The following is a 144,179-nucleotide window of genomic DNA, read 5'->3' on the forward strand; positions in this document are numbered from 1 at the left end:
TTAAAATTTTAATAAGAAGTCCTAATTAAAATTCTAATAAAACCCTAATTAAAACTAAAATCCTAAAAATCAAGATTTTATTCCTAATTGTCAAAATTACCTAATTAATCTAATATTATCCTAATTAGCCTAATTACATTGCAAAAATCAGTTAAAAACTAAAAGAAAAAATCAATTAAAATGGAGGTGTGAATTGAAAATGGGAGTGTAAAACAGAATTGGATCAATGGGCTTCAGAATGAGCCCAAAGCTGTTTTTTGGTGTAGGAAGCAATGTCAAAAAAGGATGGTGTATGAGCAAAAACAGGCATGGGCTACGTCTAAGCCCAAGGCCAAAACGAACACTTCCAGGGGGTGTATTGGAAACGTGTGGGGAATTAGTAAAAGGTATTAATGGGCTTGGTCATGCCCAGTTCTCATTTCCTTCACTAATTAAAGGGGTGTATTGGCAATGTGTGGTGTGTGGTAAGCAAATTGCATGGGCCTGGATGAAATTGAGCCCAAACTCCCTCTTGTCTAAGTCAACATAATTCAAATTCTCCTTCATGCGCGCATTCATCCCTCTCTCACCGTCCACTGTGGTTCACCGCGTCGGCGTCCGTCGTCGGCGCCGGTAGTGGCTTACACCTAAACACCACTGTAACACCCCTTTTTCTTGGGCTGTTACAACCACCACCATTGGATGTGCGATATCAAGATGAGTACGAATATGACAATGGAATTACGAAACAGCTCTTGTACCGGTTGAATCGAACCGCTGAACAAAGGAACCCTAACGATCTACAAGTCAAATTAAATGGCGTTCGGTGGAGATCAATCCCTAATACTATGGGGGTTCTACTCCCTAACCTAAGTGCTACGTCTTGGTGAGCTCAGAACGAGAAAACGATATGGAATAATAAATGACATACTGGAGAAGATGATCGGAGAATCCAATGGTAAGCTTTCTGACCTTGATTCTTTCTTCTTCTTCTTCTTTTCGTCTCTTTCTTCTTCTTCTGAACTGTATCAATGCAGAGTGAGAGTATGGTGGTTTAGCTCAAGCAAAATTAAATCTTCAAGGTGAAGCTTCAATGGCTTCTATGAGAGAGAAATAGAGCTCTGGTGAGGGCGAGGGAAGAAATTGCAGAGAGAATTCGCACAGATTCACACAAGGTTCAAAGATTCTCAAAATGAGAGAGGTGAATTGTTTAAATAGAGTTTAGGTTTGGAGTTTGGTTAGGCTAGGAATGAGGTTAGGAGTTAGTTAAATGTGGTTAGGAGTTAGTTGAACATGACTCACTGAGTTGATAGCAAACTCAGTTAGTTAGGGATTTTGAAATTGAAACTAGTTTTATGAACTTGAGCTTTATTAGAATATCTCTTAGAATAGACATAATACACTTTGTATAAGGTGTTACTGGCAACTGTCAGTTTAGATACAGTGGTGACCTACTATCATAGGTCACTCTGTTTTGCATCTATATAAGGCAAACAGTGACCTAGCTTGTGTTGAGTTTTTCCAAAACAGAATTCTGTTATCAAAGAATGAAAATTTTCATTATGATTTCTATGAACTCTATCATGGTATCAGTTTAGTCAGTTACGATCCATGGCGTCATCCCTGTCGTCATGTTCACCGTCTTCCGCTCATATTACATCCCCAACCTTGCCGTCGGCGGCGGCGGTGATTGATGAATCACGCCGCTTGCAGTTCGCTCTCAAGATCGCGTACAAGCTTGATGAGAAAAATTTTCATCTCTGGCGCCAACAAGTGGAGCCATATATCAACGCGCACAACCTCACCGATCTTGTTTGCACTCAAATTCCACCGAAATTCGTGAACGATGAAGCTCGTCGTCAAGGTACGATCAGTCCTACGTACTCGTCGTGGCTTCAGAAGGATCAATTGCTCTTGTCTTGGTTGCAATCGACGCTTTCGAGCGAGATCCTGTCACGTGTTCTTGGATGCACGCATTCACATCAACTTTGGGATCGGTTGTTCAATTATTTCCAGAAGCAGACTCGCGCGCGTGCACGTCAACTTCGCGTTGAATTGCGTGCTTCAACTCTTGATTCGCAATCGGTTTCTGATTATCTATTGAAAATTCATACGATTGTGGATGTGTTGGCATCGATTGGTGATCCATTTCCAGTCACGCATCACATCGATGTCATTCTTGAAGGCCTTCCTAGTGAGTATGCTTCTGTAGTTTCTGTTGTTGAAAGCAAGTTTGGAGATATGGATTTGGATGAAGTGGAAATCCTTCTGATTGCTCATGAATTGAGGCTGAACAAGTTCAAGAAGCAATCAGTCCCTGATCTGGCTTCGCTTAATCTCACTCATGCCACGTCTCAACCTACCTCTCCTGACACTACTCAATCTGGATACACTGATTCTTCTCCTTCCAATCCTCCCTCTCATACTCCTGAACCTGATTATTCCAGTTTTAGAGGTGGAAGGTTCAATATAGGAGGTAAAAGTGGAAGAGGTAGAGGTGGCAGAAACTCTGGAATACAATGTCAGGTTTGTTCCAAAGTTGGACACTCAGCCCTCAACTGTTGGCACAGGTTCAACCAACAGTTCCAGCCTCAGTCTTATTATGGAAGTCCTTATAACACTGCTCCTTAGTCCACTCCTCAAATGCCTTATGGACAATTTCCTGCAAATGTGTGGACAAGGCCTACAACTCCTCAAGCAAAGCCTGCTATGTCTTTGGCTCCTAGCACTTTCATTGCTAATGCTGCTCCTTCAACCTCTGCTGCATCCTGGTATCCAGACTCAGGTGCTTCATTTCATGTTACCAATGATGCTAACAACATTCAACAAGTCACTTCTTTTGAGGGACCTGATCAGATTTATATAGGCAATGGGCAAGGTCTACCTATTGACTCTACTGGTTCTAGCCATTTCCTCTCAACTTATCAACCTCACACACCTCTCACACTTAAAAATCTTTTACATGTTCCATCCATCACTAAAAATCTTATCAGTGTCAGCAAATTTTACAGTGATAATCATGTTTATTTTTTATTCACAGCTGATACTTGTGTTGTCAAACCTCAGGTGTCTAATGTTGTCCTCCTGGTTGGTAAAGTTGGCTCAGATGGTCTTTATTAGTTCCCTCTGCTTAATGTCTCCAGTCCTGCCATGTCTTTAGTTTCTGCAAATAAAGTTGTACCTAGCATCAATGCTACTAGTATTTCTCCTAATTTGTTCAATGTATGGCATTTAAGATTAGGCCACCCTAATGTCAATACTCTAAAGCTTGTGCTTCAAAGCTGTAATATTTCCTTCAATAATAAAAGTCATGATCATTTCTGTTCTGCTTGTTGTGCTGGCAAAGCTCATAGACTTCATTCCCCATCTTCACACACTTCTTACAATTTTCCTCTAGAACTTGTCTACTGTGATATTTGGGGTCCCTCACCTCAACCATCTACTCAAGGGTTTAGTTACTATATCTCTTTTGTGGATGCCTTTTCTAGATTCACTTGGATTTATCTACTTAAATCCAAAGCTGAAGCACTCCGTATTTTCAAACAGTTCAAAACTTTAGTGGAACTTCAACTTGGACACTCTATTAAAGTTGTCCAGTCAGATTGGGGTGGAGAATTCAGACCCTCCAGCAAATTCCTCACTGAACTGGGAATAGTACACAGAGTTATATGCCCTCATACTCATCATCAGAATGGGGTAGTTGAACGAAAACATAGGCACATTGTGGATTTGGGCCTTACACTGTTGAGTCAAGCTTCATTATCTCTAACCTACTAGGATTTTGCTTTCTCTACTGCAGTCTATTTAATTAATAGACTTCCCTCTGCTTCCATTCAGTCTCAGGTTCCTTATTGCCTACTTTTTAAATCTATGCCGGATTATAAATTCCTCAAAGTTTTTGGTTGTGCCTGCTTCCCTTTGTTTGAGACCTTATAATGCTCATTAACTTGAGTTCAGATCTCATGAATGCTTATTCCTTGGTTATTCTGCTTCTCACAAAGGTTATAAGTGTTTGTCACCTTCTGGTAGGTTGTACATCTCAAAAGATGTACTCTTTAATGAGTCAAGATTCCCATACTTAGAGTTGTTCACCACCAAGGTTGTACCTCCTGTTTCAATTTCGTCAAAATCCAACTCTGTGTCCTCTTTGCAATCTCTGTTACCTCAATCAGGCCTTCCAAAACCAATTCCTATTTCTGCCATTCCCTTTACTCCCACTCCAAATGATCTGGCAGCTTCTAATGAATCTAGTCAGCAGTTTTCCCTTGATAGTCCTGTTCTGGAACCTGAGCCTGCTGTGTCTGACTCTACCACTAGTCTTACTTCTAGATCTGACTTTGTATCCTCATCCATTGTTGCATCTAAGGCCTTAATCCCTTCTAATGTTGTTCCAGTTTCTAAGATTCTTGTAAATGCGCATTCTATGCAAACTAGAGCAAAGTCTGGGTTTGTTCAACCTAAATTACTTCTCACTCACGCTGAACCTAAATCTGTCAAACAAGCTCTTGCTGATGCTAAATGGAAAGAAGCAATGCAGGCAGAATTTGAGGCGCTTTCTCATAACAAGACTTGGTCCCTTGTTTCCCTTCCTCCCAACAGGAAGGCCATTGGCTGCAAGTGGGTTTTTCGCATAAAAGAAAATCCTGATGGCAGTGTTAGCCGTTATAAGGCTCGCTTGATTGCTAAGGGTTTTCATCAAAAGCAAGGGTTTGATTTTAATGAGACATTTTCTCCAGTTGTGAAGCCGGTTACCATCAGGCTGATTCTCACTATTGCACTCACTAAAAGTTGGTCAATTCAGCAGCTTGATGTTAACAATGCCTTCTTAAATGGTCTGTTAACTGAAGAAGTGTACATGGAGCAGCCACCTGGATTTGTGGACTCTAACGCCTCTCTAGTTTGCAAACTGCATAAAGCCCTTTATGGTCTTAAACAGGCCCCCAGACAGTGGTTTGAACGGTTGCAAACTGCCCTTGTTAACCTCCATTTTAAACCCAGCAGGTGTGACCCTTCTCTTTTCATTCTTCGTTCAGCTGGCCACACTGTCTACATTTTGGTATATGTTGATGATATAATCATCACTGGTAACAGTCCTTCTCTTTTAAAGGACATTATTGCTAAGTTAAATTCTGCCTTCTCCCTCAAGCATCTGGGTACCTTGGATTACTTTCTTGGCATTAAAGTTAAAGCTGCTGCCCAAGGTTCATTACTGTTGACTCAGTCCAAGTACCTCAGAGACCTACTGCACAAAACCCACATGTCTGAATGCAGTTCAGTTCATTCACCTATTCAATCAACTTGCAAGCTTACTAAAACTGGCTCTCCAGCCTTGGCAGATCCCTTCATGTATAGGTCTGTAGTAGGAGCACTTCAATATGCCACTATTACTCGATCTAACATTGCCTATGCTGTAAACAAGGTTTGTCAGTTCATGTCTCATCCTTTGGAGACTCACTGGGCTGCAGTAAAAAGAATTCTCCGATATCTCAAGGGCACCATCCATTATGGGTTACATATTTCTCCTCACTCACCTAATCAACTACCTTCTCTAAGGGTGTTTTGTGATGCCGACTGGGCCTCAGACCCAGATGACAGGAGAAGCACTTCTGGTGCTGCAATATACTTTAGAGGTAATTTAGTTTCTTGGTGGTCCAAAAAGCAACAGGTTGTTGCCAGGTCCAGCACAGAAGCTGAGTACATAAGTCTAGCTCAAGCAACTGCTGACCTTCTCTGGCTGCAAACTCTTTTACAGGAATTATCTATCCCTACTCAACAGCCCCTTGTTTTGTGTGACAACCAATCTGCTGCGTTGTTAGCACACAATCCCATATTACATTCAAGAACTAAGCACATGGAGATTGATCTTTTCTTTGTAAGGAAAAAGGTTCTAGCTAAACAACTTACTGTGGCCCACATTCCAGGTGTTGATCAAATTGCTGATGCCCTCACCAAGCCTCTACCTTCAACCAAGTTTCTGGAGTTAAGGCACAAACTCAGGGTTGCAAGCTCCCCATGAATTTGTGGGGGGTATTAGAATATCTCTTAGAATAGACATAATACACTTTGTATAAGGTGTTACTGGCAGCTGCCAGTTTAGATATAGTGGTGACCTGCTATCACAGGTCACTCTGTTTTGCATCTATATAAGGCAAACAGTGACCTAGCTTGTGTTGAGTTTTTCCAAAATAGAATTCTGTTATCAAAGAATGAAAAGTTTCATTATGAACTCTATCAAGCTTTAAGTTAGTTCTTTTTTGGTTGGTTAAAAATCCATTTGAATTGGTTAGTTGAGTGTTAGCAAACTCTGCTATTAAACTTTGTTATGCTTTGTTAAATCATCAAATGGACTGCTGATATGAACCGATAAATGCAATGCCTTGGACTGTTTATGCATGCGTATTGTTGATGTAGTTGATAGATGTTTCGGTCTTGTTGTTAATTTCGTAGCAATTCCGCAGGTTGATACAATTGGGAACCCGACCGTCAAGCAAACCCTGCATACTGTCATACTGAATTATCCAAGGGAAATGATGTGTTAGGTCCACTGATTTCAGCATTGGCTTCAATGATGTTAATGGCCCTTTGTCAGTTACATTTTTCTATCCCTTTCAACAAGAGTTGCTTCCTTTGTTCATGTATGTTATCCGCAAAACCAGGACTATATTTGTTAAGATAAACAGGGTGATAACTTTTCCTTATCCTTGGCCTCCGTCACCGTATGTCTTTTGTTCGGTCAAGTTCCAGTATCACAACGCACTTTGGAAACAGCTTAGTAGACCATGGACTTCTCTCGTCGACATTTGCTACTTCTCCTCATAGGTAATCTGGAGTTCATCTCTTTATCCGACGAAAGGATTGAGTCCAAGCTATTTTGGATTTCATCCTCTAAAGCTTTCTTATAAGTAAATTCTGTTAAGGTATTATTTTTCTATTCTACAACGAATCTCCCACTTTTGAATGGATCCCGTTTATTTTGAATTGCATTTTGGCTCCAAAGAGTTTTCGTGGTTCACAACGCTTGTGACGACACTTATTTAACAATCTCACGGATCAAATGTGGTGAAAAAAGATGACATCATCGTCCAACGTTCCATACTGTGACTTAATACAAAGCAGCACCCCCATGATAAATCGCAGCCCATTCTTGTTTTATTTGTCATCAGCAACAAAAGGGTAGGGTAAAAATGCGGTGAACTGTTGCATGCTACTGAGTGTTTGGAACATGGAATTGGGATGATGAAGTGACATATTATTCTTGGGTTTCTAGGTTGGATTGGATGTGAATCCAGCTTCTAGTTAATTCATATTGAGTATGGCTTTCGTGCGTACCCCGCCTGGTGGTATGAAACAAGAGGCTTGTCGTCGCGAGATGACCAGCTGCAACACCATTCAAAAAACAGAATGCATCTGTCGGATCCAAATCTGCCAACTCCGGTCATCCGGCTTTACTTGCGAACATCCCCCACGAGATGTGGGACAAGTTCCAATGCTAACAGGTAATCACCCTTACTTACACATAGATTTAACAATTGCGCACAATCTTGGATGAGCTTTATGACTGCAGGTTAAATTGGTTTCATAGGCATGATGGTCAACGCCGCGGAGTTGGTATTACAGCCGGTTTTCTCTTATATGCCCTGCTGTTGACGTAAAGCCGCGATGTCGCTGAATGTTAGGTTGTGATTAATACTATCAATATACTCATGCTGGTATTTGCAATGATTGTTGAGTAAGATTTATGGCGGCTTATGTGAATTTGCTTTGGATGACTTGCTGCAGGTTTTTGTGAGGCTAGTCATGGCTTGTTGTTGCAGGACGTGGTGCCTTGTTGGACATAATTGATGACGAACCAGAACTATAGCATGGAAGAGCGCAGTTTTCCGGGTCGTGGGGTGACACAACAGGCAGGGAGAGACCTTTTGAACCCAGGTCACAGTGCTTTGGTGGAGGCTATGTTGGTTCGGCAGACGATACGGGATGACCTGGTTTCAACGGCACTGTTTTGTATCGACGACTGTAGCCGCTGAAGCAGGATGCTCCACCTGCTGCAATTGCTGCTGCTGCAAAATCTGGTGGAAGTGTGAGTGCCGTGTGTTTGGATCATGATCGGCATATACAAGCTTCGGACCCAATTCATGAATGAGTGATAAGTCTCTTTCTACTGTCCTATCAGCAGGGTCAACCAAAAGTGTTGGCTTGTTAACACATGATGCTTTAATGTTACAATAAATAGAAACTGAATGAAATTGGTTTGGTATTGAAATTGGTTTAACTGTATTTCGGATGCATTAGTAATTGAATGGAAGTTAGTTATGTTAGTGAAATTTAGCTGGTTTAAGTTAATCGGATTGTGGTTATTGCTGCAGGTTTCTACGTTGTGAAGTTGAACCAAGAGCTATCACCTTGCTGCTGCAACATTATACGCGGCGTGAAGACTTTGATAGTGCACTAGGGATCAAGTGTTGGTTGCGAACGTGTAATGGTGAGTTAAGTTACATCAAATGGGGTTTGGATAGTGATAGCTAGTATGAGATTGTAGGTGACTTAATTGTTCGATTAACTAGCAAACCGTTGATTTATTAGTGGCAATGCTTTTGAATTGAGTTATGAAACTTGCTTGAATTGTTTAACTCAATTAGTACTTTTGCAACATTTGAAGTAGCAACGTTAGACTCAAATTATGTTAGAGTTTTTTTTTATTCATGTTAGTTATCGGATTAAATATTTGGAAGATTGTTATGTGAAGTTGCCGTCAAGGACTTGCTTGAATCTTGAGATGGCGATGTACTTGCTTTAAAAATAAGTAAAATGTGAGAAATGGTTTTGAATGATTTATGATGTAATGGAACTTTGGAATGAATTTGACATTCTGCTAAAAATATTCCTTCTGCAGGTCGAAAAGTATGCAGGTTGATTAGAACTGAAAGGCAGGTTGTTTTGCCGTTTCTTGGCCTTTTGGCTGTTGGCTATGCTGCAATGAAAGTTTGGAAGGCTCGCATTTGCAGCTTCACGTCATAACTGTTTCGTTTCCGCTTTGGCCATAGTTATTTGCATTAGGATATAGGCAATGGGTGTAATAGGGTGAATTATATTTATCATGGGTTAGAGTTAGATATTTGGACTTGGACAAGGGTCTTGGATTATGTAGAAGGATAGTGGTTCAAATGTTATGATTAATTAGGGATTTAGTTGTATTATAATGTGTTTTACTGAAGAATTGGGTTCTGATAATGTGTAGCTTTCGGCGTTTGGAGTTGGTACATATGTTTTGGCATTTAGCTGCCGTTGTTCGTTTCAACGCATTTCGACCTGTTTCCGTTTTGGACATGGCATATATGGCACCGAACCTTCACCCGTACCTGCATTTCCTTTATTGTCTTACTTGGTATAATGTGACTTGGGTTAAAGTGGGCCTAAGGATATTGGGCCTAAAAATCAAAGGAGACAATTCTAGCAATTTAAAATGGACCTCCAAGAAAAATTCAATATTAAGAAGTTAATGACTTCTACAATCAATTCACATTTCAAAATTGACTCGAGATCAAAACTAACTTGAATCTCTACCATCCCTTTGATTTAAGATCAATTTGAACCATAATCAATTCTGAAATTAAAACTAGCTTGGCACTTGAATCCATTTGAAACCAAAATCAATATGTCACAGTGATGAATCCAATATCTACATGCAGTAGACTAACAAATAATCACAAGGCTTTTAAGTCAAGCAAATCAAATGACTCAAGTTTAAAGGAAACTCTTTATGCTTGTGGAACACGTCATGCAAGACCTTGGACATTAGATGACATGAACTGCGATGATACATATTATCACTACATATATAATAATGAATGAATAACTGTGAACGAGAATGGACCAGGGCCCCATGAATGGAAGCGTAATGGTACTGATGAATCATGAAACATGTAGTCGAGAATCAAATGGTTGACTTTGGATGAGCATGGACCCATGAGTGAAATGAGGCACAAAACCAAGTGGATAACTAGACAACCAGATATGTGTTAAATTTCAAAGATCAAGGCGTGATCATGCTTGATCAAATGCCTCAGAAAAAAATAATTCACCATGCAAGTGAAAATGCCAAGAAGTTAGGGTTCCCAAATCAAAGCACACCACCGTATGGAACCTCTCCAATTAGGGTTTCCTGCCAATCCCAAGATCAAGGTACAAGTTATCTAATCCGATTTCGCAAACCAAAAGGTCTTCAAATGCCATGAACCGAGCAATTAGGGAAAACCACAATCCTCAAGCCAAATCCCTGATTTTATCAACCATGAGCCTTGAATCTATGATACTCGTTAGCAAGTGTTAATCATGAATGAATGATGTGTATGAATGAGACATGCATGATGGCAAATGGGTCTCAGGTTACGGGTTAGATGAAAAAGCAAAAATGAGGGGCAAATTTTGGGGTACTACACCTACCATGCCAAAGAACTTATGAATGCTGCAACATTAACTCAACATCTAACTGATGATTTCTCTCTTCTATAGTAAAAGTTCTAATAAGGTAGGTGGTTGTGTTTCAGCGTGAATTGGTTCGGATGGTGGAGGGTCAAATGTGGTTGTGTTTGGGTCTTCTGTGGGCGACGAAGTGACTTCTGATTCATGAATGGACTGCGTTGCCTGTTGAGAGGCCAGAGCACGTGTTTGGAGCTGAGCCAGAATTGGGGAGTGAGGGTCAGATGGTTCAATGTCTAAGGAAAGGTTATAGTAAGGTGGTGATTCTGGAGAAGAAGATGAGGAAGGTGAAGTTGTTTCGTTTAGCATTTCTGCTTCCGAAATGGGTAGAGAGGTGGTGGCCAGGTTAAATTTTTGAGAGGGTTGGTTAGATGGTCTGGTGGTTGAGAGAGGAGTTTCTGAGTTAGTGTATATGGGTGTTGGTTGGGGGATAGAGGAAGCAATGGGTTTAACTTGTACAAAAGGAGGGAGAGAGACAAACTTACCAGAAGATCCAGTCAGAGGTACTAGAGGTCTTGATCCAGAGGATTCTCCCAGCTTTGCTTTCTTCGCCTGCTTCGCCTTCTCAGATGGTCCTCGTGGTCGCTTCATGAAGTTTGGGGGACATTCTGGAAGCCAGTCTAAGTTGAAGTCTGAGAACTCTACTCCTTGTTTTCGCAGATCATCTAAGTAATACATGACTACCTCTGGAGGGTCGATCTTTGAGAACAGATAGAGTTCATTTGGAATCTTTCTCTGATCTTTAAGAGCTTCCCAGGAGGTGTCTAGAGTTGGTTTGACCCTTACTTGATCCAGAATCCCCATGCTTTTCAGATTGCGGGCGTTTAGAGCTTTTCCAGTGTCGATCATCACATCTTCCATGAGTCTGAATTGAATCAGATGATCCACGAGACCACTTTCAATCAGAACGTCAGAGATGAGCCTCCCCAAAGGAATGTAGTTTCTGGGCTTCATGTTGTTTCTGGTATCTCTTACAGAGTCTCTGAGATATTTAAAGAGAAGTGCAGGAAGGCAGAGCTTCAAACCCTTGTGGATACAATACAAAATGCACTTCTGGTATGTGTTGATGTAGTCTGAGGAATTTGAGGATGGGCGATGATGGATGGTGCCCAAAATGATCTCCAGCCAGACCCGGAGGTTCTGATGTAGTTCCTTGTTCTTGGAGTGTTTGCCTTCAGCGTTCTGTTGGAAGATTGTTGGATTAATCTCATGGGACAGATACTTTGCCCTAGGATTAATGTTGTAAATTCTTCTTCCTCCCGCTTTGTCCATGCCCAGAAGAGCATCAATGGATTTCTCAGTAATCACCATCTTTACTCCTAGAACATAGGAGACGGTGTAGTGATCGTCACCGTCAACAAATCTCCAGAATTCCTTAACCAGGTTTGTGTAAACTGGACCATAGAGACGTTGGAAGTAGTTTCCCCAACCTTGATTCTTCAGTTCTTCAGTGAGGTCGACACCGTTCCTTCGCATGTTATCAAAATCAACCAGTGATTCACACAAAACTTCCAGTTTTTCAAAAGGTGTTGCAAGATGGATATGAGGCTCACGATCAAGAATGTGAGGTTCTTTGTAGATGGGAGTGGATACGACACCGACAACAGATGGGTTTGGAGTGTTTGAACTTGGAGCTTGCTCATTGGAGTTCATCTGTTGAGATAAGTTATACACTGATTGTTGTTGAGAATCCATGAAGGTTGTTGAAGAACTTGGTTGATCGTTGAAGAACTTGAGTGCACGTTGCAGGAATGCCTTGAGGGAGAAAAGAACTTGCAAGAAGGTTAAGAGTGTTTGTGAGAGTGAAAAGTGTGTAATGTGTGAAGAGAAGAGTTTAAATACCCAAATTGGGGCGCATGCAAAACGACACACAAAACATGAGTTTAGCACAAAAACCAAGTATGCACGTTAGAGGGAGAATGATTACAGCTCATAAATGATGTCTAATCCCAACAATCAGTACACTGCTCGAGGAGATCTCAAGAGACTGTTTCTTGATTACTGCTAGACAGCTGTCTAGAAGTTCCAAGGTCAGACGCAAGGTGCTCCACGTGTTTGCTTTATCTGATCTTCAGGAATACCAAAGGGTCGGTTCCTGGAGATTTCTAACTCAGATGACTTATAACTGGTAGGAGTATCAGAGTCATATGCAGAATCCACTTTGTTTACATTAGAATCTTATTTCATTAACTCAGAGGCACACTTTATTCAGGACAATTTTGAATGTTCAGATTCTTTAAGATGACGAAGAATCTATCTTCAGCAAGGGGTTTGGTAAAGATGTCATCCCATTGATGGTCTGTATCAATGAATTTCAACATTACTACCCCTTTCTGAACATAGTCTCTAATGAAATGATGTTTTATTTCTATGTGCTTAGCTCTGGAGTGTAAAATAGGATTTTTGCTTAAACAAATGGCAGCAGTATTGTCACAGAAGATAGGAATGTTACTCTCAAAGATTTGAAGATCCTCTAGTTGATTCTTCATCCAGAGCATCTGGGTAGTGCATAAGGATGCTGAAATGTATTCCGCTTCTGCAGTAGACAAGGCTATGGTTGATTGTCTTTTGCTGGCCTAGGATATCAGATTCTTTCCCAAGAGCTGACAATTTCCAGATGTACTTTTTCGTTCCATTCTGTCTCCTACGTAATCTGCATCACAAAAACCAGATAGTCTATACTCTGATGTTTTCTCATACATCAGGCCCAGGTTAGGAGTTCCTTTCAGATATCTGAGTATTCTCTTAACTGCTGTTAAATGAGATTCTCTAGGATCTGATTGGAATCTGGCACAGAGACAAACACTAAATAGAATATCAGGACGTGTAACAGTCAGATAGAGAAGGGAACCTATCATACCACTATAGAGCTTCTGACAAACCTTTTGACTAACTTCTTCTTTTTCAAGAATGCAAGTTGGATGCATGTGTGTCTTAGCAGGTTTGCATTCCGCCATTTCAAATTTCTTCAGAATGTCTTTTATGTATTTACTTTGATGAATGTAGGTGGCTTTTGAAGCTTGATTGATATGAATTCCTAGAAAGAACTTTAGTTCTTGCATTAAGCTCATTTCGAATTTTGCCTGCATTAGCTCAGAGAATTCTTGACATACAGAGGAGTTAGCTGAACCAAAAAGGATATCATCAACATATATCTGGCATATCATGAGATCATTATTAATGTTTTTATAGAAGAGTGTGGAGTCAACTTTCCCTCTGATAAAATCATGTTCCAGAAGAAAATTACTTAATCTTTTATACCAAGCTCTGGGAGCTTGTTTTAGTCCATATAAAGATTTCTTAAGTTTAAAAACAAGTTCTGGACAATTTGAATTTTCAAAACCTGGAGGTTGATTGACATACACTTCTTATGATATATACCCATTAAGAAATGCACTCTTGACATCCATTTGATACAGTTTGATAGAATGATTTACAGCAAATGAAACAAGTAAGTGAATAGATTCTAACCTGGCGACTAGGGCAAAGGTTTCATTGTAGTCAATGCCTTCTTGTTGACTGTACCCTTGAGCCACCAGTCGTGCTTTGTTTCTGACAACTTCTCCTTTCTCATTCAACTTGTTTCTGAACACCCATCTGGTTCCGATAATGTGAGTGCCTTTAGGTTTAGGAACAAGATCCCAGACGTCATTCTTTGTGAATTGATCTAGCTCTTCTTGCATGGCTAGAACCCATTCGTTATCTTGAAGTTCCTCATCACAGGAAGTAGGCTCGATCAGAGATACTAGTCCCAGAGGAGTTTCTTCAGGTGCCTTGAAGGTTGACCTAGTTCAGATAGGTTCATCCTTGTTTCCCAGAATCAACTCTTCAGATATGTTGAGGCGACTTTTTAATTTATTTGGGATCGATGGGGCTTTAGTTCCTTCTGAACTTTGTGTACTGGATGCTTCTGGTGCTTTGATCTTTTCGTCAGAACCTGCAAGGGTAATCTCCAGATCTGCAAGTTTCTCAACTAGCTTTGACTTTTCAGGGTCAAGCTTATCATAAAATCTGACATGAATTGATTCTTCCACAATTTTGGTTTCTGTATTGTATACTCTGTAGCCTTTAGAGCGTTATGAGTATCCTAACATAATACCTTTTTGTGCTTTTGAATCAAACTTATTAAGATGTTCTTTAGTGTTCAGAATAAAACAAGAGCATCCAAAAGGATGAAAGTAAGAAATGTTGGGTTTTCTTCCTTTACACAGTTCATAGGGAGTTTTCTCCAGAATATATCTTATGGAGATTCTATTCTGAATATAACACACTGTATTTACTGCTTCAGCCCAAAAGTGCTTAGCCACATTTGTTTCATTGATCATGGTTCTGGCCATCTCTTGGAGTGTCCTATTCTTCCTCTCTACAACTCCATTTTGTTGTGGAGTTCTAGGGCAGGAGAAATCATGGGATATTCCATTAGAGTCAAATAATTCCTCAAAAAACTTATTTTCAAATTCTCCACCATGATCACTTCTGACTCTGATGATTTTAGAGTCAAATTCGTTTTGCACTTTGGAACAGAAGCTAGTGAATACAGAGTGAGACTCACTCTTGTGCTTTAAGAATTTTACCCATGTCCAGCGACTAAAATCATCAACAATAACTAGTCCATATTTCTTTCCATTGACTGATGTTGTTTTCACAGGACCAAATAAATCAATGTGAAGAAGTTCCAGAGGCTTAGAGGTAGAAACAATATTTTTCTTTTTAAAAGATGGTTTTGAAAATTTTCCTTTCTGACATGCTTCACATAGAGCATCTGAAGAAAACTTCAGTTAGGTAGACCTCTGACTAACTCGAGTTTATTTAGCTGAGATAACTTTCTTATGCTAATGTGGCCCAAGCGTCTATGCCATACCCATTGCTCTTCATGAACAAACATTAAACATTTTACATTTTGTTCTTTTAAATCCGAAAGATTTATTTTATAAATATTGTTTTTCCTCTTGCCAGTGAATAGGACAGATCCATTGTTTTAATTTATGACTTTACATGTTTTTTTGATTGAAGATTACATCATACCCGTAATCACCTAATTTACTTATTGATAACAGATTATGCATTAATTCTTCTACATAGAGAACATCAGATATAGAGGGAAGAGTACCATTACCAATAGTTCCGGAACCTCTGATCCTTCCTTTCTGATCTCCTCCGAAGCCTACGAATCCAACATCTTTAAGTTCCAGGTTTTGGAACATATACTTTCTTCCCGTCATGTGTTGTGAGCATCCAGAGTCCAGGTACCATGACTGGTGTTTTAACTCTGCTGCATAAGATATCTGCAACATAAACAATCTTATCATTTGGTACCTAGAATCTTTTGGGTCCTTTGTGATTAGTTTTTCCCAGAGTTTCTTAACACTTTGGGTTTTCTAGCATTATTAAATCGTTGTGCTTGTGTATGTGTATAGTGATAGGAAAATGGAGATTTAGGTTGGTCACTAGTAGAAGTTTTATCTTCACTAGGATCATACCCAATTCCTCTTCTATTGTTCTGACTGACCCCATAAATCATGGATGCCATTCTGCTCCTCTCTATCCCATTTTTCAGAAACTTTTAAAAAGTTTTTTCATATTCATAAATGAAGGAGAATTGCGGTCCAAAACGCAGCAGAAATTAAAATTTCTCCTTTAGAGATCCTTACGAATGGTCATGATCAATGATAGAATATTTACCTCTTGTGATGATCGAAACCTTTGGTGCAGATCTCTTGTGACGATCAAAACCTTTGATGCAGATCCACGAAGCGATCACGAATGTTGAACGATGACAACGTCTCTACTCAGTCCACACGAACGGGTTCCTTCAATCTCAGTGCTAGCTGGTACGAATGAAGGCTTTGAGTGAGAGAGAGAGAGAGTGAGAGAAAACGAAAATAATGCAACCGCCATTTTATGCTTCTGCACAAGGGTTCTATTTATAGAACCACTTGTGTGGGCTTCAAGCTAAAAAGCCCACTTAAGTGTATTTTGGCCCATATCTTATAATATGCCCAAAATCACTTAAGCCCATGGTACCTTACCATATTTCGTATTCTACTCAAGTACACCGTACCTTACGATGTTCTATAATTCACTTAAGGGCACCGTACCTTACGGTATTCCTTAGTTACTCTATCTCTCGTCAATCCGTCCTTTGTGTGTGACCCTGTAGGTTTTCGTGACGTTGGCAATTATATTAAATCACGCATTTAACATAATAAACAGTGAGCGGTATCTAGCAACACATCACTGCTACCCAAGACACGAAAATGTCATGTGATCTGACAATTCCTTCTGTGATAATACTTATGTGTATAATTACCCTTTTGCCCTTATGTCTATATTGAACACAAGGCATAGACCGTGTCATCCTTGTCCAGTTCAATATTGGGCCCATAGACATTTATCCTGTTATGCAGGATGGGCAAATTTCATCTAGGTCACTCATGTCCCTCAGCATGCTTCGTGGAGTACCCATCAACTGTCTTTATGGTTATCCAGTTACGGACAACGTTGGATCAGCAATAAAGCACTCGACTCTACATCTAGGATCCATAGTGGTTTCAGGTCGAAGAGTGGTATACACCATTATCACCGTGAGAATAACTTATGACACTTTGCATAACTTTCTATATAGTATTCTCATAGCGGGTCAATCCGGTATAAATATTACTCCTAATATTCATACCTATGTTTAAGACTTGATAACTCTTTATCCATGATCCATGAGATGTGATCATCAGTCTACAAACATAATAGTCTTAATGCTTTAATGTTATCCCACTTCACACTAAAGCTCGACTACGAATACTTTAAGAATAATGTCTTTATGTTTAATGTGTTCTTATGATTAAGTCACACTTAATACATTAAACAGACTATCTATTCCAGGGACTTTATTAACCAACCATAATAAAGAGAATGCCTTTTATTATTAATAAATAATTCGATACAAGTACCAAAATGTATTGGCCTCTAGGGCTTACACCAACAATAAATTACTGTGTTTGAAGTTTGTGGAGCTTGAGATAACGCTTCTTTAAGTTTTGATCATTTTTTCTTTGTTGAAGCTCTTTCTAATATCAAGGTTCTGTTTTCATCTTTTAGTTCTAAAATTGTTATCTCAAGTTTACCACAGTCTTCCAGAGTTTCTTCAAGCACCTCTTTTACAACTTTAAATTTTTGTTTAAGTTTCTGATATGAGTTTAGAGTTTCAGATAGGCAAGATTCTAGGTCAGATCGAGAAAGGTCAGAAAATACCTCTTCGGATTCGGATTCTTCATCTGAAGTATTCTTGGAGGTGGTAGCCATGAGTGCCACATTTGCCTGTTCATCAGAGTCTGATTCTGATGAGTCAGATCCACTATCGTCTGAGGTAGCCAGCAGTCCCTTTTTGGTTCTGAAGGAATTTTTCTTGAAGTTCTCTTTTCTGGAGCTGTCTTTCTTTAATTTGGGACATTCGTTTCTGTAATGACCTGTTTCCTTGCATTCATAACACGTAACAACTTTGTTAGATTTACCTTTTGAGGTTGATTCTGATCTATCTCCTTTGGATATTGGTTTTCTGAAGTTATTATTCCTTTTTCTCCAGAGTTGTTTTACTCTTTTGGTAAGAAGGGATAATTCTTCCTCATCGTCAGAATCTTCCTTTTCAGAGTCATCAATGTCTTCTTCTTCAGCCTGGAAGGCTTTGTTTCTATCAGACTTTCGCCTTTTTGATCTAGACTTTAGTGTTATAGACTTGATCTTCTTCTGAGGCTCATCTTCCTCCAGTTCTATCTTATGACTTCTGAGTGAACTGACAAGTTCTTCAAGGCTGATGTTGTTCAGATCTGTCATACCCCAAAATTTGCCCATTAATATTTCAAGACATTTTTCAGGGCACTCCGACTCATTTTTATGACACTGATCTCAAAGGAACAAAGGCCCAGCTCACGAATGGCCCAATCCAGAAAATGGCCCAAACTGGCCTGTTCGCTACGCGTTCGCTACACGTTCGCTACACGCTCGCCTAGCGAACGTTCGCTACACGCTCGCCTAGCGAAGCTGACAGACAACAGAAAATTTCGGGCTTCATTCTGAGCCCATTAGGTCATGAAAAAGAGCATTATAAATACCAACACTTCAGTAATGAAAAGGGGAGAACGAAAAAGGACGAAAGGAGAACCCTAGCAAGCAAACCCTCGCGCTCACAGACGGAAAACCCTGGAGGCTAACCCTGAGAATTCCGAGAAACCCTGAAGGAAAAGCCGGCGGCAGCAAGGTCACTTCCGCTCAATTCGATCCGGTCGGCCAATTCAAGGTTACAATTGCTATTACTACCTTATGTTCTTAATTTGCATATGGCATTATGATTAAATTTATGAAAATATCTTAAGTTTGTCATGTGAATTGTAGTGTGCACTTGAATACCTTAAATGATTAACCATATAATTGCTGTAATGAAAGCCATAAGGCATAAAATTGGTTGAAATTGTACTGATATCAAAACCAGAATCCGCAGTCGCTCGCTAGCACGTCGCTAAGCGAGCATGAAGCGAGTATTCGCTAAGCCTTCGCTAGGCGAGGCAGGCGCGAACCTGACAGCAGCCGACTTTTCTATTCTGATTTTTCACTCATGTTTTATCATAGCCAGGCATTGTTTATCTGATCATATTACTGTTGTGATTTCTTTTGCGGTGTAATCCTCGATTGCACCCTGATTTGGTATTCTAACCCGTTTGCTGAATGTTGCAAAGGTTCACACACCCCAGGAAAAGATTGTTGTTTAGGTCTTCCACTTTATTTGTGGGATACCCTTGTGAAGAGCTGCCCTAAATTGCTTAATTAATTTTAATGTATTAATTTTAATGTATTATTTTTAATGTATTGATTTTAATGTGGAGATTCACCCTAATTACCTAATTAACTTTAAAACATGGCCTCTAAATATGTGATCTTGGACCTCTCCTTTGCCCTACGGTATTACGGTATAACGGTCATGTCCCGCGAATGTAGGGATACACTTAGCAACGGCCCTTCGGTTAAATCATCATAAAATAAATCATGGTCCCTCGGATGTTGCCTTCGAAAATACGATTTTGTCCCTCGATGACCCTTCGGTGTAGCCTACGGTTAAATGATGATCGTCCCTTCGAATGCTAAGGTATCCTTACAACTGTTGCCTTCAATGACCTATCGATGACCCTACGATGACCCTTTTACATCCAAAGGATAAAACTACTTACTTCTCAATAGTAAGGACAGTTTTACCCTCATAAGGATAGGAAACGTTCATAACGACCTTAGGAAGGTATAACTCTCAATTGCTGGATCATAACCTAAAACATTTTCCACCCCTCACACTTTGCAAATCCTAGAAAATCACCACTTGGTATACGTTCATACTAGAATCATTACCAAGTTACATTTTTCTAAACCGTTTTCAAAATCAAGCGAGATAAATACTTTGTATACATTCATACGAGAATCATTACAAAGTTAAACTCTCTTTTCGAAACATTTTTAACAATTCACCAACACTTTTCAAACAAAAATATAAGTGATCCAGCAATTAAGAGCCCATGGATAACCATGGATACAAAGGGTGCTAATACCTTCCCTTTGTATAATGTACCTCCCGAACCCAAAATCTATTAAGGTCTTTCCTGTTCTTTTCCACCTTTCCTTATTGGATAAAAGAAAAGTCGGTGGCGACTCTTGCTATCCGCGACATTGCGATAAAAAGCAAAATACCCCAAGTCAGTTCACCGTATGACAAGATCCTTTGATAGCTTTAAGGCTGTGACCATGGGTCTCCATTTCTTTGGCAAGCTTCTGACTATCTTTTTGACATGGTCCGCAGTTGTATATTCTTTATCTAGCACTTTGAGACCTGCAATTAAAGTTTGAAATCTAGAAAACATTACCTCTACAGCTTCATCGTCCTCCATTTTGAAGGCTTCATATTTCTGGATTAGAGCCAGAGCCTTTGTTTCTTTGACTTGAGAGTTTCCTTCATGAGTCATCCTCAGGGAGTCAAGTATTTCTTTAGCTGTTTCCCTGTTGGTGATTTTTTCATACTCATTGTAGGACATGGCATTGAGAAGTATCGTTCTAGATTTGTGATGATTCTTGAATTCACGCTTCTGATCATCTGTCATCTTGCTTCTGGGAATGACAACTCCAACATCTGTTACAGGTGGTATGTAACCAATTGTGACAATGTACTAGAGATCAGCGTCGTAGCCCAAAAAGAAACTTTCAATTATGTCTTTCCAGTAATCGAATTTCTCTCCATCAAAGACTGGAGGTTTAGTGTTGTAACTATCTCTTTCATTGGTGTTGGCCATAGTTTTTTCTTGTTCTGGATCTCTCTACACTGTTAAGTGTTTGATTAAAAAATCAATAACAGAGCCGAAGCTCTGATACCAACTGAAGGTGAGAAAAACAAGAAAGGGGGGTTTGAATTGTTTTAGAAAATAAAAGCTTTTTTCAACAATAAGAACACACAGAATTTTATACTGGTTCGCTTAGAAAACAAAGCTACTCCAGTCCACCCGACCAAGGTGATTTCGCCTTAAAAAAGGACTTAATCCACTAATCTTGAAAGATTACACAACCAAATGTCTAAGAGAATGATCTCTTAGTCCTCTCAAGTATATAGACTACGCAGAGTCACTTGAGGAACAAAAGCAATTTAGCAAAATAAATTTGTAATAGAAAGTGCTTCTAGGAGTAAGCAAGTATTACAGCAAAATATTGGAGCAAGAATTTTCACGTATGAGCAGCAACTCGTGAAAATTGAGAGAGAATATGAATGACTTTTTCTGTGCGTTGTTGTTATCTCTCAATGAGGTAGACTGTCCTTTATATAGTAGTGAGAAGGACTGTTGGAGTGATGACAGAATCTTGGTCTTTGACGTGCATTCAATGTCATTACTTCTGTGTTTCTTGCTAAAACAATTTTGTCTCCCTGAATAAATTCTTTCTTAAAATACTTCCTTTCCATATTGAGGAATTCTTTTCGTTACTCTTTTTGGATTTGGTGAATCTTCATCAGAGTTTTGTTGTATCAGAGTCATTCTTCAGAAGGAGATCATGTATAAATTCATCAGAGCTTCTCAGAGTACTAGTCTTCTAGATCATCAAAACTAAGACCAGTAGATGTTAGAGCTTCTGGTTCTTTTTACTATCTTGCTTTGCTCAGATTCGGAACTTCTTGGGCGCACTTCTTCCTCAGATGCGTTTGATCTTCTAGCACTTTGTATCTGATCAGTGTTTGTATCTGATGAAATGATCAGAGTTCTTCGTTGCTGTTCAAAGTCCTGTACACTTAGAAAAATTTCGTTAGGGTGCCATTTTTGGTTTCATCCTTCGTTATCATCAAAATCCTGGAATTCTATTGTAGAACTAATTTTGTTCTTACAAGGAGAAGAGCAGAAGAGAATCATAGCTTAACTACAAGCTGAAAAAGAGAAACTTTTATCTACTATAACTAATCTTGAAAATGAGGTAACTCTATTGTCTTCTAAACTTAAAAACATAACCAAATCCATAAGAATATTAAATAATGGGTCTGATATGCTAGGTGAAATTCTTCAAGTTATAAAATAGGTTGGAAACTTAAAAGGTATAGGTTTTAATTACCAATATAAAAATAAACAAGGAAAAACCCCTGTGACAAAATTTATTCCTCCAGAAAGGAAGTATGAGCCCATGATGTCCGACCAAATGTTACAACATCCTGCCAGACATCAGGAAACTCAAACTATAGTCAAGTTTTTCCTTGGAAATATCACCATTGTTGTAAATATGGACATATAAAGCCTTTCTGCTACAGACTGCATGGTTATCCAAAACATCCAACACATCTTAGGGTTAATCATGTAATGATTAAAACTAGAAAGGAATGTAAACCTAAGGTTGTTCCACATGAAACTACTTGTTCTTCCACATGCCTAATGTATAAGGAAGATGAAGTCAAGTTGTGGCACCAGAAGCTTGGACATATGAATCTCAAAGGGATATCTCTTGGTTACTCTACAAAATAGAGCTTATAGAGTATTTAACTCCATAACCAAGGGCGTGATGGAATCCATTAATATTGTGGTTGATGGTTCAATTATTGTAAAAGGGACTGATGTTGATGAAGATGTTGGAACATCATCTCAGCAGACTGCTGCTTCAGAAAATATGGAAAACATTGAGTCAAACATTAAGCCAGCAAGAAATGAATCAGATGCTTCTACTGACATCTAAGTTGTTTATTTTTCTGTTTGATTTTGCATGTTTTGGTGGGATTTTTCACGAGTATTGCACTATGTGTGCCATGGTCTGTACCTCTAACTCACATGTTATGCTACTACTTTGCTCTATTGTTTTGTTGCCATTGATGAATGTCTGTTTGGTTTGTCATATTCTGGCTAAAAAGGGGGAGTATATAGTGTAGAGACGTCTATATGTCTCTCTTGATTTTTTTGTATTCTTTGTGTGAAGGTTGTTTCTTTGAGGGGGTGTATGTTTCCTGTGTGACAGGGGGAGTTATTTTTATGATGCTGATCATGACATTTAGGGGGAGTTTAATTTGTTTGTACCAAGGCTATTGTGTACTTGTTGTGATGTTAAGCAGAATATCTTGACATTTTGTTTAGAGAATTTTGTTTGTGCTTAGGCTGTTATGTACTTGTTATGATGTCATACAGAATGTCCTGACATTTTGTTTCAGAGAATTATGTTTGTGCTTAGGCTGTTGTGTGCTTGTTGTGATGTCAGACAAAATGTCTTGATATTTTGTTTCTGAAAGAGGCTTGGAGTGTGAGAGTTTATTTCTCTCTATGTCTTTTCTGTGAGATTAAGTTTCTACTACTTATTTCTGTTGCGCGTGCCTCTGATATATTATGGTGTTATACCAAATGTTTGCTTTTGTGTTTGTGATTATTGTTGTTTTATCGTTTCTCCAGCTATATGATGCAAATGTTGTTTTAGCCAAAATTTGCTAAGGGGGGAGATTGTTAGTTTTGTGTTTTATGATTGACAACATTTTTTGTTAAAACTTACACCACAACAAGATGTTGAGCAAGATGTCGAGGCATGTTGATCAGACATCTTTGCATGTTTTGTTTTACTTCTTGGAAGACTTATTTTATTATGAGATATCTGAAGATTCTCTAAATATTTAGCTATCATATCTGACTGTCCAAGAAGGTTTATTTTAGGAACTCTTATTTCATTTTCAGTTGTGCACGTGTTTCATAAAAAAGGATGTTGAGATTTGATTTGATTCTGAAGACAATGTGAATTCTTGGAGTGGTTTACCTTCAAGTGAAATTTATTCTTTATGATAAAGTATATGATTGTCGGTGATGACAATGTGAAATTCTAGAAGTGGTTTATCTTTAAGTGAAATATATTCTTCATGAGAGAGTATGATAGTTTTTAAAATTATGATTGTCGGTGAAGCAATGTAAAAATTCTTGGAGTGGTGTAGTTTCAAGTGCATGAGTATGTGTTGGAAAGAAAAAATTTCAGCTATTAAGAATCGAGAATTATCGTTCACTGAAAAAAAAAATCTATATTAAAAATATGTTGAATCATAAATGTTTAATTTGGGGAAAGTCTAGAAGTAAATGTGAATAAATTATTGCAAGAAGTTGAAAAATCTCAATAATTTTTAATAGTTTTTTTTTTGAAAAATCAAAGGAATTTATTAATTAACTAATGGTATTAGTTATATTTTTTATTCAACTTGATGAGTGACTAGAGCAGGTTAAAAGTGCAACTGAACTATGGTGAATAAGCGATATATTTTATTATTACCAAAGTTGAAACCTTTTATACTTTTCCCAATCATTTTACTATCACTTGTGTTTGTTTGCATTTATAACAGTTTTATGATTTTCGGATGATAAGTTGAAATTTCAATCATAAAAGACCATATATTGTCTGGTAACCAGATTTTAATTTGCGTGTCAATCAACATGCGAACTTCATTGCTTAAGCTATGTATATAATTGTTTAATCATCAACATTACCACTAATAGTACTAAGCATTTTAACTATATGAATAATTGCATGCTAAATATTTTTTAGTCTGAAGTGAATTTTTTTAGACAGCGGTTAGTAGCCAAAGCTTTACTCTTAATGCAGACATATTAAATACAATGCAATAAAAACCTCCATTCCAGTATTATATCAGAAACAAGATTGAAAGACCGAAAGAAACATACAGATAAAATAACACAAATAAGAAACTCACTATAAACACAATTCATCAGTTACAAACTAAAACCTAAAGCTATAGTATTATGTTTTCAACATTAAAACCAATAAGCTTCTATTTGATCTTCATCTCCGTGAGCATATTCGCCATGCAAATCAGAAATCATATCATATTCCAAGTCGTCCGCATCTAAACCTTCTTCTTTCTCCTGTCTCAAAAGATTTCTTCTCTTGAATGCACTCTGATTACTCTCAGCTCCATAAGAACTGCATGTCAAACTCAATACACGAAGCGCAATACTTTGGAGTTCTGGCAGTCCGCCTCCAAAATCAGCCCACCATATTGACGGAATCTCATAACCTGCTGTCATTATAGCAACAGGATCACCCAAAAGATCTGCCCGCTTATCGAAATCATCAAGTTGAATTTCAATCTTAGCTCTTTCTTCCGGACTGCCCGCCATTCTTGTTATACAATGATGTAGACCACGCCTAATTATATTATCATCTCTAAATCCAATACAATAGTGAAATTGAGGGTTCAGAAAATAGCCGGCCGCATGCAAAGGGTTGAGAAGTTGTTTGTCCCATCTTTCATCAATGATTTTCCATAGAGGCATAAAACTACAAAAGATACAGAAAACTAAATTAGTTTTCACAACTCAAACCAAAACAACAAAACAAAAGCTCAATTATAAAAACAAAAATTGATACTCCGATAATTTACCTTTCAATGGAAAGATTTCTTCTTATCTCCACTTTAGCTTGCTCCATTGCCTCATAAATAAAACCAGTGGCTGATGTGTCAATTGAATTCACCAAACGAAGCACTTCGATCAAAGGATCTGCACCTTTTAAGCAAATCAAAATGTTTTTCCAAAACTCTTTGTCAATAACCACATCTTCAACCGATTTTCCGACACTTGTTTTTGCAAATTGACTTGACTTCCACTCCATGGATTTGAACATTTTTTTCAAAGCTCCCTTGTTCTTATATAGAGAGTCTAAAGTTAAGTAAGACGTAGTGCAACGAGTAATACTCGGTTTCATCAAATCTATTCCTTTTGTGAAGCTATGCAATAGAGAAACAATAGAATCCCTAGAATAAATAAAGGTTGTAATTCTTTTAGCCTTTTTAACTGTCTTTTCATATATCGGTATCTTGTTCTCGTAGTCTTCCAATATCATCTCAATGCAGTGTGTTACACAAGGTGTCCAGTACAACTTAGTCCTCTTCTCCATCAACATCTCACCGGCAGCTTTGTAGAAGGGTGTATTGTCTGTCACAATTTGGACAACATTTTCTTCTCCAACCTCTTCAACAATGTCATCCATCATCTTAAAGAGTTTAAAAGGCGTGTCAGATTCCAACATATCAGATGCATCGATAGACTTCAAAAAGTATTTTCCCTTTAGACTGTTGGCGAACAAGTTCAATGCAGTTCTCTTATTGTCGGTCCACGCATCAACCATTATAGTGCAACCTCTTATCTTCCATACGGCTTTGTGTTCTTCCAACGCTTTATCTATCGGCTTATCTGCTTTCTTCAAATATTTCTCTTTGATGTCATTGATAGACGGTGGCTTAAATCCAACGCCGAGTCTTGAAATCATATCACACATAGCAATAAACTCCTTACTCTCTACCAGCTTAGGCGGTATGGCATTATGGTAGAAAAATCTAGCAATTGCTTCAGAAGCTTCCTCTTTCAAAATATCCTTATTTTTAACCTCTGACTCTGACCTGTCTATCATCTTCTTGAAAACATCTTCATAACTTCTATTAACCACATCATTGACTTTTCTTTTCTCACAAACTTTGACACAAGCACAACCCTGCTTCTTAACACCATGATCTGTTCCGTCCAAGCGACAAAGAAATCGGTAGAGTCCATCGGGCATCATGTCATCACAAAAACTGTACTCGCTTGCATCTTCTCCATCAAGTGAAATTCCATCCTCCAAAACCATCTCAGAATTATTTTTGGGAATTTCTATCTTAGAATCTTCAGTACAATTTCCAGAGAATGAACTATTAGGGTCAGTAGTAAAAGCTGATTTTGAACTCATGTTTGTTTAAGGAAACTAATCAATATAATTTATAAGATTAGGGTTTAGTGTTTCTATTACTAAAGAACAGCTTTTACGGATGTTTGTTGGGGCGTAAAATTAAACTGATAGCTGAAGAAGAGAAGGGTTAGGTGGTTTTAGAAACTGTTACAAAATAGATACTTTAAAAATATTTCCATTCTCTCCCATTATTTTATATTTACTTTTATTTTTACAACTGTATTCTTTTACTAAATATAGTGTAAATATATATATCCTTTTTCAAATTCAAATGTCTCATTTTAAACTCTAAAATAGTATGGTCTACCTTAGGTTTAGGGTTTAAAGTTCTAGTTTGTTTTAGAATTTAAATCTTTATGAATTAAAATTCATTTCTTAAGAATGGATCTCATTTTTTTTTTTATATTTTTTATATTTTTTAATTATTTAAACAATTCAATTATATTTTTTAAATATTTATACAATATATTAAAAAATTAAAAATAAATTTCAGTAAAGCTCAACAAATTTCTCACCAAAAAAATTAATTCAATTAAAATGTAAGCCATTATTTTTTTTATGTATGAGCATTACTTTTCTAAAGTCAAATACCAATAAAACCCTACCATAGTATCTTGGGTATCAATGAAAGGACCCTTTAAACTTATATATGTGTATGCACTAAATAAAAGAAAGTTTCATCTATCTAGTTTTTTATTTTATAAAAATTGATATCCAATTTAAATGCCGACAAACTTGAACATCAATTTGACCATCCATTAGTGAAAGTTTAATCGAAGTTAGTGCAAGATTTTGTATAACTACTAATTAATTAAAAAATTATGATTTAACATGATTTATAAACATAAAGAACAAGTCATAACTCATAAAGATATAATAAGATAATTTTTCTACGGTTGCGGTCCACCACGACCTTCTTCCCTCCATAATTTAAACTGTGTTTTTTTGACGTAGTCTTGAATCTTAGTGGTGCGATAAGATTTTTCTTATGCATCAACCTTTACTTCAATATGGTTATCAGTCGCCATTTGTATTTGAATTTTTATCAGTTATGCGTCAAGAAATCAGGTAAACGCTAGAATTTTTAGTTTTATTTTGGGTAATTCGAGTTAGTTTGTGTCTTAATAGTATTTTTTTTGGTTTGAATTTCTTTTAACTATTTTTACACTTTTGTGTGTGGCATGTTGAAGGCAGGTACGGAGTATAAAGAATCAAGGATCAGGAAGATTGATGAAGTATCGTGAGATGAAGCTATTTTGTTTCTATTTTGTGGGAGAAAAAGTAGCCCGAAGAAGATAAAAGTCACATAGTTTTAGAATGTTGTTGCAAAATATATGCTTTAAATATGTTTTCTTTTCCTCCAATTATTTTTATACTCATTTTTATTTTATCAGGTGCTTTTACGAAATATAATTTAGATATATTTTTATAAATTTAAATATTTTAATTTGAACTCTAAAATAGTATTGTCTACCTTAAGTTTAGGTTTAAAAGTTTTAGTTTGTTTTAGAATTTAAGTCTTATAACGTTAAGATCCTATTTATTTGAGGGATCTAATGAATCCCATTTAATGTTTTTATTTATACTTTATAATTATTTAAATAATTTAATTATAATTTTTAAAATATTTATGCAATTTATTTAAAAAAGTTAAAATAGTTTTAAGCATATATCTCCAAAAAGAAATTAATTTAGTTAAAATTTGAAAGTATTGTTTTTAATATGGAAAACGTAGTTAGAGAATAATTTTTTAAAGTTTAATATCAATGAACTGTTATTTTAATAGTTCAACATGCAAATCATATTATTTAAATATCTTCACATAAAATAATAAAAATTAAAATCAGAATTAATATAAGTATAGATTAGTGGGTGGTAATTGAAAGACATAATGGAAAATAAAATGATTGAGTAGTTGAGTAGTGGGTAGGGAAAGAATAATGCATAATTATAAAATAATGAATTTAACCTCAAATATTTTGAAGGAAAAAATAATTAATATAAGAGTGAGGTTGGTGCCTCAGAAAAAATGATAATGTTGGAGAAAAAAATGCTAGTTAATTCTTTACAAAATTTAATTGAACCATATAAGTCTCTGTATTTTTCTAATTAGTTTTTTTTAAAACTGTGACTAAACAACCACCTTTGATTTTATTATTATTTTTAATTTCAATTTTATTTTTGAATAATTTATATTTGAAAAAAAAATTGTCTTGAAAGAATCGTGTCCATAGATTTTTAAACAACATATTATATTTTTACTACTTTGACCTAGTAATAAAGGGCGTATGTATAGGATATGGTTTAAAGGTTTTTCGATTTGATTCAACAAATTTTAGTTTTTTTTTCAATATCTGGATTATTTAAAAAAAATTGAAATAAGAAATAAAAATTCTGTAACTTTTGTGAAAGATCAAAATTGATCTTCTCTTTAAAGAGAATGTAGCTTATAAAAAAAATAATGTAAAATCTTTTTAATATAATTTATTAAAACAGAATTGATTGATTGACACGTAATTATTTTGTAAGCCACTTAATAAATAAAAAATCTGATGCATCATGTTTTACCATTTGTTTTCTTTTTTTCTACAATTTGTTTTTCTTTTATATCAAAAATTAAACTAGTTACTTTTCATTTCCATTGATCTCTCAATACAAATGTTTTAGGGTTGACAAATAACAGCTCATCTATTACCTTAAATATTAATTCTCCTTTATATTTTAATGAATGATAAAAAAAGGGTTTCACTAATTTACTCTTCTTAAATTTTAAATATATATATATATATATATATATATATATATATATTATATATATATATATATATATATATATATATATATATATATATATATATATATATATATATATATATTTAAAGTTGCATTTATTTTTTATTTTAATAATAATTATTAGAACAAACAAAATACAAGATTGATGAAATTCGGAATGAATAAATTTGGATGTGATTAGTGAAAGAGGATAATAAAGAGAGGGAGAGAGAGAATTGAGGGTGAGAATGAGATATTTCATTAGCTAGGGTGAGAGTGCACCCTAGAGGGAGAGAGAGAATTGAGGGTGAGAATGAGATATTTCATTAGCTAGGGTGAGAGTGCATCCTACACACTTATTTTTTTTTATGTATGAGCATTACTTTTCTAAAGTCAAATACCAATGAAATCCTACCATAGTATCTTGGGTATCAATGAAAGGATTCTTTAAACTTATATATGTGTATGCACTAAATAAAAGAAAATTTCATCTATCTAGTTTTTTATTTTATAAAAATTGATATCCAATTTAAATACCGACAAACTTGAACATCAATTTCACCATCCATTAGTGAAAGTTTAATTGAAGTTAGTGCAAGATTTTGTATAACTACTAATTAATTAAAAAATTATAATTTAACATGATTTATAAACGTAAAGAACAAGTCATAACTCATAAAGATATAATAAGATAATTTTTCTACGGTTGCGGCCCACCACCACCTTCTTCCCTCCATAATTTAAACTATGTGTTTTTTTGATGTAGTCTTGAATCTCAGTGGTGCGATAAGATTTTTCTTACGCATCAATCTTTACTTCAATATGGTTATCAGTCGCCATTTGTATTAGAATTTTTATCAGTTATGCGTCAAGAAATCAGGTAAACGCTAGAATTTTGAGTGTTATTTTGGGTAATTCGAGTTAGTTTGTGTCTTAATAGTATTTTTTTTGTTTGAGTTTCTTTTAACTATTTTTACATTTGTGTGTGGCATGTTGAAGGCAGGTACGGAGTATAAAGAATCAAGGATCAGACGCAGGACAGGGCAGAACAAGGAATCAGAGAAAAAAAGAAAAAAAATGCATGTCTCTGCTCATACGTGTATGGACCTATGTCATACGCGCATGGGCCTGCATTGTACTCGTACCATACGCGATCCACTAAACAGGGGGAAAACGTGTTTTATGCCCTTACGTGTAAGAACAAGGCATTACACGTATGTCGTTGAGTATTACTCGTACAAGATGAGTTCCACAAGAAAAAAGAATAAAACAAGCTTATGCCCATACGCGTAAGGGCATGCCTGGGATGCCACCATGTGGACGTACACGTAATGTATGGCTGCAAGAAACAACGCAATATGCATGGGACACTGGTCATTACGCGTATTGAAGCCCAAAAATTCAGAAAGCCCAAATTTTGAGTATTTAGCTCCAGAACGCGATTTTACAAGGGTTGAACGATTTTACTGAGCAAAAACACGTTCTAAAGGCTGGAGAACTCGGATTTTCAAGGTGGATTCATATTTTCAAGAGCTTTCTGTGATTGAAGACCAATTCATCTAAGATTTCTGTAATGAGAACAATCTTTACTATGTTTTCTTTTCTCTTTTTATGAGTAGTTAAACTCCTCATTGCTATGGGGTGTCTCTGATTCAAATTTGTAATGATTTTGAATGACCTTGTGCAATAACAATAATTTTTATTATAATTGATTTGTTCTCATGACTGTTCTTATTGCTTTCTCTATCGGACAAACGAAGTTGGATGTATGTGAAATAATTAGGCTGGACCGCCATTGTTCATGATCTGCTTGAGAACATATTATAGTAGATATCACCTAGGACTAGGGATACTCTATAACAACCAGATTATTCTTGATATTGTAATGCTTAATTTCATTCGTGATTTTCCATGAATATAGTAATTAGGTTGAATGAATAAAGGTTTTTCCACTCAGGACTTAGGAGTAAATACCCTTAAGAACTATTAATCAATTATCTCAAATACGTTGTTACATTGTGAGTTCAGATTTGTTACATTATTGAATCATACACCTTTCCTAGCATACTACTCATATATGTCTTAATCGTTCAAGTACTTTATTTACTTTATTCACTATTACTTTTCTAATTTCATCAAACCAATCCCAAAACACCCAAGCTTTTTTTTAATTGAAATTCATCCAGAACTATGTATCATCAAGCAGTCCTTGAGATCGATACTGGGGATTGCCCTTTTTTATTACAACATTGGCAAAATAATATACTTGCTAATTTACCGATCAAGTTTTTGGCGCCGTTGTCGGGGACTGCCAAAGATTATAGATTTCATAGGTCTATTTCAGTTAAAATTTTGTTGCTCTGCAACTAAAATTTTAAATTTCTGTTTTTTTTTTATTTTTAGTTTTTTTTAGTTTTTTTGTGTGTGGATATTGTAGGGTTATAACTAATCTTTGTATGCGAGGAAAACCCTCGGCTGATTTTACTTTTGACGCAGAACCAGAAAGAACTTTGTACGCCAGGCTCCGACAAGCTAGGGAAGCAAGGCTTGCCACCTCTGAAGCAGAAATTTCCGAGCACTCAGATACAAAATCCAACAAAGAGAGAGAAGATCCAATTATGGTTGAACCACAAGAAAGACTTCTTGGGGATTATGGAGGAGCAAATGCCCCATTGGGACGTTTGACTATAGTGAATCAACCTGTGAATGTTTAAATTTTTCAGTTGCACCCAACAACCATCTGTCAGCTTGAGAATATACCTTTTATAGGGAAAATAAATGAAGATGCAAATAAACATCTACAAAGGTTTCTTACTATGAGCACTACTTTGAAGATTGAGGGGCACACTGAAGAAGAAAAAAATTGAGAATGTTTTCGTTCACTTTAGCCGAAGACGCCGAAGAATGGTTTTATTCATTTCCAGCTGGAATTATTATGATATGGGAACATATGGAAACAACTTTTATGAATGAGTACTTTCCTGCTTCTGTTTATATTCGAAAAAGATATGATAATATGGATTTTAAGCAGAAGGAATGGGAATCATTGGGTGATGCGTACAAGAGATTTAAAAGGTTAATGGTTGCTTATCCTACTCATAACTTGGATCATACTGAACAAATGCAAATGTTTGTTAATGGCCTCAGATTGAAGACTAACAAACTTATCGATATAGTTGTCAGTGGCTCAGCCAACTTTACAACAGCCACTGGTATCAAGAAGATCATAGAATTCATTGCTTGAAATGAACATCTAGAGTTATATGACCAGAGTGTGAGTCAACTAGAAGGTGTGATTGATTTGAAACTTGCAAATCAGGTTTTGAAGATGGAAAACCAAATTGTTGCTGAAGTTGAGAGAAGACTTAAGGCTATGAATATAGGTACTCAACAAGTAGCCCAAGTTCAACCTGTTCAAGTTGTTAATTGTGAGATTTATGGGGGATCCAATTTTTCCGTGCAATGTGTTACAAATGTGCAATAAATTGAAGAGATAAATTTTCTGAAGTAGAACAACCCATATTCTAACACTTATAATCCTGGCTGGAATAACCATCCAAATTTCTCCTGGAAAGACCAACAAGGGAAAGTTCAAAAACATGGTCCTATTTAGTATCAGAATCAACCACAGTAATATCAGAATCAGCAACAGCAACAACAATATCGACCACAGTAACAATAACACTATCAACAATAATACCCACCATAACAACTAAAGTATCACCAACAAGCACCCAAAAAGGCCGATTGGGAAATTGCCATTGAAAAGATGGTATCTCAAAGTTCCCAATTCCAAGAAGAAACAAGAAATAATCAGAGGAACACTACTGCTTCTATAAAAAATCTGGAGGTTCAGATGGGTCAAATAACACAATAAATAGCAGGTTCTCAAGCACAAGTTTCCCTACCTAGTGCAAATGTGACAAACCCGAGAGACCATAATAATGTGAGTGCAGTGGCAACAAGAAGTGGGAAATCACTTGAAGTGTCCGAAGACAAAATTGAGGAAGAAGACCAATTGCTTGAAGTGGACCTAGAAATCAAAGAAAATCAGACCACTACAGAGGAAGAGGTTGCACCAAAACAGGTTGCAAAAGAAAAACCCACAGAACCAAAACCAATCATCAAACTCCCATTTCCTACAAGGAATAAGAAAAAGGACCAAAATTAGAAAAAAAATTGAGAAGTTCCTAGAGATGTTTCAAAAATTAGAAATCAACATTTCATTCTCTTAGGCACTAGAGCAGATGCTCATATATGCTATGTTCATGAAGGATTATCTCCAAGAAACGCACCATTGACACTGAACATATACTTCTAACTGAAACTTATAGTGTTATTTACAGGGTATGAAGATCCCAATTAAAAAGAAAGAGGGGCTGTCACCATTCCATATATAAGAAGTTGGGAATGTGAATGGTTAATGATACCAAGATGAAAAACTCCAGTTTGCAGATCATTTAGTGAAGAGACCTTATGGTGTAGTTGAAGATGTTCTGGTTAAGATAGATAAATTTGTGTTCCCTGTTGATTTTGTGATCCTTGAGATGCCTGAGGATGAAGAGATCCTTCTGATTCTGGGGAGACCTTTCTTAGAAACAGGAAGATGTATGATAGAAATTGAGGAAGGAACCATGACCCTCAAAGTTTATGATGAAGAGCTAAAGATTGACTTCCACTAATGCATCTTATTCTTCAAAGGTTGGAAGTTTCCCGTTTGTTTCAACTTTAAAAAATGATTTTTTATTTTTGTTTTTAAAAATGAATTTTATAAAACTAGTTTTTAAAATATTATAAGTTTTTAAATTCGTTTTTTCTAAATTGAAAGACAAATTTTGTCATCGTATAACATAAACATACATTATTGAAGATCAAAACATAGTCGAAATCATAATTTTTTTTAAAAGTAGTATCTTAAAAATGATTTTTATGAAATCTATTTGAAATAACTTTAAAATTAAGTGATTTTTTAAAATTTAGATATCAATTTTTATTTTTAATAAAATGATAAAATATCTAAAATAACATTTTAATAAAAATGATTCAAACCAAATTTTCATTCGAAATTTTTATGAAAAGTTTATTTGTAAATATTTTTTCCACAAAATTATGTTACTCTATAAAAATGATTTTAAAAACAAAAGGATAAACAAACATTGAGAAACCTCACTTATGAGATCTCCAGCCAATTTTGAATCATGTTTTGTAAATTATCATTATTCTTGGTAGAAGTACTTATTCTTAATAGTCACTATTGTTTAGTTGATGGTAGTCTACACACAACCTCAGAGAATTATCATTCTTCTCAACCAACAACTTTGGTAAACACCATATAGTGACACACTAGGCCTAATAAACTTCTCATCTAAAAGGTCCTTTACTTGCTTCTTAAGTTTTGATAATTCTTCATGAGACATCCTATAAGGTTGCTTAGGTTGTAAGAAATAAATTGTTATTGACTAATGATGACACTGAAATTCACCGTACTTTCGACTCCGATTTCGCATGCATTCTAGTTGTTTTATTATCATTTTGTTATTTATTACTATGTTTCTCTTTGTTTTCAGGTTTTCAGTCTAATCGGAGCTCCGATCGAGAAAAGGAGTGAAAACGAGCTAAAAACCCTAAAATTCAGCATTTTACACTTGTGACTCCCACTGTGGCTAGCGCCATGGGCCATGCCATGACGTGTCACATCTCAACTTCCCTCAACTACCACGTTCCCCACTACTTCCACTAAGGCACCACAATTTGGCCTTGTGGCGGGTGCCATGGACTTGTGGCGGGCGCCACAAGAAGAAAAGTTTTCCCTCCCAATTTCAAACTGAAGGGAATCCTTGTCATTTCTATTATTTTACTTGCCTATAAATAGAGACTCGAATTCACTTGGTTAAGCATCCAAACTTAGAGCAGAGACAAACTTAGAGCAAACTTAGTTTCACTTAGGCATATATTCAGTATTTTAAAGTGGTAATCGCTTCGCATTAGGGTGTTACCGCAATTGTGTAATCGAGTTTGTGATCGAGTCTGTAATCGAGTTTGAAGCACTTTGTAAGGAAGTTAATCCTGCCGCCATTTTCATTTCCGCTTTGCATTTTATTCAACCATCCGATTGGAGAAGGTTTTTATTACTTGCCTTTATCTATTTTATTTTCCCGCACTCGCTTTACTTTATTTATTTCTCGCACTCGCTTTAATTTATTTATTTCTCGCACTCGCTTTACTTTATTTATTTCCCGCACTCGCTTTACTTTCATTTATTTCTCGCACTCGCACTACTTTTATTTACTTTCCGCACTCACACTACTTTTATTTACTTTCCGCACTCACACTACTTTTATTTACTTTCCGCACTCGCACTACTTTTATTTAAATTAAAATGCACTTTTATTTTACCATGTCTAACTAAACCTATAAGGTTAGAATGTAAGGATCGTAATTGAACCGATAATCGGTACAATTGTTCGTATAAACACTTAAGGGCTATTTTGACTTTCAACCTAAGTTTTCCCGCACTTAATTTCCGTTGGGTAAGATCGAAAGCCGTCCAACGTCTTTTTAAACTTAGTTGTTTTTAACAATTTCAAAAACATCGAAAGCGCTTTGTTTAGTTCATTAGGAGTTTTTAACTTAAGAAGAAAAGTGATTTTAAAACTATTTTCGGACGTGTTTATAAGTTTAGAGTCTGGTTCGTGAGAATCTCTTTTGGTTAAGAAATCCAGGTTAAAATAATTTTCAACTTAGTCAAGATACTATATTTCTTAAAAATAGGTTTACTACTCTAACGCAATGCGCGCCTTTTTATAAGGGACAATAAGAGGGTTTGATTAGGGAGTACAACTCGGTTCTGAATACGCGAAAGCGACAGTTCCTGTTAAATTGGTTCTTTTCAAAGTAGGAAACACTGCCCATAAGTAGTTCTATTAGCAAGTACTTGGATTATTAATTGATTATGTGAATTACATTTGAGCCTGTCTTTATCAATTGAACTTTATTTAATACTTTACTTTTCATTGCACACTCTAAAAACCCCTATTTTGATTACATTAGATAAACACCATAATAATAGATAACGATAGATTGACACTTGGTCTCTGTGGATTTGACAATTTTTTATATTACTCTGACGCGTTCGTATACTTGCGAAAAGCACGCATCAAGTTTTTGGCGCCATTGCCGGGGACCAATTTCGTCAAATTTCATACCCTGTTGTTATATCGTTTAGACTTAGGTTATTACCCGCCAGTCAATGTGAAGAACTCCCAGCACCGGAAGTTTAGTATACCCTATGGCGGAACCTGAACGTTACGCTCACGCACGTTTATTCTTCCATAGAACTAGGAGAGCTATGGCCGAAGATTAAAACCAAAGACCTCTTAAGGATTTCGCTCAACCATCCAACGAAGAACCTAGTTCTAGTATAGTTAACCCAACCATACCAGCTAATAATTTCGAACTTAAACCATCCCTATTGCAACTAGTGCAACAGAGACAATTCGCAGGTCTCGCTACTGAGAACCCAAACCAACATTTAAAAATCTTTCTTCAATTAGAAGACACGTTTAAAACCGATGGAGCTTCTCCTGAGGCAATCCATTTAAGATTATTTCCTTTTTCCCTCAGAGATAAAGCCCTATCATTGTTAGATTCCCTTCCATCCAATTCCATTACGAGTTGCGATAACCTTAGAAGAGTATTCCTTGCTAGATACTTTCCCCCAAGTAAGACCTCCGTTCTTCGACACCATATAACTAGATTTACCCAGAACTAAGGAGAATCATTGTTCGAAGCTTGGGAGAGGTATAAGGAGTTGTTAAGAGCATGCCCATATCATGGCTTAGAAAATTGGTTAATCATTCAGACCTTCTATAATGGACTTCATTATAACACTAAGATGACCATCGATGCTGCCGCAAGCGGTGTTCTGATGAACAAATATTTTTATCTTGAAGCTAGTGCCCTCATCGAAGATATGGCTCAAAACCATCAATCATGGGGAGTCGAACAAGCGACGGTTGAGAAGAAGGAAGCTCAAGGAGGAGTGCATGAACTAAGCTCTATAGACATGATGCAAGCTAAAATGGACGCATTACCCCTTAAGGTCGAGCATATGTGCATAAACTCGAATACTGCAGTCGCAGTTTCATCGGATTGTGAGATATGTGGAACCAAAGGACACCAATATGCAGAATGCAGTTTATTAAATGAAACCCACTCTGAGCAAGTGAACTACACCCAAGGGAATCCATATTCGAATACTTATAACCCTGGATGGAGGAATCACCCGAACTTCTCCTATAAAAACAATAACCCTATCCAAAATAATGCACCTCCGAGACAATCTGGTTACCAAGCCCCAAGATCAAATCAACCTATGCAACATGTACCACCAAATCCGAGCCTTGAGAAAATTACGGAAAATTTTATCACTGCTTAAACCCAACAAAACAAAGAGTTCATGAACCAAAACATTCACGTTAACGAACTGATTACCCAGTTAGGAACCAAGGTTGACCAAATAGTTACTCACACCAAGATGCTTGAAACCTAGATCTCTCAGGTAGCTTTAAACCAAGCCCCCCAGACCACACCTGGAGGATAGTTCTCTGGACAACCTCAACAGAATTCGAGAGGGAAAGCCAATGTTATTACCCTACGAAGTGGAAATGCTTATGATGAGCCACAAAACCCAAGATTGAGTGAACCCGAAACTTCTAAGGAATATACCGAACCCACAGACAAAGTAAAGGAACCAGGGGAATCTGGAAACCAGGAAGGTCAAGAAAAAGGAGAAAAACCTAAAGATAAAACTTATGTACCACCCCCGCCATATAAACCACCTATACCATATCCGCAAAAACTCAAACAAACCCAGATCAATAACCAGTATCAGAAATTTATTAAAGTTATAGAAAAACTTCACGTAGAAATCCCTTTCGCAGAAGCCATCACCCAAATACCTTCTTATGCAAAGTTTCTCAAAGACATCCTTACCAATAAACGTAGACTAGACGATCCGAAGCCCTTGGAATGCAATTCTATTTCCGAGAATAAGTTAGCCAAAAAAGATAAAGATCCTGGAAATTTCTCCATTCCTTGTCTTTTGGGTAGTCATTTCATCGAAAAAGCTTTTCTAGACTTAGGAGCTAGTGTGAGCTTAATGCCTCTAGCGGTTTGTGAGAGGTTAAACTTAGGAGAATTACAACCTACTAAGATGTCACTTTAGTTAGCCGATAGATCTGTTAAGTATCCGATAGGCATTTTAGAAGATGTCCCTGTTAGGATAGGTCAGTTATTTATCCCTACTAATTTTGTTGTCATGGACATCAAAGAGGATAATGATATACCAATCCTTCTAGGTAGACCATTCTTATCAACTGCAGGAGCCATGATAGATGTCAAGAGAGGAAAGTTGACCTTTGAGGTAGGTGACGAGAAAATAGAATTTATACTTTCGAAATTTCTTATGGCACCTGTGATGGGAGACACATGTTATGCCTTGGATATCATTGATGAGTGCGTTAGGGAATTATAACAAGAAGAAATCATAAAAACAATTAAGTTGCCATCAACTCTCATATTGGAAGATGATGACTTTAAGAAACCCTACATCGATGATAACCTTTACGAATGTTTATCCCTTACCCCAGATCATATGCCATGCCATAAGGAACCAACCTTAGAACTTAAGGAACTGCCTAAGAACCTGAGATATGAGTTCCTCGATGAAGAGATGAACCGTCCGGTTATAGTCAGTGCTACCTTGAGCCAAGAGGAAACATACCAACTTTTAAATGTTTTACGAAGATATCCCTCAACCTTAGGAAATAATATCTCTGACCTGAAAGGTATAAGCCCATCCGTATGCATGCATCGGGTTTCGCTCGGAGAAGATTCAAAACCCTCAAGAGAACATAAGAGAAGAATAAACCCTATAATGAGTGATGTTGTTAAAAAGGAAGTTCTTAAGTTACTTGAGGCAGGTATAATATACCAAATCTCGGATAGTAAGTGGGTGAGCCCTGTGCATGTAGTACCTAAAAAGGGAGGTATCACAGTCGTGCAAAACGATAAAGGCGAACATGTATCCAAATGGTTAGAAGGAGGATGGCGGATGTGTATAGACTACAGAAAATTAAATAAAGCAACCAGGAAGGATCATTTCCCTTTACCATTTATAGACCAGATGTTGGAGCGTCTAGCCAGACACTCTTACTTATGCTATCTAGATGGATACTCAGGATTCTTCCAAATACCTATCCATCCCGAAGATCAAGAAAAAACTACCTTTACATGCCCTTATGGAACTTTTGCCTATAGACGAATGCCATTCGACCTCTGTAATGCCCCATCTACTTTCCAACGCTGCATGATGTCAATCTTTGCAGATTACCTAGATGGTATCATGGAAGTATTTATGGATGATTTCTCGGTTTGCGGATTTGATTTCCACAATTGTCTTGCTAACCTTGAGAAAATCCTGGAGAGATGCGTGGAGGTGAACCTTGTGCTAAATTGGGAAAAGTGTTATTTCATGGTGACCGAAGGAATTGTTTTAGGACATATAGTTTCCGAAAAAGGTATAGAGGTAGATAGAGCTAAAATAGAAGTTATAGAGAACCTAAAACTATCAGAGAAGTCCGAAGTTTTCTTGGACACGCTGGATTCTACCGGCGTTTTATCAAGGACTTCTCCAAAATAACTAAACCTTTAACTGGCCTTTTAATTAAAGATGCTGAATTCATTTTCGATGGAAAATGTAATGAAGCATTTAATCTTTTAAAACAAGCGTTAATATCAACACCTATTATGAAACCCCCTGATTGGTCAGAACCTTTTGAGATAATGTGCGACGCTAGTGATTATGCCGTTGGAGTCGTTCTAGGACAAAGGAAAGATAAACAATTACATTCCATTTATTATGCCAGTAGAACCCTAGACGCTGCCCAACAACGGAAAAGGAATTACTTGCTGTAGTTTTCGCTATAGACAAATTTAGATCTTATCTAGTAGGAGCAAAAATTATAGTTTACACCGATCATGCTGCCATTCGTTACCTATTAAGTAAAAAGGATGCCAAGCCCAGATTACTCCGACGGATTCTGTTACTACAAGAGTTTGATTTAGATATAAGAGATAAAAAAAGGAACTGAAAATGTAGTAGATGATCACCTTTCTAGGCTAGAACATCTAAAACCAGACTTAGTACCCATAAACGATGATTTTTCTTATGATAGACTGATAGCTAGACTAGAAACCATTGAAGATGATAGCCTAGGCCCTCATGAGCACTTCCAAAAATCCTTAGCAGTAAGTAACGTACCATGGTATGCAGACTTTGTTAATTACCTAGCTGCTGATATCGTACCCCCTGATCTTGACTACCACCGCAAGAAGAAGTTCTTCAACGATGTAAGAAACTTTTATTGGGACGAACCGCCCCTTTTCAAAAGGGGTAAAGATGGCATTTTTCGCCGTTGCATTCCGGAAGAGGAGGTAAAAAGTATAATTGAGCATTGTCACTCTGCACCCTATGGTGGACATGCGAGCACCTCTAAGACATACGCCAAGATTCTTCAAGTTGGCTTATTCTGGCCTACCATGTGGCGCAATGTCCATGCTTGCATTGTCAAATATGATAGATGCCAACGCACTGGAAACATTTCAAGGCATGACGAAATGCCTCTAAGAAACATTCAGGAAGTAGAACTCTTCGACGTTTGGGGTATAGATTTCATGGGACCTTTCCCACCATCCTCACTTCATCCTAATGTTCCTGATGAGGAGAGACACGAAACTGATGAAGAATATGATCGGCGAGAGCAATATCCCGTACCTCATGTGTCCCCCCATCACCCTTCACCATCACACACCGCACCATCTTCTTCTTCTTTTGCAGGTTATACTCCTGGCTTTTATATTACAGAGGAGATGGCGTGACCACATGGCTAGAGAGCAAAGGCGTGATAACCTACTCTCTACCATTCAGCAACAATTGGCGAATAACATGAGCTTCATGCAAGAATCACAGCGGAGGACAGATAGATCCTATGAGACTGTTGTACAGTCCCTGCTTATGATCTCAAATGAGCAAGCCCATCAGCAGCAATACTGCACTCATAGAAGCCACTCAAGGTTCCATTTTGGGTAACCTTCGAGAGGTGAGGACTGCTCAAGATGCCTTACAGGCCAGGATGGATCAGAGAGACCGTCGTCATACCCGATCTCGTCGTCCACCTCAGGATGGCGAAGGTACCAGTGGTCAACAGTAGTATGTCAGGTGACTCTCCCCTTATCTTTTTTCGAGACATTGGGGACAATGTTCGATTTAAGTGTGGGAGGAGACTTTATCGCTTTTCTTTTCTATTTTCAGTTAGTTTGTTTATTTTTCTTTGCTGTTTTTAGATAGTTTGTTTATTTTTATTGCTTTTTAGTTGTTTATTTCATTTTGCTTTTAGTTTAAGTGTCTTTAGATAATGCATGAGTCTGACGAGTCACCAATATAGTGTATCTTTAGTACAGTCTAATCTCCCCATTCCTTTAGCCCTACCTGTAAGACCCCAATTTTGACCCTAAGATCCCTCATGGCATCATAACATTGCATTTGCATTGCCTCAAGGATCTTTAGCATCTTGGTTCCCTTTGCCTTTGGGTGGGACTCCTTGTGATTGGTTTGAGATCACCAAGCATGCTTGAATTATACATTGTTGTTTCGCTTACTTTTGTTTACTAACCAAAAGCACAAAAATGTGTCACTAACATCTTTTGTTTGAAGCTTGAGTATCATCCAAGACACTTTGTGGGTTCTATTTAGATGATCAGTCAACACAAGGGAATGGCTTGAGATACTTCCAACAGGTTCAAATGGGGTCTATTCGTCAGTCAAAACGTTAATCTTGAAGGAGCAAAAGTTTGTTCATGAGCTATCATGCTCGCTAGGCGAGCATAATGGGTTGCTTAGCGAGTCCCAAGAAAAGCCACCAAAATCACCTACGCTCAGAGGAATTTCTTGAACTGTCATGCTCGCTAGGCGAAGCCCACGTGTTTAAAAAAAAAAGAACGAAAAAATAAATAAATAAATAAATAAATAATTAAAATATAACCGAAATTTTTTGGACTTGGGCCTCTCTCATTTGAGCCCACAGGTCCACAAAAATCAGGTTATAAATTCAGAGTTTCAGTAAAACAAAATTACAATTTATTCCTATTACCATGGCAGGAAAAATATAGTGAGAGAAGAGCTAACAGAGTTCAGAGCAACCTCTAGAGACTGAAGGGAACTCATCGGCAAAGAACCAATTCCCTCTCATATAAACCCTAAGAGTGCTTTGCAAACCCAACCGGGCAATTCAATTTCATTCGATCTCTCCAGTCAGGTTTGCCTTATTCCCATTACTTTATACTTTTAATTTGAATGCTCTGAATGTATGAGGTATTATGGGTGAATTTGATACCCTTTTGATGCATGTGTTTGACAAGAGGTTTAGGCCTCCTACCATTGGTTGCTTTTCGTGAGCTTTTTGGGAATTTTAATGGCATGATTCATGTGGTTACATTTTGATTTGGGGGCAACTCTTGATTACCCTATCCTGTTTGCTCTAACCTGTTTTGTGTTTGTTATGGCATTGTTTTCTCCTAATTCCGTCATAGTACTTTAACCTGTTTGTTGAGTTTTTGTGAGGGCTCACATACTCTTACAGAGATGGCTTGCCTGATGTTCCACTTTATTTGTGGGATACCACCTGGAGGTTTATTCTGATTACCTGTACTGACTCACTTTCTTTGATGGTGCTAGCTTGGGAGAGATCTCTGGGTTTCTTATCTCTTTAATGGCTATTACTTCGGATCTTTATCCGTACGGTAGATCTCTCGATCCCTTTACTTTTCCCGCATGTTACCGATTTCTTAGGTTTCGTATAGCCTCTCGTGGCATGTCATTTAAGGTAGCGCGGTTCCTTCATCTAGGACTGCCTTTTGGCATGAGCATCCCTAAACACCCCAAACTCATTGATTTTTCTTCTCCTAAGAACATGTTATCTCCTTCTACTACAGGCGAGTAAGTCTCCAAAGGTCGAGCATCCGGTAGATTGCGTAGTAACGTCGTTCACCCCAAAACACAACCCTTACCCCATAGGTGGTCGAACTACGTTTTGCTCTGATTTTCATCCTAGATGAGATACGTAGGCATAAGACGCGATGTCTTAGCGAGCACACTCCTCTTTAACCCATATGTAGCCGAGCTACGAAGACTTTGATTCTCAGATTCAGATGAGATACGTATGCAGTGGATGCGACGTCCGTGCAAGTCATTTTCTTTTGACCCTTCTTTTAGTAAGTAGTACATTAGATAAACATACACGCTTTTCTCATCCCTTCAATCATGTTTGCACAAATAAATTTTCAAAAAAAAAAACAACAACCTTTGCAACAAATGTGAAAGGGGCTCCCTAGGAGTACCTAGGATGCTTTGGGTGCCTAATACCTTCCCATTGCATAACCAACCCCCTTACCCAGATCTCTGACATTTTTACTAGTTTTTGATTCGATAAAACTTTTAGGTTTTTGTTCGCTTTCTAACCATTCCTTTGGATAAATAGAAGTGCGGTGGCGACTCGACTTGTATGATTTACCTTGGATTTAGTCAATATCTCTAATGGTAACGAATACCCCGCTACAGAAAAATGGCGACTCTGCTGGGGATCGAAACATCCTAGTGGGTTTTGCCTACTTTTCATATTTGTTGTATTGTATTGTATATTTTTTTTGTGACATATTTTTGTGCAATTTGGGATTACTGTATTGTATGTAATGATTGAATTGTTTGAATATTAATTCCTTGTATGCTTGGTGATCTTCGTGAGATGAGTTCTATACCCGGACTCGAGTGCACTTAGGATAGAAGAATGGCATAGTCTTGTCGACTTGTGTGGAGTTATTCCTTAGCAAGTTGACTTGCAAGTCCATTCACTTGGTGGAGGTTATGTTGGGATCAATAATGTCACACGAGTAAGTTGTGGTTAGACATTACTTTTCCAATATAGACCTTAGAAGCCAAGGACCTTAGTTTACCGAACCCATCTTGACCTATGCTTAGGATGTAGTGCGAAGGTCATTCAAGTGTAAGATTTGATACGATTGTTACGTGATACTACACTCATAAGAGTCTCTCTTGAGAATATTTTTGGAATACGAGTAGTCGTTTCTCCGATAATATCCAAAAGATGGGATGATGACTATGGGAACCTCTTGTAGAACATGTTTGGCAGGTTTAAACCTTAGTACATTCCCTTTGGGTGGTTCTTAACCTAAACTCCATGCTCGTGACTTACAACAAACCCTTGATTCATGGTTGATCCGTTCATGAATCCTTAATATCAATGGAACTAGGGTGTTGATAAGGTGTAAACCATAATCCACCAAAATGGATGATTGATATCAAGGATAACATGATCCATCCCATGACCTTTGTTTGGTGTGCTTTGCTTGATCCTTGAGTGTGATTGATGCATTCATGCACCCATTTGCATCCATATCATCAATAAATAAGAAAATTTTCAAGGAACTTAAGGGGTTTATTTTCAAAATTTTCAGACATGGAAAGACAAAGAAGGAATACAAAGAAGTACAGTTTCAGACAACCAGATTTGAAAGAGTTAAGGAATCTGACATCCTATATATTAGATCCCTTGGGTTTCAAGGCTCGTTTTGGGAAGCTTCTTCCTCTTCTGACTATTCAGGTGGACGAAGGATTGATGAGTGTATTGGCGCAGTTTTATGATCCTCTGTACCGTTGCTTCACGTTTCCAAATTTTCAGCTCTTGCCTACCCTTGAGGAGTATGCTTATCTTGTGGGTATACCTATTCTGGATCAGGTGCCGTTCAGTGGCTTGGAGAGTATTCCTACTTCTCAAGAGATAGCATACATGTTACACATAGATGAATCTCTGGTTGGTGCTCATATGACTACCAAAGGGGGAATTCAAGGTCTCCCTTCTGAGTTCCTCATTGCTCAAGCTACTATGTATGGGAAGGCCATAAGTGAGGACGCCTTTGAAGCCATATTTGTACTTCTCATCTATGGATTGGTATTATTCCCCAACATCGACAAGTTTGTGGATGTGAACGCTATTAGGATCTTCTCTACTCTTAATCCCGTTCCGACTCTGTTGGGCGATACCTACTTCTCTTTGCATATGAGGAATGCAAAGGGTGGTGGCGCCATTGTGTGTTGTTTGCCTCTGTTGTATAAGTGGTTTATTTCTCACTTACCTCAGACGGTCACTTTCAAGGAGAACAAGGAATGTCTACGGTGGTCCACGAGACTTATGTCTATCACTAATGATGATATCTCTTGGTATAACCATGTGTATGATGGTGTGCAGATTATTGACTCTTGTGGCGAATTCTCCAATGTACCTCTTCTTGGTACATGTGGTGGGATTAACTACAATCCTGTTTTGGCATGTCGGCAACTTGGGTTCCCCTTAAAGGATAAACCCAATAACATTTTGTTAGAGGGTGTATTCTTTCAAGATGGTAAAGATCCCCAAGGCTTGAAAGCTAGGATGGTCCGCACTTGGCGCAAGATTCATAGGAAAGGAAGGAAAGAGTTGGGTCCTAAGAATTCCATCGCTTTTGAGCCTTACACTGTTTGGGTTAGGAAGAGGGAGTCTGAGTATCTCATGCCTTACGAGTATCCGAGACCTACACCTATGATTATGGATGGGCCTTCAACCCTCCCTAATCAAGGAGCAGAGGAGTTGAGAGAGGAAGATCGTTCACGTGCCTGGATCCGTGTACGTGAAGAGTTGCTTCAGCAGATTAAGGAGAAGGATGCGTTGATTGAGTTTCTTGAGCATCAAGTTATTGATGACCCTGATGATGTATGGACTTCTCTACTTCCTCAGTCTTCTAAGTTCTGGAAGAGGAGGCATGATCGACTCGCCAAAGAGAAGGCCGATATGGAGGCAGCCTATGAGAGGGAGGTGAAGAGGCTTCGCACATCTTATCTTCCTGTGTCCCGAGCTTTAGATGATTGTTTCTAGGGATCCATAAGACGATTATTTTCCTTTTCTCTTGTATAGGATTGACGATGATGTACTTCTTTTCCCTAATATTTTTTTGATGAGATATTTCCATATGCGATAAAATGCTTAATATTTCCAGAATTTTCAAATAAAACTCTAAAGTTCCTCTGAAATAAAAAAACAAATCATATGCACAAGCATTGCATGCATCATATGCATAAGCAAGTTTTGTTTCCGGTCCCTTGCCTTGTGGTCTAACTCTGTGCTCTTCATTTATTTTGAAGACAAGCTGACTCACCGGTACTACACTAGAGCCAATTTTTTGAGACTGATGGATCACTTAGAGCAAGAGAACCACGAGCTGAAAGAGGAAGTAGCCAGGTTGACTGCCTTGATGGAGTCATTCTTGGCCGCTCAGAGCCAATCTTCTCCAACGCCATCAACTCCTCCCCAGAGGACGGTCATTTCTGAGATCGTAACTTCTACTGTGCCCGCTGCCAGTGCACACTTTGTTCCAACAGCCATACCAACCGGGTTCCTGTGGGGGATGCCTCCTAATTTCATGCCTGAGGGTCCTGTTCCTACCTTTGCTTTTGTGCCGGCATCTAGCCCGGTCCTTGCTGTTCCTCCCCCTGTCGTGCATACTTTGCCTAGGGTAGACGACACCATCTATCATTTTGAGCCGTCTGAGGGTCCAGATGTTTATGAGAAGATGGATGTTATGAACGGTCAATTTCTTGAGCTTCACAAGGAATTGAAAACTCTCAGAGGGAAGGATCTTTTCGGCAAGTCTGTTGCCGAACTCTGCTTGGTTCCAAATGTGAAGATCCCTGTGAAATTCAAGGTCCCTGATTTTGAAAAGTACAAAGGAAATACTTGTCCTCTCAGCCACCTGGTCATGTATGCCAGGAAGATGTCGACTCAAACCGATAATGACCAACTACTCATCCACTACTTTCAGGACAGTCTGTCCGGTGCCGCTTTCCGTTGGTACATGGGTTTAGACAGCGCGAACATCCGATCCTTCAATGATCTCGGCGAAGCCTTCGTCAAGCAGTACAAGTACAACGTGGATATGGCTCCCGATAGAGATCAATTGAGAGCCATGTCCCAGAAGGATAAATAAACATTTAAAGAGTACGCCCAGAGGTGGCGAGAGGTGGCAGCACAGATCGTGCCTCCGCTAGAAGAGAAAGAGATGACTAAGATCTTTTTGAAGACTTTAAGTTCTTTTTATTATGAGCGGATGATTGCTAGAGCTCCTTCTGACTTCACCGAGATGGTGAATATGGGGATGCGTCTAGAAGAAGGGGTCCGTGAAGGACGATTAACCAGAGAAGAAGGCTCTTCTGCCAAACTTTATGGGGCGTTTGCAAAGAAGAAAGACGGAGAGGCACATGCTGTGATCTCCCATGAGAAACCAAGAAGACCGTCTGTGAGGAGGAAGACTGTGCGTCCCGCCAGTAACCAGCACCAGGTGGCTCATATAGCACCTGTTTTCAGAGACAATCAACAGTATCAACAACATAGTAATAATCAACAACCACATCCGCAATATCAGCAACAACAGCACCGACCGCAGCAGTAGGCCTACCAGCCTCGAAACAGTAATCAAACCAGCACGGGTTACGAGAGGAAAAGGGTCACCTTCGATCCTATTCCTATGACGTACGCAGAGTTATATCCCTCTTTGATAGAAAGGAAGCTGATTACTCCGAGAGACCCAACGGCTATACTTGCTAACCCCTAGTGGTGGTATAAGCCTGAGTTACATTGTGTTTACCATTCTGGTGCTCCCGGCCACGACGTGGAGAATTGTTACCCTTTGAAGACCAAGGTTCAAGACCTTGTGAGGTGTGGTATTTTATGTTTTGAGGACGTATGCCCTAATGTGAAGAAGAACCCATTGCCCGAACATGGGAAATCTGTCAACATGGTCCAGGGTTGCCCTGGAAAATACAAGGTCAAATATGTCAGTCATATTCAACAGTCTCTGGTCCAGATGCATCATTTGTTGTGTGACTACAATCATTATGAGCATGACCATGATAGATGCCAAGTCTGCTCTGTTAACCGATTGGGTTGTTGCCAGGTGCGCAAGGATGTTCAGGAAATGCTGGACGAAGGAGTCATTAAGATCCTTCAAAATAGGAATGTTGATGAAGATGAGCCTGAGGTCAATGTGATCTCCCCAGTGTTCCGGATACCCGAGCCTGTTATCATCAAGTACAATGGTAGCAAGCAGAAGGCTTCTCCCGCTCTGATCATTAAGCCTGCTGGTCCTGTGCCTTACTCTTCTGAAAAGGCAATTCCCTATCGCTACAACGCTGTAACAGTAGAGAATGGGAAAGAGGTGTCCTTTCCCTCTTCTTCTGTTGTGAATATTGCCGATGTTAGCGGTTTGACCCGTAGTGGCCGTGTATTTTCAGCACCGCCGAAGCCTCAAATTAATGTTGATTTTGTTGAACGCCCGATCGGGAACGCTGTGAATTCTCCGAATCCGACATTTGCTGTTAAGCCCTCCTCCATACTAAAAACGCCTACTTCTGTTGGCCCTAGTGGCAATGAGAAAGAATACTGTGATGAGATACTGAGACTTATCAAAAGGAGCGAGTACAATGTTGTAGACCAACTTCTACAAACGCCATCCAAAATATCTGTGTTATCCTTACTCTTAAATTCAGAACCACACCGAGAGGCTCTGCAGAAGGTGTTGGATGTGGCATATGTAGATCACGATGTCACTTTGGAGCAATTCGATAGCATTGTTGCAAACATTACTGCTTGCAACAACCTGAGCTTTTGTGACTCTGATCTCCATGAGGAGGGAAGAGACCACAACTTGGCTTTACACATATCTATGAATTGCAAAGACGACGCCATGTCCAATGTGCTGGTGGACACCAGGTCATCATTGAACGTATTGCCAAAGTCCACTCTCTCAAAGCTATCATATCAAGGGCCTCCCATGAGGCAGAGTGGAGTAGTTGTGAAGGCTTTCGATGGGTCTTGCAAAACTGTGATTGGGGAAGTTGATCTCCCAGTCAAGATCGGACCAAGTGATTTCCAGATTACCTTCCAGGTTATGGACATTCACCCATCGTATAGTTGTCTCTTAGGCAGACCATGGATTCACGAGGCAAGCGCCGTGACGTCCACCCTACACCAGAAATTGAAATTCGTGAAAAAACAAGAAACTGGTGGTGGTAGGGGGAGAAAGGGCTCTCCTGGTTAGCCATTTGTCTTCCTTCTCTTATATAGATGCTGAGGTTGAAGTTGGAACTCCTTTCCAAGCTTTATCTATTGCTGAGCCTATTGAGAAGAGAACTCCTTCATTTGCTTCCTACAAAGATGCAAAGCTGGCCATTGAGCGTGGTGCAACCACTAGTTTAGGAAAAATGATTAAGTTAGAAGACAACGAGGCCCGGGCTGGCATAGGTTTTTCTTCCGGTACTTTCAACAAGCAAGGGTTATTCAAGAGTGGAGGTTTCATCCACACTGGTCTAGATGAAGAGGCTGTTGCCGTTTTAGAAGAAGATGCAGAGGACTCTGGCAATTTCATCATCCCTGGAGGGGTCTGCAACAATTGGGTCGTTGTGGATATTCCAACAGTTGTCCACAAGTCAACGTAATAATCACTTTGTTTGAAACCCCTTCTCCCATGCCAAAAGGAGGAGTGATGACATTGTTGGCGCATAAGTACAATGATATTTTCATTCAATAAATTCATGCTAAATGTTTGTTTTTCCCATTTATTTTCCCTTTTTGTTTTGCATGAAATTGGTGATCACATAAAACCCTAAAAAATAAAATAAAATCGATCTTTTCATATGCATAATGATTTGCCTTGTTTGAATTCTAAAGCTTTTCATATCCAAAAATCATTATGCCGGTTGATTCCTAAACCCATTGAACATAATGACCCAACACCATCTCCCAATTTTGAATTCCCTGTATTTGAGGCAGAGGAAGATGATGTTGAAGAGATTCCTGATGAGATCACCCGTCTACTTGAGCATGAAGAGAAGATCATTCAGCCGCATCTTGAGAATCTGAAAACAGTCAACTTGGGGTCTGAAGATTGTGTGCGAGAGGTAAAGATTGGGGCACTTATGGAAGAATCTGTTAAGAAGGGGTTGATTAAGTTGCTACGAGAATATGTCGACGTCTTTGCTTGGTCGTATGAAGACATGCCTGGTCTAGATACTGATATTGTGCAACATTTCCTACCTCTAAAGCCTGAGTGCATGCCTGTAAAGCAGAAGCTCAAAAGAACTCATCCTGATATGGCAGTGAAGATCAAAGAGGAAGTTCAGAAGCAAATTGATGCGGGGTTCCTGGTGACTTCTATATATCCTCAATGGGTGGCCAATATTGTGCCCGTGCCTAAGAAAGATGGAAAAGTCCGGATGTGTGTGGACTATAGAGACTTGAATAAAGCTAGTCCGAAAGATGATTTCCCTCTACCACATATTGATATGTTGGTAGACAATACAGCTAAACTCAATGTCTTCTCGTTTATGGACGGATTTTCCGGATATAATCAGATTAAGATGGCACCCGAGGATATGGAGAAGACAACATTCATCACACCTTAGGGAACATTTTGTTATCGAGTGATGCCCTTTGGTTTGAAGAACGTCGGAGCCACGTATCAACGAGCTATGACCACCTTGTTTCATGATATGATGCACAAAGAGATTGAGGTATATGTTGATGATATGATTGCTAAGTCAAGAACGAAAGTTGAACATGTAGAGCATTTGTTGAAGCTTTTCCAGCGTTTGAGGAAATATAAGCTTTGTCTGAATCCCAACAAGTGTACATTTGGAGTCCGTTCTGGCAAGTTATTGGGCTTCATTGTTAGTGAAAGAGGTATTGAGGTTGATCCTGCAAAGGTCAAAGCAATACAAGAGATTCCTGCGCCCAAAACTGAGAAGCAAGTCCGAGGTTTTCTTGGCCGCTTGAATTATATCTCCAGATTCATATCCCACATGTCTGCCACATGTGCGCCTATATTCAAGCTCCTCCGGAAAGATCAGTCCCATGATTGGACCGAGGATTGCCAGAAAGCTTTCAGCAGTATTAAAGAATATCTGTCTGAGCCTCCGATTCTGTCTCCGCCTGTAGAGGGAAGACCTTTGATCATGTATCTGACTGTTCTTGAAGACTCGATGGGTTGTGTCCTTGGTCAGCAAGACGAATCAGGGAAGAAGGAGTATGCTATTTACTACCTGAGTAAGAAGTTCACTGATTGTGAGTCTCGATACTCAATGCTTGAAAAGACATGTTGTGCTTTGGCTTGGGCTGCTAAGCGCTTACGCCAGTATATGATAAATCATACGACTTGGTTGATATCCAGAATGGATCCAATCAAGTACATCTTCGAGAAGCCTGCTTTAACAAGGAGAATTTCCCGTTGGCAGATGTTGTTACCTGAGTATGATATTGAGTATCGAGTTTATAAGGCTATTAAAGGTAGTATCTTGGCTGACCATTTGGCACATCAACCTATTGAAGATTATCAGTCAGTTCAGTATGACTTTCCGGATGAGGAAATTCTGTATTTGAAAGTGAAAGATTGCGATGAGCCTACACTTGATGAAGGGCCAGAGCCTGGTTCCAGATGGAGTATGGTGTTTGATGGCGCTGTAAATCAGTATGGAAATGGTATTGGGGCCGTGATTATTACTCCTCAGGACGCGCATATTCCTTTTACAGCAAGGCTAACTTTCAAATGCACGAATAATATGGCTGAGTATGAGGCCTATATTATGGGATTAGAGGAATGTATTGATCTAAGGATCAAGCATCTTGATGTATATGGTGTTTCAGCCCTCGTTGTTAATCAGATAAAGGGTGAATGGGAAACGAATCAGCCTGGCCTTATTCCATATAGGGATTATGCGAGGAGGATTTCAACGTTCTTTACTGAGGTTGACTTCCATCATATTTCTCGAGATGAGAATCGGATGGCAGATGCTCTTGCTACGCTTGCTTCAATGATTATGGTTAAATTGTGGAATGAAGTCCCCAATATCGTCGTGATGCGCTTGGACAGACCAGCTCATCTATTTGTAGTAGAAGAAGTAAAAGATGATAAGCCGTGGTATTATGATATCAAGTGTTTCCTTCAGAGCCAGATTTACCCGCCTGGGGCATCTGTAAAAGATAGGAAGACTTTGAGGAGATTGTCATGCAGTTTCTACCTCAATGGCGAAGTGCTTTACAAAAGAAATTTTGACATGGTTCTGCTCAGATGCGTGGATAGACACGAAGCATACCTATTGATGACTGAGGTCCATGAGGGTTCATTTGGTACTCATTCCAATGGACATGCCATGGCTAGAAAGATGTTGAGAGCAGGCTACTATTGGCTGACAATGGAGTCTGACTGCTGCAAATTTGTGAAGAAATGCCACAAGTGTCAGATTTATGCTGTTAAGATTCATATTCCCCCGACACTTTTGAATGTGATCTAATCACCATGGTCTTTCTCCATGTGGGGAATTGACATGATTGGCATGATAGAGCCGAAAGCGTCCAATGGACACAGATTTATTCTCGTAGCAATTGATTACTTCACCAAGTGGGTTGAAGCGGCGTCGTATGCAAATGTGACCAGGCAGGTGGTCGTGAAGTTTATCAAGAATAAACTCATATGCCGCTATGGTGTACCAGATAAGATCATTACTGATAATGGATCTAAGTTGAATAACAAGATGATGAAAGAGTTGTGTAGTGAATTCAAGATTGCACATCATAATTCTTCTCCGTACAAACCCAAGATGAATGGGGCTGTTGAAGCTGCTAAAAAGAATATCAAGAAAATTATCCAGAAGATGGTTGTTACGTACAAAGATTGGCATGAGATGTTGCCATTTGCTTTACATGGATATCGTACATCTGTCCGCACTTCAACAGGGGCAACCCCTTTCTCTCTTGTTTATGGCATGGAGGCGGTACTCCCAGTAGAGGTGGAGATCCCATCAATGAGAGTCTGGATGGAGGACAAGTTGACTGATGTTGAATGGGTTCAGAGTCGTTATGACCAGCTGAACTTGATAGAAGAAAAGAGATTGACTGCCACGTGCCACGGTCAGTTATATCAGCAGAGGATGAAGAAAGCTTTTGATAAGAAGGTCAAGCCTCGTGTGTTCCGAGAAGGTGACCTTGTGCTCAAGAAAGTTTTGTCTTTCGTGCCCGATTCCAGGGGCAAGTGGACTCCGAACTATGAAGGTCCGTATGTTGTTAAGAGAGCCTTTTCAGGCGGTGCTTTGATACTTACAACTATGGATGGGGAGGATTTCACTCGTCCTGTGAATTCAGATGCAGTCAAGAAATACTTCGCCTAAAAAAATAAAAACTAAATAGATCGCTAAGTTGAAAACCCGAAAGGGCGACTTAGGCAAAAATGAGCGTCTCGGTGGATTGAAAACCCGAAAGGGCGATCCAGGCAAAAGTTAGAGACAAAAAAATAATATAATAATGATATATATATCCCGCTAGATTGAGTACCTCATCTTGGGGCAATCTAGGAAAAAATTAGGGATTTGGCAAGTAACTGCATCCTGACAAGAATTTGTTCTACAACTGTCGTCCGTCAGAGATCCTTGCTCATTATCAGCCAAAGCTTCAAATACATCGGATTCAGAATTGGTGGAGAAATGGTCATTATGTTCAATGTAGCCCTTTTCCAATATATATCACCAATTTCAAATTTGTAAAGATCTATGGAGTCTTGCCATTCGCAGACTACCATTCTATCAAATAAATTTGAGCCTTTTATCCAATTATTGACACTCTTATCTATTTCTAGTCAACAAATGTTTTGCATGTTTTGATTAAGAAAATATCATTGTTTTAAACGATCAAATTTTTTATAATTTGTTTTTAAACAAAGTGAACATTCACAATGACGAAAGGATACTTAGGAGATCCTCAGTGCTCTCCCAAGGGTGGTATGATCCCCAACAGGGTAAGATTTTTGTCCATATTCCTGGCATGACTGTATCTCCTCCCTCCGGAACCCCTTGTGGTTTATCCTACCAAGTGGATTGCTTGTTGAGAGTCACCTCTCTTCCCTTCAGCAGAGTAGCAATCTTTCTTCCTCAGCAGCTTGGATCTCTTTGGGCAAGAGCGGTATTTGGTGGTTGATCCCGATAAATCCTTTATCTCCTCGGATAGATTCCCCAGTAGAGTTGTTGGTGTGGTGGACCTTGTCTGTGATAACTCTCGTCCCTAGCTGGAATGATTGATGATTCATCCCCTGCAGATTTCTTTGCTTCCTGGTATCTCTGATCCCCAGCAGATTGGATACTCTCCGGTGAACTTGGCCTTCTCTCTTGAGATGTAGTACCGGGTGGTTGATTCCTGGACCTGGTTGTGTTAAATATGTCTGTTTGTCAACATACATCATACATAAACCACGCGCATACATGCATAATTATAACATTCAGATATTCATGTTGCATTCTTTGCCATATATCGTTGTTTGCTGTCTCCTGCTATTTGAGGATATACTTCCCCAAGCAGCCGTGTGTGTCTGATCTCTCCATATAGAGTCAGCTCCATAGGCAGAAAGCGTCTATACTTTCTTCCATATTCCCCACCGGGTTATATCCTCGTGGATGTTGATTGTTTTTGTTCCTTCCCAACACATATATTGGGATGGTTTTCCCCATTGAGTTATATCCTCACCGGGACAAGTCTTGATTTGGTGTGCCTATCTAGTTTGATCCTAGATCGGTCTCTTGAGACTCTTTTCCTGTTTCCCCATGGTAAATGAATAATTCCTCAATAATTAGTAATTATTATCCCCGACGGAGTCTGTGTTTCTCTACCCTCATACCGGTAGTTGTAAACCCTATTTCTTCCCTTTTTGCAGAGTAACTATTTCTGCTCATCTTTAATTGATGACAGTTATCTTCATCCAATATTCGGTGATGATATCCTCTCATCTGCTTGGATAATTGCCCTGATTACGCAATTTATCCCTAGTGGGTCATCTCTCGTCTACCTTGTTGTTATTGGTAATGATTGTTTCTCCCCTGAATTGGTCATCATTATATACCTAGTTTTGGTATCCCGATGCCTTTTCTTTTCGGTCGAGTTATCCTTTATTAACCCAGTAACCGGTTGTGGATAATCATCCATGCGAGTATATTATCTACGTTCTGACGGTAATAGATAGTATATCTCATGCACTCTCGGGTCTGAAGCCTTTTATTCTTCCCTAGTTGATTAAGATTCGTATCCCCTTTGTGGAGTCGAATATCCATCCTGTAATCGAGTTTGCTTTTAGCCCTCTTTTGGATGATGAGTGTTTTGGGAATATTCCCCAATTCACGCCTTGGTTGGTCACCTATTATATGCCTAGTAACCGGTATCCCTGGTGTTCCTTCCTCTCTGCTCCCTATTATGACTTATTGTCCCCTGTGGAGTTAGAATCCTTGAGTTGAAGTATACCTTTTAGGTTTTCCTCAAACGTTTTGAAGTTTTGATATCTCTCACCCTTATACCGGTCTTGGATATTCATCTCTTCCTGAGCATGTTGTATCTCTCACCCTCACACCTGGCGTTCAGATCACATGTCTCCTTGAGCTTATTACCCAATAACCGGTAATACCTCGTCCCGCTGCTTCCCCAGGAGTGTCCTTGTGGACATCCCCAGCAAAGTCCCTTAGTGGATTATTTTCATCCGGATTTTATCCGAAGTATCCGCTGTGGATAGTTTTTTGCTGTATTGGCATATTCCCCAATACATGCATCTTCGAGTCAGCTTGAATCTTTCCATTGGATCTTTTCCATTTGGAATTCTGTTCCCCACGCTTTGAGTCGTGACCTGCTCGCGCATTTTTATCCCTTTTCTATCCCCAGGGTCTTGGTCCCATGGAGTGAATTGCTCATATGGATTATCAGTGGCTTCTGATTTCTTTGCTTTTGTGGACACATATCTCCACAGAGTGCTACCATTTTTCATACCTACATTTGCATCATGAGGTCTCTTAGGGACCAAAATTCGTCTCTTTGTTATTATTTAAGCCCATTCTACCCCGTCGAGACAAAGATTTTAACCTTCACTTCTCCGGCTAGAATGACCTTAAATAGGGGCATCTGTAAGACCCAAATTTTGACCCTAAGATCCCTCATGGCATCATAACATTGCATTTGCATTGCCTCAAGGATCTTTAGCATCTTGGTTCCCTTTGCCTTTGGGTGGGACTCCTTGTGATTGGTTTGAGATCACCAAGCATGCTTGAATTATACATCATTGTTTCTCTTACTTTTGTTTACTAACCAAAAGCATAAAAATGTGTCACTAACATCTTTTGTTTGAAGCTTGAGTATCATCCAAGACACTTTGTGGGTTCTATTTAGATGATCAGTCAACATAAGGGAATGACTTGAGATACTTCCAACAGGTTCAAATGGGGTCTATTCGTCAGTCAAAACGTTAATCTTGAAGGAGCAAAAGTTTGTTCATGAGTTGTCATGCTCGCTAGGCGAGCAGAACGGGTCGCTTAGCGAGTCCCAAGAAACGCCACCAGAATCACCTACGCTCAGAGGAATTTCTTGAACTGTCATGCTTGCTAGGCGAAGCCCACGTGTTTAAAAAATAAAAAATAAATAAAAAAAATAAAAAAAAAGAACGAAAAAAAAATAAAAATAAAAATAAAAATAAATAAATAAATAAATAATTAAAATATAACAGAAATTTTTTGGACTTGGGCCTCTCTCATTTGAGCCCACAGGTCCACAAAAATCAGGTTATAAATTCAGAGTTTCAGTGAAACAAAATTGCATTCTATTCCTATTACCCTGGCAGGAAAAATATAGTGAGAGAAGAGCTAACAGAGTTCAGAGCAACCTCCAGAGACTGAAGGGAACTCATCGGCAAAGAACCAATTCCCTCTCATATAAACCCTAAGAGTGCTTTGCAAACCCAACCGGGCAATTCAATTTCATTCGATCTCTCCAGTCAGGTTTGCCTTATTCCCATTACTTTATGCTTTTAATTTGAATGCTCTGAATGTATGAGGTATTATGGGTGAATTTGATACCCTTTTGATGCATGTGTTTGACAAGAGGTTTAGGCCTCCTACCATTGGTTGCTTTTCGTGAGCTTTTTGGGAATTTTAATGGCATGATTCATGTGGTTACATTTTGATTTGGGGGCAACTCTTGATTACCCTATCCTGTTTGCTCTAACCTGTTTTGTGTTTGTTATGACATTGTTTTCTCCTAATTCCGTCATATTACTCTAACCTGTTTGTTGAGTTTTTGTGAGGGCTCACATACTCTTGCAGAGATGGCTTGCCTGGTGTTCCACTTTATTTGTGGGATACCACCTAGAGGTTTATTCTGATTACCTGTACTGACTCACTTTCTTTGATGGTGCTAGCTTGGGAAAGATCTCTGGGTTTCTTATCTCTTTAATGGCTGTTACTTCGGATCTTTATCCGTACGGTAGATCTCTCGATCCCTTTACTTTTCCCGCATGTTACCGATTTCTTAGGTTTCGTATAGCCTCTCGTGGCATGTCATTTAAGGTAGCGCGGTTCCTTCATCTAGGACTGCCTTTTGGCATGAGCATCCCTAAACACCCCAAACTCATTGATTTTTCTTCTCCTAAGAACACGTTATCTCCTTCTACTACAGGCGAGTAAGTCTCCAAAGGTCGAGCATCCGGTAGATTGCGTAGTAACGTCGTTCACCCCAAAACACAACCCTTACCCCATAGGTGGTCGAACTACGTTTTGCTCTGATTTTCATCCTAGATGAGATACGTAGGCATAAGACGCGATGTCTTAGCGAGCACACTCCTCTTAACCCATAGGTAGCCGAGCTAGGAAGACTCTGATTCTCAGATTCAGATGAGATACGTATGCAGTGGATGCGACGTCCGTGCGAGTCATTTTCTTTTGACCCTTCTTTTAGTAAGTAGTACATTAGATAAACATACACGCTTTTCTCATCCCTTCAATCATGTTTGCACAAATAAATTTTCAAAAAAAAAAAACAACAACCTTTGCAACAAATGTGAAAGGGGCTCCCTAGGGGTACCTAGGATGCTTTGGGTGCCTAATACCTTCCCATTGCATAACCAACCCCCTTACCCAGATCTCTGACATTTTTACTAGTTTTTGATTCGATAAAACTTTTAGGTTTTTGTTCGCTTTCTAACCATTCCTTTGGATAAATAGAAGTGCGGTGACGACTCGACTTGTATGATTTACCTTGGATTTAGTCAATATCTCTAATGGTAACGAATACCCCGCTACACTACCAAAAAATTTTTGCAAAAGAAAACGGTGTTATTCTGAAGGTTTTTGGGTTTTAAGACAGGTTTGAGTAAGGATGCGGTGACTTGGGAGAAATTTTTGAAACATCAGTATTGTTTTAGCACCATAGACTTCATGAATATAGGAATCACTCCCGAAACCCCATATACCATGGCCTTAATCATCATTTCAGTATAAGTCCTCAGTAGTTTATTCCAGGAGTCAGCTCCGGCCTACGCATCTTCTACGTAGGGGACCGATGAACATAAGTGAATGATCCAGTGAAATAAATAAAATAAAAGAAAGCAAAAAGGCAACTCCGGTATAGGTGACCCTCACAAAGTCAGTTAAACCAAAAAGGTTGTAAAAATTTGCTACAAAAGAAAAAGAAAAAGAAAAACTCACCCACTGTTAGTTGGTTCAGAGGTATCTGGCGCTGAACTCGGTAGGGAGGATTATGATCCGATCCCCCACAATTGCAGTTGGGTCAAATAAAAGGGTTTACATAGATTTATGTGCCAGGAACCCCATGTCTAGATCATAATCACTAACAAGTCACTCTGCTATGAAGCATGTACGGATAACGGGCTTAATGTGATTGCGCCTGAATGAAAAGGACACAAAAAGAGATGAAGAGGCAGACCTAGGTATTGTGGGTTAATATGGGTTGGTTAATATAGGAATGGAGTTTATGTCCGTATTTGCGGATAAGTGTCATCATGATACCCTTAGTTCACTCAGTTAGTACCTATCACTGCATCCCGACTTGAACTTAGAAATCTTTTAGCCCGAATCACTCGTTGACACCAGTTTTTCTTCTATGAGCTTTTTAATGTTTTGCTTGAGGACAAACAAGGGTTTAAGTGTGGGAGAATTTGATGACACTGAAATTCACCGTACTTTCGACTCCGATTTCGCATGCATTCTAGTTGTTTTATTATCATTTTGTTATGTTATTACTATGTTTCTATTTGTTTTCAGGTTTTCAGTCTAATCAGAGCCCCGATCACGAAAAGGAGTGAAAACAAGCTAAAACCCTTAAAATTCAGCATTTTACACTTGTGACTCCCACTGTGGCTGGCGCCATGGCCCCTGTCATGACGTGTCACAACTCAACTTCCCTCAACTACCACGTTTCCCACTACTTCCACTAAGGCGCCACAATTTGGCCTTGTGGCGGGTGCCACAAGAAGAAAAGTTTTCCCTCCCAATTTCAAACTGAAGGGCATCCTTGTCATTTCCATTATTTTATTTGCCTATAAATAGAGACTCGAATTCACTTGTTTAAGCATCCAAACTTAGAGCAGAGGCAAACTTAGAGAAAACTTAGTTTCACTTAGGCAGATATTCAGTATTTTAAAGTGGTAATCGCTTCGCATTGGGGTGTTACCACAATTGTGCAATCGAGTTTGTGATCGAGTCTATAATCGAGTTTGGAGCATTTTGGAAGGAAGTTAATCCTGCCGCCATTTTCATTTCTGCTTTGCATTTTATTCAACCCTCCGATTGGAGCAGGTTTTTATTACTTGCCGTTATCTATTTTACTTTCCCGCACTCGCTTTACTTTACTTATTTCTCGCACTCACTTTACTTTATTTATTTCTCGCACTCGCTTTACTTTATTTATTTCCCGCACTCGCTTTACTTTCATTTATTTCTCTCACTCGCACTACTTTTATTTACTTTCCTCACTCGCACTACTTTTATTTACTTTCCGCACTCGCACTACTTTTATTTAAATTAAAATGCACTTTTATTTTACCATGTCTAACTAAATCTATAAGGTTAGAATGTAAGGATCGTAATTGAACCGATAATTCGTACAATTGTTCGTAGAAACACTTAAGGGCTATTTTGACTTTCAACCTAAGTTTTCCCGCACTTAATTTCCGTTGGGTAAGATCGAAAGCCGTCCAACGTCTTTTTAAACTTAGTTGTTTTTAACAATTTCAAAAACATTGAAAGCGCTTTGTTTAGTTCATTAGGAGTTTTTAACTTAAGAAGAAAAGTGATTTTAAAACTATTTTCAGACGTGTTTATAAGTTTAGAGTCTGGTTCGTGAGAACCTCTTTTGGTTAAGAAATCCAGGTTAAAATACTTTTCAACTTAGTCAAGATACTATATTTCTTAAAAATAGGTTTACTACTCTAACGCAATGCGCGCCTTTTTATAAGTGACAATAAGAGGGTTTGATTAGGGAGTACAACTCGGTTCTGAATACGCGAAAGCGACAGTTCCTGTTAAATTGGTTCTTTTCAAAGTAGGAAACACTGCCCATAAGTAGTTCTATTAGCAAGTACTTGGATTATTAATTGATTATGTGAATTACATTTGAGCCTGTCTTTATCAATTGAACTTTATTTAATACTTTACTTTTCATTGCACACTCTAAAAACCCCTATTTTGATTACCTTAGATAAACACCATAACAATAGATAACGATAGATTGACACTTGGTCTCTGTGGATTCGACAATCTTTTATATTACTATGATGCGTTCGTATACTTGCGAAAAGCACGCATCAACTAAGTTCGCAAAATTAGAGTCACAAATGATTTTCAAATTCAACGAGCTCCTCCGGTTCAACCTCAAAGAGAAGGCCAAGGTTTCTCTACTGCAGCATTGCTTTAAGACAAACCAAGCATAACATCTCAGCCTTCTCAGCTTTTGGTATTTCACATTCGAATGAAATTGTGATTGTTTTCTTACAATCCTTTTGTTCAACCATACCTGTGATCAGGACAAGAGAAGTTAAATGCTATAAATGGCATAGTTACTACATTGAAATCTATGATTGTGAGTTCGATGAGGCCATAATCTTCACCCTTACTACATTCCCTTCAACATTCCAATTCTTTCACAATGAAAAAATAATTAAAGGATACCATAAACTATCAAAATAAGTGCAGAGGATGAGCTTACATAGCTGGACCATGAAAAGTAACAAACATATAGAATCAACATTAGAAACCATATAAAATAACACAAATAAGAAACTCACTATAAACACCTCATTAAACTTATATCAAAATCCATATACATAACTCATCAGTCAGTAACTAAAACCTAAAGCTATAGTATTAAGCTTTTAACATTAACACCAATAAGCTTCTATTTGATCTTCATCTCCATTAGCATATTCACCATACAAATCATAAATCATATCATATTCCAAGTCATTCGCATCTAAAGCTTCATCTTCTCCATCATATTCTCCATCATCATTACCATTCTCCTGTCTCAAAAGATTTCTTCTCTTGAATGCACTCTGATTACTCTCAGCTCCATAAGAACTGCATGTCAAACTCAATACACGAAGCATAATACTTTGGAGTTATGGCAGTCCGCCTCCAAAATCAGCCCACCATACTGACGAAATCTCATAACCTGCTGTCCTTATAGCAACAGGATCACTCAAAAGATCTGTTCACTTATCGAAATCATCAAGTTGAATTTCAATCTTAGCTCTTTCTTCCGGACTGCCCGCCATTCTTGTTATACAATGATGTAGACCATGCCTAATTATATTATCATCTCTAAATCCAATACAATAGTGAAATTGAGGGTTCAGAAAATAGCCGGCCGCATGCAAAGGGTTGAGAAGTTGTTGGTCCCATCTTTCATCAATGATTTTCCCCAAAGGCATAAAACTACAAAAGATAGAGAAAATTAAATTAGTTTTCACAACTCAAACAAAAAAACAAAACAAAAGTTCAATTATAAAAATGAAAATTAATATCCTGATAATTTACCTTTTAATGGAAAGATTTCTTCTTATCTCCACTTTAGCTTGTCCATTGCCTCATAAATAAAATCAGTGGCTGGGTTGTCCATTGAATTCACCAAACGAAGAACTCCGATCAAAGGATCGACACCTTTTAAGCAAATCAAAATGTTTTTCCAAAACTCATGGTCAAAAACCACATCTTCAACCGATTTTCCAACACTTGTTTTTGCAAACTGAGTTGAGTTCCACTCCTTGGATTCGAACATTTTTTTCAAAGCTCTCTTGTTCTCATATAGAGAGTCTAAAGTTAAGTAAGACGTAGTGCAACGAGTAATACTCGATTCCATCAAATCTATTCCTTTTGTGAAACTATGCAATAGAGAAATAATAAAATCCCTCGAATAAAGAAAGGTTGTAATTCTTTTAGCCTTTGTAACTGTCTTTTCATATATCGGTATCTTGTGCTCGTAGTCTTCCAATATCATCTTAATGCAGTGTGTTACATAAGGCGTCCAGTACAACCTAGTCCTCTTCTCCATCAACATCTCACCGACAACTTTGTAAAATGGTGTGTTGTCTGTCACAATTTGGACAACATTTTCTTCTCCAACCTCTTCAACAATGCCATCCATCATCATAAAGTGTTTGTAAGGCGTGTCAGATTCCAACACATCAGATGCATCAATTGACTTCAAATAGTATGTTCCCTTTAGACTGTTGGCGAACAAGTTCAGTGTGGTTCTCTTATTGTCATTCCACGCATCTACCATTATAGAGCAACCTCTTATCTTCCATACGGCTTTGTGTTCTTCCAACGCTTTATCTATCGACTTACCTACTTTCCTCAAATATTTATCTTTAATCTCATCGGTAGATGGTGGCTTAAATCCAACGCCTAATCTTGAAATCATATCACACATAACAATAAACTCCTTACTCTCTACCAGCTTCGGCGGTATGGCATTATGGTAGAAAAATCTAGCAATTGTTTCAGAAGCTTCCTCTTTCAAAATATTCTTATTTTTAGCCTCAGTTTCACGTGTACAACTCCTAATAGCCACATCATTGCCTTTTGTTTTGGCCAAACGACAAAGAAAACGATAGAGTCCGCCGGGCCTTATGTCATCACAGAAACTATGTTCATTTGCATCTTCTCCATCAAGTGAAATTCCATGTTCCAAAACCATATTTTTCTATCTTGAATCCTCACTAGAGATTGAACTATTAGAGTCGGTAGCAGAAGCAAAACAACAGAGGTTCACTGTTTGTTTAAGGAAGGGAATTAACATAGATTTATAAGACTAGGGTTTAGGTGTTTGTTGGATAAGGAAGATTGAAGATTGATGAAGTGTCGTGAGATGAAATGTAGTTTTAGAATGCTGTTGCAAAATACATGCTTTAAATATGTTTTCTTTTCCTCCAATTATTTTTATACTCATTTTTATTTTATCAGGTGCTTAATATAATTTATATATGTTTTTATAAATTTAAATATTTCAATTTGAACTCTAAAATAGTATTGTGTACCTTAAGTTTAGGTTTAAAAATTTAAGTTTGTTTTAGAATTTAAGTCTTATAATGTTAAGATCCTATTTATTTGAGGGATCTAATGAATCCCATTTAATTTTTTTATTTATATTTTATAATTATTTAAATAATTCAATTATATTTTTTAAAATATTTATACAATTTATTTTAAAAAATTAAAATAGTTTTAAGCATATATCTCCAAAAAGAAATTAATTTAATTAAAATGAAAAGTATTGTTGTTAATATGGAAATCGTAGTTAGAGAATAATTTTTTAAAGATTAGTATCAATGAACTTATATTTTAATAGTTCAACATGCAAATCATATTATTTAAATATCTTCGTATAAAATAATAAAAATTAAAATCAGAGTTAATATAAGTATAGATTAGTGAGTGGTAATTGAAAGACATAATGGAAAATAAAATGATTGAGTAGTTGAGTGGTGGGTAGGGAAAGAAAAATAATGGATAATTATAAAATAATAAATTTAACCTCAAATATTTTGAAGGAAACAATAATTAATATAAGAGTGAGGTTGGTCCCTCACAAAAAAAAAAAAGACATAATCCATTTTAAGAATTTTTTACCAAAATAATCCTGTTTTTCAAGAAAATTCTTAAAATAACCCTATTTTCATAAAAAATCTCAAAGTACCCCACTTTTAGGAGGAGGCGCCAATCCAATTGGCGACTCCTCTTAAAAATTGAATGAAGGCGCCAATTAGATTGGCTAGGGCACATGGTGCAGCCAATCCAATTGACGCCTATGTGTATCACTTGAGAGGAGGCGCCAATTGGATTGACACCTCAGTGTAAAATGCAATTTTTTTTGTTAAACGGTCTACTTGTTACATAATTTTGAAATATGACCAATTGATATTAATAAAAATTTCTGTTTACACAAAAAAGCCTGATGGTGATGACCAGGATCACCTAACTGACCTCTAGTCCCACATCCCCTAGCTACCCTAACCCGTGGCCTTAATCCACGTTGATGATTCACCACTGGTGTTTGAGCATCTGAGGGGCTAGGAGCGTCACTACCAACTACAGGAGATGACCTGTTGAGATAGTCAGACAAATCGACATAGTCTTCAGTATGCATCGAGGGTGTACTGCCGTAGCTGAGTTCATGACCCATGCCAGAGTAGTTGGGTTGTGTTTGACTCATTGGTGGGTGACCGGGACGGTTAAAGGGAGACATGGGTGTGAATGATGCGTCGAGGAAAGGTTGGAAAGATTGTTCGGGTGTTTGGTAGAGATAGGTTTGTTGAAGGTTTTAGTTTTGCGAGGTTTGGGCTTCTTGGCTATGGTAGGAGGAGGGGCGCATATACTTGTCAAGACGCTTACAACCATTTATATGATGTGTACAAGACCGTCATCGTCATGAATGTCTATAATAAAATCTTCTCGGTGATATCAATGGAGGAATACTGACTTCCATACGAAGGTGATATAGTTTGGCACAACGACGAGATGCGTAGAAAGAAAAAAAGAAGGCCAAACGACACACGTATTAGGACAGAAATGGATTCGACAAATAAAATGATAAGATTATGTAGTATCTGTCGTCAACCATGACACAACAAGAACAACTATCCCAATCGAGGAGCATCATCTAGGTCATAAGCTTTTTGTAACATTGTATTTCTGTAACCTTCAATTATTATATATCATAAAGATTTTGTTACAACGAGGTTCACAACAAACATCAGTACAAAATAAGCTAACTGAAAATAGAAATATTTCTAACTGATTACAACAATCAAATTGATGTCATCTCTACCGAACATCATTTCCCTAGCATCCTTATCAGTTTTCATTCACACCCAACCAAAGATACTGTCGAGTATCTCAATACTTCTATTTTTTTCCCTTCTGGTATTTTCCCTTCTAACCAACGAACCAGTTCCCTCTTCAGTTGATCGAACATAGTGATGTTCCAGAACCGCATCAACATCTGATGTTTGTCTCTCGCATAAATCACCTTTCCGTGGCGACGAACACCAAACATGATTGCCAAATGATGAAATGAGATGTGGAAAAATGATTCACACAACACATCTATTTATAACAAAAAAATTGCATTTTATACTGAGGTTCCAATCCAATTGGCGTCTCCTTTGTAAACATACACATGGGCGCCAATTGGATTGGATGCACCACATGCCCTAGCCAATCCAATTGGCGCCTCCATTCAAATTTTAAGAGGAGTCACCAATTGGATTGACGTCTCTTCCTAAAAGTTGGTGAAATATAAGGTTGTTCGACCAACTAAGCAAATGTGGTAGTGGTAGCCAAACTGAACAAACAAAAAGAGGAAAACAAGTTGTCTTGCCGTCGTCTTTCGTTGGAAGCAAGAGATATATAGACCAACTTTATTTCGATGGTATGGATATTTCAAGTAAGTTGGGATTCCCTGATTTATTTGTAATATTTACTTGCAATCCGGCTTGGCCTTAAATTTCGCATGTTTTATCAAACACTACTTTAAAGTCGCATGATAGACCAAATATCATTACCAAAGATTTCAAAATAAAATTCAATGAACTGATGACAAATATTATCAAACTTCATGTCCTAGGCAAAGTCTTGGCATGTAGGTATCTTCACTATTATTTTAATATTTTCATAATAATTCATGTTGTTTCATTATATCAGTTCTAAGCTCCCCACTTGGTTTCTTTTACAGTTATGTACACAACTGAATTTCAAAAGAGAGGATTTCCACATGCTCTTATTTTAATACTCTTGCACTATAAGAGAAAATATTTGACACCTTTTGACATATATAACATCATTTGTGCAGAGATTTCAAACCCTCTAATTCATCCTGCTTTATACAGCTTGGTCAAGGAACATATGATGCATGTACCATATGGTCTATCGCGGATGACATCTCTGTGTATGAAAAATAGAAAACACTCAAAATACTTTCCCAAAAAATTCAATGAGCTCACAACAATCTATGCATAACGCTATCCACTTTATAGAAGACGATCCAACACTCACACAATTTGTAAGAATAACATCTCATTGGATAATCATCATGTTGTACCTTACAATACAAGGTTACTTTTGAAATACCATGCCCATATCAACATGGAATGGTGTAAACAAAGTACATCTATCAAATATTTTTTCAATTATATACATAAAGGCTATTACAGAATTACAACAACAATAGTTACTTCTAAGTCGGTTACTGTAAGAACAAAAATTGTTCTACAACAGATTCCTTGATTTTGATGATAACAAAGGATGAAACCAAAAATGGCACCCTAACGAAAAGTTTCTAAGTGTGCAGGGTTCTAAAGATAGAAGAAATAAATCTGATGATGTCATCAGATGCACAACAAGATCAGATACAAATTATCAAGTATCAGAAGCATCTAAAGTGGAATCTCGTTTCAAGAAGCTCTGACTCTGGACAAAACTGCAAAGTTTCAGAAGCATCTGAACATGAAGTAAAGTCTAGAAGCTTTGACTCTGAACAAATGCCTTCTGTAAACTCTGGAATTTATCAGCGCTATCTGAACTCTCAAGAAATATCATCAGAAGCCAGATCCCAAGTTTCTCCAGATACATGAAGACTCTAATCAGATTTGTTAATCATGATGAAGTAACGTTTAAACCAAGTTAAAGTTCTGCAAATGGATTTCCTCAATTAGAAAGAGACGTTAATCTCCTCTTCCAAGAGAGAAGATACTACTTGTGGTAAGTAGTCACTTCTAAAAGAAAAAGTCTCCTGCAGAAGCTATTTATGGAATGGCGTAATTACATCTCATTATCCAGCAGATTTAACTCTACTTCAACTCTATTTCAACACTACTTCAACTCCTATATAAATAGAGAAGAAATCAACATTCAGTAAGCAAGAAATCAACTAGCCAAAACTATACTGAATTATTTCACGCTCAAGAAAATCATCCTTGCTTTCAAAGAATTTCACTAAGCTTTTGCTTATCAAGTGAAAAAATCTGTTCTTAAATTTGTAATACTTGCTTAACTAGAAGCACTCTAGATTACATATCTTGTATCTTTTATTTGTTTGATTTCCTCAAGTGACTCTTTGTAGTCTGTAGACTTGAGAGGACTAAGAGATTTTCTTCTCTCTTAGGGGTTGTTTGTAATCTTTCAAGATTAGTGGATTAAGTCCTTGTTGAAGGCGAAATCACCTTGGCCGGGTGGACTGGAGTAGCTTTGTGTTATAAGCGAACCAGTATAAAATCATTGTGTGATTTTCTTTTTGGAAAAGCGCTTATTTTTCAAACAATTCAAACCCCCCCTTTCTTGTTTTTCTTACCTTCAATTGGTATCAGAGCTCCGGCTCTGTTATTGATTTTCTAATCAAACACTTAACCGTGTAGAGAGATCCAGTACGAGAAAAACAATGGCCCACTCAAATGAGAAAGATTCTTACAATGCCAAGCCTCCTGTTTTTGATGGAGAAAAGTTTGATTACTGGAAAGATAGAATCGAAAGTTTCTTTCTGGGTTATGATGCTGACCTCTGGGACATTGTCACAGATGGATACAAACCTCCAGTCTTAAATGGAGTTGAAGTTCCCAGAAGCAAAATGTCAGAAGATCAGAAACGTGTTTTCAAAAATCACCACAAGGCCAGAACAATACTTCTAAATGCCATATCATACAATGAATATGAAAAGATCACCAACAGAGAGACTGCCAAAGATATACTTGACTCTCTGAAGATGACCCATGAAGGAAACTCCCAAGTCAAGGAGACGAAGGCTCTGGCGCTTATCCAGAAGTATGAAGCCTTCAAGATGGAAGATGATGAAGCTATAGAAGCTATGTTTTCCAGATTTCAAACTCTTATTGCAGGTCTTAAAGTGCTAGACAAAGGATACACGACTGCAGATCATGTTAAGAAGATAGTCAGAAGTCTGCCAAAGAAATGGAGACCAATGGTTACTGCTCTGAAGTTATCAAAGGATCTGAACAATATCAGCCTTGAAGAACTTGTTAGTTCTCTCAGAAGCCATGAGATAGAACTAGAGGAGGATGAGCCTCAGAAAAGGAACAAGTCAGTAGCGCTGAAGTCCAGACCTGAAAGACGGAAGTCAGACAGAACCAAAGCTCTCCAGGCAGAAACTGCAGATACTGACGACTCTGAACCTGAAGACACTGACGATGAAGAAGAATTGTCCTTACTAACCAGAAGAGTTAAGCAACTCTGGAAAAGAAGGAACAACAACAACTTCAGAAGATCAAGACCCAGAGGGGATAGATCAGAGTCAACTTCAAAAGGTAAACCTAATAAAGATATTACCTGTTTTGAATGTAAAGAAACAGGTCATTACAGAAATGAATGCCCCAAGCTGAAGAAAGACAACCCTAGAAAAGAAAGCTTCAAGAAGAATACCTTCAGAACAAAGAAAGGACTAATGGCCACCTGGGACGATAGTGAATCAGGATCATCAGAATCTGACTCTGATGAACAAGCCAACGTAGCACTTATGGCTACCACATCCAGCAGCTCAGATAAAGAATCTGAAGAGGTATTTTCTGAACTTTCTAGATCTGACTTAGAATCATGTTTATCAGAAACTCTTACCTCTCTTCAGAAATTAAAACAAAAAGTTAAAAGCATTAAAGGCCTTCTTAAAGCAAAATCTGAAGAATGTAGTAAACTTGAGACAACAATTCTAGCACAAGAAGATACTATCAGATCTTTAACGTTAGAAAAAGATGGAGCTAAAACCAAAAGCTTAGAATTAGAAGAAGCGTTGTCTCAAGCACCACAAACTTCAAATGAAATTATTTTTAAATATGAAGAAGCCTTTCAAAAATTTCTGAAGAATGGAATAGATAGGAGTATTATGGCATCCATGATTTATGGAGTAAGTCAGAATAATAAAAGGGGAATTGGGTATGATTCTGAGGAACATAAAACCTCTACCAGTAACCAAATTAAATCACCTTTTTCATATCACTACACACACACACAAGAACACAAATTTAAAAATGCTAGAAGACCCAAAGTTGTGAGAAACTCTGGGAAAACTAATCTAAAAGGACCCAAGAGATTCTGGGTACCGAAAGATAAGATTATCTATGTTGCAGATATCCTATGCAGCAAAGTTCAGACACCAGTCATGGTACCTAGACTCTGGATGCTCGCGACATATGACGGGAAGAAAGTCTATGTTCCAAAGCCTGGAACTTAAAGACGCTGGATTTGTAGGCTTCGGAGGAGATCAGAAAGGAAGGATCAGAGGCTCCGGAACTATTGGTAATGGTACTCTTCCCTCTATATCTGATGTTCTTTATGTAGAAGGATTAATGCATAACTTGTTATCCATAAGTCAATTAAGTGATAACGGTTATGATGTAATCTTTAATCAAAAAACGTGTAAAGCCATTAGTCAGAACGATGGCTCTGTCCTTTTCACAGGCAAGAGGAAAAACAACATTTATAAAATAAATCTTTCTGATTTAAAAGATCAAAATGTTAAATGTTTAATGTCAGTTCACGAAGAGCAATGGGTATGGCATAGACGCTTAGGCCACATTAGCATGAGAAAACTTTCTCAGCTAACTAAACTTGAGTTAGTCAGAGGCCTGCCTAAACTGAAGTTTTCTTCAGATGCTCTGTGTGAAGCTTGCCAGAAAGGAAAGTTTTCAAAAACATCTTTTAAAAAGAAAAATGTTGTTTCTACCTCTAAGCCTCTGGAGCTTCTTCACATTGACTTATTTGGTCCTGTGAAAACAGCATCAGTCAATGGAAAGAAGTATGGACTAGTAATCGTTGATGATTACAGCCGCTGGACATGGGTAAAATTCCTAAAGCACAAGAGTGAGTCTCACTCTGTACTCACCAGTTTCTGTTCTAAAGTGCAAAAAGAATTTGACTCTAAAATTGTTAGAGTCAGAAGTGATCATGGTGGAGAATTTGAAAATAAAGATTTTGAAGAATTATTTGACTCTAATGGAATATCCCATGATTTCTCCTGCCCTAGAACTCCACAACAAAATGGAGTTGTAGAGAGGAAGAATAGGACACTCCAAGAAATGGCCAGAACCATGATCAATGAAACAAATGTAGCAAAGCACTTTTGGGCAGAAGCTGTAAATACAGCGTGTTACATTCAGAATAGAATCTCTATTAGACCTATTCTGGAAAAGACTCCCTATGAACTGTGTAAGGGAAGAAAACCCAACATTTCATATTTTCATCCTTTTGGATGCATTTGTTTTATATTAAATACTAAAGAACATCTGAACAAGTTTGATTCCAAAGCACAGAAAGGTATTATGTTAGGATACTCAGAACGCTCTAAAGGCTATAGAGTATACAATACAGAAACCAAAATTGTGGAGGAATCAATTCATGTTAGATTTGATGATAAGCTTGACCCTGAAAAGTCAAAGCTAGTTGAAAAGTTTGCAGATTTAGAGATCACTCTGGTAGAATCTGAGAAAACTCCAGAAGCAACTGTCACTCCAGACTCTGAAGAAATTAAATCTCCAGAAATTCCAAGGAAAGTTAAAAGTCGTATTAACGTATCTGAAGATTTGATTTTGGGAAACAAAGATGAACCTGTTAGAACCAGATCTACCTTCAGAAATTCTGAAGATATTCCTCTGGGACTAGTGTCTCTGATTGAGCCTATGTCCTGTGATGAAGCTCTTCAAGATAACGATTGGGTGGCAGCTATGCAAGAAGAGTTAGATCAATTCTCCAGGAATGATGTCTGGGATCTCGTTCCTAAACCCAGAGGCACTCATGTCATTGGAACCAGATGGGTTTTCAGAAACAAGCTGAACGAGAAAGGAGAAGTTGTCAGAAACAAAGCTCGACTGGTAGCTCAAGGTTATAGTCAACAAGAAGGTATTGATTATAATGAAACTTTTGCTCCAGTCGCGAGGTTAGAATCTATTCGTCTTCTTGTATCTTTTGCTATTAATCATTCTATTAAACTATATCAAATGGATGTCAAGAGTGCATTTCTTAATGGTTATATTTCAGAAGAAGTGTATGTCAATCAACCTCCAGGTTTTGAAAATTCAAACTTTCCAGAACATGTTTTTAAACTTAAGAAATCCTTATATGGACTTAAACAAGCTCCCAGAGCTTGGTATGAACGTCTGAGCAATTTTCTTCTGGAACAAAATTTTATCAGAGGGAAAGTTGATTCTACACTCTTCTGTAAAAATCATGAAAATGATCTCATGATATGCCAAATTTATGTTGATGATATTATTTTTGGTTCTGCTAATATCTCTGTTTGCCAAGAATTTTCTAAGTTAATGCAGGCAGAATTTGAAATGAGTCTAATGCAAGAACTAAAGTTCTTTCTGGGAATTCAAATTAATCAAACTCCAGAAGTCACGTACGTCCATCAAAGTAAATACATTAAAGACGTTCTGAAGAAGTTTGACATGACTGAATGCAACTCTGCAAAGACTCCCATGCACCCAACTTGCATTCTGGAAAAGGAAGAGGTAAGCAACAAGGTTTGTCAGAAGCTCTATCGAGGTATGATAGGCTCTCTTCTCTATCTGACTGCTACTCGTCCTGATATTCTCTTTAGCGTCTGTCTTTGTGCCAGATTCCAATCAGATCCTAGAGAATCTCATTTAACAGCTGTTAAGAGAATTCTTAAGTATCTGAAAGGAACTCCTAACCTGGGCCTGATGTATGAGAAAACATCAGAGTATAGGCTTTCTGGTTATTGTGATGCAGACTACGCAGGAGATAGAATAGAACGAAAAAGCACATCTGGAAATTGCCAGCTTCTGGGAAACAATCTAATCTCCTGGGCTAGCAAAAGACAGTCAACTATTGCTCTATCAACTGCAGAAGCAGAATATATCTCAGCATCACTGTGCACAACTCAGATGCTCTGGATGAAGCATCAGCTAGAAGATCTACAAATATTTGAGAGTAACATTCCTATCTTTTGTGATAATACTGCTGCTATTTGTTTAAGTAAGAATCCTATTTTACATTCCAGAGCCAAACACATTGAAATTAAACATCATTTTATTAGAGACTATGTTCAGAAAGGAATAGTAACGCTGAAGTTCATTGATACAGAACATCAATGGGCAGATATCTTTACTAAGCCTCTAGCTGAAGATAGATTTCTTTTCATCTTAGAAAATCTGAACATTAAAAATTGTCCTGAATGAAGTATGGCTCTGAAAAATATAAAATAAGATTCTGATAAAAACAAATATGATTCTGCCTCTGACTCTGATACTTCTACAAGTTAAGAAGATATCTGAATCAGAAATCTTCAGAAACCAATCTCTTGGTATTCCTGAAGATCAGATACATTAAACACGTGGAGCTCTGAGCATCAAACCTTAGAACTTCTAGACAGCTGTCAAGAAATTCAAAAGGCAGACGTTTGAGTTTTTCCTCGAGCAGTGTGCAAACTGTGGGATTAGACATTCATTTATTAGCTGTAATCATTTTTCCCCCAAACGTGCTATTTTGGTTTTTGTGCTAACGCTGGTATGTGTGTCGTTTTGCATGCGTTTTTACTTAGGTATATAAACACTTTTCTCACATTTCACACACTTATCACTCTCACTCACTCTAAAACCCTAAACCCTTCTCTGCAAGTTCTCTGCAAGTTCTTCATCTTCTTCTTCAATCTTCTTCATGGATGCTCAACAGCAAGAAGTTTTTAACTTCTCCCAACAGATGGAATCTACTTCTAATCCCCAAACCTCAAACACTCAAACACCCACTGTTACAGGCGTTACCATAACCCCTGTTTATCAAGAACCTCACATTTTGGAACGTGAACGCCACATTCATCTTGCAACCTCCTTTGAAAATTTGGATGTACTGTGTGAATCGCTGGTAGATTTTGAGAACTTGAGAAGAAACGGTGTTGATCTTACTGAAGATCTTCGCAAGCAAGGTTGGGAAAACTACTTCGACAGGCTTTATGGTCCCATTTACCCTCTTCTTGTCAAAGAATTTTGGAGACATGCTGATGCAGATGACCAGTTTATTGTTTCTTTTGTTCTGGGAGTAAAGATTGTCATCACTGAAGCATCAATTGCTTCCTTGCTAAACATGGAGAAAGCTGGAGGTAAAAGGATTTACAACATTCCTCCAAGGTCAAAGCGCATCACTGAAGTCATTAACCCTACAATCTTCAAACCTAATGTTGAAGGAAACCCCTCTAAGAACAAGGAGCTTCATCAGAACCTCCGAGTTTGGCTGAAGATTATTCTGGGAACAATCCATCATCGTCCAGCCTCCAACTCTTCAGATTACATAAATGCAGATCAGAAATGCATTTTGTACTGCATCCAGAAAGGCGTGAAGATCAACCTCCCTGTTCTCCTCTTCAGATATCTGAGAGATTCAGTCAGAGAAACGAGGAATAATATGAAGCCCAGATCCTACATTCCTCTGGGAAGATTGCTCTCTGATGTCTTCATTGAGCATGGCTTGGTAGATGATCTGGAGAAGACCAGATGTATGGATGATCTGGCAATTGATGTGGGAAAGCCTCTGAATGCCAAAAACCTGAAGAGCATGGGAATCATCAAAGAGATTAGAGTCAAGCCCACTATGGATGTGTCCTGGGAATGTCTAAAAGATCAGAGGAAGATGCCTCATGGCCTGGTCAGATTCTTCAAGGATGAGCCCAGAGACGCTGTTGCCCTCTATCTTCATCGTATGCTGGAAGAAGGTGTTGATGTTTCTGATTTCCGCCTTGAAGACTGTCTGGACTCTGTAGAAGATCTTGTCAGATACAAGAGAGGTGTCTCTGAGAAATAGATAGCTGCTGAGGCAAGGAGAGCAAAGAAAGCCAGACTTGGAGAAACTTCTGGCACCAAAGCTTCAGCACCTCTGAATGTCTCTTCTGGTAAGTCTATTCCTCCTGTCTCTTCTGAATCTATAATGGCTTCCTCTAACCCTCTCTCCTCTCAACCAATTTTTACTACCTCTGAAATCCCACCCTCAATCACCAGAACCTCCCAACCAACACCAGTTCTAAACATAGCTAGAACTTTCATTCCTCCCTCTCAACCTATACAAACCCACCAAAGCACTTCCTCTTCCTCATCCTCTGAATATGAATCACCCCCTTACCTTTCCCCTTCTTCTGACCAAGAGTTATCTGATCAAGAGTCCTCTGACCAAGAACACTCTGACCCTAACTCCCCAACAATAGCTGAAATTTATGCTAAAAATTTCGCTCCACAACCCACAAGACAATCTGAAGTAACCTCACCCCTCCAAACTTCACTTCCACCACAACAAACAACAACCTTACCCTCTGAAACTCAACCATCTGATCCCCACACCTCTTATATCACCCCACCAATCCTTCCCGCTGTCCCAGAACCAGAATCCGAACCCTTAGATGTAAACCCACTCTATGCTTCATCCCCAGATTCTGAACTTCAAGCAGAATCTGAACCTCAACAAACTGAACCTCCCTCTCTAAATCTCAGCCCTCAAAACTCTCCACCTCATTCACCTGAACCTGAACCTGAACTTACCATACCTACCCTTGAGGAGGCCATTATACAGGTTGCAGAAGCTTCAGTCCAGAAGGTCAAGTCTCTGGCTAAAAACTCTGAAGTTAGTGATGATCCTAAATCTGTTAGGACACACTGGAACAGAGTCATTAGTTGGATGACCTCTGAGTCTTATAGGCTGAAGAGTATCTCTGAACAAGTCAGAAATGGCTACATCAGAGATGCTGAGGAAAGGCTCCAAGAGAGATTGGCCAGAGAAGCTGAGGCCAGAAGATTAGAGGAGGAAAGATTGGCTAGGGAAGCTGAAGAAGAAGCAAGAAGATTAGAAGAAGAAAGACTGGCAAAGGAAGCAGAACTTCTAAGGATTAAGGAAGCTGAAGCCAAGGCTCAGGCGGATGCAGAAGCCCAAGCTGCTGCTGAAGCTGAAGCTCAGCAGGCTCTGACTCAGGGGGAGTCTTCCTCTGCGATCCCTATGATTCTTCATGCTCTGCAAGAGATCAAGCAAGATCAGAAAGAAATCAAGCAAGATCAGAATGAGCTCCGTGCCAGGATGGACAAGCAAGATGCTTTGAATGAAAACATCCAGAATATGTTTGCCATGTTGCTTCAGAGACTTCCTCAACCTCCAAACCCTTAGGCACTTAGGATTTATTTTGTTTGCTTGCCTAGTGTTTTTGCTTCTGTCTTCTTTAGCTCTAATATTCTCTTGGATCTGATGTTTTGAACGTTTTTGTGCCTTTGTGCTTCTGATTAATGAAATGTTTTTCTCTTTATTATCTTGTTATTTTTTTATATATATATCTACCTTTGTGATTCTGACAAAAAGGGGGAGAAATCATTAAATAGCTCTGATGAAAATTTGTCTAAAACCTTAAGCACTCTGCAACATTTGTAGAAATAGCTCTGATAAAAATAGCTCTGATTAAATAACTCTAACATTAAATTTAAGAATTTGCAGAAAGTTTCAGAAATCTCATTACTTGAAAAGCTCTGGTAAGAACTTCTGAACTCCCTAGCACTAACTCAGGGGGAGCTTCTGTCTATCTGATCTTATATATTTCATGTTTCATCTGCTATTTTAAGTTGTTTTGTCATCATCAAAAAGGGGGAGATTGTAAGAACAAAAATTGTTCTACAACAGATTCCTTGATTTTGATGATAACAAAGGATGAAACCAAAAATGGCACCCTAACGAAAAGTTTCTAAGTGTGCAGGGTTCTAAAGATAGAAGAAATAAATCTGATGATGTCATCAGATGCACAACAAGATCAGATACAAATTATCAAGTATCAGAAGCATCTAAAGTGGAATCTCGTTTCAAGAAGCTCTGACTCTGGACAAAACTGCAAAGTTTCAGAAGCATCTGAACATGAAGTAAAGTCTAGAAGCTTTGACTCTGAACAAATGCCTTCTGTAAACTCTGGAATTTATCAGCGCTATCTGAACTCTCAAGAAATATCATCAGAAGCCAGATCCCAAGTTTCTCCAGATACATGAAGACTCTAATCAGATTTGTTAATCATGATGAAGTAACGTTTAAACCAAGTTAAAGTTCTGCAAATGGATTTCCTCAATTAGAAAGAGACGTTAATCTCCTCTTCCAAGAGAGAAGATACTACTTGTGGTAAGTAGTCACTTCTAAAAGAAAAAGTCTCCTGCAGAAGCTATTTATGGAATGGCGTAATTACATCTCATTATCCAGCAGATTTAACTCTACTTCAACTCTATTTCAACACTACTTCAACTCCTATATAAATAGAGAAGAAATCAACATTCAGTAAGCAAGAAATCAACTAGCCAAAACTATACTGAATTATTTCACGCTCAAGAAAATCATCCTTGCTTTCAAAGAATTTCACTAAGCTTTTGCTTATCAAGTGAAAAAATCTGTTCTTAAATTTGTAATACTTGCTTAACTAGAAGCACTCTAGATTACATATCTTGTATCTTTTATTTGTTTGATTTCCTCAAGTGACTCTTTGTAGTTTGTAGACTTGAGAGGACTAAGAGATTTTCTTCTCTCTTAGGGGTTGTTTGTAATCTTTCAAGATTAGTGGATTAAGTCCTTGTTGAAGGCGAAATCACCTTGGCCGGGTGGACTGGAGTAGCTTTGTGTTATAAGCGAACCAGTATAAAATCATTGTGTGATTTTCTTTTTGGAAAAGCGCTTATTTTTCAAACAATTCAAACCCCCCCTTTCTTGTTTTTCTTACCTTCAGTTACAACTAACGAGAAAGACCGTGTGGATGAGATCAAACAGTATTTGGATTATAGGTATGTCTTCCCGAGTGAAATTTGTTGGCGAATTTATGCTTACAATATTCATGGAAGGAGACCAACTGTTGGACGTATTTTCTATCATTCAATAGGCGAGAAAGCAGTTTACTACACTGATTTTGACCGAATGGAGAATATCTTAGAAAAGGCAAGTATCACTGAATCTATGTTCATTGCTTGGCTAGTTGCTAATGGGAAATATGAGGAAGCCCGGTCATTGACATACGAGCAATTTGTATCCAAATTTGTTTATGTAAAGAGAAATAGATTGTGGAAGCCGCAGAAAAAGATGTTCATTATTGGTTGTTTGATATGGATTCCACCAACCACTGAAGAACTATTTTTCCTACGAATGATGTTGACAATGGTCAAGGCACCAATCTCTTATTTGCAATGGGCTTCCTTGAAGATGATCGAGAGTACATTGGGGATATTAGAGAGGCAAGAAAATGGGGTTCATGACATTTTCTTAGAAAACTTTTCATTGTCATGTTGTTGTCTGGTGCTATGAATTGCCTTGCTCATGTTTGGAACAAATCATGAAAATTTCTATCGGATGGTATGTTACACTCACAAAGACATTTGGTGCAAAATACAGGTTCAACGCATTTCAGAAATCCTCTAATTCTTCATATTTTTGTTATTATTATAATAATCATTAGTATTAAATCCACGATTTGCTTTTGGATTATTAGTTCTTGTTTCATGTTGACAACACTTAAATGCATTTGTAATTCATTTTAACAATGTTATTTTAATAGTTCTTTGCAATGGTTCTAATGTTTTTCCTAATTTTGCAATTAAAATAATTTCCCCCATATAATTCTATGTTGTCTCTATATGCTTCTAATTGCAGAAAATTATTTTTTATAATCTCAATGCTGCAAAACATATATGTAATATTACTTTGAACTGAAACTGTATATTAGTATCATGCAATTCCTAATTGCGTAATTAAAATAATTGCCCTCATACAATTATATGTTGTCTTTATATGATTTCAATTGCAGAAAATTATTTTTTATAATCTAAATGCTGCAAAACATATATGTAATGTTACTCTGAACTGAAATTGTATATTGGTATCATGGCTTGCAGAACTGGTATTATCATACTGATAATGAATCAATTTGGTTTTAAAATGTTACTTCTTATTTCTCGTTGACAATACTTAAATGCATTTATAATTCATTTTAACAACATTGTTTTTAATATTTCCTTCCCATGATTCCAATGTTGTTCCTAACTGTGCAATTGAAATAATTTGCCTCATACAATTATAAGTTGTCTCTATTTGCTTTTGCTTGCATAAAATTTCTTTTTATAATCTCCATGCTACAAAACACACACACACACACACACACACACACACACACACACACACACACACACACACACACACACACACATATATATATATATATATATATATATATATATATATATATATATATATATATATATATATATATATATATACTTTGAAATGTAATTGTATATTGGTATCGTGGCTTGTAGAATTGGTATTATCAGACTCAAAAATACAGAATTTAACTTTAACCGAAATTGAAAAACTGCTTCAGGCCAATCGACGTAGTCTTACATATTTTAAGTCAATTCCATACTCAAATGGGTATGTCCTACGATAATTAGGCAATCGACTTATGTATGACGAAAGAAATTATGATGTGCCAACGATGAAATCATAATTTACTAAAATTTTTGTTGCACATACATATTTGTCTGCATGATTATAATTATATTACTAACTTCCCATATATACTCACTATTGACAAGTCAACTAACATTTTTTGTATCATGTTGGTCATTAATATTTGTTATGTCTCTCTTAGATGAACAAAGAAAGATCTATGAAAGAATTATCGAAGTTGCCTTGGCTCAAAAAGGTGGGGTATTTTTGTTGCATGGTTATGGAGGTACAGGTAAGACATACATGTGGAGAACACTTTCAAGTGCTTTGAGGTCTAACTTTTTTAAATGTTTAACTGTTGCAACAAGCGGGATAGCTTCTCTTTTATTATCTGAGGGTAGAACTGCACATTCAAAGTTCAAGATACATGTACCTACTTTGGAAAATTCTACTTGTAAGATCAAGTACAATGATGACATTGCACTCCTCATCACATATTAGAACATGGCTTATCATTCATACTTTCTATAATGGTCTACTCTATAACACCATAATGACCATAGATGCTGCTGTTGGCGGAGCCTTAATGAACAAACCCTTCAGGGAAGCTTACCAACTTATCAAAAACATGGCTCGTAATCATTACCAATGGGAAGCTGGAAGAGCTCAAGTCGAGAAAACCCAACATAAGGGAGGAATGTTCGAATTAAATGGATTCGATCACGTAAATTCTAAAGTCAAGGCACTTACCCAAATATCAACAATTTAATTATCACCACTCCAGTCTTTGTAGCTGCCATAACCCCAAATTACAAAATTTGTGGAGTCCGAGGACAATGACGGAGGAACCATCCTAATTTTTCTTACTAGAACAAATAACGATTTTTTTGCACCAAGTCCCTCGCCTTCTAACTCTCAAAATTTTCAAAAGGAGCCCCTGCTGCTACTCCTGCTCCTAGAAAATCAAATCTAGAGCTAATGATGAAATTTTTTATTGCAACACAGATCCAACATAACAAAGAATTCATAAACCAAAATGTTCATACTAACAAGCTGGTAAAATAATTAGCCAATAAGGTTGAAGATATGTCTATACATAACAAGATATTGGAGACTCAAATCTCTCAAGTTGCCCAGCAACAAGCAGCCACTGCTGCTCCAATTGTCACATTTCTAGGACAACCTCAAGCAAATCCTAAAGGACATGTAAATGCTATCACACTAAGAAGTGGGACAGAGTTAGATGGACCAGTAGACCCAAGAGTTGAAAACCATATGATGTATAAGAAAGTAGAGGAAGAACCTAAAAAGGTTACTAATGAGAATCATGAAAGAAAAAACATAGTTGAGGAGGAAGAGACTATCACTAATAAGGATGCCATTGAGAAAGAGGAACCTTATGTACCTCCACCTCTTCATAAACCAAATATATCATACCCTTAAAGACTAGCCAAAACCAATAATGAAGGTCAATTTAAGAAATTTATTGAGCTCTTAAAACAACTTCATTTTACTATACCTTTCACTGAGGTCATAACTTAGATGCCCTCATATACTAAGTTCCTAAAAAAGATCTTGTCGAATAAGAAGAAACTTGGAGATGAAGAGGCTGTGGCACTCACTGCAGAGTGTAGTGCCATTATCCAAAACAACATGACACCTAAATTGAAAGACCGTAGTAGTTTTTCTATTCCTTGTGTAATACGCAAGTCTGTCATCGATAAGGCATTATGTGATCTCGGAGCTAGTGTCAGTCTAATTCCTTTTTCCATCTGCGCAAAACTTAAGTTAGGAGATTTGAGACCTACTAGGATGTCCCTTCAATTGGCAGATCATTTAGTTAAGTAGCATGTGGAAATGCTGGAAAATATTCCAGCTCGAATTGGTCAATTTTATATCCCTACTGACTTCTTAGTAATGGATATAATGGAAGACTCTAACATACCTAACATCCTAGGAAGACCTTTCTTAGCTACAGTCGTGCGATAATAGATGTAAAACGAGGGAAGTTAACATTTGAGGTAGGAGAAGAGAAAATTGAGTTTATTCTTTTCCAATTTCTTAAATCCCTAGCAATAGACGATACATCTTGTTTTATGGATATATGGAGTCAGAAACACCTCTGAGTACTGAATTCATAACGACTCTAACACCACCTATATTAGAAGATGATGTATTCCTTAAACCATATCAAGATGACCATCTTAGGGAGTGTTTATAACTTACACCATATCTATGTCGAACCCTAAGGAACCATCAATAGAACTTAAGGTATTACCTAAAAACCTAAGATACAAGTTCTTTATAAACATCTTGATCGCCCGATCATAGTTAGTGTTGACCTTAATAGAGAGGAAACAGAGAAATTCTTTATAGTATTGAAGAAATATCCTGCAGCTTTAGGATACAACATTTATGATCTAAAGGGAATAATCCCATTGGTGTGCATGCACAAAATTTGCTAGAAGAGGACTCTAAAACCTCTAGAGAGCATTAAAGGAGAATTAACCCTATTATGAGCGATATAGTAAGAAAGGAAGTACTAAAGTTGCTAGAAGCTAGAATTATCTATCTAATCTATGACATTCAATGGGATAACCCAATGTGCGTCGTTCCTAAGAAATGAGGTATTACAATTGTAAAAAACAAAAAAGGAGAGTTTCTAGCCAAATGAGTAGAGACTGGATGACATATGTGCATAGACTATAGGAAGCTAAACAAAGCAACCCGGAAGAATCATTTTCCCCTTCCGTTCATTGATCAAATGCTTGAACATTTAGCTAGGCATTCGTATTTTTGTTATTTAGACAGTTATTTAGGATTTTCCAAATTCCAATTCATCCAGATGACCAAGAGAAAACTACTTTTACATTCCCTATGGAACTTTCTCCTACCGATGAATGTCATCTGGACTATGCAATGCTCCTGCAAACTTCATGTGATGTATGATGGCAATATTCATAGACTTCCTAGATGATATCATGGAAGTCTTTATGGATAATTTCTCCATATGTGGTTCCACTTTCGAAGGATGCCTAACTAACTTAGAAAAAGTTTTAGAAAGGTGAATTAAAGTTAACCTTGTGCTTAATTGATAGAAATTCCACTTCATGGTGAGGGAAGGCATAGTCCATGGACACATAGTGTCTAAAAGAGGAATTGAGGTTGACAAATACAAAATTGAGATCATTGAAAATATTCAACCACCTAAAATGGTTAGAGAAGTTAAAATCTTGTAAGACCCCAATTTTGACCCTTAGATCCCTCATGTTATCTCCTCATTTGCATTAGCTTTGGGATCACACCTTGGTGTCCTCCTTACCCCTCATTCATTGGTTTTACATTGGGAGATATCACCAAGCAAATTTTATTGTATCATACTTTACTTTTCTTTGTTTACTAACTAAAATGCCAAAAATATGTCTATGTATAGCTTTGTTTCTTTTGTAGGGAGTGTGTGCATCCACCTATGCTCTATCAAGCTCACAACTAGGGTTTGCGACCCTCGTGATAAGAGATAATTCAAGGAATGGTTCACCATTGGTTCTAAACATCATATGTAGATCCCCATGTTCTTTATTTGTCATTTTGATTAAGAGTTCATCAAGATTTTGAAGCTAGTTTGCCTTGGAAGCCCTAATTCATCTGGGTATCTTGTGTGACTTCCTCAACAAGTTTCTTCATGATTTGATAAAATATTTCAAGGGATACTTCATTATACATCATGTTATACATATAAGATCCTTCATGAGTCCCAAATATCAAGATAACTTCAAGTTTGCAAGTTAGTTCAAAGATGTTGACCAGAGAAAGTCAATTGGTCAAAACTGGGGTTCCCTAGACCCTATCTCCTACAATTTTTGTCATATGAAATTAATTACAAGTGAAAATTTACTCTTTATGACTTTACAAACAACTTTCATGTTGGCATAAGATCTAGTTTTTCTTGGAAAGTCATTTTTTATGGTGAAAGATTATAGGTCATTTTGTATGTGCCCTAATTAGCAGGTCAACTTCCAAGGACCATACCTTACTCAATATTTATGATATGAAGGCCATCCAAGTTTCATGATCAATTTCAAGATGTTTTCTCCAACTTTTTTTCTTTGAGAAATTTCAAATTCAACTTGCAAAGGCATGTGTCAAGAGGAAACGTTATAGGTCATTTTGGATCATCATCATTCAACAAGCAATTTTCCTCAACTTCTAAAATTCATAAATCCCTCATGGAAAATCCAAATGATGTCAAATTTGTGACCAAATTGAAGATGATTTAAAGATATACAAATTTGGTGAAGAAACTATTTCCATTTGGAGCTCATTGCAAAAGTTATTCAAGGTGGAATAAGTGGTCATTTTACTTTATACTTAGAAAATTTTCAACCATGTTTGATTTCTCCAACTTCCACCTCAAAATTCATCATGATCCAAGATCCAAATGGAAAAGTGTTCAACATAAAAGTTGTTCCCCTTGATGCCACCTTCCAAATCATCTAAGAACACTTCATTTGGACAAGAATTGAGGGACTTGCGCATGGTTCCTTTGTTGGGCTTGTTTTGGCAACTTTTGAACTCAAATGATCATTTCTTTTTGCATGCTTCCATGTGATGACTTCAGTATCAAATGTGCACGAATTAGAAGTGGATTACATCATTGGTTGGGCCTAATTCAATGCCCATGCACCCATGCACAACATTGTTATTTTTGACATTTTTTGAATTGGTGTAGAAATGAATCATGTAGCCTATAAATACAAGTGCATTGGCCTCAGAATTACACACACACATTGCCCAAGCCTTACCAAGCAATCCCATAACCCTACTCCATAAGATTCCTTGAAGATTTCTTTGAAATCGAGTTTGAATTTCACCTTCTGTTTTGAGATTCAAACTCCAAGGATTCATTGTCATTTTCACATCAATTGATCACTGCAAGCAAGAGGAGGAAGAACCAAGTGGATTCACATTGAGATCAAACCAAATCACTGCTATCTGAAGGTGAATTTTTAGAAACTTCAAGCCTTCGATTCTCTCTCAATTCTCCATTATTCTCTTTGTTTATTAGTTGTCTAAAGTCCTACCAATGTAGGCAACAAGGTTGAGTTGCTTTGAGGTCAAATCGAAGCAACTCAGACCGTGTACCTCACAATTCAATTCCTCATATCTCTCAATATAATTGGAATTGGACAAAATTGAGGCCATATTCGAGCTCCTGAGATTTTTCTCTTTAAAATAGTGTCCTTACTTTTCATTTTCTGATTGGTTGAAGGTGGACCAGCCCGGTGAGGTCCACCGAAGAAGATGACCGGAGCTAGGGCTCCGATGGTGTGCTGGCATTGCCAGACTATCTGATCATGAAGCCACGTTTTAATCTCAACCCTTCCTTTTGATTACCATCCTTATGATGCTTTGACTGATGAGTATGGTGGGAAGCGCGCGCTTGGCCATCAGATCTGCCACCTCAATTAATGAGGGAGATCTGATGGCCCTCATTTTTTCTATTTTCTATTTTTATTATGATTTTCCATTTAATTCCTTTATTTTATTTAATTCATATTAATTTTATTTTTTATCTAAAAAATATGGGACTTTCACCAAAAATCTTTAAATATTTTCCTATTTCATATTTTGAATTAAAAATATTTTTTGGATTAATTTTGATATTTTTCATGAAGTAAATGTTTTTTTGGCTTATTTTTAATTGTTTTAAAATACTTCTGACTTTCCAAAAATCGTGATTTTTTTTGTCTAAGGCCATTTGACCTTGTTTGACCTAGGATACATACCTTGGCTATTTATTTGGTGTTTTGAAGGGATTTGAGGTTTTGTCCATTTAATAATGCATTTTAATTCACTTTTAATTTGATTTTTAATTGATTAAATGTTTAAAAATTATGTTGAACCATATTTATGGTCTTGTGATGTTTAACTTTCTGTTTGGGCCTTGGTCATGGTTGATTTGACTTTTGTTAGATCAATACCATTGGATTTTGGGGATTGATGAAATGTACATTTCATCTCCCAAAATGAATGGATGGTATTGATCAGATGAAATTCCTCACATGATCAATTTGGGTTTCTATTTTCTCCTTCCCTCTTAATCTTCATCCCTGTTCTTTTTCCAATCCATATTTGACCAATTATTTCTCTAATGTCTAAATGCTAGTTGATTCATCAATGACATTGTGTCAGATGAATCAACACAAGTTTGATTGAGACAGGTTTTCCCCGTTTTTTTAGTGTGTGGTATGTTTTAGGAGTTTGGTTTTTTGTACCAAATCTCTAACATGCATTAACACCAATATTTTTATTGTCCGACCTCAGATAGTTGTGACTTCTACATAAGTACAATTACGATTGCTTAACATAGAGCTAGATTTGTCCCTCAAGGCATAACATTCTGGTAAGTGAGATTGTAAGTCTCCCATTATTCATGGCATTGTATGGAAACTTTACCTTTTTTCCATTCATGAGAGATAGTGGCATACTTGTTGATTTATCCAATTTGGAGCCCTTCTCATGGATGATGTCTTGGTTCAAGGATTCATACTTGTGAATGAATGGTTGAGTGTTCTCCAAAGAATGACTTAATCAATTAAAACTCATCACTAATATTTGACTAACCATTGACTAACTTTTTATTAATGTTGTTTTATTTTCAAGTCATTTACTTTAAATTTTAAGTACCTTTATCATTCATTGTCATTTACATTTCATGCAACTTATTTATGTTTCAAGTCCTTTTCACTTTGCTCATTTGAGCCATATCTTATGATTGTATATATTTTTTGTTTGTCTTTGTTTTGTTTATGGTATTAGGACCTTAAAACACCTAATAACAACAAAAACCCTTAAAAAACATCTTGTTGGACTGTTGGACTTGATCTGAACTTCTGTACTTAGGATTAGGCAACATTCCCTATGCTAAAGGACTTGGCCAATGCCAACATCTGAGATTGAGCTATCTTTGACTATGCCTTCATCTTATGCAAGACCTCGGATGCCTTTGATTCATCTGCTACTTTGTCTATGTGCTTAATGTTTATATTGTTATTATTGTTTATGTCTGATGTTTATTCTGAGTTGATCAAGGAATATTTCATCTGCTACATTGGAAGATAATGAAGACTGCTAGCTATTGGAATGCTTGCTTGGATATTATGGCTATCTTTATTTGATGCATTGGTCTTCATATGATGCTTGGATGTTGCTCATTGTTTATTGCTTGTTGATTGTCAAAGTTCAAAGGAAAATGAGTTTCTATATGACATTCTTATCTATTGGATTGTATCCCATTGGTCAGATCTTTTCAACTCTTAACTTTTAGGGTAGTCTCTTCATCTCCTCCCACTTCTTAAATTTCAAAATCTATCCCTCTTTTCAAAAACTTTCTTTACTTGTGATTTTAAGCTTAGACATGTTTTAACGATTAGAAACTTTAGCCTTATGCCATTGAATTTTTAAACTTTTTCTTAAATCAAACTTGTAAATAAACTTAATCATATTGACTTTAATTTCAAAAAGACAAAAATAACTAACAACCTCATTCAAATCTTTGGCCTTTTGTGTCTTTCCTTGTTAGAATTTTGATTAAAATCAATTCACCAACTTCTTTGAAATTTTTACCATGAACTACAGGGTTTTATCCCTTATTTTTTATGTTGGTATGTAGGCATAAGACTGAAGGTCTTGTCAAACAGAAAAATATAATTAACGAATTCTTTTCTCATCCCATCACTCTATATTTTATCAAACATCATTTACACCAAAAAAACATATGTACACAAAAACGGCTCCCTAGGAGTACCTAGGACACATTGGGTGCTAACAACTTCCCTCTGTGTTACCAACCCCCTTACCTATAATCTCTGACATTTTATTAGTTTTGATTTGAAAACTTTTTATCTTTGAGTTTTGTTCGTACTTTTCCCTTTTCCTTTGGAAACAATAAAAGCGCGGTGGCGACTCTGGTTTTATTGATGTTAAGTTTATCCATAGCTTGATGGTCATGAATTTACCGCTACATAAATTAAGTGGCGACTCTGCTGGGTATAACACCCCGATTAAAATAAGAGAATTATTTAATTGAGTTAATATTATTTTATTAATTTAATTAAATAAAGTTGAATTATTGGATTATTATTATTATTATTTTGGAATAATAATTATTGGAAAATATATAAGTTGGAAATAAGTAAAAAGAATTCATTTTTTGGAAAAGAAGGTTCCACGTGAAAACTGAGAAGCTGCAGAGAAGAGGAGAAAAGGGTAAAGAGGCAGAGCAAGAGGAAGAAGGTTGGAGAAGAGCTTGGAGCTTTGAGATTTTGCCGGATTATCTAAGGTAAGGGGGGTTTATCGTCGCTTAATGGGTATTATAGATTAACATGTCATGGGTAGTGAGAAACCGTTGAATTGACCCTAATTGGGATTTTGAATGCTGGAAACTATGTTGGATAAATTGTGTTTAGACTGTAATTGAATCCGTGTTTGAGTGTATTGTGAATTTCTGAACGTATAGCTTTTTACGGAAATTGAATCGGAGGTCCGGAAGTCCTCCAACGGCGGAAAATGCGGAGAACTCTGCATTCTGCCTTGTGTTAGCGCAGGAACTGCTGTTTCGTCTGCGTTAACCGGTTAACCCAGGGCGTTAACCGGTTAACACTGTTATATTTTGTGAAAATGTGCTGTTTTGCCTGCGTTAACCGGTTAACCCAGGGCGTTAACCGGTTAACACTGTTGCGTTTTGCCAGAAAATGTATTTTTCCTGCGTTAACCGGTTAACCCAGGGCGTTAACCGGTTAACACTGTTGCAGTGTGGAAAAATTGTTAATTTTTATGTTGTGAACACAATTGGTGAGTGGCCTATTGTAGTTAATTATGATGAGTAATTTTGTTGGGTTATGTGATGAAGAGTTGATGCAAATATGTTGATAAGTTGTGTTAAAGTTGTTGAAAATATTGAGTTGTAGGCTTGATGAGCCAAAATTGATTATAAGTTGTTTTGTTGAAAATACTGAGTTGTAGGCTGATGAGCCAAAGTTGATTATAAGTTGTTTTTGTTGAAAAAGCTGTGGTGTTGCTGTTATTATTATGTTGTTGAAATTGCAAGTCGTACATGCCATATACATTCATATGCATAGAGTCGGAGCTTTGCTCACACCACGTTGGCCTGGATTGGCAAAATTTATGGAGCTTTGCTCACACCACGTTGGCCTGGATTGGCAAAATTTTAAGTTGAAGGTTGAAGGCTTATGCCTTGATGCCCACTAAAATGGCAATGATTTTAAGTTGGGAGTTTTACTCCGAATGGTACCACATGCATGACGAGTCGAGTCTCATTTGAGTTGCATTTTATGTTGTTATTGAGTTGCATTTTACGTTGTTATTGAGTATGATATTTGAGTTGATGTGCCGTTACTGAATGCATGATATGATTAGGGTGATTAACGTGTAAGATTACTTAACATAACATGATAAATTATAATGTTTGTTATATCGATTGAGGAACTCACCCTTACAACTATTTTTCAGGTAACGAGCAGTGAGTGAGTAGAAGCTAGTGCTTGGAGTCTAGTGTGGTCTCCTTAGTGGGTCATGCTCTGATAGATGTAACATCGGGACGGGATGTTTTAACTTGTTGAATAATTTTATGTGTAATGTATTACATATGTTGAATGATCTCTATCCGCTGCGTATTTTGCAAGAAGTGTTTATGTTGAATTAAATAATGAGCATGACTGATTTTATGGTGAAATATGTGAAGTGTTGTGTGACACCCTTAACTGCAATAATTACTCTGATTTATATATTTGTTGTTGTAAATTAAATATTTGGGGTATTTTAGAAGGGTGTTACACTGGGGAGTAGTTCTCAGTGGGTTTAGCCTACTTTTGTGTGTGAAATATCTTGTTGATATGTGATGTTTGCTTGTATATATTGTTTGTGTGATATAATTTGTTTGTTGTGCTTGGTGATCTCTGTGAGGTGAGATAAGTTCTAACCCGAACTTGAGTGCATTTAAGATAAGAGGATGGTATAGTCATATTTGATTTGTATGGAGTAGTCCTTAACGAGTTGGCTTGAGATCCATCTACTCAATGGAGACCCTTTGGAACTATTGATGTCACATGAGTTAATCGTGGATAGGCATTACTTTTTTTCCGACCTGGGAGTCCGAGAAGCTAAGGGTCGTAGAACATTTAACCCAACTTGGCCTATTTAGGACGTAGTGTGAAGACTGTTCAAGTGTATACTTGATAACAGTTGTTACGCGATACTACACTCAAACGAGTTTCTCTTGAGAATATTATGGATTGATGAGTCAGTCATCCTAACCTATTGTAGCTGTAAATTCATGACCATCAAGCTATGGATAAACTTAACATCAATAAAACCAGAGTCGCCACCGCGCTTTGATTATTTCCAAAGGAAAATGGAAAAGTACGAATAAAACCCAAAGATAAGAAGTTTTCAAATCAAAACTAATAAAATGCCAGAGATTACAGGTAAGGGGGTTGGTTACACAGAGGGAAGGTGTTAGCACCTAAATTATCATAGGTACTCCTAGGGAGCCCTTTTTTGTGTGCACATGTGTTTTGGTATAAAAGATTTTTGCAATAAATAGAGTGTGGGGATGAGAAAAGAATTCATTAATTATATTTTTGTGTTTGACAAGACCTTCGGACTTGTGCCTACGTACCAACATAAAATGAGGGATCAAAACCTCGTAGTTCGTGGTATCAATTTCAAAATGAGTGCATTGCTTTTAACAAAATTTTAAGTTTAACAAAGCACAAAAGGCCTAAAAGAGTTTGAATTAGTGTTAGTTCTTTTTGTCTTTTGAAATTTTAAGTCAAGTATAGTTAATTTCATTTACAAATTTGTCTAAGAAAAGAGTTTGAATATGCAATGGCATAAAGCCGAAGTTTCTAAGTTGCAACAAGGTTTAAGTTTAGAAAACACAAACAAAGAAGAATTTAAAAGGAGGGAGAGATTTGAAATTAAAGAAGTGGGAGGAGATGAAGAGACTAATTCTAAGCAAAAATTTAAAAGTTAAGAGTTGAAAATATCTGACCAATGGGCTGTAATTCAATAGACAAGAATGTCATATAGAAACCCAAATTTCCCTCGGACTTTAGAATCGGGAAAAATCAATACACTAACAGCAAGATAAAGAGAAAGGCATCAAATAAAGATAGCCACATCCAAGCTTAGAAACTTCATGATCTCCTTCATCATCTCCCATGTATCAGATGACATAATCCTTGATTGGATCAGAGATAAGCATTAGGCATAGGTTTAAAATAACAGCTTCAAGAAGACCATGTAGCATATGAACTCAAATGGGATCTCAATACTTGCATCAGATGAAACTTCACTTCACAAGCACTTGGTTTAAGAAAAGTTGGCATTGGCCAAGTCCTTTTGCATAGGGAGTGTTGCCTAATTCTAAGTCCAATGTCTCATATCAAAATCAACAGTCCACACAAATCTTTTTTAGAGTTTTTGTTGTTATTATGTACATTAAGGTCAAAACACCACAAACACAAACAAAATACATAAACAAGTATATACAATCACAGTATAATCACAAAATAAAGCTCAAGTGAGAAAAGTGAAAATGACATTAAAATAAACAAGTTAAATGGTATGAATAATGGAAAATGAATAAAGACTTGAATTTAAAGTGCATAAAAGTAAAGAGCTCAAAATTAAATGTTAGTTAGATGTTTGTTGATTAGAAGTTAGTATTGCTTTTTCTTTTCAATGTTTAAGTCATTCTTTGGAGAACACTCAACCCACTATTCACAAGCATGGATCCTTGAACCAAGACATCTTCCAAAGGAAGGGAATAAGGCCAAGTTTCCATACAATACCATGAAAGGGGGGAGACTTACAATCTCACTTACTAGAATGATATGCCTTTTGTATCAAAAGTTAGCGCTATGTTAAGCAATCATAATTGGACTTATGTAGAAGTCACAACTATTTGAGGTCGGGCAATAGAAATTTTAGTGTTAATGCATGTTAGAGATATGGTATTATGAATCATACTCCTAAAACATACCACACTTAAAATAAAATGGTAAACGGGTGGACCTAATCTCATCCATACTTATGTTGATTTTGCAATCAACTAGCCTTAGGATATAGAGATATCATAGGTCAATGAAATGGATGGGGATAGAATGGTATTGAGATGAAGAGGGAGAGGAAATGAAATCAACACAAATTGGTCAAAGGAGGATCTTTATCAAATTAAAATCATTCATTCATTTTGGGAGATGAAATGTACATTTCATCAATCCCCTAAATCCAATGATTTTAACTCAACAAATTCAAATAAACTTCGACCAAGGTCCAACAACAATAGTCAAACTCTACAAGTCAACACAAATAGCTCAACACAATTTATTTGCAATTTAACAATTAAAAATCAATTAAAAATATATTAAATTAAATTATGGTTGGTTGAAATCCTAAAACCTCATTATAACACCAAATAAATGGACATGAGATTTATCATAGGTCAAACAAGGTCAAAGGACCTTGGAGAAAAAAAATCATTATTTTTGGAAACATAAAAGTATTTTTAAACAATTAAAAATATGCAAAAAACAATTAAATCATGGAAAATATTAATATTGATCCAAAAAATAATTTTAATTCAGAAAATGAAAGAGAAAAAATATTTGAGAATTTTTGGTGAAAGTCCCATATTTTTTGGATCAATATTAAAATTAATATGAAGTAATAAAAATAAGTCAATTAAAATAAAAATCAGAAAATGCTAAAATACGTGGACCACTTGATCTCCCTCATGAATTGAGGTGGCAGATCAAGTGGATCAGAGCGCGTGTTCCATGATACTCCCTAGTCAATGTTCCAAACGCATGGTAATCAATTGGGACGCTCAAGATTAAAACAAAATAAGAGGATCATGTGGTCTGGAGACGCGCCAACGCATCGCCGGAGCCAGAACTCCGGTCTTCTTCTCTGGTGGACCTCACCAGATTGGTCCACCCTCAACCATCACCAAAATGAAAAAGGAGGACATGAATTTAAAGTAAAAATTCTTAGGAGCTCGAATCTGGCCTCAATTTTACCTAACTCCAAGTATATTGAAAGATACAGGGAGTTGAATTTTGAGGATCATGATCTGAGTTGCTTCGATTTGACCTCTAAGCAACTCAATCTTGTTGCCTACATTGGTAGGACTTCAGACAACCAAAAATCAACAAGAATTATGCAGAATTGAGTGAGAATCGAAGAGATGAAAAATTCAGAAATTCAACTTCACTGCAAGTTCAGATGGACACGATCTTGCTTTGAATTGTGCTTAGCCTTGCTCTGGATGCTTGATAGAGTGGAAATGGATCAAGAACGAAGCAAGACTCCTGGAGATTTGAATCTCAAAAGAGTGGATATTCAAACTCGATTTTCAATGAAAATTCTCAAGGTTATCCTTTGAATGTGAGGGTTTAGGGTTGGAGATTCAAAGCTGGCGCGCAAGGATCCTCTATTCTGATCATGGACACTTCTATTTATAACCAAGGCATTGTTATTTGCACACTTCTTTCCAAAGTTCAAAAATAGTAAAATGCCTTTGCATGGATGCATGGGCATGTGATAGGCCCATGTAATGATGTATTCAGGTCCAGAATCATGTGCAAGCAATGCTGAAGTCATGTTAACAAGTCGTGCACTTGTGTATGGAAGTGGAAGTTCAAATATGTCAAATGGTCATCCAACTTTAAGCCATACGTAAGTCACTCATAATTTGTCCAAATGGGATGAATCTGGACTTTTTGGAAAGGTTAGATTAAGAGGAATAACTTTCATGTTGAACACGTTTCCATTTGAAGCTTGGATCATGATGATTTTTGAGGTGGAAGTTTGAAAAATCAAACATATCAAAAAAAATTCTAAGTGTCAAGCCATATGTTCACTTCTTCCACCTTGAGTAACTTTTTCTATAGAATTCAAATGAGAAAAAAATCCTTCATAAAAGTTGTATCTATCTCAAAGTCCTTCAAATTGGTCACAAATTTGACCTCATTTGGATTTATCATGAAGGAGTTATGCATTTTAGAAGTTGAGGAAAATCACTTGTTCAATGGTATTTTCTCTTCCTACAAACATAAACGTTGAAGTATACATCTTGAATTTAATTTTGCAACTTGAATGGCTTTCATCTCATAAAAATTGAGCAAGTTATGGTCTTGGGAAGTTGACCTCCAAATTAGGGTTTAGACAAAATGACCTATAATCTTTCACCTTAAAAAAATGACTTTCCAAGCAAAAATAGCTCTAGACAACAACATGAAAGTTGTTTTGAATGTAATTTAGAGTAACTTTTCTCTTGGAATCATTTTCATATGATAAAAATTGTAGGAGATAGGGTCTAGGGAACCCCAGTTTGATTAGTTGAATTCCTCTGGTCAACCACCATGAACCAACTTGCTAGCTTAATATTCTCTTGACTTTTGGGACCCATGGAGGATCATATATGCATAATATGATATAATGTGAAGTATCCCTTTAAATATTTTATCAATTGGTGAAGAAACTTGTTGAAGAAGTCACATAAGACACCCAAATGAATTAGGGTTTCCAAGGCAAACCGACTTCAAACTCTTGATGATTTCTTGAACAAAATAACATGTGAAGATCATGGGGATTAATATATGATACTTATAGCCATAGTAAACCAAATATTGATTGAGCTCCTTGCAATGAGGGTCTTAAACCCTAGATGTGAGCTTGATAGAGCATAGGTGAGCATGTACACTACCTACAAAAGAGTTAAACTATACAATGACATATTTTTTTGGTATTTTGGTTAGTAAAGTGAAGTATGATACAATCAAATGGTGCTTGGTGATCTCTCCCAATTCAATCCCAATGAATGAGGGGTAAGGAGGATGCCAAGTTATGATCCTAATGCTAATGCATATGATGAGATAGCATGAAGGTCTTAGGGTCAAAATTGGGGTCTTACACCTATAATATTCAATAGATGAGATCAAGACTTTGGGAACTTCTTAGAACATGATCTACAGGTTTTTATCCTTAGTAAACTCCTTTAGGATGGTTCTTAACCTGATTTCATGCTCGTGACTCGCAACAAACCCTTTGATTCTTGGTTGATTCGATCAGTCTCATTAATATCAATGGAACTTAGGTGTTGATAAGGTGAAAACCATAATCCACCAAAATGGATGATTGATCTTGATGATGACTTGATCCATCCTTTAACCTTTGTTTCTTGTGTGTGTTTGTTGCATTCATGTATACATGCGCATCATAACATTCATCACAGAAAAGTAAATTTCAAGGAAACTAAGGTCTTATTTGCAAATATTTTCATACCATGGATTATGGACGAAGGAACACTAAGAAGTATAGTTTCCGATGTCCTGACTCGAAAGAGCTAAGGAAATTGTCACCCTTTGTATTAGATCCCTTGGACTTCAAGAAACGTCATGGGAAACTCTTGTATGTGTTATCAACTGATGTGGTTGAAGGATTTCTGAGTGTTTTGGTGCAATTTTATGACCCTCTCTATCACTGCTTCACTTTTCCCGATTATCAGCTTGTGCCTATGTTGGAGGAATATGCCCATCTCTTGGGTATACCTGTATCTAACAAGGTACCTTTAAGTGGATTAGAGGATATTCCCATATCTCACGCCATAGCTAAAGCTCTTCATCTGAAGAAATCTGAGATTGATGCTCATTTGGTGAAGAAATGAGGTATTCTTGGGTTAACTTCTGAATTTCTCCTTGGTAGAGCTACTGTTTTTTCTCAGGCCGATAGCATGGATACTTTTGAAGATATCTTTGTTCTACTCATCTATGGTTTAGCTTTGTTCCCTCACATTGACGATTATGTTGATGTTAATGCCATTCGAATCTTCTTGATTGGAAATCATGTTCCTACTTTGTTGGGTGACATGTATTTCAATTTGCATTTGAGGAATTCCAAAGGTGGTGGGACTATTGTGTGTTGTGTCCCTCTTCTGTACATGTGGTTTATTTCTCACTTGCCTCAGACAGTTGCTTTCTTGGAGAACCGACAATGTCTACGGTGGTCTCAGAGACTTATGTCTCTCACTAATGATGATATTGTTTGGTATGATTCTGCATTGGGTAGCTTGGACATTATTGACAGTTATGGTTAGTTCTCTAATGTGCCTCTCATTGGTACACAAGGAGGAATCAACTATAACCCTACTTTGGCCCGTCGTCAACTTGGGTTCCCCTTGAAAGATAAACCTAATAACATTCAGTTACAGGGTTTATTCTATTGGGAGGGTAAAGATCCCCTAACTTTTGAAGAATAAAATGGTGCGTGCTTGGCACAATATGCAGAGGAAAGGAAGATCCAAGCTTGGTCCATGCAACTGTGTAGATTTGGAAGCTTACACCATTTGGGTAAAGAAGAGAGCTTTGGAGCTCAAGATGTCGTATGCTTGTGAAAGATCTATGTCTATGGTTGTGGATGAGCCATCAACTCTCCCTAACCAAGATGTAGAGGAGTTGGAAGACGCACTCTCCAGGATGAAGTAAGAGAAAGACATGTGAAAAAAGCGTTTCCATGATTTAAGCCGAAAGCATGAAGAGTTGCAAATCGAGTCGAAAGACAAAGATGCACTTATTGAGATTCTGGAAGAGCGTGCAGTGAAGAGACAGAGAGATCCAGAGGGTTTGGTTGCCTCTAGCATGCCTCAGCCTTCCGGTGCTTGGAAGAAGATTGTTGATCAACTTGTCCTTGAGAAGGCTCAGATGAAGACATCCTATGAGTCAGAGATTCGACGCATCCGTAGGAAATACACTCCCTTGGCCAAATCATCTGATGCAGTTGTTAGGGATCCCTAGGATGATATTTTCCTTTTCTCTTGTATTTGTATTTTGCTTTCTGAAATTATACTCAGTGTAATCCTTCCAAATTTTTATGAATAAAAAGAGATTTTTATGGTCAATTGAATTATTATTATTATATTTGCAAATAAGACTTCATATGTTCTTTGAAATTAAAAACGATCAAAAAATTGCATTCCATGCATCATTTGCATAACAGGTTTCTTCCGCCAGGTGTCTTATCAGTTCTTCTCCTATGTAACAGCCAAGCTGACTCATCACTACAACACTCATTAATTGAGAAGAATGGAGAATCTAGAGCAAGAAAACAGAGAGCTGAAGGATGACATCGCCAAAATTATGACATTGATGGAATCTGTGATAGTTGCTCATAACCAACCGTCTCCGCCTCCTGCAACTCCTCCTCCACAAAGGACTGTCATTTCAGAGATTACTGCAATATCTGTACCTATTATTGTTTCCAGCCAGTCTGTTCCTGCTATGTCAACTGGGTTCTCGTGGGGAATGCCACCAAACTTTGTACCTGAAGGGTACGCACCAACTTTTGCTTCTCTGCTAGCATCTAGCCTAGTCATGTCGAGGAAACTATTAACCACTCTGATCCATCTAAAGCTCTAGATGTCTATGAGAAGATGGATGAGATTAAGGATCAGTTTCTTGAGGTGTGTAAGGAATTGAAAACTCTGAGAGGAAATGATTTATTTGGCAAGAGCGTTGTTGAACTGTGTTTGGTTCCAAACGTCAAAATTCCGGTGAAATTCAAAGTCCCAGACTTTGAAAAATACAAGGCGAATACTTTTCCGTTGAATCATCTTATTATGTAGGCCAAGAAGACGTCTAATTAAAGTCATAATGATCAACTGCTTATTCACTACTTCTAGGATAATCTGATGGGAGCTGCCCTAAGATGGTATATGGGCTTGGACAGTGCTATAAGGTTACTTATATTGCAAGAAATTAATTGTTATTGACTAAGTTCGCAAAATTAGAGTCACAAATGATTTTCTAATTCAACGAGCTCCTCCGGTTCAACGACAAAGAGAAGGCCAAGGTTTCTCTATTGCAGCATTGGTTCAAGACAAACCAAGCATAACATCTTAGCTTTCTCAGCTTTTGGTATTTCACATTTGAATGAAACAGTGATTATTTTCTTACAATCCTTTTGTTCAACCATACCTATGATCAGGACAAGAGAAGTTAAATGATATAAATGTCATAGTTACTACATTGAAATCTATGATTATGAGTTCGATGAGGCGATAATTTCACCCTTACTGCATTCCCTTCAACATTTCAATTCTTTCACAATGAAAAAATACTTAAAGGATATCATAAACTATCAAAATAAGTGCAGAGAATGAGCTTACATAGCTAAACCATGAACAAGTAACAAACATATAGAATCAACATCAGAAACCATATAAAACAACACAAATAATAAACTTAGTATAAACAAATTATTAAACTTAAATCAAAATCCATATACACAATTCATAACTTATTAAGCTATAGTACTAAGTTTTTAACATTAACACCAGTAAGCTTTTATTTGATCTTCATCTCCATTAGCATATTCGCCATGCAAATCAGAAATCATATCATATTCCATGTCATCCGCATCTAAACTTGCATCTTCTCCATCATCACTCTCCTGTCGCTTGGGATAGACCTAAACCATTACAAATACAATTAAGATAAGCAGGTGGTAGGTTAGGTATTACAATTCACATTTATTATTTTCTCTTCTTACCATCTTGAATGCACTCTGATTACTCTCAGCTCCATAAGAATTGCATGTCAAACTCAATACACGAAGTGCAATACTTTGAAGCTCTGGCAGTCCGCCTCCAAAATCAGCCCACCATACTGACAGAATCTCATAACCCGCTGTCATTATAGCAGCAAGATCACCCAAAAGATCTGCCCGCTTATCGAAATCATCAAGTTGAATTTCAATCTTAGCTCTTTCTTCCGTACTGCCCGTCATTCTTGTTATACAATGATGTAGACCACGCCTAATTATATTATGATCTCTAAATCCAATACAATAGTGAAATTGAGGGTTCAGAAAATAGTCGGCCGCATGCAAAGGGTTGAGAAGTTGTTTGTCCCAGCTTTCATCAATGATTTTTCATAAAGGCATAAAACTACAAAAGATAGAAAAATTAAACTAGTTTTCACATCTCAAATAAAAAAAAGTTCAATTATAAAAACGAAAATTAGTACTCCGATCATTTACCTTTCAATGGAAAGATTTCTTCTTATCTCCACTTTAGCTTGCTCCATTGCCTCATAAATAAAACCAGTGGCTGGTTCGTCCATTGAATTCACCAAACTAAGCACTTCGATCAAAGGATTTTCACCTTTTAAACAAATCAAAACGTTTTTCCAAAACTCATGGTCAAAAACCACATCCTCAACACTTGTTTTTGCAAATTGACTTGACTTCCACTCCATGGATTTGAACATTTTTTCAAAGCTCCCTTGTTCTTATACAGAGAGTTTAAAGTTAAGTAAGACATGGTGCAACAAGTAATACTCGGTTTCATCAAATCTATTCCTTTTATGAAGCTATGCAACAGAGAAATAATATAATCCCTCGAATAAATAAATGTTGTAATTATTTTAGCCTTTGTAACTGTCTTTTCATATATCGGTATCTTGTTTTCGTAGTCTTCCAATATCATCTCAATGCAGTGTGTTACACAAGGTGTCTAGTACAACTTAGTCCTCTTCTCCATCAACATCTCACCGGTAGCTTTGTAAAATGGTGTATTGTCTGTCACAATTTGGACAACATTTTCTTCTCCAACCTCTTCAACAATGTCATCCATCATCTTAAAGAGTTTGTAAGGCGTCTCCGGTTCCAACATATCACATGCATCAATAGACTTCAAGAAAATATTTTCCCTTTAAACTGTTGACAAACAAGTTCAATGTAGTTCTCTTATTGTCAGTCCATGCATCAACCATTATAGTGCAACCTCTTGTCTTCCATACAACATTGTGCTCTTCCAATGCTTTATCTATCCGCTTATCTACTTTCCTCACATATTTCTCTTTAATCTCATCGGTAGACGGTGGTTTAAATCTAACGCAAAGTCTTGAAATCATATCACACATAACAATAAACTCCTTACTCTCTACCAGCTTCGGCGATATGGCATTATGGTAGAAAAATCTAGAAATTGTTTCAAAAGCTTCCTCTTTCAAAATTTTCTTATTTTTAGCCTCAGCTTCACGTGTACAACTCCTAATAGCCACATCATTGCCTTTTGTTTTGGCCAAGAGACAAAGAAAACGGTAGAGTCCTCTGGGCCTTATGTCATCACACAAACTATATTCATTTACATCTTCTCCATCAAGTGAAATTCCATGTTCCAAAACCATATTTTTCAATATTTCTATCTTGAATCCTCGCTGGAGATTGAACTATTAGAGTCGGTAGCAGAAGCAACTACAGAAGTTCACTGTTTGTTTAAGGAAGGGAATTAACATAGATTTATAAGACTAGGGTTTAAGTGTTTGTTGGATAAGGAAGATTGAAGATTGATGAAGTATCGTGAGATGAAGCTATTTTATTTCGATTTTGTTGGAGAAAAAATAGCTGAAGAAGATAAAAGTCACGTAGTTTTAGAATGTTGTTGCAAAATACAAGCTTTAAATATGTTTTCTTTTCCTCCAATTATTTTTATACTCATTTTTATATTATCAAGTGCTTTTACGAAATATAATTTAGATATGTTTTTATAAATTTAAATATTTTAATTTGAACTCTAAAATATTATTATTGTGTACCTTAAGTTTGGGTTTAAAAGTTTTAGTTTGTTTTATAATTTAAGTCTTATAACGTTAAGATCCTATTTATTAAAGGGGTCTAATGAATCTCATTTAATTTTTTTTATTTATATTTTATGATTATTTAAATAATTCAATTATATTTTTTCAAATATTTATACAATTTATTTTAAAAAATTAAAATAGTTTTAAGCATATATCTCCAAAAAGAAATTGATTTAATTAAAATGAAAAGTATTGTTCTTAATATGGAAAACATAGTTAGAGAATAACTTTTTAAAGTTTAATATCAACTTATATTTTAATGGTTCAACATGTAAATCATATTATTTAAATATCTTCACATAAAATAATAAAAATTAAAATGAGTTAATATAAGTATAGATTAGTGGGTGGTGTTTATCTTGAAAATTAGTAAACAACCGCTGATCTTCCAAATTTTTAAATTTGGTTACTCAGAGGATCGATCAGATTGATCCTAGGACATGTGCTAATTCTTTTTGAAAATGAGTTTTAGTAATCGCAAATACTCCGATAGTATTCGCAGGACTAGTGATTAAAACTTTACAGTAAAAGGCTAATACGGAACAAATAGAGAAATTGTAAAAGACTAATAATAACCAACTGGCAAAAGTAAGTGTTTAAAGCAAAGAAATTTTAATACTTTAAAATGACGAAGTAAAGGAAGAGTGTTTGGAACAAAGCAATAAAGAAATGTATTTCTGGAAAGATAAAGATAAATTTGTATTGCTTTAAAATAACTAACAATGGTGTAAACAAATGTACATTCTATGATTTATGATTTTTCTTCACACAAATACTTGATAAATTTACAGACTCTGTACACACTTTGACACACCCTATCCTAACACCAAGACCTTTTATTTATACTGGATCGAAATAATCGTTTCTGACGGCCCTTCAATCACGTCGAGACACATGGCGCCTTGCATGGATGTAACTATCCATTATGCTCCACGTGTACTTTCAACAATTTTAGATAAGAGCAAAATTCCCTCATTTATTTTGAACTTTGAATCTCCAATCGAAAACCGTCTTTAACCACTTTAAGAGATATTTCTGAAGTCTCAACTACATGCTGACTCTTATTACCCTTATCCAGTCAAAACACCTCTATCTAGTCGAACATCACCTCCCGGTCGAAAACATATATATCTAGGATTTCCTTTTTGGTAATTCTTTAATGGGCGTTGAAATTATGAGCTAACAAATTTCCCCCAAAAAATGTTATTTTCGACATATGAGAGAAAAATACATTTTTTGAGACCTTGTTTCGACACCTTAACAACTCTGACATTGTGCCAAGTGTTCCAATGTTGCAAAACTTTTCAGTTTCTCCAATTGTCTGGTGACGTCAGGGTCATCATTATCTTTTTCCTAACCACGTCTTTTCAGCCCACAACTGAATCTTTTCACTCATCACGTTTCTTAGACTATAAGAAATCATGGGTTCAGACATTAATTAACATCTCCATCACACTGCTCAAGGAAGACACATGTCCCACTAACTTGTCAACCATTAATGCTGATTTGAAGCATTTTCTCTTCCAAGCACGCTTATAAAACCCACAAACTTACCCATTTCACACTTTGCGCTTTCTGAATTCCCAAACACTCTAGTCTTTCAAACAATCTTCAACCAAAACCCAGATTTCTTTCAATCTCCAAAAATGGCAACTTCAAGAAAAGCCCTTAAAGAAGCAGGCGTATCCATCAAGACCATAACCACCAAAACAAAAGCTCCGAAGAAGATCTCAGAGCTTCCTCCTATCACCACATTGTCTGCTCCACTCGCGGTTGGTAACCAACAATACACACTAGAGCCCAAAATGGAGGAACGACGTAGAATTTATGCTTCTCGGGTACTTATTCCCGTCTCTATTTCTGGAAAGAATCATGCACTATCTGGACCTCTAGCTGATTTAGATATTGATTCTAGTAAGCTTAGAGAGTTTATTTTCTTCTTATCACAAATGCAAGCCTATAGGGCAAGAAAAAACCCTAGGAGTTGGATAACCACCACCAAAAACCCTAAGGATAGTGATGTCATAGATTTATTAAGATTTATGAATAATGGTTTCAGAGCTTTGCGCGCCGCCCCCACATTCAAAGATCCCACTGACTATCTAGATTGGTTAAAGAAAGTAGAGAAAGCTAAATCTCGGGATTGGAAAGACACGGACATTTTTGACCTGATCATGTTGTCGAAGCTAGATTTAGAGTATAGAACCCCTATGTTGATTTCTTCATTGTACTTCTGGGACAGTACACACTATACTTTCCACCTTCCTTGTGGTATGGCCACGCGAACCCTTTTCGACCTGGCCGTTATCACAGGGCTAAAACCTACTGGACACACCTACGATCCCGACATTGATGTTGTGGACACCATAGCCTTTTCAACCACCAAAGCAACATATTCGATGCACATTGCCCATTATCACGATAAAGATACTAACATCGTCTCCGACATGGAGCATATAGCTTTCTTGGCCTTGTGGTTGTCCCACTCTGTTTTCTGTTCAAAATCCTTGTAAGTTTCCAAGAAATATCCCACTTTGGCGAATCAACCACATGATGGGCATGATATTTGTCTAAGCGAGATGATCTTGGCCATCTTCGAGGCTAGTATGCCGAACAAAGGCCTCGTTGACGAAGAAGCTGATGAGATTAAAAACAGAAGGGTCGAAGGCACTACACTGGCTCAATTGACTCCTAATGATGAAGGACAAACCCTTCAACCGACTTTCATGAGCTACATAATGATGTTCGCCAAGCACCGTGTTTTCACTTCGAGCATGGCCCCCTTTGCCTTCAGAAAGTACAGTCTAAAATGGTTTACCAGGACTTTCCCATCTCTATCCAAGAAACAATAAACATAATCATTACTGATTTAGGAAGCCTTCTTGACCCCCAGGATTCTAACCCTTCGACTTAATCCTTCAAAGGTTCAGGTCTCTTTGATCACTGTAGTGGGGTATTCGTTACCGATAGAGATATTGACTAAATCCAAGGTAAACCATACAAGTCGAGTCGCCACCGCACTTCTATTTATCCAAAGGAATGGTTAGAAAGTGAACAAAAATCTAAAAGTTTTATCGAATCCAAAACTAGTAAAAATGTCAGAGATCTGGGTAAGGGGGTTGGTTATGCAATGGGAAGGTTTTAAGCACCCAAAACATCCTAGGTACTCCTAGGGAGCCCTTTTCATAAGTGTTGTTCTAGTCTAAAGGGTGTAGGTATATCTAAAGTACTATTTACTAAAAGGAAGGTTAAAAGAAAATGACTCGCAAGGATGTCGCATCCACTGCCTACGTATCTCATCTGAGTATGAGAATCAGAGTCTTCGTAGCTCGGCTACCTATGGGTTAAAGAGAAGTGTGCTCAGTAAGACGTCGCGTCTTATGCCTACGTATCTCATCTGGAATGAGAATCAGAGCAAAACGTAGTTCGGCTAACTAGGGGTTAAGGATTGCCATCTGAACATGGACTTACAAAAGAGGACACCAGCTGTGTCAAAGGAGGGTGGGCAGTGTGTTCAACGTCCTAGCAGTAGGTGTCGCAGCTCGCTGAATCGAGTCTTAGGCGGTTACCTCTTTGCAATAGAACAGACTGACATGCCACAAGATCAGAGACGCACGGAAGGTCTAAAAGTGGGGAAGCTCTGCTCTAGAGTTGTCATGCAATATGGACCTATGTGTTAGGATTTACAAAGGGGAACATCTACCTAATGTTAGCATGCAAAGAATAGGGGAATTCTACCTATGTTATCATACAAAGGGTTCTACCTAATGGGTGCTACCTAAACGGAACAAGAGTTGACGGATGGAGCGCGGATAGGAGTTACGGATAAGGGTAGATGGCGATGCCGGAGGTAATCGACTTACAGGTAGATGGCGATGCCTGAGGCAATCGACTTACAAGAGGATGGATGAATGTGTGCTGGTTCTGTTAAGTTTTGAAAATGATCACTCGACGTTGGATCGAGCTTTTGATCTTATTTTGAAATGGTTATCGGATGTTCGTTTTAATTCTTGTATTAACAGGTGACTAAAGAAATAAAGAAATAAATATTATACACTTTATGGGAGAGGGGTACATTTGTTATGAATGGGGATTGTTCATGGCAAACAAACAATAAGAATATATGCCTCTTACATCATACAAGTAGGCAACAGTTATCAATCAGATCGGATAAATAAACAATATATAATCAAACCAAAGAATCAAATAATGAAGCATTTAAACAATGCATGGGAGTATGAACATGTTAAATAATCAAGCAATAGAAAGCATGAATGAGAGAAACAAGTATAAAAGATAACAGATGAATCAAACAGATGAAAATATACACACGAAGGGTCCACTGAATAATTTAATCAGGAAATGAGGTAAGGACCAAATAAAATCAAGGTAAAAGGCCTCTAATACATGGCATATGAGATGAACAAGGAAGGATCAAAAAGAAGTCAACTGAAAATTCAAGTCAACTTGAAAAATAACAAATAAATAGCAAATTAATCAAGAAAATTATGAACAATTAAAATAAATAAGGTGGGGTCAGGACATCATCATCCTCAAAAAAGATTTTAAAAATAATGAAAATTGGCACGTGAATTAATTAAAACAAAACATAGGTCAAACCAAAAGTCAATTAATAAGACTAGGTTAGAAATAAATCAAGAATAAATAGTAAATTAATCAAAAAAATTATGAAAAATTAAACTAAATAAGGTGGCGTCAGGACATCATCATCCCCCAAAAATATTTTTAAAATAACGAAAATTGATACATAAATTAATTAAAATAAAACAGAGGTCAAACCAAAAGTCAATTAATGAGACTAGGTAAGAAATAAATCAAGAATAAATAGTAAACGTGAAATAAAATTCCAATAAAAGGTCAGGTTGACCATGAGATAGTGGTCAACCTTCATCCCAAAAATCAAATGCTAAAAAGAATTTTAAGTCATAAAAATAAAATAGATAAAAAAAGTGTGTTAAAACGGACCAATTAGAATAAATAATTAAAGTAAAATATTAATATTAAAAAAATACGAAAATAAAAATTATATAAAATTAAATAAAACATTAAGAAAAATGAAAAATATTATTGGGTAATTTTATGGACGAAGAAAATATTTTCAATAAGAAAAAGAAATATTAAAATGGAAGGATTAATGGTGATGAACATGGTAAGCAAGCGTAGATATATCAAAACATGGCCATGGAAGAGATGATTACCTAACGGAAAATAGAAGTGGAATGGAATCTGATATGTGATGAAGTTTTTCCTCCTTTCCATGAAATTCCAATCCCCCTTTAGGGTTAGGGTTTCAGCTTCTTAAATAGGGTGGATTAGGTGTTCTCATGGGCTTTTTAATAAGTGATTTATCCATAAGAATAAAAGTGTGAAGTGAGGTGTAAAATGTTGTTATTTTGGGCCAAACTTAAGTGAATGGATGTCCAATGCATGTCCAAAAGAGGTAAAAAAACGTGACTGTTTTGTGTAGCATGCTTAGAAAATATGATTGGGCCAGCCAGACCCAAAATCTGCCTAGAAAATCAAGTCATGGTGCCCACCTTAAATGAATGTATCTCTCGAACCATGGATCCAAATCAGATGATTCCAAATGGATGTGAAAGAGGACATGGCAAGGTACAATTGTTGTGAAGAAAGTATTTTCAAATAATGCCTTGAAGTGCAAGAAAACTGGCCAAGAAGTCTTGACAAATTTTGAAGATTTTGGACTTAGAAATTTTTCTAAGTGTCCAAAATAAATGTCTCACTTTGACTAAGCATAACTTTCTCAATTCTAATCCAAATGGAGCAAACTTTATATCTCTAGAAATCTTGGAACAAGAGGAACAACTTTCATTCTGGAGACATTTTCAAATGGAGCTTTTGTCTTGATGCAAAATGGGCTTAAAGTGAGTGCAACGATCATGAAAACTTGCCCTAAATGGAAAGTCAACCATTTCCAAATTAAGTAACTTTTTCAATTCCTGATTAAATGATGAATCCATGATCCAACCTTGATAAAATTTCACATGTAGACTCCCCTTGGCATGGATTTTGAGATTCCACTCTCAAAATGCCAGGAGTTGACTTTTCTGGCCCCATAGTTGACTTTTCCCAAACTGTCTGATTCTCGATTCCAGTGATCAATTGAAGCACCTCTGGCTCAAATAAAGAGATGATTTTTTGTATGTAGACCCTTGTAGACATATGGAGGGACATGGAAAAGAGTTTCGCCCAAAGAATCAGAAATAAATTGATTTTATACCAAACCCTAGTTTTAGGGCAAAATGATCAAGAACTGATTGCACCGATTGCCAATGGATCTTTCTGAGATAATTGTGAATCTTCCTGGGCCAATATGCCTCTCTCATCATGACATGGATGAGCTCCTCTACTTCCAACCAAACATTTCTTGTTGCAGGTAGCCATGAAACCCTAATTTCTGATTAAATCCAGATGAACACTCTGATAGCTTTGAATCCTTCACTGATGAACTGAGGACCATAATAAGATACTTGGACCCCCCTGAGACCCTTGAGACTTGTATACTTAGAAAATGAAGTCCAATTCTCAATCTTGCTTTGTGTGGGCTCCTTCTGTTAAGGAGTGATCGATCAAAACCTGATCTCCATGTCACGAATGCAGTATGCAGTGAGTATGACCTAACATGATGCTAATGAAGTGTAAAACATAATCCCATGCTTCCAGGAAAAATGAAGGGTAAATTTTGGGGTATTACAGCTGCCCCTATTCAATCAACTGGAAACCCGAAAGGAAGATATCAATGGCTTTCGCACTTTCGAGGTATCAAGTGATTGAATACGATAAAAGCCCGAAAATTTACACTGAAGTGAAAAAATGAAGTAACAATGCCTGTCAGAATCGGCCAAGAGGTGGTCTTGAAAAAGAAAGAATCTGTCTGGTACGGTGAGAGTCAGTCTGAACACCGAAACAAGGAATGTTAGCCTGAATACCAAAATAAATGGTAACACAGAAATAACCATGGCCTGAATGCCGCTCATCAATCTGAATATTAGAAATGACTTCGATCTGAGCATCGGACAATACTTGATTATCAAACGTCGGTCTGAACACCGGGAAACTGGCCTGAATGCCACTTCGGTCTGAATACCGGAAAACTGGCCTGAATGCCACAAGTTGCATCGACCTGAATTTCGGAAACTTCTTCGATCTGAACATCAGAAAACTGGCCTGAATGCCAGTTCGGTATGAATACCGAAAACTTGACCTGAGTGCCACTTCGGTCTGAATACCGGAAAATTGGCCTGAATGCCACAAGTTGCATCGACCTGAATGTCAGAAACTTCTTTGATCTAAACATCAGAAAACTGGCCTGAATGCCACTTCGGTCTGAATACCGGAAACTTTCATGCCTGTCAGCATCGGCAGAAATAGGGAAAATGATAATTGAGGCGGCGCGTGGGCCAACGACCCCTGCGGGGGAAAATAAAGATAAGTCATGAACAATCTTCAGTCTGAGTACTGGAAACAACTTCTGGCTTATCACTTGGGATACCGAGAATGCCTTATGCTTTACATGTGTATGTTTGAATTTTTCAATGGCGTAATGCTCCATGAAAATGGAAATGCTACGCAATTTGGGAGGATGCAATGCAATATGATTCTACATGCAGGGATGCGAAATGCTTGATTAGAGAGAACGCCAAGCCGAGGCAAGGAATTCTGCTGGGGAAATGATCACAATCTTCTGGACACTGGAAAGGCTGTTGGAGATGCACAACACAAAGAACTCAGTGGGGAAATGACCCGCCACACGGTGTTCTGGCAAATAACAAAATACCGAGGCTCTGACTGGGGAGAGAATGGCACTGAAAACTTGTTGTTGAGGAAAGCGACAGTGGTTCTGGCAACCATAATCTGCGAGAAAGACGACTCAGCAGGGGAAGCAAACACCGATACGGTACCGAGATTCTGCTTCAAGGAAAGAGACCATGGGTCTAGCGTCGATATCATCGATCTGGCATCAAACTCTGAGGAGTAGCCGCTTCTGCTGGGAAGATACAGTCTGGCACTGTCAACTCCGTTGGGGATATACAGTCAGACACTGTCAACTCTGCTAGGGATACACAATCAGACACTGTCGACTCTACTGGTGAATGTATAATCTGAAACAAATGCTTGGGGAAATACAGCAGTGAGAGCCTGCTGGGGATTGAAGAATCCAACGCTCGGACCAGCTCTGCAGGGATAAGATACCAAATTCCAACTGTTGAGGAAAAACATCCGCGATCATTTGATGATGACCTTAAGGAAATGCCCCGTGTGTACCTATTCTGAATAGACGATCCAAAGCACTTAAAATTTATAGCAATTTTAAATGTTTATTAAGCATGTACCTACAAAGCTCTTATGTTTCATGATGCAATGTTTATAAAAAATTCGGACGTCATTTTTGCAAACAAAACAGTAAAATGAAAATGAACACAGCGATGTACTGAATAACATGATTTTATTGATTGCATGGCCTCTGAATGGGCAATGTGAAATGGATTTCTATTGGGTTCCAATTCTGCTATGATTCGCTCGTCTTCAAGATCCTCCAGATGATCAGCTTTCCGAAAAAAGTGATTGGACTGTTTCCTATCCTTCGGAAGTTTCCGGTTATCGACACGAGATGAGATTCAGAACTACTCGGAACGCAGTCATTCGGTTAATCCCTAACTTTTGCATGGGTCGCCCTTTCGGGTTTTCAATCAACCGGGATACCCATTTTTGCTTAAGTTGCCTTTTTAGGTTTTCAACTTACCGGGTGTACAGTCTTTTTATTTTTAATCCCTAACTTTTACCCGAACCTTTTTCATTTTCTTGGTTCGCCGGGATGCCCATTTTTTTCCCGGACTATTCTTTTTATTGTCCAGCGGGTCTATTTTATGTGAAGTATTTTTTAACTGCGTCTGAGTTCATGGGGGAAGTGAAGTCTTCACCATCCATAGTTGCAAGCATTAAGGCTCCACCATCAAAAATCTTGGTAACAATATATGGTCCATCATAGTTAGGAGTCCATTTTCCCCTGTGATCTGTCTGAGGAGGAAGGATCCTTTTCAACACGACTTGGAAGTATCGAGGACGCACTTTCTGATCAAAGGCTCTCTTCATCCAACTTTGATACAACTGCCCATGACAAATGGCTGCCATTCGCTTCTCTTTGATAAGACTCAACTTATTGAACCTTGTCTGAATCCATTCAGCTTCGTCTAACTTGACATCCAACATGACTCTTAGAGAAGGAATCTCCACTTCAACACGTAGGACTGCTTCCATACCATACACAAGGGAATAAGGGGTTGCCCCGATCAATGTACGTACTGAAGTACGGTACCCATGCAAGGAGAAGGGTAGCATCTCATGCCAATCTCTATACGTAACGACCATCTTCTGCACAATCTTCTTTATGTTCTTATTTGCTGCCTCAACAACACCGTTCATCTTAGGACGATAAGGGGAAGAGTTGTGATGTTGAATGTTGAAGTTCTTGCACAACTCTTTCATCATTTTGTTATTGAGGTTAGAACCATTATCAGTAATGATTCTTTCGGGAATCCCATAACGACAAATGATTTCTTTCTTAATGAATCGGGTAACCACATGTCTGGTGACCTTCGCAAATGACGCTGCTTCGACCCACTTGGTGAAATAGTCAATGGCAACAAGGATGAAACGATGCCCATTGGAAGCAGACGGCTCAATCTTTCCAATCATATCAATGCCCCACATAGCAAACGGCAACGGCGAAGACATCACATTCAGAGGATTTGGCGGCACATGCACCTTATCAGCATAAATCTGGAATTTATGACACTTCCGAGCATATTTAAAACAATCAGATTCCATGGTCATCCAGTAATAACCCGCTCTCAACAATTTCTTAGCCATTGCATGTCTGCCGGCATGAGTACCGAAGGAGCCTTCATGAACTTCCTGCATTAGCATGTCTGCTTCGTGTCTATCCACACATCTGAGCAAAACCATGTCGAAGTTCCTCTTATACAACACATCGTCTTTGTTCAAGAAGAAATTGTCTGCCAATCTTCTCAAAGTCTTTCTATCATTGTTGGATGCCCCTGTAGGGTACTCTTGATTCTTCAGAAAGCACTTGATGTCGTGGTACCAGGGCTTGTCATCAACTACCACTTCAGCAGTAAACACATACGCGTCCCTATCAAGGCGCATAACATCAATCTTGGGAACATGGTTTCACCGAATCACCTTGATCATGGAGGATAGAGTAGCAAGAGCATCTTCCATCTGGTTCTCGTCACGAGGTATATGATATAGCTTTACTGTTGTGAAGAAAGTCAACAGTCTTCTCGTGTAATCTCTGTAGGGGACCAGATTAGGCTGGAGAGTATTCCGATCACCATTCACTTGATTGATCACTAGAGCTGAATCTCCGAAGATGTCCGGAGTCTTGATTCTCAAATCAATGGCTTGCTCAATACCCAAGATACAGGCCTCATACTCAGCTTCATTATTGGTGCACTTGAAAGTCAGACGAGCGGTGAAAGGCATGTGGGAACCTTTCGGAGTGGTAATGACAGCACCAAATCCACTTCCTTTGGCATTGACGGCCCCATCAAACATTAAAGTCCAATTTTCATCCAGATCAGGTCCCTCCTCAACAACTGGCTCTTCACAGTCTTTCATCTTGAGGAACATGATGTCTTCATCCGAAAAATCAAACTTCCTCGGCTCATAATCATCAATCGGCTGCTGAGCAAGATAGTCTGACAGAATACTCCCTTTGATGGCTTTCTGGGATGTATACTAGATGTCGTACTCTGTCAGTACCATTTTCCAATGAGCTACCCTTCCGGTGAGAGCTGGCTTCTAAAATATATACTTGACTGGATCCATTTTGGAGATCAGTAAGGTCGTGTGAGTCAGCATGTATTGTCTCAATCGCTTAGCAGCCCATGCAAGTGCACAACATGTCTTTTCAAGCATTGAGTATCTCGACTCGCAATCTGTGAATTTTTTACTCAGGTAGTAGATGGCATGCTCTTTCCTACCTGTCTCGTCATGTTGACCGAGAACACAACCCATGGAATTATTAAGTACTGTCAAATACATAATCAGCGGTCTCCCTGGGACTGGAGGCATAAGGATTGAAGGATTCTACAAATACTCTTTTATCTTCTCGAAAGCCCTTTGGAAATCATCATTCCACCTGATGGTCTGATCTTTTCTCAACAATCTGAATATTGGCTCACACGTGGCTGTTAGGTGAGAGATGAACCTTGCAATGTAATTCAACTTCCCTAAGAAACCACAGACTTGTTTTTCTGTTCTTGGCTCAGGCATTTCTTGTATCTCTTTCACTTTGGTCGGATCCACCTCAATCCCTTTTTCACTAACAATAAAACCCAACAGTTTTCCAGATCTCACCCCGAAAGTACACTTGTTCGGATTAAGCCTCAGCTTGAATTTCCTCAAACGCTCAAACAGTTTCTACAAATTCACCAAATGTTCTTCTTCCATCTAAGATTTGGCAATCATATCATCAACATAAACCTCGATTTCATGATGAATAATATCATGGAAAAGAGTTACCATAGCTCGTTGATATGTTGCCCCAACATTTTTCAGACCAAACGGTATCACCTTGTAGTAGAAGGTGCCCCATGGGGTTATGAAAGTTGTCTTCTCCATGTCTTCTGGTGCCATCTTAATTTTATTATAGTTAGAAAATCCATCCATGAAGGAGAATACCGAGAACTGAGCCGTGTTATCCACCAAAACGTCGATGTGAGATAATGGGAAATCATCTTTAGGACTAGCTCTGTTCAGATCCCGGTAGTCAACACACATCCGTACCTTTCCATCCTTTTTAGGTACTGGAACGATATTTGCAACCCATGGAGGATAATTTGTAACCGCTAGAAACCCTGCATCCAACTGTTTTTGCACTTCTTCCTTTATCTTGACATCCATCTCTGGTCTTGTTCTTCTAAGCTTCTGCTTAACCGGAGGACAATCCTCTTTGAGAGGCAAACGGTGTACCACAATGTCTGTGTCAAGCCCTGGCATGTCCTGATAAGACCAAGCGAAGATGTCAACATACTCTTGCAGCAATTCAGTCAGCCCCTTCTTCACATTATCTTCCAAAGCAGCTCCTATCTTGATTTCTCTCTTTCAAAGTCGAAGCGAGCCATAGCAGAACTGTTATCAATAGGATCCAGTGACGTGCATCTGCATGAGTGATGGTATGTGCTTATGAGTGTGAACAAGGAATGAAAACTAAACTAAACATTGCCAAATATGTGTTTTTTTTTGTTTTTTTGAAAACTGCAAAAATAGAAATACATTGAACAAAATATTTGAATGCAAAAAGACGTCCTTTATTTATGATAAAAAATGCAGGTATCCACGTAGATGAGCCCTACAATGAGTCATCACGCCCTGGGCGGAACATAAGACTTGGATATGCATGAATAAACAAAGAAAATTACTCTTTAAGAAGGTTGACTTGGATAATTTCTTCAGAAGACCAGTTGTAGAGAACTTCACCCGGGACCCTTGGACGCACCTAGTTGTCAATGTAGCAATCACTATCCCCATCTTCTACCATGTTAACACTTGTTCCACCATGTTGTGGCATAGGATTGTTGACAACATTAGGAGCCGGCGCAAAGTTAATGGCCTTCGAATCAATAAGGTCCTGAACTACGTGCTTAAAAGCTTTGTAGTTGTCAATAGTGTGGCCAGGTGCCCCAGAGTGGAAATTACACCTAGCATTGGGTCTTATTTTGAAATGGTTATCGGATGTTCATCTTAATTCTTGTAATAAGATCAAAAGCTTGATCCAAGCGTAGATATATCAAAACATGGCCATGGAAGAGATGATTACCTAACGGAAAATAGAAGTGGAATGGAATCTGATATGTGATGAAGCTTTGCCTCCTTGCCACGAAATTCCAATCCCCCTTTAGGGTTAGGGTTTCAGCTTTTTAAATAGGGTGGATTAGGTGTTCTCATGGGCTTTTTAATAAGTGATTTATCCATAAGAATAAAAGTGTGAAGTGAGGTGTAAAATATTGTTATTTTGGGCCAAACTTAAGTGAATGGATGTCCAATGCATGGCCAAAAGAGGTAAAAAACGTGACTGGTTTGTGTAGCATGCTTAGAAAATCTGATTGGGTCAGCCAGGCCCAAAATCTGCCTAGAAAATCAAGTCATGGTGCCCACTTTAAATGAATGTATCTCTCGAACCATGGATCCAAATGAGATGATTACAAAAGGATGTGAAAGAGGACATGGCAAGGTACAATTGTTGTGAAGAAAGTATTTTCAAATAATGCCTTGAAGTGCAAGAAAACTGGCCAAGAAGTCTTGACAAATTTTGAAGATTTTGGACTTAGAAAGTTTTCTAAGTGTCCTAAAAAAATGTCTCACTTTGACTAAGCATAACTTTCTCAATTCTAATCCAAATGGAGAAAACTTTATATCTCTAAAAAGCTTAGAACAAGAGAAACAACTTTCATGTTGGAGAAATTTTCAAATGGAGCTTTTATCTTAATGCAAAATGGGCTTAAAGTGAGTGTAACGATCATGAAAACTTGCCCTAAATGGAAAGTCAACCATTTCCAAATTAAGTAACTTTTCCAATTCTTGATTAAATGATGAATCCATGATCCAACCTTGATCAAATTTCACATGTAGGCTCCCTTGGGCATGGATTTTGAGATTCCACTCTCAAAATGTCAGGAGTTAACTTTTCTGGCCCCATAGTTGACTTTTCCCAAACTGTTTGATTTCTGATTCCAGTGATCAACTAAAGCACCTCTGGCTCAAATAAAGAGCTGATTTTTTTTTATGTAGACCCTTGTGGACTTATGGAGGGCCATGGAAAAGATTTTCACCCAAAGAATCAGAAATAAACTGATTTTATACCAAACCCTAGTTTTAGGGCAAAATGATCAGGAACTGATTGCATTGATTGTCAATGGATCTTTTTGAGATAATTGTGAATCTTCCTGGGCCAAGATGCCTATCTCATCATGACATGGATGAGCTCCTCTACTTCCAACCAAACATTGCCTGTTGTAGGTAGCCATCAAACCCTAATTTCTGATTAAATCCAGATGAACACTCTAATAGCTTTGAATCCTTCACTGATGAACTGAGGACCATAATAAGATACTTGGACCCCCCCTGAGACCCTTGAGACTTGTATACTTAGAAAATGAAGTCTAATTCTCAATCTTGCTTTATGTGGGCTCCTTCTGTTAAGGAGTGATCGATCAAAACCTGATCTCCATGTCACTAATGCAGTATGCAATGAGTATGACCTAACATGATGCTAATGAAGTGTAAAACATAATCCCATGCTTCCAGGAAAAATGAAGGGTAAATTTTGGGGTATTACAATCACCTATCAACCCAACCTTGTCGCTCGATAATTTGGGTTAATTTAGGTTCTTCCAAAGTGCCTGTATGTCAAAAAGGGTAGTCTCCTTCTCCATAATGAATATACTACCCTCAAGCAAATATCTAGATATACTGGCAGAACCCAAGTTACTCCGTTTAACTTCGAGCCTAACTTCCTCTGCACTCGAGAGTTTGGGAGATGGTGGACTAAATACTAAATTGAGGAATTTTGTGATGTCTCTTCCTTCATTCAACTTTTTGACAAAGCCTTTCTTCTTGTGTAGGAAAAGACCAGAAAAGGTACTTACACGCTTATAAAAGAAATCCAAGTTCTTCAAAACTACTTTTAAACTGCCTATAGGCCAGATGATCTTAGTCGAACCATCCGCGAAGCAGCTGTCACCCTCAAAGAAATTTTTTCAAAGAAAATGGAAACTCTAAAGATTCCTTCATACGTTCCTCATGAGAAACGCTATGAAGTGGCTCTTGAATTGTTTCCCCCAAAAAATGTCCTCCACTGCCTAATGTTGACTTTGGAGTGGTCCTTGCCCCCTCCATTTCCAGATTGGTTTATTTGTGGAGACTTCATTAAAATACTTTGACAGCAGTCTCAGAAAAAAGCTCAGCGGGTGGTTGCGACTAAGCATACTCTAGACAGTTTCAAAGGGCATCTTCATATAGGGATCAAAGATGTCTGAATCGAATCGGACATATATGAAGGTGTGACACAAGAGGATTCCCTCGAAGCACATTCTTTTTTCAGGCTATTTACTCTTAGCTAACACTAACTGCTTTATGTTACTTTCTTATTTAGCCATCAGAGTTCCACCTAAGAAACCCACCAACAGGAGGCCAGTCGAATTGAAGATTGAGGGAGGTATCCAGCCTATAAAGGTATACTTTTTCTTTATCATTTCTTTTTGTTTTTGTTATGTTTAATGATGTTGACATTCCCATTCTTAACTTAGGCTACTCGAAAACCTCCTATAAGCCCCATCAAAATCCAAAAACCTACTGAATTCCCGTCATAATAGAGTATGACGAAGAGGATCTGCCTCCAATTCTCGACCTAACTTCTAGGAAGAGGAAGCAACAGTTGAAGGCCACCGACACTTCGAGCCAGCCTCCAGCAAAACTCCCGAAGAAGAGACGTTCTGCACTTACTATCCAAGAGCCCACTCCTGAAGAAATGGTGAAGATAGTAGCGGCCCAAAGTGAGAGTGGCAACTCCATCCCTGGGGTCGAAGGTGACAAGGTAAAACAAACTTCAATCTACTTTACATAGTTTGTTTACCGTCTTTCACCATTCATGGTTTTAATTGTGTTGATTTCAGGGTGGCGCAAGCATTGTCATTCAAACCAAAACTACAACTTCCTTCGCGACAGCCTCTATAACAGATGTCTTAAACAGTGTTGACGAACCCACTTATGGACCATCATATGAAAAAGGCTCTATCAGTGAGATTAACCAACCTCCTTCTGGTGGTCTTGATGCTTCACCATCGAAGAATGCTACTCAACATTCTCACACTAGCGACTGAGATCATGAAACTGCTTCGATCAAAGGAGATGAGGCTGGAGGGAACCCAAAACCCATGGTTGTGGATGAATTGGTTGAATAGGGAGATACTCTTGAAGACGATTTATACAACGTCGAAGGAACAATTAATCCCTAGGGAGAAGGTGGCAATGTCGAGGATACGATTATGGAGGAGGAGAACGAAGGCAACCAAAACCCAATCCCTGGCAATGACGAAGGCTTTGAAGGGAAGGAGGCTGATACAGGCGAAGGGCAGGCTCAACATCAAACTCTTGTCACTCCAACTATTCCAGTTGTTCCAACGGGCGGAGTTTCGACAAGTAGTACTGGTGTCCTTTCTGCAGAAAGACTGGCTTTTTTGAAACGAAGCCAACCCCTTGAGTATTTGAAGGCTATGTTAAGCTGCAGGGAAAGTTCCTCGGACAAAAGCCTTAACACTACTTCGGTGTCTGAAGATCAACCTTTGAGCACTCCTGCAGATGAAGTACTTTCCAAGATTAAAGACAAAGTCTTCAAAGGTGACTTGTTCCTGCTGCTGCTGGTTGATCCTTTTTCCCTTTTGACCCTAAAGGCTCTTCTGAACCAAGTCGACCTGCTGGAAACTTCTCCTGAAGTTACCAATTTTATATTGGAGATATGTATTATGATCAATCAAGTTGTCGCATATATAAGTTGCTACCTCAACTTACAGGAGAAATTGAGAAGAAGTTTGGTTTTGCGGCTGCTACCTAGGATGCTGCCACTGAGTCTACCAACAAGGCGATGGAATTGGATCAGACTAAACAAAAGAACAAAGAAAATATCAAAGGCCATAATCGATACATTGCTTCTTGGAGGAAGCAAATATAAGAACTTCAGGCGAAGATTTATGATGCAGAAAGAAGCAAAAGTCAACTCTTAGAGTTTGATGATGCCTTAATGGCTAAAGAGCTAGAATTTGGCATGGAGTTCGTCGAACAGGCTTGACAACTTGAGTCTGACCTCAAACTCCTTCGATCGAAGAGATCTTTATGTGAGAAACGTCTGGAGCTTCTCAAAGCCAAGTACCTTCAGATCAAGGCCAACCTTCCTTTTTAGTTTTTCTCCTTTCCATTTTGTCTATTCTTAATGAATGAGAAATTTTAATTGTAATGAATGATTGCCCTTTGGGCCTTCGAATCTAATATAACCATTTTGGCATTTTTACCATGTTGGCTTTGATTCACTTATATATATATATATATATATATATATATATATATATATATATATATATATATATATATATATATATATATATATATATATATATATATATATATATATATATATTCTTATCTTATTTTTATCTCTTGGAGTACTGGTCTATATTTTTTTAAATATTTCCATTTACTCTTAGAATCCTCCTATCTTCAGTAAGCTCTTCGATTTCATAGGCACCAGTAGAAAATACCTGCAAAATCTGAAAAGGACTTTCCCACTTTAGGGACCACTTTCCGAAGGCTCTATCCTTTCGATCCATTGGAAGGATCACTTTCTAGACCAAGTCTTCAAGCGAAAAACTTTTGAATTTCACTCTCTTGTTACAAGAGGTTTCTATTCTCTTCTTCTGCCATTTTAATAACTCCAAGGCATTTAACCTTTCTTCATCTAAGTCAACCAATTCATCCAGCATCATGTTGCAATATGAATATGTTGAAAGTTCATGGTGCCTTTGAATCCTTAGAGATTGTAAGTGAATCTCTGCTGGTAGAATAACATCATGGCCAGAAAAAGGCTCGACTTAGTGGCTTCTTTGGGAGAGGTACGACATGCCTACAAAATCTGATATAGAGTTTTGTGTCAATTTCTAGGCTTCTTCCCCACATGCTTTTTAATCAAACCAATGATCACTTTATTGGCAGCTTCATCTTGTCCATTAGCCTAAGCATAATAAGGCGTTAAAGTTAATAGTTTGAAACCCATTTCTTTAATAAATTCTTGCATTTTTCGACCAGTGAATACTGACCCTTGATCTGTTGTGATAGTCTTTGGGATTCCAAATCTATAAATAATATGCTTTTGGATAAACTCGATCACATCCTCCTAATTCACGTTTGGTAAGGGTATAACTTCGATCCATTTCGTAAAATAATCAACGCCCACGAGTATATATCTTTGACTTTTAGATGATGGTGGTCGAATTTCCCCAATTAAATCTAAAGCCCAACCTCTGAATGGCCAAGGCTTGATGATATAGTGCAATTCGCTTGGAGGAACATGTTGTATGCCTACACTTGGCACCCCTTGCAAATTCAATGCAATATTTCAACATGGTAGGACAATACATCCCTTGACGAAACAAAAGCAATTTCATCTTATGACCAACTTGGTGTGCCCCACATGCTCTACTGTGGACAGTCGAAAGGGATAAATATGCCTCTGACTCATTGGTTTTTCGATCAGCAGACGCCGTTGGATTATGTGGATATACCACTATTGGTTTCCTCGAATCTTCATCTGTTAAATTGTCTAGTGCCAATATTTCGAAGTTCCCCTCATCAACGTATTCCAACTTCGTCATTTCTAAGTCTGAAGGGGTTAATCTGGTTGCCATGATCTTCCCTCTGACTTCGATGACTTGTTGCAATTTTTCTTTTGAAATTTTATACCCAGATGCAATCTGAGCCAAATCATTAGCCACTTGATTTTCTAGTCGAGGTATATGTCGAATAGTAGTCATTTCAAATCCTTTTAGCAATCGACTGACTATTATGAAGTACATGATTAAATTCTCCTTAATACATTTGTATTCCTTTGTGATCTGTTTTATGACTAACTCTGAGTCACCCATTATTTCGACTCGAGTTGCCCCCAATTCCAACAATATTTCAAGTTCGGCTATGAGGGCTTCATATTCAGCCTCATTGTTTGAGCAAAGACCCTCCACTCTGTACTTAAATCTTGTTGGAATTTTATTAGGAGAAATAATTAGAAATTATATGCTTGTCCCATCCTTGTGACTAGACCCATCGAACTACAACTTCCAAGGTTCTAATTCGAGATAGTCCAGTGCAATCGCATCTATGGAGTGGTCGACTATAAAATATGCTACCACTTATCCTTTAACATCTCTTAATGGCATGTACGTTAAAGAAAATTTGGTTAATGCTAATGCCCATTTCCCAATTCGACTGTGCAAAATCGATTTTAATAACATATGTTTAATAACGTTGAAATGAGATGAAACATACACATCAACAGGTTTTATATAATGCTTCAACTTTGTACAAGAGAAATACAAGCATAAACACAAATTTTCAACTATGTTATACCTAGTTTATGCATCATTTAAGACCCTATTGAGGTAATAGATGGCTCTTTCGACACCATTATCACCTTCTTGAGCCAACATGCTCCCTAAAGTCTTGTCAGACGCAGATATACACAATCTCATACTTTTATTTCTACAAGGGGGTGTCAGGATTGGTGGATGACTCAAGTATGCTTTAATCTTATCAAATGCTTCTTGTTGAGTCTTCCCCCATTCAAACCTGTCCTTGGTGAGTCGAAGCAATGGTAAAAAAGCTTGCGTCTTCCCACTTAAGTTTGAGATGAATCTCCTCAGGAAATTGATCTTGCCTAGTAGTGACTGCAATCCTTTCTTTGTTGATGGTGCTTTCGCTTCCATTATAGCCTTGGTCTTATTTTGGTTTATTTCGATCCCCTTCTTGTGGACCACAAAGCCTAAGAAATCCACAACCTGCACACAAAAAGCGCATTTTAGAGGATTCATTTTAAGACCATGCTTTCTCATCCTTTCAAAGGATATTCGAAGATGGTCAATGTGACTCTTCCCTGAAACATACTTAATGGCAATATCATCTATATAGATTTGCATAAAAGTCTCTATAAAATCATGGAAGATCGAATTCATCGTTCTTTGGTAGGTTGCCCCAACATTTTTCAAACCAAAAGGCATCACCACCCATTTGTAGGTGCCTAAGGCTCTAGGGCATCGAAATTCTATTTTTGGAACACTCTCTTCTGCAATAAATATTTGATTATGCCCAGAATATTTGTCAAGCATGCTTAAGTATTCATAGCCTACAGCGAAATCGACTAGCATTTTTGCCACTGGCATTGAATATTCGTCCTTTGGGGTTGCAGTATTAGTTCTCTAAAATCTATGCAAACCCTCAAAGTACTATTCTTTTTTACAACATGTACAATATTAGCTAGCCATTCTACATACCTGGTTGTGCGAATGAAATTGCAACAAAGGAGCTGTTCGACTTCTCCTTTAATCTTCAAAAGTATTGCTGGTGCAAATTGTCTTGGGTTCTTCTTCACAGGCTTCTTTCTAGGATTTATTGGCAACTTCAGTTCGACTAGCTCTCGGCTCAAACCAGGGATTTCATCATATTCCCATGCGAAACAGTCCTTGAACTTCCTCAACAACTGGACTACTTCGACCTTTAGTTGAGGGTGGATATTGGCACTAATGTAAGTTGGCCTTTATATCAATCCCTCTCCTAAGTCTATTTCTTCAAGTGGGTCCTGGGCCAACATTTTAATGTTTGTTGCTACCGGATCCTTCTCGAAACCCAAATGATCATCATCTTAGATAGCATCGAGCCTTTGGTCTTACTCTTCGTTCTGACCCATGTCATGTGGCATTTGGTCAAAGTCCTTCCCAGGACCTATTAGATGAGAAACTTCACTGGCTTCGACAACCATGTTTTTTACTTCGGCCTCTAAGGCCAATTATTTCTTGTTTTCGGCTATGTAAGCCGAAATCCTTTTTAGCGCCGCAAACTCAGTCATCATTACTGAATTCACTTCCCCAACCTGTGGGTTCAATTCCAGACGCTCCTAAATATCCAAAGTCCTCTTTGCCTACTACTTCTATGTCTCAGCAAAAACCAACGTAATGGTGCAGTGACAGGGAACAATAAGAATTATCATCATGAGTGAATGCAATATTGGCCGAATCACAGGGAACTATGTTGGCCAGATGCTTGTCGAATTGACGTCTATCGGTATGATTGATAGGGGTTTTGAAGTACCCCTGATCTGACTCTATTTTTTCCATAATACCATATGGGTGCCAAATTATTATCCTCTGGTGCATTGAGGATGGGACAACTCTAACCCCATGTATCCACTCCCTTCCAAGCAACAAATTGTAGTTAGCCTTCGTTTCCACAATCATAAACATTATGGATCTTGTGACCATCCCTACTGTTAACTCGACTTGGATGACTCCAAGAGTGGAACCCACTTTACCTTCATAGTTGGTAAGCACCATATTATGAGTTTTGGCATCAGTATCATACTTGCCAATTTTCCTCAGCATGCGATGAGGTATAAAATTCACAATCGCTCCACAGTCCACCAATATTTTATTAATGGGGACGTCTTCGACTTTTCCAGTAATGAAGAGGGGTTTAATATGGATCCTCATGGCCTCATTATGTCTCTCAAAGAAGGCATTTTGCTCTTCAACATAGCCATTATTCATCATGTAGTAACATATTGGCTTATGAGCAGCCATTTCTCTTTCCGTTATATTGTCGGTATCTTTGACTTCAGTAATCCGATCGAATTCCCTGGGCATCACATACACCACCCCGACTAGAATATCTAGCGAAGCTTCCGACCCTAAATCGAAGTTGTCAGTCAACATTTCATCTTCAGCAGCCACTTGATTATATCTTTCTCTAGCCACTTCTGCTGGATCATTGAGCTTTCTTTTAATGAAACTTGAGTCTTCCCTTTGCTTCGCAGGTACATTAATGTTTGACTCAGCTTTGTCCATCTCACCAGCTTCTCTTTGGGATTTCCATCTTCTTTGTTCCCTCCGCCATTGAGACCTTGTCTTCGGGTTTTTCCCTTTATAGTTCTCAGATACATGGGAAGTTCTTTTATCTGCCCGAAATTCTTTACGGTAAGCTAATGACGAACCCCTTTCGACTTTGAAGCTCTTCCATTTCCCTTGACCGTGTTTCCTGCCATCAGTTGGCTTGACCCACTTTCCATTCGACCCTTCGACATTAGGTTTGAAGGAAATGGGTTTATTGGTCGACCATATTCGCTTGGCTTCACCAAGTTTCACCATTGGCCGCCTTGGATCATGATACCTTTTGGGGTCGAAAGCCCTTCTGGGTTGAACAGCCTGATGATTTTGAACAACTTTGCGACCGTCTTGGTGATTCACTCTCCTTACCCCTTCGATATTTTGAGTTGCCTTCTTGTCGAACACAGCACTGCACCGAGGGCACAACATGACTTCTGATTTCTTCTTCAAACACCTTCGAAGGAAATCAGACAGTGTTTCATCCTCTTTAGGGAAGGCGATTTTGTTATATTCTTCCTATCGACATTCATCGTCAACTTCCATGGAGGTTGAAGGAGAAGAACAATCCAAAACGCAGCGGAAATTAAAAATTTATCCTTTAGTGATCCTTACTAATGGGCATGATCAGTGATAGAATTGTTACCTCTTGTGGCGATTGAAACCTTTGATGCAGATCTACGGAGCGATCACGAACGTTGAATGGTGACAACACCTCTACTTAGTCCACACGAATGGATTTCTTCAATCTCAGTGCTAGCTGTTACGAGTGAAGGCTTTGAGTGTGTGTGAGAGAGAGAGAGAGAAACTAAATTGCAACTGCACAAATGCTTATGCACAAGGGTTTTATTTATAGAACCACTTGTGTGGGTTGCAAGCTAAAAATCCCATTTAAGTGTATGTGGCATATATCTTATGATATGCCAAAATCACTTAAGCGTGTGGTACCTTACCATATTTCGTATTATACTTAAGTACATCGTACCTTACGATGTTCTACAATTCACTTAAGTGCACCGTACCTTACGATGTTCCTTAGTTACTCTATCTCTCATCAATCTGTCCTTTTGTGTGTGACCCTGTAGGTTTTCGCGACATTAGCAATTATATTAAATCACATATTTAACATAATAACCAGTGAGCGGTATCTAGCAACACATCACTTCTACCCAAGACACGAAAATGTCATGTGATCTGACAAATCCTTTTTGTGATAATACTTATATGTATAATTACCCCTTTTCCCTTATGTCTATATTTAACACAAGGAATAGACCGTGTCATCCTTGTCCAATTCAATATTGGACCCCTAGACATTTATCATGTTATGCAAGATGGGCAAATTCCATCTAGATCACTCATGTCCCTCAGTATGCTTCGTGGAGTATCCATCAACTGTCTTTATGGTCATCCAGTTATGGATAATGTTTGATCAGCAATAAGGCACTCAACTCTACATCTAGGGTACATAGTAGTTTCAGGTCAAAGGGTGGTATACACCATTATCACCATGAGAATAACTTATGACACTTAGCATAACATTCCATATAGTATTTTCATAGCGGGTCAATCCAGTATAAATATTACTCTCAATATTCATACTTATGTTTAAGACTTGATAACTCCTTATCCATGATCCATGAGATGTGATCATTAGTCTATATACATAGTAGTCTTAATGCTTTAATGTTATCCCACTTCACAACAAAGCTCGACTACGAATACTTTAAGAACAATGTCCTTATGCTTAATGGGATCTCATGATTAAGTCACACTTAATACATTAAACAGACTAGCTATTCTAGGGACTTTATTAAACAAACATAATAAAGAAAAAGCCTTTTATTATTAATAAATAATTCAATACAAGTACCAAAAGTATTGGCCTCTAGGGCTTACACCAACAAAGGTGTCTTGGGATATTTCGACCATATTGACCTCCATGTTGACATCTTTAGTGATGTCCAACTTTTCGAATTGTAATTGAAGACCCTTAGTGGCCTTGTCCATCTGTACAAAACCATCAGCGGTTTCCTTGGTGATCATCATCAACTTGGAACCTTCAGCATCCTCAGCGTCAGAGACATCATCATTTTTGTTGGTGATATCTCCCACGGATTTTTGAATGAAATCATTAAGAGATTCTTGCTCGAAGTATTCAGAAACCTTTGCCATAACAGGTTTATTGACAAAGTCCTCGGTGACTTCAGTCATGTCGAAATCCTCAGTGACTTCAACAAGGTTCACTTCTTTTGGCTCTGTGTAATGGGCCTCATCTACTTGCAGAGGGTCGGAGTCGATCTTCATCTGGCTTCGTGTTTTGTCTCCGAATTCGAGTCTCCCTTCCTGAATGGCATTTTACACAAGATCCCTGAAAAGAAAACATTGAAACGCTTTATGATCCAGAAAACCATGGTATTTGCAAAACCCTATTTTCTTTCTTTGTTCTAAAGGAGGTACTTTAGCAGCTGAAGGTACTATCATTTGACAATCCTTAACTAACAAGTCGAAAAATTCTTCACATTTTGTAACGTCGAAAGTATAAGTTTTCTTGGGAAATTTGTCACTCTTTTCTGGTTCGACAGGGTTTTTTCCATTCGAAGGCGCCAAAACCTTACACGCATACGATGGCCCTTGCGTCAATTCAGCAAGGTCAGTCTCGTCATCTTCGAAGTCTGAAAGTCCATGACAGGAACCTTCATCATCATTTCTGAAATCGACATAGGCTAACCTTTTACCTTTATTCTCCCTAGGCTTTTCTTTCTTCAAACGTTCTAACTGTCGAACCCTATTAGCCAGTTGGGCCATATCTCTTAGATATTGGGTATCTAATTTCTTTCTAATTGAATAGTCAAGGCCCTTAGCGGTCATTTCGACTAGTTCATGCTCTGGTATTTGTGTAAAACACCTAGCTTTGAGAAATCGAAACCTATTTAGATAGTCATCAATTGGCTCAGTAAACTTTTGTTTGATACTAGCCAATTCCTTCAGACTTATCTTTGTTTGTCCCATGTAAAACTGCTCATGGAACATTCTCTCCAGTTGGTTCCAAGTGTGGATCGGACTTTGGGGCAAGGTGGTGAACCATGTAAAGGCATTCTTTGTGAGAGAACTTGGAAAAAAACTTTATCCTAAGTCTCTCATTGTTTGACATATCTTCTATCTCAATTAAATATCTAGCCACATGCTCGATAGTGGATTCAGTAGTATCCCCAGCAAACATAGTGAATTTGGGGATTTTGGTTCTAGGGGGTGTTTTTGCCTGTAAGATATACTCTGACAGAGGTGATGTATAATTTGGCCTTCGAAGGCCGAAATTTACCCCATTTCGAACCATAATCCTCTCGACCATGGCTGCTAGATTATTATCTGCTGCCAAATCGTTGTGTCGAACTTGCTGTATTATATCATCGACATTTTGGTTTCTTTTTACCATTACCACCCTAGGTTCCTTGGGTATTTGTGGTTCAATCCTAGGGGGTATTGCTCCTCCCCCTAATTTTGTGGGATCTGGTTGATAGTAAGGTCTTCTTCAAAGGTGGCCTCCTGATTTTCTCTTACACAGTCCCTAGGAGGGTGTTGCTGGTGTGGTGGTACACCCAGGAATTCAGACATTCGCGCCACCTGCGTTGTCATCTATTGATTCGACTGAGCCGTATTTTGAATTAGAGGATTCAATACGGTGGTTAAGGTTTGGGTTAACATTTGGACCATCTCATGGTTACTTTCGTCCATTTGTTGCCTCCATGTTGCTGCGGAGTTATTGGTAAGACTAGGTAGTTATGTCTGGTGCCTCAAACCTGAAGATTGGTTAGTTCGACCCATGTTAACTCCAGACCCTTGTACTGAAGAATTTATGTTAACCATTAGTTATGAGAAAGTAGAACCAGCGTTGTGTAAATTATCCATCATTGAAGTCGGTATTCCATATGGTTGATCTCGACTACCAAATGGTATTGAAAAACCAGGGGGTACCAAACACCTATTTGGAGTATCTCTAACTGGTGGGGGAGTATGAGGAGGTCCCCTAGGCCCAATGTAGGTTAAAATTGGTTCAATATGGAAAATCGAATGTGTAGGCACCAAACTCACCATAGATGGAACTATTTCAGACACATGCATTGTGGCTGTGTTTTCCCCTATCGAAGAAGAAAGGGGCGTTATGTTACTGGTTGATGGATTTTGAGAGTTTTGGTTATCTGGCGCATTTACATTTTCCATCCTCGTATGGGATTCTCTCCTTGGTCGTTGTTTGTTGTTTATGGCTACTTTGCCACTTCTCAATAACATACAATGAATCATTTTCCAACAAAAAAGGAAAAAATGACTTAACAACCAGAACTAAAAATAATTCAAAACGCTAGCACTGTCCCACTGAGCGTGCCAATTTGTTTACCTTGAAAATTGGTAAACAACCGCTGACCTTCCAAATTTCTAAATTTGGTTACTCACAAGATCAATCAGATTGATCCTAGGACATGTGCTAATTGTTTTTTAAAATGAGTTTTAGTAACCGCGAACACTTCGACAGTACTCATGGGACTAGTAATTAAAACTTTATAGTAAAAGGCTTATACGGAAGAAAGAGAGAAATTGTAAAAGACTGATAATAACCAACTGGCAAAAGTAAGTGTTTAAAGCAAAGAAATCTTAAGACTTTAAAATGACGAAGTAAAGGAAGAGTGTTTGGAACAAAGCAGTAAAGAAATGTATTTCTGGAAAGATAAAGATAAATTTCTATTGCTTTAAAATAACTAACAATGGTGTCAACAAACGTACATTCTGTGATTTACGATTCTTCTTCACACGAATACTTGGTAAATTTACAGACTCTGTACACACTTTGACGCACCCTATCCTAACACTAAGACCCTTTATTTATACTAGATCGAAATAACCGTTTCTGACGACCCTTCAATCACGTTGAGACACATGGTGCCTTGCATGGATGTAACTGTAGTGGGGTTTTCGTTACCTTTAGGTTTATTGACTAAACCAAATGTCAACATACAATTCGAGTTGCCACCGTACTTTTATTTGTTCAAAGGAAAGGCTAAAAAGCGAACAAAAGCCAAGGTAAGAAGTTTTTCAAATCAAAAATTAATAAAAATGTCAGAGATCTGGGTAAGGGGGTTGGTTATGAAATGGGAAGGTTTTACGCACCCAAAACATCCTTATTACTCTAAGGGAACCCTTTTTGAAAATATGTGTTGTAGGTTGCTATTTGTGAAAAGATTTGTGCAAAAGATTGGGGGGATGAGAAGAGAATAGATTATATTTACAAATTTTGTTGTTTGAATGGATGAACCCGTTGCCCACATACCATCACAAGGGAGGATCAAAACCTCGTAGTTTAGGGTAAAAATCTCAAAGATTGGTGAATTGATTTGATCAAAAGCCTTAAGGTATTTTGTTATCAAAGGGAGAAAACTCAACCTAAACCAACAATCCACCATGTGAGGAAGGCTTCAACATGCTAGTGAGGGGTTATCCTATAATAAGCATGGAAGACTTATAATCCAATCACTAAGGATGAGGTGAGATTTACATCAACCACTATGTTAACTCAAACCTAATGACTAATGTTTTATGAAAGGGTTTTAACAAAGGTGGCCATGGAACCACAAAAACAACTTGAAGTGAGTTATATTTATAAGTTAGATGTATTTACAAAATGAGGTCAAAGTTGGATTAAGATTTATTCACAATGAGTATTGTAAGACCCCAATTTTGTCCCTAAGATCCCTCATGGCATCATATCATATCATATCATTGCCTCAAGGATCATTGTGCACCTTGCCTACTTCCCTGTGGGTGGGTTGTCTCTTGAGTGTGGTGTTTGATCACCCAGCATGTTTAGCATTTGTATATCATTGCTTTTATTTCAATCACTAACCAAAAGTACAAAAAAATATTGTCATCTAACCTTGATACTTGCAGATAAAGCAACACTAGGTCAAGCAGTCACAGGCAAGCATTGAGCCAATAGATGGTGGCCATTCTGAAGAATTTGGGCACCATGATCATTCACAAGAGTTCATATGAGTCATGACATCATTTTGAATCAAGATCTCAAGTGGAAGAGGCTTGAATTTCATCAGAGCATAGCTAGGTCAGCTGAAACCCTTGAAAAGTCAACACAAGTCAACTGTGCATTAAATCATGGATTTGAAGGTGTGAGATGGTTAGAGAGACCCCATTCATGTCCATACAAGTCTCATATAACATGTCAAACATCAACAATGAGGAATTTGAGGTCAGATGAAAAGTTTCCAAAAATAGTAAGTGACCTGTAATTTCAAACTGCCAAAAATGGAAAGGTCTTCTCCTCAACTTTACATCATCAAGCAAGCTTCAAATCAAATTTTGCCCAACATGAAAGTTGAAGATCTTGCTCCCACCTTTTCAAAAAGTCCAAGAACATCCATTTCTCATTTGTGGTTGGCAAGTTATGATCAAATCATTGCCAAGGAATTTTGAACTTCAAGCTAGCATAACTTTTGCACCAAAAGGCCAAATCATGTGGTTCTTTTTGGAGCATTTCCATCTTGATGTGCTCTATAATAATCATGCATCACATTTCATCATTTCTCATTACAAAAATATTTCATTTTTCACTTGAATTAATTTGAATTTTGGAGGGAAATCTCCAATTTAAAAAATATGCATTGCCATTACATTTTTCCATTGCATTTGATTCAAAAATCACATTTTGAGTGCATTTTCATGCAGCCACGAGTACTGTAGCATGCCATGCACATGTGAGGGTATTTTGGCCAAGTTGCATAACACTTCATTTCATCTAATCCTTTTTGCATTAGCCTAATTGGGATTAACAAGTTTGATTAGCAGAGGGTATATATTCCTAATCATAACAGAAATTCAGAGAACAACTTTACAAATCCAGATCTGAAAAATTGCTCTCAAAATTCTCTCAACTTTTTCATCAATTTTCTTCATCTCTTTTGCTTGTTTTCTTGGTTTGTGCATCATCCATGAGTATTGTTGAAGTAGATTGAAGCAGGATCTTGTAGAAATCTTGAAGAATCGCAGCTGTTGAAGCTTGAGCATTTTCATGGCAGTTGGAGATTCCATCGAGATTAAGCATTGTTGAGTTGTTCTTCATCATCCAATCATCTCTCTAATCACTATTGAGCATCTGTTTCCACTTGCCAAAGCCTGAGAATCACGATTTCACTTCTGCATCATCAACAAGGTTAAAATTCGAAGGCTCTAATTCTTGCAATAATTATGTGCATCTTGTAGATCCTTTGTTGCTGGTTGTAATGAACTTTAGATCGTGGATTTTCATTGAGTTTTGAGGTAGTTATGTGGATTTGAATGTTGACATGTGAAACTTCCTTCGCTTGAATCTTGGAACATGAGTAGAATTAGGTTGAATTGATGCTGGATTATTGATGTGTGTTGAATGATGATTCGATTGATATATGTTTCATGAATTTCTGTGATATTTGGATCTTGATGATGATGAACATGATGAACCGTATGAAGGTCTAGGGTTTTTGTTTTCCAGATCGTCTTTGATCCATTTGCCCGTGTGTTTGCATGTGTTTTCGTGTTTGTGCACATGTACTGGACCATGTGCCGGCTTCTGATTGGCCAGCGTTTCAATTAAATGAAACGCTGCGTTTCACATGGCGCCATATTCAAATTCCCACGCGGTTCGATTCCCCGCTCCATCAAAAATCCAAATGCCTTGTTTATTTTATCCACTTATGCCTTACATGTTCACATGCCTTATCTCATGCATTTTTAATTTTTCTCCTCATTCAAAAAATTCATAACTCTAAAAATACTTGTCCAATTAACATGAGGTTTTTTGCACAATGATCTTCATGATGTCTATTATTTTATGATGATTTTTCCAGAATTTGTGCTCGGTTGGATTTTTAAATTGCCTAGGGTTTGTTCTTGCATGTCATTCATTGCACATTGCTTTCCATTTCTTTTATGAAATCATGATGCTTGATCCAATGAAGCTGAAAATTTACATGAATAATCTAGACACTTTGATTGATCTTTTGGTATAGAGTTTGCAATTTTTGCATTTCTGGATGTTGAGATATGATGTGATTAATGAAGGTGTGACAATGTGTGTCACACCATTTCTTGTCCAATTTGATGATTTTATTTACCTTGCCAAATAAATGATAAATGATCTGAATTTTTGCATGTTGCTCCTTCTGGATGTTAGGATTGATCATGATTTTTTGTAGAATTTTGGGATCCATTTCCAATTTGTTTGAGATTTTCTCTTCTGGCTTGTCATGATTGAACTTTTGTTGAGTGTTGAACTTTCATGATTTGTGAAATTCTTATGCCTTATCATATGAGCTTGAAATTTTGTACATTGATTCTTGACACATTGAAGTTTGTCTTGGCTTTGGTTTGAGTCATTTATCTCATGTCATCTATGTTTTAGGATTGCCTTAAGTTGATGCACCATTTGTGGTCTTGTTTGAGCTTGTTTGTGCTTACCATGACTTGATGAATTTCTTTGACTTGCTTATACTTGTCCAAATGCCATGATTTTTGGTGTGCTGATCATTGGATGTGTTCTGTTTAGGCATGATTTTTCTTGGAATTTATTGAGCCATTCTTGATTTGATTTGAATTGGTTCATTCTGTTTGCATCATTGAGCTTCCAACTTGCATACTTTGACATGTTTTGTTTGTGAAATAAATTTGGTTGATGCTTTTGACATGAGACCACTTGGATGATGTTCTAATTGGACTGAGCTTGATTTTTGTCAATTTTCATGTTCTGTTTTAAATTTTTTCCTCATCTTTGACCCTAGGCTTTAGCCTAAGGGTTTGCCTCTCATGTTTGAAGCTTTGTTTCAGGTTGCACATGCAAGTTACACAATTGATGATGCCTCATCTTGAGAGCATTTGATATTTGCTTTTGATTACTAATGTGTGTTTTGTAGGTTGAAGTTTATTCAATTGGGATTGACTTGTGGCTTATGCCTTTGCCTATATTGGTTGTCTGTTGCATTAACTGTTGGTTGATTATATGTATTGTATACTGATTATGTTGGATTGTTTTCAGGTACCTTAGTTGCTATAGTTCATTGTGAACTTGCTTTTTGCTTTGCTTGATAGCTTAAGCATTGAGGTATACTTTCTCTTCTTCATGTAGTCTGGAAGACCTGGTCTGTTACTTGGCCAGGCACCTGTCTGAAGTCCTCCTTAAGAGGCAATGTTTGTGATTGTTTATATTTGTCCCCAAGCAGGAAAAGTCCTTTTGATAAGGCAATTGGTAGATAGAAGAGATGTGTAGTCCATCTCCTACTATTCTGTGTGTCTTCCCTTTGCTCACATAACATGTTGTAGCATTGTGGATCTTAACCCAAGATCTATAGAGTCATTAACTTGTGGAGAGAGTTCCAACTTTCTGAACTCCCACACCTTTTGATATTCAATGCTCTCCCTGACCAGGGATAAGAGCAATGAGGCACACCCCTTATATCCTTTCATCTGCTTCACCTTAACTCTCAATGTTAAGGTTAAGAGCACCACTTACCCCATTCCAGTTGACTTTAAAGTCTAACCCTTGTTTGAGCCTAATTGCTTGTATATAGAGTGTGCTAATTGACTTTGTTTGATTGATTGCCTGACTCATTTGTGCATGCTTACTTGTTTGCCTTTGTGCATTTATCATCATTAATTGTTCATTATTGCATGATCATCATTTCATATCTTTGTGATTTGTTTGAGTTTGCCCATTGAGGAATCAACAGTAAGTCCATTCATTGGCCATTGTTCCTATGATTTGGAAGGGATTAAGTGTAAGACCATTTCATTGGCCACTTATGTCCTCTTTGCTTAGTGCTATTGTTTGTTTGTTGTATGTGAGGATACAATTGTAAGTCCATGTTGTTGGCATTTGTACTCCTATGATCATCCTTTGGAGGTTAGAGTAAGCCCAGATAGATCGGCATCTGACATCCATGTTTTGTTTTACCTTAGGAGATTGGAATAAGTCCATTTATTGGCATCTGATATCCTTGTTTGTTTTAGGAGATTGGTGTAAATCCATTGATTGGTATCCGGTATCCGTGTTTGTTTTCTGAGATTGGAATAAGCCCATTTATTGGCTTCCGGTATCATTGTTTTGTTTTAGGAGGTTGGTGTAAATCCATTGATTGGTATCCGGTATCCGCCTTTGTTTGTGAGATTGGTATAAGTCCATTGATTGGCATCCGGTATCACCTTGCTTTTTTTATTTGCTTACTTGTTTTGTTGCCTCATTCCAAAGGACACACTTGAATCATCTTCTATATGATCTCAAGAGGTGAACTTCTAGGAAGTTTTACACTCCTCCATCCACACCCTTTTGTTTCCAAAAACTCCCTTTTCACATTGTTAATTCAAAACTTTGAACTATTGTGCAAACATCTTCATGTCTTTTCAAATTAGAAACCTGGACTCTAAGTCCTTGACTTTTCAAACTCCATTTCATAACACTTCTTTGAATTGAACTCTAATCATACTTTGACCATCCTTTTGTGAATACTCATAATCAATTAACTTCACTCATTCAATTGTTTTGGTGGCTTTGTCCATTGTTGATATGTTTTCATACATTAGCCATAGGTTTCAATTCTCATAGTGGTTGATGTAAATCTCACCACATCCTTAGTGAGTTGATTGTAAGTCTTCCATACTTATTATAGGGTTAACCCCTCACTAGTATGTTGAAGTTATCCTTGCATGGTGGATTGTTGGTCTTGGTTGAGTTTTCTCCCGTTGAGAATGAAAAGCCTTAGTGCTCTTGTTTTAAAATGAACTCACTCATATTTTGGAAATCTTTTAGCCGAACTACGGCGTTTTGATCCTTACCTTTCATGGAAGGTACGTAGGCAACGGGTTCATCCGTTCAAACACAAAAATAATAAATTGTACATTCTTTTCTCATCTTCCCATTCATGTTTGCACAATATGTCATAAACAAATAAACATTTTTATACAACAAGTGTAAAAAGGGCTCCCTAGGAGTACCTAGGACGTTTTGGGTGCCTAACACCTTCCCATTGCGTAATTAACCCCTTACCTAGATTCTCTGATCTTTTCATTAGTTTTCTATGTGTAAAACTTCTTAGGCTTTTGTTCGCTTTTTAGCCAATCCTTTGGATAAATAAAAGTGTGGTGGCGACTCGATTTCTTTGTATGCTTTGCTTATGGTTTAATCAATAAATCATATAGCGACGAATACACCGCTACAGAAAAGTGGCGACTCTACTGGGGATGACATTAGACCTTCCTTGGTGGTTTTGCCTACTTTTCACCCTTGTTGTGTGATATATTGTTATTTGTTATTTGACATATTTTTGTACAATTTGGGATAACTGTATTGATTGTAATGTTTGAATTGCTTGATATACAATTGCTGTTTGCTTTGGTGATCTCTGTGAGATGAGTTCTATACCCGAACTCGAGTGCACTTTAGGATAGGAGAATGGCGTAGTCTTGTTGACTGGTGTGGAGTATTCCTTAGCCAGTTGACTTGCGAGTCCATTCACTTGGTGGAGGTCATGTTGGATTAATAATGTCACACAAGTTATTTGTGGTTAGGCATTATTCTTTCTATCATGTGCCTTAGAAGCCAAGGACCGTAGTTTACCAAGCCCATCTTGGCCTATTTTTAGGACGTAGTGCGGAGGTCGTTCAGATGTCAGATCTGATGCGATTGTTACGCGATACTACACTCATAAGAGTCTCTCTTGAGAATATTTTTGGAATACGAGTATTCGTTCCTCCGATAATATCCGAAAGATGGGACGATGATTATGGGAACCTCTGGTAGAACATGTCTGGCAGGTTTAAACCCTAGTACACTCCCTTTGGGTGGTTCTTAACCGAGACTCCATGCTCGTGACTCTCAGCAAACCCGTGATTCATGGTTGAGTCGTTCAAATATCCTTAATATCAATGGAACTTGGGTGTCGATAAGGTGTAAACCATAATCCGCCAAAATGGATGGTTGATATTAAGGATGTTTGAGCCGGTTCACGTATTGTTAATATCAATGGAACTTGGGTGTTGATAAGGTGAAAACCATAATCCACCAATGCAGGTTGGTTCCTAACCCTATTGAATTCAATGATCCTTCTCCTTCTCCAAATTTTGAATTCCCTGTGTTTGAAGTCAAGGCGGAAAGTGATGTAGAAGTAAGTGATGAATTATCTCGTCTTCTTGAGCAAGATGAAAAGACCATTCAGCCGTTCGAAGAGTTGATTAAGTTAGTCAACTTGGGTTCCGAGGATGATGTGAAGTAAGTCAAGATTGGGTCTCGACTGTGTCCAGAGTTCAAGAAGGGGTTGATTGATCTTCTTCGAGAGTATTCAGATGTGTTTGCTTTGTCCTATCAAGACATTCATGGTTTGGATTCTGATATTGTAGAGCATATATTAGCGTTGAAGCCAGAATGCCCGCCAGTCAGGCAGAAGTTAAGAAGAACGTATCCTGATATGGCTGTGTAGATTAAAGAGGAAGTGCAGAAACAGATTGATGTCGGTTTCCTTGTGACCGCTGAATATCCGCAATGGGTGGCCAATATTATGCCTGTGCCAAAGAAAGATGGAAAAGTACGCATGTGTGTCGAGTACAATGATTTGAATAAAGCCTGTCTGAAAGATGATTTCCATCTGCCACACATTGATATGTTGGTAGACAATACTGCTAAATTCAAAGTCTTTTTGTTTATGGATGGATTTTCCGAATATAATCAGATCAAGATGGCACCCAAAGATATGGAAAAGACCACATTCATTACACCTTGGGGAACATTCTATTATAGAGTGATTCCTTTCGGTTTAAAGAATGCTGGTGCAAGTTACCAGAGAGCAATGACTACTATTTTCATGATATGATGCATAAAGAGATTGAAGTTTATATCAATGACATGATTGCTAAATCAATTGATAAAGAGGAACATGTTGAGCATTTGTTGAAGCTTTTCCAGCGTTTGAGGAAATATAAACTCCGCTTGAATCCCAATAAGTGTACTTTTGGTGTTCGTTCTGGTAAGTTGTTAGGCTTTATTGTCAGCGAGAAGGGTATTGAAGTTGATCCTGCCAAGGTCAAAGCAATACAAGAGATGCTTGCGCCCAAAACTAAGAAGCAAGTCAGAGGTTTTCTCGGCCACTTGAATTATATCTTCAGATTCATTTCCCACATGACTGCCACATGTGCGCCTATATTCAAGCTTCTTCGGAAAGATCAATCTTGTGATTAGACCGAAGACTTCCAGAAAGCTTTTGACAGTATCAAGGAATATCTGCTTGAGCCTCTGATTTTGTCTCCACCTTGTAAGACCCCAATTTTGTCCCTGAGATCTCTCATGACATCATAACATTGCATTACATAGCCTCAAGGATCTTTGAGCATCTTGGCTTCCCTTCCCTTTGGGTAGGGATCTCTTGTGAGTGGTTCTGATCACCAAGCATGCTTGCATTATATATCATTGCTTTTATCATTTCATTTACTAACCAAAAGTACAAAAATATGTCATTAACCTTTGTTACTTGCAGTTCAAGCAATCACAGGTCAAGCACATCCTGAGCATCCATTGTGCAAGAGATGATGGTATTTTCTTGAGATATGGACCACATGATCATTCCTAAGAGCTTATATGAGCTAGGGTTTCATTTTGAAGCAAAATTCCCAAGTGGTGAAGGCCCAAGTTCATCAGAGCATTTTCAGGTCATCTGAAGACCAGATAGTCAACTGTGCAGTCAACTGAGGACTTTGAGATTGGGGAGATGATTGAAATACCTCATTCATGTTCAAACAACATCCATTTGACATTTCAAACATTCATATTGAATATTTTGAGGTCATATCAAAAGTTTCCAAAAATGGAAAGTGACCTGTAATTTCAAGTTTCCTAAAATGGAAAGTTTTAGTTCACATTCAACTTAACTTTTCCAACATCAAAGAAGTTTCAAATGAATTTTTGTTGAACATGAAAGTTGTAGATCTTTCTCTCCTCTTTTCAAAAAGTCCAAGATCATGACCATCTGATGAAGGGTTGAGAAGTTATGGCCCAAGGATCACAAAGTGTACATGGAAGTTCAACATGGCATAACTTTGGCTACAAAACTCCAAATTGGTCCACTCTTTTTGCAACATGCTCCTTAAGACCAATATTTTTCAAATCAACCATTGCATTGCATGAAAATAGCCTATATGATTACTTGTTCATACATGTACATTTTGGAGGGAAATTCAAGAATTCAAAATTGGTGGATCACACAAGCAAAATACCAATGCCATATTGATTATTGAATGATTTTAAATGATTTTGCACCTCAGCATGGCACTGTTCACGTGTGAATTCCACATGCTAAACACACTTGCATTTTTTGCACTACACCTTACATTTCACTAATCATGTTTAGCATTTGCCTAATCCATTTTTCAGCATCATTAACACATGGTATATAAGCTAAATCATAACAGAAATTGCGATAACAACATATTCTAGATCTGAAATTCACATTCCCTCCATTTTTTATCTCACTTCAAATTTCAAGATTCTTCACACAAACACCAATTTTCTTTGCATATTCTTGCTTATCATGGATCATTCAGTAGGAATCCACGTTTGGTTTGAAGAATTTGATCAAGAATCAAGCAGATCAAGCATATGAGCATGTCCATGGATTTTTGAAATTGATCTTGATTCAAGCTGTTTCCATTGCTAATTTTTATTCAAAGCTTCAAATCAAGGTTCAGGAAGTTGATCTGGAACTGGAGGAAGCTTGAGCACGTGAATTCAATACACTGCAAGTTCAGGTAGGTGAAATTCGATCATCACATTTTGCCAATTTCTTGCCATAAACATGTAGATCCTGTTGTGCTGAGAATGCTGATAGTTTTAGATTTTGATTTGGCTTAGAAATAATCATGATATGTTGAATTCAAGTTTGGATGTTCAATATTGTTTTCGTTCGATCCATGAGATATATGATGAATTAGGTGAAATAAACATGATATTTGAGATCTACTGGTTGAGACCTTTCGAACGGTGTATGGCATGGTGAATTCTGGAAAAAAAATTGAATCTCCTCCGCCTGGCTGGCCGGAGAAGACGGTTGTAACAACCGTCCACCGCCGCCTGCAATGTCTGCTAGGGTTTGTCCACATGTGTGTCCATGCATGCGCCTGCTTGGCACTTCCATTGGTCCATATCCTCTTGATCGCGCCTATGTGATATTTGACCTCTTATGTGGTTGCCACTTCATTAAATGAAGTGTTGCGTTTTGATGAGCATGCTTGAACCTCCTTCACCTGTGTTCGAATCCTGGCTATGCATTTGTGATTTTATTTTTGAGCGCTTCCTTGATCCATGCAAACCTGTGCTCGATTCTTGGCCAATGCATTTGTGTTTTATTTTTTTGTGAAGCGCGCCTTGGACTTTTGTGTCCTGTGTTCAATTCCTGGCTTCAGCACTTTTTCAAATTTCATTCAAACTTCATTTCCCTCCATATTTCATGTTATTTCAAATATTTTCATGCACTTTTAAAAAATCACCAAAAATAGTAGATTAATCCAATTTGGTCCCAATTTTTTTTTCACTTTCTTGTTTTAATCTCTAGATTTTTATAGCATTTATTTCATGATTTTTGTGTTTCTGGATTTCTAATTGTGATTGTTTGTTTGAACATGATGCCAAATTGACATGCTACATTCATTGCCTTGTGAAATGCTCATTGTTTATCCAATTGATTTGAAATTTGACATGCTTAATCCTCATATGTTATATGATCTTTGAGCTTTGGTTTGGAATTTTTATGACATGCTATCACTGTTTTGGACACATGATCATGTAGTGTGACAATTTGTGTCACACTTTGGATGTTGCATTTGTTCATTTTCATTCATACACCAATTGAACTCTTCTGGATCTGATTTTCTGCATGATGCTTGTTCATAACATGTGGAATATACACAAAAAATTTCATGATCATTGGTTGCTTTTCTGTTTTGATTTGGATTTTATAATTTGGATGTCCAATTTTGATCACATTGTTTGCCTTTGCTTTACCTTGATCATGTGATGCCTTTGCCTTATGAATTGCTCTTGGTCCTTTTAAGGACATCTTCTTGATTGTTTAAATGTGCATTATGAAAAAGATCAACTTCTGTTTTGGTCATTTGAATTGCTTTTGAACCTAGTCTTTGTACTAGTGGTTTGTACACATACTAATAGTGCTTTGTGTTTCAGGTTTAGGCATTTAGCATTGATGTTTGGTTTGATCTCACCTTGTGAGATGCAAATACCTTTGAGCAATAACTCTTGCTGTTTTGTAGGTTCTAATTGATGCTCATTGCCTCACTTGTTTGCTTGAGCACTGTTCATTGAGTTGTTGTTTGGTTTCTCTGTTTGTTGTTTGATTGTCTGACTGAGATACTAATTGTTTAAGCTTTTGTACAGGTACATTAGTAGCTTGCTAGCTTTGCTTTTGCATAAGCCTTGGATTGTGGTTGATACACCACTGAGGTAGTTTAGCCTCCTTCTCCATGTAGTCTGGAAGTCCTGTCACCTTTTTGGCAGACATTTGGCTGAAGTCCTCCTTATGTGGCCATGTTTGTGATTGTTTACATTTGTGCCAAAGACCTTCAAGTGAGGCATGTTACTTGTTAAGTCCTCTTAAGTGAAGAGGAAATTGACAGATAGAAGGGATTAGCAATCAATCCCCTGTTATTCTGTGAGTCGTTCTTTATGCTCGCACTACGTGTTGATGCTCTAGAACACATACCCAAGATCTTTGTATAGAGTCAGTCAAGTGGAATAGGGTCCCTCTTTCTGGATCCCCACACTTTCATTGTCTTGAGCTCACCCAGGCCAGGGTTAAGAGCATGAGGTCTAATCCTCATTTCCATCTTTGATCAGCTTCACCCTAACTCTCAATGTTAGTGGTTAAGAGTTTTTGTTTACACTTATACAGTTTGGCTTGTTTGTCGAGGTTGATATGACCCCTCTTGACTAAAGCCCGCCCTTGTGTGAAGCCTTTTGTTTGTATATAGAGTGTGATGCTTGACCATTTGTGTTGATGTTTGATATGTGTGCCTTTGTGCATTGCTTTCCTTTTGAGCATTATTTGTATATCATTACCATGATCATTGCTCATTCCTTGTGACATTTACCTTGTCCTTTTGAGGAGTCAGATATAAGTCCATCTATTGGCATTTTGTTTACTTTGTGTTACTAGGAGTTGGATGTAAGCCCATTTATTGGCATTCTGTTTCCTTGGAGTCGAGTGTAAGCCCATATATTGGCATCTTGTTTCCTTTTGTTGTGGTTCTCTGAGACTTGCTTTATTTGCTTTTGCCTTGTGTTTCCTAATTCCAAAGGATGGTACTTGCTTGGATCATCTCTATGATCTCAAGAGATGAACACCTAGTGTGATTGCATTCTTTCACCCACCTCTTGCATGCTTAACCTTGATACTTTTCCATCTCTTAACCCAAAACCAGAAAACTCTTGTGCAAACATCTGACTTTTTTTCAACATTAGAAACCTAAGCCTTAGGCTTTTGATTCTCAAACTTTCTTTTCATAACACTCATTGTGAATTGAATCTTTTAATCAACTTTGACCATTTTGTACATACTTCTAATTGGTTAATTCAACCCACTCAAATCTCTTTTGTGGTTCCAACAACCATTTCTCAATCAAATTTTTCATAACCATTTGCTATTAGGTTTGAGTTATCTTTGTGGTAGATATAATACTCACCTTTGTCCTTAGTGATCGAATTGTAAGGCTTCCATGCTTATTATAGGGTTAACCCCTCACTAGCATGTCGAACCTATTCTCACATGGTGGACTTGTGGTTTTTCAGGTCGAGTTTTCTCCCTTTGATAACAAAAGACCTTAGGGCTTTTGGACCAATCAATCCACTCATTTGTTTTGAAATCTTTTAGCCGAACTACGAGGTTTTGATCCTTATCTTTCATGAGAGGGTACGTAGGCAATGGGTTTCATCCATTCAAACACAAAAAATGTAAAAAACTTGTACATTCTTCTCTCATCTCTTCAATCATGTTTGCACAAATAAATTTCATAAACAAATAACCTTACAACAAGCGTGAGAAGAGCTCCCTAGGAGTACCTAGGATGCTTTGGGTGCCTAACACCTTCCCATTGCATAACCAACCCCCTTACCCAGATCTCTGTTCTTTTGCTAGTTTTTGTACAAAACTTGTAGGTTTTTGTTCGCTTTCTAACCTTTCCTTTGGATAAATAGAAGTGCGGTGGCGACTCGACTTTGTATGATTTACCTCAGATTTAGTCAATATCTTCGATGGTGACGAATACACCGCTACACACCTGTTGAAGGAAAACCATTGATCATGTATCTGACTGTGCTTGATGAGAGTATGGGTTATGTTCTTGGTCAGCAAGATGAGACTGGAAAGAGAGAATTTGCAATTTACTACCTCAGTAAGAAGTTCACCGACTGTGAGACTCGGTATTCTATGCTTAAGAAGACTTGTTGCGCATTGGCTTGGGCTGCTAAGCGTCTGCATCAATATATGTTGAATCATACCACTTGGTTGATATCCAAAATGGATCATATCAAGTATATATTTGAGAAGCCTTCTTTAACTGGGAGGATTTCCCGTTGGCAGATGTTGCTATCAGAGTATGATATTGAATACCGATCTCAGAAAGCGATCAAAGGTAGTATCTTGGTTGACCATTATTATCAGCCAGTGCAATATGACTTTCCTGATGAAAAGATTTTGTACTTGAAAATGAAAGATTGTGATGAACCATTGCTTGAAGAAGGGCCAGAACCTGGTTCCAGTTGGGGCATGGTATTTGATGAAGCTGTTAATCAGTATGGAAATGGAATTGGGGCAGTGATCATTACTCCTCAAGGCACGCATCTACCATTTACAGCTAGATTAACTTTCAAGTGTACGAACAATATGGCAGAATATGAAGCTTGCATTATGGGGCTCGAAGAGGCCATGAATCTCAGAATCAAGTATTTGGATGTCTTTAGAGATTCAGCTTTGGTTGTGAATCAGATCAAAGGTGAATGGGAGACAAATCAACCCGGTTTAATACCATATAGAGATTATGCGAGGAGGATTTCAACTTTCTTTGTAAAGGTTGAGTTTCATCATATCCCTCGAGATGAAAACCGGATGGAAGATGCTATTGCAACATTGGCGTCAATGATTATGGTGAAATATTGGAATGAAGTTCCCAATTTGTCTGTGATGCGTCTTGATAGGCCAGCTCATGTGTTTGCTGTTGAAGAGATCAAAGACGAGAAGCCGTGGTATTAGGACATCAAATGTTTCCTCCAAAGTCAGATTTACCCGCCTGGGGCATCTTTGAAGGATAAGAAGACTTTGAGAAGATTAGCCGGTAATTTTTACTTGAATGGTGATATACTGTACAAGAGAAACTTTGACATGGTTTTTCTCAGATGCGTGGATAGACACAAAGCAGACTGGTTGATGACCGAAGTGCATGAAGGTTCCTTTGGTACTCATTCCAATGGACATGCAATGGTAAAGAAAATGTTGCGAGTAGGTTACTATTGGATGACAATGGAATCTGACTGTTGCAAATTTGGGAAGAAATTCCACAAGTGTCAAATTTATGCTGATAAGATTCATGTTCCTCCGACACTATTGAATGTTATTTCTTCCCCATGGCCCTTCTCCATGTGGGGAATTGATATGATTGGGATGATTGAGCCCAAAGCTTCGAGTGGACATCGTTTCATTTTAGTGGCAATTGACTACTTCCCAAAATGGGTTGATGCAGCATCGTATGCTAATGTAACCAAGCAAGTCGTTGTAAGGTTTATCAAGAATCAGATCATATGCTGCTATGGTGTGCCAAACAAGATCATTACTGATAATGGATCGAACTTGAATAACAATATGGTAGAATCCCTTTGCAAAGATTTCAAGATTGCACATCATAATTCTTCTACCTACAGACCTAAGATGAATGGGGTTGTTGAAGCCGCAAATAAGAACATTAAGAAGATTATTCAGAAGATGGTTGTCACATATAAAGATTGTAATGAGATGCTCCCATTTGCTTTGCATGGGTATCGTACATCTGTCTACACTTCCACAGGGGCAACCCCTTTCTCTCTTATATATGGTATGGAAGCAGTGCTCCCCATAGAGGTTGAGATTCCTTCATTGCGTGTGCTCATGGAAGCCAAGTTGACTGAGGCTGAATGGTGTCAAATTAGGTTTGACCAGTTGAATTTGATCGAAGAGAAGAGATTGACTGCCATGTTTCATGGTCAGTTATATCAGGAGAGAATGAAAAAAGCTTTTGATAATAAGGTCAGACCTCGTGTGTTTAGAGAAGGTGACTTTGTGCTCAAAAAGATCTTGTCGTTCAAACCAGATTCTAGGGGAAAATGGACTCCTAGTTATGAAGGCTCATATGTTGTTAAGAGTGCCTTTTCAGGCGGTGCTTTGATTCTTACAACTATGGATGGTGAAGAGTTCACTCGTCCTGTGAACATAGATGTAGTCAAGAAATACTTCGCCTAAAAAATAAAAAAAGAACAGCTCGCTAAGTTGAAAACCCGAAAGGGCGGCTTAGGCAAAAATGAGTGTCTCGATGGATTGAAAACCTGAAAGGGCGATCCAGGCAAAAATTAGAGACATAAAAACAGAAAAAAAATTCCCGATAAGTTGAGTACCCCACTTTGGGGCAACTTATGCAAAAATTAGGGATTATGGCAAGTAACTGCAGTCTGCTGATCGACCACTATCGGAAAGACCTTAGTTGAGCACGAGGGTTGACGTCGATTCATCATCCCAGTAGCGGTCAAGAGCACAGTGGATATCAAGAGTTGGTAGAAGGATTAAGGATCATTTATATTCAATGTAACCTTTTTCCTTGTAAATTACCATTTTTCAACTTTGTAAAAATCTATGGAGTCTTGTCATTTACAGACTACCATCATATTAAATAAAGTTGAGCTTTTGTCCAAATTGTTTCTACTCTTATTTACTTCAGCCAATAGTCTAAATTTTATTATGATCATTTAGGAAATTTAAATTTTTTAATCAAAATCATTTTTTTCTTAAAAAATATATAAAAACAAGAAATGTTCAAAGCAATTAAAAGGGAGTATCAATAGCACTTCAAAGAGCAGCAAGTCCTTAAGTGCTAAGCATCAGAGGTTCCCCAAGTGGTTAACCCTTCGGGTATGTTCCCTAGCAGAGTTCTGATTCAGTTCCCCAAGTGCTAAGCATCAGAGGTTTCCCAAGTGCTAAGCATCAGAGGTTTCCCAAGTGCTTATCATTGTTTCTACTCTTGTTTGTGTTGATCCGGTTCCCCTGCGAAGTGTTTGTTCCCTAGCAGAGTTCCGATTCTTTTCCCCGGCTAAGTTGGTTGATTCAGTACCTTGCGGTGTGTTATTTCCCGATAGTGTTTCTGTGTTCCCCAACAGAGATCGCGTTTCTTCAGCAAGTTTGATCTTCAGTAGAGTAAGATGTTTTCCCCAGTAGATCGTATTGGTTTCCCCACCAGTCGCGTTGGACTCGCTCCCAGTCAGAGTTTCCTCCTGGTTTCTGAGCAGTTGTTTTGTCTTTATCTTCTGTATAGTTGTCTCCCATTTGATATGGCGTTGACCTAAAATTCCCTGCATACTCGATAACTTCTCCTCTCCTCAGCGGATCTCCTCCCTCGGCTAGATTTGAGCCTTTGGTTTGTTGATTTCTCTGTTCTCCAGCAGTTGTCTCACTCTTTTTGGGGATTGATCGAGGATTGTACCGATGATTCAAATTCTTTGTGACACCTTTGTATCCTTCGTGATCGTTTTGTCAGCATAATCATCATCATCCATATATATATATATATATATATATATATATATATATATATATATATATATATATATATAATTTCATAATTTGCATATTGACACCACCATATTTGATTGATTTGTCGATTTGAGATTCTCATTCTCTGTATGGCGGTACTTTATCCCCATACGAGTTCGGTGTCTGTCCTCCCTCAATTGTAGAATGTCTTCCCCTTAGACAGAAAGACTTTAACCTTTCTCCTCTTCCCCATCGAGTTGTTCCTCGTGGATGATTATTACTTCAGTTTCCTTCCCAATTGATTATCTAGATGGAATCACTCTCCTTGAGTTATGTCCTCAATGGGTTGAGTCTTGATTAACGGTTTCTT

The 144,179-nt window shown here is 37.7% G+C and overlaps 3 protein-coding genes, 1 non-coding gene and 2 pseudogenes across 4 annotated transcripts; 2 read left to right on the forward strand and 4 right to left on the reverse strand.

Annotated features, from left to right (window-relative positions):
• Positions 1 to 541: 541 nt before the first annotated feature.
• On the forward strand, positions 542 to 9,239 carry LOC127100654 (uncharacterized). Its single transcript, XM_051037898.1, has 4 exons — positions 542 to 937; positions 6,438 to 6,798; positions 8,346 to 8,461; positions 8,873 to 9,239. The coding sequence occupies exons 2-4, from the start codon at positions 6,698 to 6,700 to the stop codon at positions 8,995 to 8,997; spliced, it is 342 nt and encodes a 113-aa protein (XP_050893855.1). The 5' UTR covers positions 542 to 937; positions 6,438 to 6,697; the 3' UTR covers positions 8,998 to 9,239.
• Positions 9,240 to 24,743: 15,504 nt separating this feature from the next.
• LOC127102762 (uncharacterized) lies at positions 24,744 to 26,715 on the reverse strand. Its single transcript, XM_051040099.1, has 2 exons — positions 25,373 to 26,715; positions 24,744 to 25,269 (listed from the first exon to the last, which is right to left on the reverse strand). Exons 1-2 carry the CDS (start codon positions 26,713 to 26,715, stop codon positions 24,744 to 24,746), a joined length of 1,869 nt encoding a protein of 622 aa, XP_050896056.1.
• A 6,377-nt stretch (positions 26,716 to 33,092) lies between these two features.
• LOC127102763 (uncharacterized) lies at positions 33,093 to 63,713 on the reverse strand (annotated as a pseudogene).
• Positions 37,220 to 37,326, reverse strand: LOC127108718 (small nucleolar RNA R71). Its single transcript, XR_007796238.1, has one exon. It is a non-coding gene; the product is annotated as a small nucleolar RNA R71 (small nucleolar RNA).
• Positions 63,714 to 81,010: 17,297 nt separating the features above from the next.
• Positions 81,011 to 81,316, forward strand: LOC127102764 (uncharacterized). Its single transcript, XM_051040100.1, has one exon. It carries the CDS (start codon positions 81,011 to 81,013, stop codon positions 81,314 to 81,316), a length of 306 nt encoding a protein of 101 aa, XP_050896057.1.
• A 16,752-nt stretch (positions 81,317 to 98,068) lies between these two features.
• Positions 98,069 to 99,741, reverse strand: LOC127102765 (uncharacterized; annotated as a pseudogene).
• Between the last annotated feature and the right edge of the window lie 44,438 nt (positions 99,742 to 144,179).

This window comes from Lathyrus oleraceus, chromosome 7 (genome assembly GCF_024323335.1).
Source record: "Lathyrus oleraceus cultivar Zhongwan6 chromosome 7, CAAS_Psat_ZW6_1.0, whole genome shotgun sequence".
NCBI classification, from domain to species: Eukaryota; Viridiplantae; Streptophyta; class Magnoliopsida; order Fabales; family Fabaceae; genus Lathyrus; species Lathyrus oleraceus.

Excerpts from the sequence above, each read along its gene's own strand:
- LOC127102762 (XM_051040099.1), bottom strand. The coding sequence starts at position 26,715 with ATGAGTTCAAAATCAGCTTTTACTACTGACCCTAATAGTTCATTCTCT. Across the intron at positions 25,270-25,372 it reads AGAAATCTTTCCATTGAAAG|TTTTATGCCTCTATGGAAAA; the intron begins GTAAATTATCGG and ends TATCTTTTGTAG.
- LOC127102764 (XM_051040100.1), top strand. The coding sequence starts at position 81,011 with ATGCCCTCATATACTAAGTTCCTAAAAAAGATCTTGTCGAATAAGAAG.
- LOC127100654 (XM_051037898.1), top strand. The coding sequence starts at position 6,698 with ATGTCTTTTGTTCGGTCAAGTTCCAGTATCACAACGCACTTTGGAAAC. Across the intron at positions 6,799-8,345 it reads TTTGCTACTTCTCCTCATAG|GTTTCTACGTTGTGAAGTTG; the intron begins GTAATCTGGAGT and ends TTATTGCTGCAG. Across the intron at positions 8,462-8,872 it reads TTGGTTGCGAACGTGTAATG|GTCGAAAAGTATGCAGGTTG; the intron begins GTGAGTTAAGTT and ends TTCCTTCTGCAG.